We start from the raw sequence: 134,776 nt of genomic DNA on the forward strand, positions 1-134,776 counted from the left end.
ATGTTGGTCAGACTCGTGTTGAGCTCCTGTCCTCAAGTGATCTGCCAACGTTGGCTTTCCAAAGTGCTGGTATTACAGGTATGAGCCATCCCAGCTGGCTGAAAACCTTTACCTTGAGAGAGCCTCTTTTCTTTTTAAAATATTTAAATAGAGACAGGGTCTCACTATGTTGTCCAGGCTGGTCTTGACCTTGGGGGCTCAGGTGGGCCTCCCCACTCAGCCTCCCACAGTGCAGGGAGCGTGGGCCACCATACCTGGCCACGGTGAGCCTCTCTTCTGTGACCTGCTGCTTCTACTCCTGCAGAAAAGGCAGCCCATGAATGCCAGCAACAACCAGGTGCTTTTACTGCCTCGAGCGGCACTAACTTTCTGATTTTATATGCGGAGGTTCTAGCTTTACATTTCCAAATTAAATCATCCATTAGAGAAGTCTGAGTAGAGACAATTCTATAAAGAAATGTGAAGCGAGTAGTCATGAGAATTTACTGGAGAAGCAGCCCAGCCGTTCTCACAGCAAGTGGAGTTCACCACGTGCATTCTTCACCAGGTGCTGGGAACACTTACACAGTGACGGGGAACACCCCAGGGCTGGCCGTGAGGGTCATGCAGGTTGTGAACACCACCTGCTCACAGTGACCGTGGAGGGCGCAGTCATCAGAGCTCCACGCTGTAGGAAGGGTGAAAGTGATGTTTATCTCCTCGTGGGCTTCCCGGCCTATGAAAGAGAAATCAGTTTTTTGGTACTTAAAGGCAAAAATGACATATTTGTTATTCTCTGGGATTTGAATAAATCTTGAAATCAAACCCACACAGGCACCATCTAGCAGCCCAGGCATCCGCCTTTGTGGGATCTGAGGAGTAAGAGCAGTCCTGAACCTAACCGTGAAGACTGCTCAAGTAGCAGAGCCACAAAACAGCAAAGGAGGTGGCTGCTTTCCAGTCACAGCCTGGAGACGCCAAGTCAGACCTTAGGCAGATCCAAGGTGAAAAACTCAGGCTGGATGAATTATCCCCACCGTTTCTGCACAGCCATCTACCCATTTTCAAACATCTTTTTTTTTTTTTTTTTGAGACGGAGTTTCTCTCTTGTTTCCCAGGCTGGAGTGCAATGGCGCGATCTCGGCTCACCGCAACCTCCGCCTCCTGGGTTCAGGCAACTCTCCTCCCTCAGCCTCCTGAGTAGCTGGGATTACAGGCACACGCCACCATGCCCAGCTAATTTTTTGTATTTTTAGTAGAGACGGGGTTTCACCATGTTGACCAGGATGGTCTCAATCTCTCGACCTCGTGATCCACCTGCCTCGGCCTCCCGAAATGCTGGGATTACAGGCTTGAGCCACCACGCCTGGCCTCAAACACCTCTTATATATAGTATTTCTTTCCGTTTTTTTTGAGATGGAGTTTTGTTCTTGTTGCCCAGGCTGGAGCGCAATGGAACCATCTCAGCTCACCTCAACCTTCGCCTCCCATGTTCAAGTGATTCTCTTGCCTCAGCCTCCCAAGTAGCTTGGATTACAGGCATGTGCCAACACACCTAGCTAATTTTGTATTTTTAGTAGGGACGGGGTTTAACCATGTTGGCCAGGCTAGTTTTGAACTCCCAACCTCAGGTAATCCAGCAGCCCTGGCCTCCCAAAGTGCTGAGATTACAGGCATGGAGCACCCGGCCTCCTGTATGTGCTATTTCACCTAAAATTTATACTACTCTCCCATGAACATGACCAAAGAAGTACAGCTCTTGTCCTTTCACACATGGTCAAACAGAGGTCAGAGAGTTTCAGCGTTAAGATAGGCAAGTGATGGGCCGGGCACCGTGGCTCAGGCCTGTAATCCCAGCACTTTGGGAGGCCGAGGCGGGTGGATCACGAGGTCAAGAGATCGAGACCATCCTGGTCAACATTGTGAAACCCCGTCTCTACTAGAGGTGCAAAAAATTAGCTGGGCATGGTGGTGCGTGCCTGTAATCCCAGCTACTCAGGAGGCTGAGGCAGGAGAATTGCCTGAACCCAGGAGGCGGAGGTTGCGGTGAGCCGAGATCGCACCATTGCACTCCAGCCTGGGTAACAAGAGCGAAACTCCGTCTCAAAAAAAAAAAAAAAAAGAAAGAAAGGCAAGTGATGAAGCTTAAACTAAAACCAACGTATTGCCAGGCAGTGGTTCACATCTGCAGTCCCAGTACTTTGACTTTAGAAGGCCGAGGCAGGAGGATTACTTGAGGCCGGGAATTCACAACCCGCCTGAACGCCACCGCAAGACCCTGCCTCTATAAAAAAATTTTTGAAAATCAGCCAGGTGTGCTAGTGCACACCTGTGGTTCCAGCTACTAAGACGGTTGAGGCAGGAGGATCACTTGAGCCCAGGAGTTTGAGGCTGCAGTGAGCTATGATCACACCACTGCACTCTAGCCTGGGGACAGATCAAGACCCTGTCTCAAAAAATAAATTTTACAAATTAAAATTTTAAAACCCAGCTGGGTGTAGTGGCTCATGCCTGAAATCTCAGCATTTTGGGAGGCCAAGGCAGGCAGATCATTTGAAGTCAGGAGTTCAAGACCAGTCTGGCCAACACGGTAAAATCCTGTCTCCATTAAAAACACAAAATTAGCTGGGTGTGGTACCGCAAGCATGTAATCCCAGCTACTCAGGAGGCTGAGGCAGAAGAGTCATTTGAACCTGGGAGACGGAGGTTGCAGTGAGCTGAGATTGTGCCACTGCATTCCAGCCTGGGCAAGAGTGAGGCTCAGTCTCTGAATAACAATAATAATAAAAATTTTTTTTAAAACCCAAAGGTGTCCTAATGACCTGCCATAAGAAATAGGTCCACTTGCTATATGGAAAACCCAGAAGTTATCCATACCTTGATTATCATGGTAATATTCTCACCTCTAACAGCCAATAGGAGGCTGGTGGGCACTTAAATTCCTTCAAGAACTTATTTGTTTCTTGCTTTTTTTCTGAGACAGGGTCTCACTCTATCGCCCAGGCTGGAATGCAATGGTACAATCTTAGCTCACTGTAGCCTCGACCTGCCAGGTTCAAGCAATCCTCTCACCTAAGCCTTGCAAGTATCTGGAACTACAGGTGCATGCCACAATGCCTGGCTAATTTTCCTAATTTTTCATAAAGATAGGTGTTTGTTAATAGTCCCAGGCTAGTTTTCAATTTGTGAGCTCATGCGATTCTCCTGCCTCAGCCTGATGTGCTGAGATTATAGGTATGAGCCACTGCACCCAACCAAAGAATTTTTTGAAAAGCCTTCTGGTAACCAAAGAACCAAAGGTTATTCTTTCAAGGCCCAGGCCTCCTGTATGAAGCCTTTCCTGATTATTACAGCTTCCACTGCCTTCTAGCCCTTCTCCTGAGTCACTCATAGTCTATCATGGGTTTAGCACTGGTCAAAGGGCAGTGCTCCATGTTTTATAACTATATTTTTCACATCCTTTATCAAGCACTTATATAGCATCTCCTTTGTGGCAGGAACCATTATAAGTGCTTGATAAACATTAACTCTTTTATCGTTGTCTCTTCCATAAGTCCAAATTTCCAAAGGGAAGAGACCAAATCTTAGGCTTTTTTTTTTTTTTTTAAGCAAAGTCTCACTTTGTTGTCGAGACTGGAGTACGGTGGCGTAATCTTGGCTCACTGCAGGCTCTACCTCCAGGATTCAAGTGATTCTCCTGCCTCAGCCTCTCGAGTAGCTGGGATCACAGGTGCCCGCCACCATGTTCAGCTAATGTTTTTGTATTTGTAGTAGAGACGGAGTTTCACCACGTGGGCCAGACTGGTCTCAAACTCCTGACCTCAAGTGATCCACCAGCCTTGGCCTCCCAAAGTGCTGGGATTACAGGCGTGAGCCACCACACTGGGCCCATCTTAGGCATTCTTTTCTTTTTTCTTGAGACGGAGTCTCACTCTGTTGCCAAGGCTGGAGTGCAGTGGCACAATCTCAGCTCACTGCAACCTCCACCTCTGGGATTCAAGCAATTCTCACTCCTCGGCCTCCTGAGCAGCTGGGACTACAACGACGCACCACTATGCCTGCATGCCGGCTAATTTTTTGTATTTTTGTAGCAATGCAGTTTCACCATGTTGCCCAGGCTAGTCTTGAACTCCTGAGCTCAGGCAAGCCACCCACCTGGGCCTCCCAAAGTGCTGGTATTACATGCACGAACCACTGCACCCAGCCATCTTAGTCATTTTCTAATTCTTCCCAGCAGTTTAGCACAATGCTGGACTAACAATGGCCACTGAAAACATCTGTAAACTAACAGCAATAGAAGACGTGAAGTAAGCAATGAAAACTCCAACAGGATAAGCCTGACTAAAAAGTAATTACAAGTTTGCAAATATTAGGTCTTACAATGTTTTCACGGATTCTCGTTCTTACAGGCTTTGGAGACAGTACTTCAAGTCTAGCGCTTCACCATGTAAAGATATAGTAGAAATGGTTCACACAGTCCAAACCCAGCAAAAAAAGACACATGTGCAAGACTAGAATACAGTACAACACAGTAAAAGCATACACAGTGCATCCCCTTTCGGTCACAGTGGTTGCCTGAGGAGTCTGAATGGAGAGGGGCTACCGCATACCTGAAAGTCCAATCTGATGCCCTAAGATCGTTGAGTACAGATGGGTGACGTTCCGGGAATACCCTCCGAATGGTTTCAGCGGGTCCAAGGTGAGGGTGATTGCGACTGAGATGTTCACCGGGCCTGAGTCCTCCAGGGCCTGGGGGGACTGCGTGGAAGCTCGGGCCTGCCCGCTGGTCATGGTGCTTTCCGGAGTTGTGGTGTCATTTGTGAGATGCTTCAGCGTTTCGTTCTCTGATACACACAAGTCCAAATCATTGAACCGTAGCAGAAAAGTATTCCAGTCCTTCGGGAAAGTGAAATAAAGAGAAACGAGCATGAGCAGTGCCTGTGTCCCACTGCACAGGTGAGAACCGGTGAGGCAGCACAACACATCAGCAAACTGCAATTCACAGCCGGTCATTTCAGATCATGACATCACCCCCTTCACAGGCTGTGGCTTTCCTAACCACTTTTATATTCATAACCTAAAATGTGAACTCTGCATTGGCACAAGATACTCAATAAACTGTGAAATCAAATCAATTTATTCAAGAAAATGTTTTTTAAAAATTCAGCATATTACACTTAGAGAAAATGATCTAGCCTCAGAACAAAACTTGAAAAGAAAGCTTGAACAGATTAATTCATTTTGCAATTACAATTCTTTTTTTTTTAATAAGGTCACCTTAAAGAATTTCCCAAAAGTTCAATTTCATATACCTTGCTCTCCTTCTCTAGAACACAAAATAGCAGTGAATACCAATACTCATTTGGGACACTTCCCTTCTTCTTATGGACTTTTGATGACAGCTTAGAGCAACAACAATTTCAAAAAGGAAGGGGACAGGTGTGGTGCCTATAATCCCAGCACTTTGGGAGGCTGAGGCAGGCAGATCACTTGAAATAAAGAATTTGAGACCAGCCTGAGCAACATGGTGAAAACCCCTCTCTACTAAAAATACAAATATTAGGCCAGGCTCAATGGCTCACACTTGTAATCCCAGCACTTTGGGAGGCCAAGGTGGGTGGATCATGAGGTCAGGAGTTCAAGAACAGCCTGGCCAAGATGTTGAAACCCCCATCTCTATTAAAAATAGAAAAAGTAGCCGGGCATGGTGGCACATGCCTGTAATCCCAGCTACTCAAAGAGGCTGAGGAAGAAGAATTGCTTGAATCTAGGAGGCAGAGGTTGCAGTGAGCCAAGATCATGCCATTGTACTCCAGCCTGGGTGACAGAGACTCTGCCTCAAAAAAAAAAAAAAAAAAAAAAAAAAAAATTAGCCAGGTGTGGTGGCGCATGCCTGTAATCCCAGCTGCTTTGGAGGCTGAGCATGAGAATCATTGGAAGGGAGGTGGAGGCTGCAGTAAGCCGAGATCGCACTATTGTGCTCCAGCCTCAGCCTGGGTGTCAGAATGACACTCTATCTCAAAAAAAAAAAAAAAAAAAGGTCATTTGAGCAACCCCTAACCAGCCCAGTAAGTCCACCCTTACACCTTCAGTTTAACTGTATGTGACATTTAGTAAGACAGCAACTGAATCTATCAAATTACATTTAGCTGACCATTCTAGCACATTAGGGTTGAAAATGAACATTCTAGTCTCAGTCCTTCATAGTCCAAGACATGAAGAAACTGAGACCCAGGGCAAATTAGGGACTCTCCAATTCTAGTTCAAGGCAGAATCAGCATTAAGTTCTGCTTCACAGCCCCAAATGTTTCCCATACACCTCTGGCTTTCCTACAACCTAGGATCTTCATATGAAAATAAAAATCACAAAATTAATCATAACCAAAGCTCTGCAGCATCTCAGCAATAAGCTCCTACAGAGCTGGAGTCCATGTTGAATAGCCAGCTAAAGCCAATGCCAGGCCTAATTTGGATTATTAAGGGCTAATTATCCAGGCTGCATAGTAACCATCGGCCTTGGCCAAGCACTGAACATGGACTCAACCTCTGTGGGAAAGAAACGGCAGAGCTTTGGTTCTGAATAGAATATTCCATTTTCAAAAATAAATAAATAAATAAATAAATAAATAAAAATGATAGAATATTCATTTTCAGCCCTAATGTGGGGGCAATTTAAAGATTCAGGTAGGATCAGAAAAGAGGGAGAATTAGGCCAACCAATATCTCTTAGCAAGAAACTCTGGTAGAAACAGTTAAAACTTGTTACATGAACTGTGCTAGAAAGAGCTCACATGCACAGGCCGTCTCCTGCCGAGATCCGAGATCCCGTAAGATCCAGAATGCCCTAGGGCGCAAGAGAAAGCTACAATTTCAGTTACACAAAACAGCCCTCTCCTCTCCTTGCAAGGCAAACTCAATGCAGCAACCACGCACTACCAGTCCCACCCCACCTCCAACACCAACAAACGATGCAAGAAAAAAGAGCAAGAGAAGGCCCTGGAAGAATCTATTAAAAGACAGGAATTAGGCCGGGCGCGGTGGCTCACGCCTGTAATCCCAGCACTTTGGGAGGCCGAGGCGGGTGGATCACAAGGTCAAGAGATCGAGACCATCCTGGTCAACATGGTGAAACCCCGTCTCTACTAAAAATTAATCCCAGCTACTCAGGAGGCTGAGGCAGGAGAATTGCCTGAACCCAGGAGGTGGAGGTTGCAGTGAGCCGAGTTGGCGCCATTGCACTCCAGCCTGGGTAACAAGAGCAAAACTCCGTCTCAAAAAAAAAAAAAAAGACAGGAATTAGGCCAGGCTCGGTGGCTCACACCTGTAATCCCCGTACTTTGGGAGGCCAAGGCAGGCAGATCACCTGAGGTCAGGCGTTTGAGACCAGCTTGGCCAACACAGCAAAACCCTGCCTCTACTAAAAAGACAAGTATTAGCCGGGTATGGTGGCAAGTGCCTATAATCCCGCTACTTTGGAGGCTGAAGCAGGACAATCGCTTGAACCCAGGAGGTAGAGGTTACAGTGAGCTGAGATTGCACCACTGCACTCCAGACTGGGTGACAGAGCAAGACTCTGTCTCGAAAAAAACACACACAAATATATCTGGAAATTGGATCTTGTTTTTGAATTTCTTTAGGATTCCTTCTTATCTCTTGAAAAATACCATCAGTACTGCTGATAAAACTCCATGATGATATGTGGCTTCAAAACACCAAATGCTCAGTTTGCTAAAACAGCAATGAACCCATTTGAGATGGAATATCAAAGAGGTGAGTTCTCTAGCTTTTTGACACAGATCATTTTACAAATGTACCCTCCAAAATCCATCTGTTTCACTGCTGAAATAGTCTACATGAAACCAATAGCATTATTTAAATCGAACAATACTTATCTAGGTATTTCCTAACAAAGTGAGTCCTGGGGAGACGGAAAACAGAAAATTCTGAATAAATACTGACCTTTCTCACAAGGAGAGAAAGGCCCAAACCCAAGAAAGTTATATGGCAAGCCACAGGGTGTTGCCCTACTCCACAAGGAGCAGCCAGCCCAGGAAAAGTCAGAACATACTGTACCTCCGTCATTTCCGGTGATTTAATCTCCTTGATTTTGAAGAAATAGCCCAGAGTCAGGAAAGCTATGGCCATGGCGCTCACGCTGATCATGAAGACCACCAGAGGCGGCCGACTGCTGATGTAAACCTTCAGGTTCTCCAGGGGGTTGATGCTAAACATTATTCTGATCAGCTCCACCTGAAAGAAATTCATCAGAAACCTCACCGACTGACTTGCCAAAAGGAAAGCTATGATTCCTCTTTTTCTTTTCATGGCGTTAAGGGGTGAGCTGGGTGGGGCACTCATCACTGAATTTTAGAAATGTCTGATAACTTCATTGAAAAGACCAGAAGGAAAAAAACACTAAACGTGAACTGCCATTACCTCAAAGTGGTAGGATCCGTAAAGATATTCTCTTTCAGTTTGTATCTTCTAAATATTGTTTGTGGATATTTTTGTTTGTTTGTTTTAAAAACAGGGTCTCTGGGGAGGGTATGGTGGCTCACGCCTGTAATCCCGGCACTTTGAGAGGCTGAGGTGGGCGGATCACAAGGTCAGGAATTCAAGACCAGCCTGACCAACATGGTGAAACCACATCTCTACTAAAAATACAAGTGTTAGCCAGGTGTGGTGGTGCAGACCTGCAGTCCTAGCTACTGGGGAGGCTGAGGCAGAAGAATCGCTCGAACCTGGGAGGCGGAGGTTGCAGTGAGCTGAGATCATGCCACTGCACTCCAGCCTGGGCGACAGAGCAAGACTCCATCTCAAAAATAAACAAACAAGCAAAAAAAAAAAAAAAACCCAGGATTTCTCACTCTGTCACCCAGGCTGGAGTACAGTGGTACGATCATAGCTCACTGCAGCTCTGAACCCCTGAGCTAAAGTGATTCTCCCACTTCAACCTCCCGAGTAGCTAGGATTAAAGGTGCATACCACTACGCCCCACTAATTTATTAAGAGATGAGGGGTCTTGCTATGTTGCCCAGGCTGGTCTTGAACTCCTGGCCTTAAGCAATCCTCCTGCCTCAGCCTCCCTAAAAGTTTTGGGATTACAGGTATAAGTCACCATACCCAGCCTCAATCTTCCAAATATTCTATGATAAATTGTGCTACTTCCATATCACTTAAGAAAAGGTTTAGGTGGCTCAGTAATATGACACAAATACAACACATACAGAAAGAAACTGAGGATGCTCTCATTTCCTGCCACTGAAAAGCTGAATTCGATTCAACGTTCTGTCCTGTTCACTGCCACTGGGCTAATGGCCATCTCAGCCCTACTTACAAGCCTCCTAAGTCTAGACCTAGAGGAGGTGGACGATAGTCCCCCCGTCATGGCCCACAGCGTTTCAGGACTCAGAAACCCTGCCAGTCTCCCTGACTGTATTGCCATTTACCCCTCCTCCCCCGTCCTGGGCTCTGGCCACACTGGCCTCGGTATTCTTCAGGATGGTCTGGTCAATCTCTTCGAGGAAACCAGCTGGGGTGACAGGAACTGCACCCAATGTGCGGATGGGTCTGGGAGTACTGCTCTCTCAACAACGTTCTTTGCTAGTCCGACAGCCTACGATCCCTTTCCATTTATTTAGGTTCTTTAACAATGTTTTCTGTTTTCACAATGTTAAGACTGCACTTCTTTTATTAAGATTATTCCTAAGTATTTAATGCTTGTGGCCATTTTTTTTTTTTTTTTGAGACGGAGTTTGGCTCGTTACCCAGGCTGGGGTGCAATGGCGCGATCTCGGCTCACCGCAACCTCCGCCTCCTGGGTTCAGGCAATTCTCCTACCTCAGCCTCCTGAGTAGCTGGGATTACAGGAACGAGCCACCATGCCCAGCTGATTTTTTGTATTTTTAATAGAGACAGGGTTTCACCATGTTGACCAGGATGGTCTCGATCTCTCGACCTCGTAATCCACCCGCCTCAGCCTCCCAAAGTGCTGGGATTACAGGCTTGAGCCACCGCACCCGGCTGCTTGTGGCCATTTTTTACCACAATCTAACTGAAGACTTTTTCACTTGCCTGGATGCTTTTCTCAAACATTGCTGCATGCTTTCTCTTCTTAAAATGCAAGTCTATGTTTGGGCATGGTGGCTTACACTTGTAATCCCAGCATTTTGGGAGGTTAAGGTGGGTGGCTCACTTGAGGTCATGAGTTCGAGACCAGCCTGGCCAACATGGCAAAACCCCATCTCTACTAAAAATACAAAAATTAGCCGGGTGTCATGGTGCACACCTGTAATCCCAGCTATTTGAGAGGCTGAGGCAGGAGAATCGCTTGAAACCGGGAGGAGGTGGTTGTAGTGACCCAAGATCATACCACTGCACTCCAGCCTGAGTGACAGAGTAAGACTATGTCTCAATCAAAAAAAAAAAAAAAGCTAGTCTCTGTTGAATAGCCTCCTCAGAGCACGCTCCCCGATCACTTCCAGCCCGCTTCCTTTCCTTCATACTGTTTAATGTCAATCAAGAGCACAGTTATTTTTCTACTTGTTTATTGTCTGTTACCCCGAATTTGTGAGCCCCATGAGAGCGGAGATTTTGCTCGTTTTGTTCACAGCTGCAGCCGTGGCCCCTGGCCCCTAGAATGGCAGCTGGCACACATGAGCACTTAAAACTATAAGAAGACTGCAACAACATTAGCAAAAAGCAACTTTCAAAAAACATTTGTGCCGGGCGCGGTGGCTCAAGCCTGTAATCCCAGCACTTTGGGAGGCCGAGGCTGGTGGGTCACGAGGTCAAGAGATCGAGACCGTCCTGGTCAACATGGTGAAACCCCGTCTCTACTAAAAATACAAAAAATTAGCTGGGCATGGTGGCGCGTGCCTGTAATCCCAGCTACTCAGGAGGCTGAGGCAGGAGAATTGCCTGAACCCAGGAGGCGGAGGTTGCGGTGAGCCGAGATCGCGCCATTGCACTCCAGCCTGGGTAACAAGAGCGAAACTCCGTCTCAAAAAAAGAAAAAAAAAAAAAATTTGTAACAGCGTTTAAATTTTAGAGACATAAAGATGCATCAACAGTCCAAAAAACCAACAGCAACAGCCAGGTGTGGTGGCTCATGCCTATAATCCCAGCACTTAGGGAGGCCCAGCAAGCTGGGAGGATTGCTGGAGCCCAGGAGTTCAAGACCAGCCTGGGCAATAGTGACAGCCTTTCTATGAAAAATTTAAAAATCAGACGGGCATAGGGTGCATGCCTGTCGTCCCAGCTACTCAGGAGGCTGAGGCAGGAGGATCACTTGACCCCCACCAGGAGGTCAAAGCTGCAGTGAGTCATGATCATCCCACTGCACTTCAGCCTGGGTGACAGAATGAGACCTAGTTGAAAGAAAGGGAGGGAAAGAAGGAAGGAAGGAAGGAAGAAGGAAAGGAAGGAAGGAGGGAAGGAAGGAAGGAGGGAAGGAAGGAAGGAGGGAAGGAAGGAAGGAGGGAAGGAAGGAAGGAAGGAAGGAGGGAGGGAGGGAAGGAAGGAGAAAAAAAAAAAGGGTAGAACTAGTATCAACCACCTGCAATAAGCCAGGCTGTGTATGTATCATTTTCCATAGCATTTTCACTCAACGTTCTGTTTTTCTGACATCTGTGTTGATCTCTGCTGATCTAGTTTGCTGACTCTCACTGCTGTATATACGCAGTTCTGTGGTTAAGTTATCCCAGTCTGAGGGACCCAGCTAGATTCCTGTTACTGTTTCACCCACAAAGGGCACTGCAATGGGCACAAGAGTGGCTCTAGTACAAGGTCACAGAGTAGGGCCTGCTGTCAACACGATACTGTCAGACTGCTCTCCGAGGAGACCAACCAGTTTATACTTCCCCAGCAATGAAGGCGCCTGCTCCATTTCATGAGCTTTGTGCCAACACTTGATCTCCTAAGGTGTATTAATTTGATCCAAAAAGACAGATGTAGCATTATATCTCTACTGCTTTAAATTTTATCTCCCTGAAACAACACCTGTTCACTTTTTTAATCAGCCATTTAGGCCCATTCTTAAGCGAACTGCCTGAATCCTCTAGTAATTTACTAATACAGTGTTAGTCTGTTTCTTACTGATATTTAGAAATTCCTTTTGTGTTTCGGGTACTAAGCCTTTAACACTTTTATTTTATTATTTTTATTTTATTTATTTATTTTTCTGGGAACATCCTGACGAAGCCTTTAATAGTTTTATATGTTACACATAATTAATCCAAGTCTGGATTTTCTCTAATACGGTTTATGGTATCTTTTGCCATATGAAAGGTTTTGGTATTTTTAATGGTATTATGAAGAAACAATTCACATATCATACAATTCACCCACTGAAAGTACACAATTCAATGATTTTTGGTATATTCACCAAACTGAACGACAATCTCCAGTCAATTTTCGAATGTTTTCATTGCCCCATAAAGCAGGCCCAACATATAACAGATAAATAAAAAACAAAAAGAAATTAAAATGTACCACCAGAGAAAAATCACCTTCACTAAAAGATGGATGGATGGACAGATGGAAGGAAAGAAGGAGGGAAAGAGGGAGGGAGGCACGGAGGGAAGAAAAGACCACAAAACCACCAAAAAACAAGCAACAAAATGGCAGGAGCAAATCCTTACTTATCAGTAACACCACTTAATGTAAACGGACTGAACTCTCCAATCAAAAGACAGAGTGGCTGAATGAATTAAAAAACCAGACCAAACGATCTACAAGAAACGCACCTCACCTATGAAGATACACATCAAATGAAAATAAAAAAATGGAAAAAGATATTCCATGCAAATGGAAACAAAAAAGGAGCAGAGCGGAAGTAGCTATAATTAATCAGACTAAATAGATTTCAAGACAATAACTACAAAAAGAGACAAAGAAGATCAAAAGTCAATTCAACAAGATGATGTAACAATTATAAATACATACGTATCCAACACTTGAGCACCCAGATATATAAAGCAAATATCAGAACTAAAGGGAAAGACAGACCCCAGTACAATCATAACTGGAGACTTCAACACTCTACTTTCAGTATCGGACAGATCATCCAGACCAGGAGCCCAAACTACGGCCCGTGGGCTGCATGAGGCCCCCTGAGGCCATTTATCCGGCCCCCCCGCCGCACTTCAGGAAGGGGCATCTCTTTCACTGGTGGTCAGTGAGAGGAGCACAGTATGTGGCGGCCCTCCAACGGTCTGAGGGACAGTGAACTGGCCCCCTGTGTAAAAAGTTTGGGGACACATGCTCCGGACAGAAAACCAACAAAGAAATGACATAATCTGCACTACAGACCAAATGGACCTAATTAGATCACAGGGATCATTCCCCAATATAGACTGTATATCAGGCCACAAAATAAGTCTTAAAACATTCAAAAAATATGAAATTGTATCTCTCCTCTCCCAAAAAAAAAAAAAAAAAAAAAGAAATTGTATCAAGTATCTTATTTGACCACAATGGAATAAAACCAGAAATCAATTACAAGAGGAATCCTGGAAACTACACAAATACATGGAAATTAAACAATATGCTCCTGGATGGTCAGTGTGGGTCAATGAAGAAACTAAGAAGGAAATTAAAAAGTGTCTTGATCAAAATACACATTGTGAATAGCAGAAAACCTAAAGTGTCTTGAAAACAAATGAAAATGAAAACATACCAAAACCCATGGGATCCAGTGAAAGCAGTAGTAAGAGGAAACTTTATAGCTATAAGCACCCACATTAAAAAAAAAAAGTAGAAAAACATCAAATAAGCAACCTAACAATGCATCTTAAAGAATTACAAAAACAAGAGCAAACGAAACACAAAATTAGCAGAAGAAATAATAAAGATTAGAGCAGAAATAAATTGGAAACCAAAAAAAAAAAAAAAATACAGAAGATCAATGAAACAAAGAGTTGCTGTTGCCGGGCGCGGTGGCTAAAGCCTGTAATCCCAGCACTTTGGGAGGCCGAGGCGGGTGGATCACAAGGTCAAGAGATCGAGACCATCCTGGTCAACATAGTGAAACCCCGTCTCTACTAAAAATACAAAAAATTAGCTGGGCATGGTTGTGTGTGCCTGTAATCCCAGCTACTCAGGAGGCTGAGACAGGAGAATTGCCTGAACCCAGGAGGCAGAGGTTGCGGTGAGCCGAGATCACGCCATTGCACTCCAGCCTGGGTAACAAGAGCAAAACTCCGGCTCAAAAAAAAAAAAACAAAGAGTTGCTGTTCTGAACCAGACTAACTCAGAAAAACGAGACATAAGATCCAAATAAATAGTATCAAACCTGAAAAAGGAGACATTAAACCAACATCATAGGAATTCAAAGGATCATTCAGGCTACTATGAGCAACTGCATACCAAGTGGAAAGCCTAGAAGAAATGGATGAATTCCTACACACACATCACCTACCAAGATCTGATGGTTTCACTGCTGAATTCTATCAAACACTAAAAGTAGTAGTAATACCAATCCTACTAAAACTATCTCAAAAAACAGAGAAAGAGGGAGTACTTCCAAACTCATTCTAGGAGGCCAATATTACCCTGATACCAAAACCAAATATACATCAAAAAAGAGAAAATGACAGAGCAATATCCCTGATGAAGATTGTTGCAAATCTCCTCAACAAAATATTGGCAAACCAAATTCAACAAAACAGTAAAAAGATCATTCATCAAGACCAAGTGGATTTATCCCTGGGAAGCAAGGATGGTTCAACATACGCAAACAAATCAAAGTGATCCAGCATTATCAGCAGAATAAAGGACAAAAACCATATGCCAAAAAAGCATTTGATAAAATTAAACTTATCTTCATGATACAAACTCTCAAAAAACTGGGCTTAGAACGAACATATCTCACACAATAAAAGCTATATGCAAACAGGCCCACAACTAGTCTCATACTGAATGGGGAAAAACTGAAAGCCTTTCCTCCAAGATCTGGAACACAACAAGGATGCTCACTGTCCTCACTGTTATTCGACATAGTACTGGAAATCCTAGCTACAGCAATCAGACAAGAAATACACGGAATCCAAACTGGAAAGGAAGAAGATAAATTATCCTTGTTTGCAGATGGTATGATCTGATATTTGGAAAAACCTAAATACCCCGTCAAAAAACTAGTAGAACCGATAGGCAAATTCAGTACAGCAATCTAAAAAAGAAATCCAGAAGCCAGACACGACTGCTCACGCCTATAAACCCAGCACTTTGGGAGGCCGAGGCAGGTGGATCGCTTGAGGCCAGGAGTTCAAGACCAGCCTGGTAAACATGGTGAAACCCCATCTCTACTAAAAAAACACAGAAATTAGCCAGGCATAATGGTGTACGTCTGTAATCCCAGTTACTGGGGAGGATGAGGCACGAGAATCCCTTGAAACTGGGAAGCGGAGGTTGCAGTGGGCCAAGATCATGCCACTGCATTCCGGCCCGGTGACAGAGTGAGACTGTCTCAAAAAAAAAAAAAAAAAAAAAGGCAGCAGCACACTTCTTTTTTTTTTTTTTTTTTTTGAGACGGAGTTTCGCTCTTGTTACCCAGGCTGGAGTGCAATGGCGCGATCTTGGCTCACCGCAACCTCCGCCTCCTGGGTTCAGGCAATTCTCCTGCCTCAGCCTCCTGAGTAGCTGGGATTACAGGCACGCGCCACCATGCCCAGCTAATTTTTTGTATTTTTAGTAGAGACGGGGTTTCACCACGTTGACCAGGATGGTCTCGATCTCTCGACCTCGTGATCCACCCGCCTCCGCCTCCCAAAGTGCTGGGATTACAGGCTTGAGCCACCGCGCCCGGCCAGCACACTTCTATTTCAAGTCTGCAAAAGAGATTTTCATTTTAAGTGTTACAGTTTAATGAATGCTTCATCTGCAACCTCTAACCAGTTTTTCTCCTTTAATCAACTATGTTGATTTTTTTAATGTTAACTCATATTTGCACTCCTTGGAAAAGTTTAATCACAATTTTTTTCTTTTTTTTTTTTTTTGAGACAGAGTTTTCGCTCATGTTTACCCAGGCTGGAGTGCAATGGCGCGATCTTGGCTCACTGCAACCTCCACCTCCTGGGCTCAGGCAATTCTCCTGCCTCAGCCTCCTAAGTAGCTGGGATTACAGGCACGCGCCACCACGCCCAGCTAGTTTTTTGTATTTTTAGTAGAGACGGGGTTTCACCATTTTGACCAGGATGGTCTCGATCTCTCGACCTCGTGATCCACCCGCCTCGGCCTCCCAAAGTGCTGGGATTACAGGCTTGAGCCACCGCGCCCGGCTTAATCACAATTTTTAAAAGACTACGCTGCTCATACATGTATGCTAAACTGTATTATAAATTTTTACATCTATTCATAAGTGAGATAAGTAAAGTATAAACCACTATCAAACTCTCTCTCCATGACTGTATGTCATCCCTCCCCATCTATGCGGGATCCACATCCACAGATTCAACCAACTGCAGACTAAAACTATTCAAAAAATAAAGTAAGGCTGAGCACAGTCGCTCATTCTGTAATCCCAGCACTTTGGGAGGCCCAGGCGGAAGGATCACTGGAGGTCTGGAATTTGATACCAGCCTGATCAACATGATGAAACCCCAAACCCCATCTCTACTCAAAACACAAAACTTAGCTGGGCGTGGTGGCACGTGGGTGACAATAGCAAAACACTGTCTGAAATAACAAACAAGCAAAAAACATTTAAATTACATTTAAAAACAATAAAACAATAAAAAATACACATTAAAAAATAATACAATACACTGGGCACAGTGGCTCACACCTGTAATTCTAGCACTTTGGGAGGCCAAAGCGGGTAGATCACAAGGTCAGGAGTTCAAGACCAGCCTGGCCAACACAGTGAAACCCCATCTCTACTAAAAATACAAAAATTAGCCAGGTGTGATGCCACGCACCTGTAGTCCCAGCTACTCGGGAGGCTGAGGCAGGAGAATCGCTTCAACCCAGGAGGTCAAAGTTGCAGTGACCTGAGACTGCACCACTGCATTCCCACCCCAGCCTGGATGACATAGCAAGACTCTGTCTCAAAAAAAAAAAAAACAAAAAAAAAAGTATAAAAAACTATTCACATAATACTTGCATTGTATTAGGTACTGTAAGTAATCTAGTGATGTTTTAAAGAAAATGAAGCCAGGCAGGTAGGTGGCTCACATCTGTAATCCCAGCACTTTGGGAGGCCGAGGTAGGTGGATCGCCTGCGATCAGTAGTTCAAGGCCAGCATGGCCAACATGGTGAAACCCTATTTCTACTAAAAATATAAAAGTCAGTCAGATATGGTAGCATGCACCTGTAATCCCAGCTACTTTGGAGGTTGAGCCAAGTGAACGTCTGGTACCAGGAAGCAGAGGATGCAGAGATTGGAGATAGCACCACTGCACTCCAGCCTGGGTGACAGAGCAACACTCCATCTCAAAAATAATAACAACAATAATAATCTAGAAACAACACTAGTTAGGTTAAGATTAATAGGATTTGGCCGGGCACGGTGGCTCACACCTGTAATCCCAGCACTCTGGGAGGCCAAGGCAGGTGGATCACCAGGTTGGGAAACCAAGACCATCCCATCTAATACTCTGAAACATTGTCTCTACTAAAATTACAAAAAATTAGCTGGGCGTGGTAGCATGTGTAGTCCCAGCTGCTCTGGAGGCTGAGGCAAGAGAATCACGTGAACCTGGGAAGCAAAGGTTGCAGTGAGCCGAGATTATACCACTGTATTCCAGCCTGGACAATACAGTAAGACTACGTCTCAAACAAAAAACAAATTTATAGAATTCATAAATAAAAACATCAACAGTAAATTAGAGTTCTATTTATTAAGCAAGAAAAAAACCTTAATCTTTTCTTTGGACACAGAGTCTTACTCTGTTGCCTGTGCTGGAGTATAGCGGCACGATCTCTGCTCACTGCAACCTCCGCCTCCTGGGTTAAGTGATTGCCGTGCCTCAGCCTCCTGAGTAGCTGGAATTACAAGCACATGCTACCACGCCTGGCTAATTTTTGTTGTTGTTGTTGTTGTTGTTGTTGTTGTTTTTTAGTACAGACAGGGTTTAACCATATTGGCTAGGTTGGTCTCAAACTCCTGTCCTCAAGTGATCCACCCGCCTTGGCCTCCCAAAGTGTTGGAATTAGAGGTGTGAACCACTGCACCAGCCCAAAACTTTAATCTGATATAAAAATGAATGAGGGGCCGGGCGCGGTGGCTCAAGCCTGTAATCCCAGCACTTTGGGAGGCCGAGGCGGGTGGATCACGAGGCCGAGAGATCAAGACCATCCTGGTCAACATGGTAAAACCCCGTCTCTACTAAAAAAAAATACAAAAAAAAAAAAACTAGCTGGGCATGGTGGCGCGTGCCTGTAATCCCAGCTACTCAGGAGGCTGAGGCAGGAGAATTGCTTGAACCCAGGAGGCGGAGGTTGCAGCGAGCCGAGATCGCGCCATTGCACTCCAGCCTGTGTAACAAGAGCGAAACTCCGTCTCAAAAAAAAAAAAAAAAAATCAGCTGGGCATGGTGGCATGTGCCTGTAATCCCAGCTACTCAGGAGGCTGAGGCAGGAGAATTGCCTGAACCCAGGGGGCGGAGGTTGCAGGGAGCTGAGATCGCGCCATTGCACTCCAACCTGGGTAACAAGAGTGAAACTCTGCCTCAAAAAAAAAAAAAAAAAGGGCCGGGCGCGGTGGCTCAAGCCTGTAATCCCAGCACTTTGGGAGGCCGAGGCGGGTGGATCACAAGGTCAAGAGATCGAGACCATCCTGGTGAACATGGTGAAACCCTGTCTCTACTAAAAATACAAAAAAATTAGCTGGGCATGGTGGCGCGTGCCTGTAATCCCAGCTACCCAGGAGGCTGAGGCAGGAGAATTGCCTGAACCCAGGAGGCGGAGGTTGCGGTGAGCCGAGATCACGCCATTGCACTCCAGCCTGGGTAACAAGAGCGAAACTCCGTCTCAAAAAAAAAAAAAAAAAAAAAAAAAAAGAATAAAGTTGATTGGGCACAATGGCTCATGCCTGTAATCCTAACACTTTGGGAGGCCAAGGCAGGTGGACTGCCTGAGCTCAAGAGTTCGACACCAGCCTGGGCAACACAGTGAAGCCCTGTCTCTACTAAAAATACAAAAAATTAGCCAGGCTTGGTGGTGTGCACTTGTAAATCCAGCTCCTCGGGAGGCTGAGACAGAAGAATCGCTTGAACCCGGGAAGCGGAGGTTGCACTGAGCCAAAATTTCGCCACTGCACTCCAGCCTGGGTGACAGAGACTCCATCTCAAAAAAAATAAAAAATTAAAATATAAAGTCATGTTGCCTGCAGCAACATGGATACAGCTAGAGACCATTATTCTCAGTGAGAAACAGAAACTCTAATACCACATGTTCTTACTTATAAGTGAGAGCTAAATAACGGGTATACACAGGTTCGATGGAAATGGTAAACACCAGTGACTCCAAGACGGGGGTGAAGGCTGAAATATCACTCATCAGGTACAATGTTCACTATCTGAGTAATGGGTACACTAGAAGTCCAACCCAACCAATACTCAGTATGTACATGTAACAAACACACATGTGTAACTCCTGAATCGAAAATAGAGTAAAATTTAAAAACAAACCGGGCACAGTAGCTCACGAATGTGGATCACTTGTCAGGAGTTCAAGACCAGCCTGGCCAATATGGTAAAACCCCATCTCTACTAAAAATACAAAAATTAGCCAGGCATGGTGGTGCATGCCTGTAATCCCAGCTACTCGGGAGGCTGAGGCAGTAGAATCAATTGAAGCCAGGAGGCAGAGGTTGCAGTGGGCTGAGACAGCGCCATTGCACTCCGGCCTGGACGACGGTGAGAATCCAATTAAAAAACAAACAAACAAAACCACACACACATACAGAATCAGACAACTTCAGGTTAAGTGCTTGTGTGTGCACACACAGGCACCCACATGGGAAAAATAGCACGCCCTCAAATGTGCACAGTGATGATCTCTAGATCTCTAGCTGGTCGGACTACCAATTTCTGGGTCTTTTTTTTCCGATCATGAATATGTATTTCCGTTCAATTAATTATTATTTTGAGACAGGGTCTTGCTCTGTTGCCCAGGCTGGAGTGCAGTGACGTGACCATAGCTCACTGCAGCCTTGACCTCCCAGGATCAAGTGATCCTCCCACTTCAGCCCACCAAGTAGCTGGGACCACAGGCATAAGTCACCAAACTTGGCTAATTTTTATTTTTTTTAGTAGGGTTGAGGTCTCACTATGCCGCACAGGCTGGGCTCAAACTCCTGGGCTCAAGCAATTCTCCAGCTTCAGCCTCCTAAGGTGCTGGGATTACAGGATCACTGTGCCTAGCACTAATAATTTTCTTTTTTTTTTTTTTGAGATGCAGTTTCACTCTTGTTACCCAGGCTGGAGTGCAATGGCACGATCTCGGCTCACTGCAACCTTCACCGCCTGGGTTCAAGCAATTCTCCTGCCTCAGCCTCCCGAGTAGCTGGGATTACAGGCGCACACCACCATGCCCAGCTAATTTTTGTATTTTTAGTAGAGACGGGGTTTCACTTTGTTGACCAGGATGGTCTCGATCTCTTGACCTCGTGATCCACCTGCCTCGGCTTCCCAAAGTGCTAGGATTACAGGCTTGAGCCACTGCGCCCAGCCAATAATTTTCTTTTTTAAGATAGGGTCTCACTCTGTTGCCCAGGCTGGAGTTCAGTGGCACAATCTCAGCTTACTGCAACCTACACATCCCAGGTTCAAGTGATTCTGCTGCCTAAGTGTTCCGATTAGCTGGGATTACATGTGCACGCCACCACACCTGGCTAATTTTTTGTAATTTTTAGTTGAGGTTGGTTTTGCCATACCAGGCTGGTCTTTAACTCCTGACCTCAAGTCATCCACTCACCTCAGCCTCCCAAAGTGCTGGGATTATGGGCGTGAGGCACCATGCATAGCTCTAGTAATTTTTAACAATAAAACTTACAAACACAAATAATCCTCAATGGATCCTGATGGTCTAGTGGTTAGAATAAAACTTCATGAAATCTTAATTCCATTCATTTTCTTCATTAATCAAGGCAATGAGCAGAAAAAAACAGGAACTTAGGCCAGGCGCGGTGGCTCAAGCCTGTAATCCCAGCACTTTGGGAAGCCGAGGCGGGTGGATCACGAGGTCAAGAGATCGAGACCATCCTGGTCAACATGGTGAAGCCCCGTCTCTAATAAAAATACAAAACATTACCTGGGCATGGTGGCACGTGCCTGTAATCCCAGCTACTCAGGAGGATGAGGCAGGAGAATTGCCTGAACCCAGGAGGCGGAGGTTGCGGTGAGCCGAGATCGTGCCACTGCACTCCAGCCTGGGTAACAAGAGCAAAACTCCGTCTCAAAAAAAAAAAAAAAAAAAAAAAAAACAGGAACTTAAGAGTAACTTCTTAACCTAGAGAAAAAAAAATAGAAAACAGGACTGTCCTCTGATCTATTCTAGAGCTAAGAAAGGTAATCCTTAATTTGCAGGGATCTGTATTAGAGGGCTCTGTGAGAAACCAAAGAGCATAATGAGAAAGAACATTTAGAGGTGGCTTCTCCAGGTAACTGGGCACTGTGTGGTCCTGGGGCAGGCGCTGTTCTCCAGAGAAGCAGGGGCTCCTCCTTTAAGGTAGAGGATGACAGGCCAGTGGATAACACGGGGCGGGGAGTTAGGGGTGGCCATCAGGCAAAAGCGTGCCCAGGATGGGGAGGTATCTGGCAAGGCAGGAAAGAAGAAATTCAAGAAGGAAGAAGTTATCAGCCAGCTTTGCTGAGAGCTGAACAAGTCTTAAGAACAGAGAAGGACAGATCTCTGTTTCCGTCTGTTCTTTAAAAAGTTCTCGGCTGTGCACAGTGGCTCATGACTGTAATCCCAGCACTTTGAAAAGCTGAGGCGGACAGATCACCTCAGGTCAGGAGTTCAAGAGCAGCCTGGCACACGGCGAAACACCATCTCTACTAAAAACAGAAAAATTAGCAAGGTGTGCTGGTACATTCCTGTAATCCCAGCTACTCGGGAGGCTGAGGCAGGAGAATCACTTGAACCTAAGAGGCGGAGGTTGCAGTGAGCCAAGATTTCGCCACTGCACTCCAGCCTGGGCAACAGAGTGAGGCTCTGTCTCAAAAAAAAAAAAAAAAAAAGTTCTGAGGTGTAAGAACAGGGATGGGGAAACTGAGGCAACAAGTAAACATCAGATGGCTCTTTAGGTAAGCAAAAGGCAACACCAAGTTTACCCTAATGATATCTCAAGCAACCCACAGGTTGCAAGAACACAAGTTCCTTAAAGGTAGGTAGGAGAAGGCCGGGCGCGGTGGCTCAAGCCTGTAATCCCAGCACTCTGGGAGGCTGAGGCGGGTCGATCACGAGGTCAAGAGATCGAGACCATCCTTGGTCAACATGGTGAAACCCCGTCTCTACTAAAAATACAAAACATTAGCTGGGCATGGTGGCGTGTGCCTGTAATCCCAGCTACTCAGGAGGCTGAGGGAGGAGAGTTGCCTGAACCCAGGAGGCAGAGGTTGCGGTGAGCCGAGATCGCGCCATTGCACTCCAGCCTGGGTAACAAGAGTGAAACTCCGTCTCAAAAAAAAAAAAAAAAAAAAAAAAGGTAGGTAGGAGAAGGCCGTGTTAGAAACTTTCAAAATACTACTGGTTCAGGTCAAAGGGACAGGGAGGAGGAGAAGATGCTGACTTTTTATTAAATGAGTTAACAAAAACACAGTTAACTGGGTTAGTGCAAAAAGAATCACAGTTTTCGAGCCGGGCGCGGTGGCTCACGCCTGTAATTCCAGCGCTTTGGGAGGCCGAGGCGGGTGGATCACGAGGTCCAGAGATCGAGACCATCCTGGTCAACATGGTGAAACCCCGTCTCTACTAAAAATACAAAAAATTAGCTGGGCATGGTGGTGTGTGCCTGTAATCCCAGCTAGTCAGGAGGCTGAGGCAGGAGAATTGCTTGAACCCAGGAGGCGGAGGTTGCGGTGAGCCGAGATCGCGCCATTGCACTCCAGCCTGGGTAACAAGAGTGAAACTCCGTCTCAAAAAAAAAAAAAGAATCACAGTTTTCACCAATACATAATGGCCACAATTACTTTTGTACCAACCTAATATAAGGGGAGGAAAGGAGACAGTAATGGAGGAAGGCCTTCTGGCCGCACACAGTAAGTCACACCTGTAATCCCAGCACTTTGGGAAGCTGAGGTGGAAGGACTGCCTAAAGCCAGGAGTTCATGACCAGCCTGGCCAACACAACCAGCCCTTGTCTCTACAAAAAATAATTTTTTAATAAATTAGCTAGGCATGGTGGTGCACACCAATGGCCCAGCTACTTGGGAGTCTGAGGTGGGAGGACTGCCTCAGCCCAAGAAGTCAAAGCTACAGAAACTATGATCATGCCACTGCGATCGAGCCTGGCAAGCAACATGGTGAAAGAAAAAACAAGAGTAATTTTGCAACTTGATAATAACATTTCATCAGAAAGGAAGTAAATTACATTCATCATGCCAGACACAGGAAGCCTTTCACAGTTTCTTCCTGTCTCCAAAGTCCACACATGTATGCCACATGGCTACCTGCCTAAGTTTTAAACTAGCTTTATTATAGTTTTAAACTAGATTTACTGTAGTCTTACCTAGAATCTCTGATTTAGAGAGGGATTCTACATTATCAGATAATATTTACTAAATAGTTTCATTATTTTACCTATATTTAAGTGCACAGGTGCACTAAACTACCTGTGAACTCAGATGGTAGTTTAGTAATCACAAAGTTCACTTTGCGTGAAGAACAAAACCATGATTCATCTTTTTTTTTTTTTTTTTAATGAGATGTCTCACACCATCATCCAGGCTGGTATGCAGTGGCTCAATCTCAGCTCACTGCAACCTCTACCTCCTGGATTCAAGTAATTCTTATGCCTCAGCCTCCTGAATACCTGAGACTACAAGTGTCTGCCACCACACCCGGCTAATTTTGGTATTTTTAGTAGAGACAGGGTTTCACCATGTTGGCCAGGCTGGTTTCAAACTCCTGACTTCAAGTGATCTACCTGCCTCGGCCTCCCAAAGTGCTGAGATCCCAGGCATGAGCCACCACACCAGACCCACCACTCATCTTAAATGAGATTTTCTACCTTAGGTTAAATGGGAAGTTTCTGAAAGATGAGGAAGGGAGGATGGGAGAGGCAACCCTTCTCTCTATGCCGACCAAGGGAAATACATCAGACTCGTGCAAAAAAAAAAGACAGAAACTCACCTTCACAAAGCAGAAAGTAGCATTTCTCAAATATCCTGTGATGTCTGAGACCCACAAAGAGCTTTAAGGTTGGGGGTTACAGACCCTTAGCCTAATAAACAAGTCATCAACTCAATCCAGATTATCCGACACATAGAGCTAAAGACACTTGCTGGTATCAAAATAGCCCTGTGCAAGCTCCACCACCCAGCTGCCCCAAGCACTGCACAGAAACCACCTTCCTGCTTCACTGCAAAGGACTGTAGGCAAAATGAACCTGCAGAGAGACAAGTGAGAAGCGAAGACACAGGAGAACTTAAAGGTCTCCAGTAATCTCTGGGATGCTAAATCCAAAGTCTGAACTCCAGTCCTAACTCATGTTGCTGCAGCATCTGACATAGGGAGGGTGGATTCTCTCCCAGCTTCCACTCCTGGTTTTCTTCACATTCATCTGGCCACCTCTTCCCTCTAAGGCTCCTTCAAAAGCTGGTGTTCCCAAGTTGCAGCTAGGGCGTCTGCTCAAGGGGAACACACTCACTCATGCCCATTTTATGTATCTACTCACTTCCAGATCCAAATGTCCATCTACTGGAGCTCTCTCTGTGGATGACCCAAAGACCAACCAGTCCAAAATTTACCCAAGGAATCAAACTGGCTCCTCCCCATAAGGAAACACACAGTCATTACCTACCAATCCCTGCCAGTCATTCTTTTTTTGAGACGGGGTCTGGCTCTGGAGCCCAGGCTGGAATGCAGTGGTATGAACCTGGCAGCCTTCACTTCCCAGGCACAACTGGTTCTCCCACTTCAGCCTTCCAAGTAGGTAGGGCTACAAGCGCATGCCACCATTCCCAGCTAATTTTTGTATTTTTTTGTAGAGATGAGATTTTGCCACATTGCCCAGGCTGGTCTCCAACTCCTGGGCTCAAGCAATTCTCCCACATCAGCCTCCCAAATGCTGGGATTACAGATGGGAGCCACGGCGCCCAGCTCCTGCCAGCCATCCTTGACACCCTCACTCTCCTACAACCAGTTACCAAGTCCTATCGTTACCACATTTTAAGGATCTCTCAAAAGCAGCTCTCACTCCATCCCCACTGACACTACCTTCCTCAGCCAAACTGAATTGTTGTCTGGGCCGGTGCTCACACCTGTAATCCCCGTACTTTTGGAGGCCGAGGCAGGCGGATGACCTGAGGCTAGGAGTTTGAGAGCAGTCTGGATAAAGAAGTAAAACCCCGTCTCTACTAAAAATACAAAAGTTACCTGGGCATGGTGGTGCACGCCTATGATCCCAGCTACTCCGGAGTCTGAGGCAGGAGAACTGTTCGAACCCCGGAGGCAGAGGTGGCAATGAGCAAGACTGCACCACTGCACTCCAGCCTGGGCGAGAGAGCAAGACTCCATCTTAAAAAAAAAAAAAAAAAAAAAAAAAAAAAAAAAGGCTGACGTGTAATCCCAGCACTTTGGGAGGCCAAGGCGGGTGGATCACAAGGTCAAGAGATTGAGACCATCCTGGCCAACATGGTAAAACCCCGTCTCTACTAAAAAATACAAAAATTAGGCCGGGCGCGGTGGCTCAAGCCTGTAATCCCAGCACTTTGGGAGGCCGAGGCGGGTGGATCACGAGGTCGAGAGATCGAGACCATCCTGGTCAACATGGTGAAACCCCGTCTCTACTAAAAGTACAAAAAATTAGCTGGGCATGGTGGCACGTGCCTGTAATCCCAGCTACTCAGGAGGCTGAGGCAGGAGAATTGCCTGAGCCCAGGAGGCGGAGGTTGCGGTGAGCCGAGATCGCGCCATTGCACTCCAGCCTGGGTAACAAGAGTGAAACTCTGTCTCAAAAAAAAAAAAAAAAAAAAAAAATTAGCTGGGCTTGTTGGCACGCACCTGTAGTCCCAGCTACTCAGGAGGCTGAGGCAGGAGACTTGCTTGAACCAGGGGAGGTGGAGATTGCGGTGAGCTGAGATCACGCCACTGCACTCCTGCCTACCCCTGGCGACAGAACAAGCCTCTGCCTCAAAAACAAAAACAAAAAAAAAACAATTGTCTCTTACTTCCTTGATGCTGCTTCTGCACTCCTCCTACCTTGGACGGTGCCTGACACCAGCAAGGTGCTTAACAATAATAATGTCTACCATCACTGCCTATTTTTTGAGAAAGGCACAGATTTAAGAGTCTTGCACCTATTATGTATGATCCTTACAATATCTCTATTTTATAGATGCGGAAATTAAGGCATATAGAAGTCAGCTACCATGCCCATGATCCCAAGGGAAGTGAACCTGGATTCAAATCCAGTTGGCCTCCAGAGCTCATGCATTAACCATTAAGTTCTACTGCAGTCCAACAAAGGGTATAGTTCTGGATAATTGAGTCAATCTGGCAGGGCACAGTGACTTATGCCTGAAATCCCAGCACTTTTAGTAGGAGGCCAAGGCAGGCAAAACACCTGAGGTCGGGAGTTCAAAACCAGCCTGACCAACATGGAGAAACCGCATCTCTACTAAAAATACAAAATTAGCTGGGCATGGTGGCACATGCCCATAATTCCAGCTACTCTAGAGGCTGAGGCAGGAGAATCACTTGAACCTGGGAGGTGGACATTGCGGTGAGCTGAGATCACACCATTGCACTCCAGCCTAGGCAACAAGAGCAGAACTCCATCTCAAAAAATAGTAATAATAAAAATAAAAAGGAAAGAAAACAAGTAAATCCCATCAAATGGGATAAAGGCAGAAAAGCATCCATTTAATTTTGCAATCAAGACATCAATAGTGATGTAAGCAAAACCCCTTTCGCTACGTAAGAGGCAAAAATCAAATGAGAAGGACAAAGGAGAGAGAAGAGAGCATTCTTAAGAGCTACCACTTAGAACATGCCACTCCCAGGCACCGTGCCACGTGCCTCACATAACATCATAGTTTTTAATCCCTGCAATACTGCCAGGTAGATACTACTATTCCCATTTCACAGATGAGAAAATGGAATCGAATGAGGTAAACTAATTTGTACTAGGTCACACTGCAAATTAATGTCAGGAATGGATTCTGACTTAATTCATCTAACCCCAAAAACCATGTCATCAATCACAATGGCAAGGCGGATAAGACGGTTTCAAGTCAAATATCAAACTGGAGGGGAAAAAACCAATCTCACATGCCACAGATATAGAAAACGTAGTCACTGACTTTAACAAAGGCACACTTGGCTGGGCGCGGTGGCTCAAGCCTGTAATCCCAGCACTTTGGGAGGCCGAGGCGGGTGGATCACAAGGTCAAGAGATCGAGACCATCCTGGTCAACATGGTGAAACCCTGTCTCTACTAAAAATACTAAAAATTAGCTGGGCATGGTGGCACGTGCCTGTAATCCCAGCTACTCAGGAGGCTGAGGCAGGAGAATTGCCTGAACCCAGGAGACGGAGGTTGCGGTGAGCCGAGATTGCGCCATTGCACTCCAGCATGGGCAACAAGAGCAAAACTCTGTCTCAAAAAAAAAAAAAAAAAAACAAAGGCACACTTAAGAGACCAACTTTTTTGAAGCTTAAAATCTTTAACTTACTGTCCTTTTTTTTTTTCTTTTGAGATCTAGTTTTAGTTTTTGGAAACTAGAATTACTTTATGATCCAGCAATCCCACTGCTGAATATTTACCCCCAAAAACTGAAATCAGATTGTCAAAGAGAGATCTGTAGTTCACTGCAGCACTATTCACAATACCCAAGTTATGGAATCAAGCTAAGTGTCCATTAACACATGAAGAGATCAACAGAATATGGTAAATATACACAACAGAATACTATTCAGCCCTAAACAAGAAAAATTCTGTCATTGGCAACAACATGGACAGAAGCGATGAATGTTATACTAGAGAAATAAGCCAGGCACAGAAGCACAATGTAGGATTCCACTTACATGTGGAATCCAAAAAACAATGGAACTCTCTGCAGCAGACAGCAGAACCGTGGTTACAGAAGCGGGGAGCAGGGCACAGGGAGACGATGGTCAAAGGGTACAAAGTCTGTTAGACAAAAGGAAAGTATTTTTTCTTTTTTGCATTTTATTGCACAGTGTGGTGAATATAGTTAATACAGTTATTTTTTGGTGGCTCACATCTTTAATCACAGCACTCTGAGAGTTCCGAGACCTGAGGATCACTTGAGCCCAGGAGTTCGAGAGAAGCCTGAGCAACAAAAAAATCAAAATGCCAGGTGTGGTGGTACACACCTGTGGTCCCAGCTACTCAGGAGACTGAGGCAGGAGTTTAACTTGAGCCCAGGAGGTAGAAAGTGTAGTAAGCTGTAATCGCCACTGCACTCCGGCCAGGACAACAGAGCAGGACTCTGCCTTGTAATAATAAATTTTTTTTAATTAAAAAATAAGGCCTGAGGCCGGGCGCGGTGGCTCAAGCCTGTAATCCCAGCACTTTAGGAGGCCGAGGCAGGTGGATCACGAGGTCAAGAGATTGAGACCATCTGGGTCAACATGGTGAAACCCCGTCTCTACTAAAAATACAAAAAATTAGCTGGGCGTGGTGGCACATGCCTGTAATCCCAGCTACTCAGGAGGCTGAGGCAGGAGAATTGCCTGAACCCAGGAGGCGGAGGTTGCGGTGAGCCGAGATCACGCCACTGCACTCCAGCCTGGGTAACTAGAGTGAAACTCCGTCTCAAAAAAAAAAAGAAAAAAAATTAATAATAAGGCCTGGTATGGTGACTCATGCCTATAATCCCAGCACTTTGGGAGGTCAAGGTGGGTGGATCACCTGAGGTCAGGAGTTCAAAACCAGCCTGGCCAAAATGGTGAAACCCCCGTCTCTACTAAAACTTCACATATTAGCTGGGCGTGGTGGTGGGTGCTTGTTATCCCAGCTACTCAAGAGGTTGAGGCAGGAGAAACACTTGAACCTGAGAGGGGAGGCTGCAGTGAATTGAGATTGTGCCACTGTACTACAGCCCAGGTGACAGAGAGGACTCCCATCTCCAAAAAACAATAAATAAAATAAAATAAAGGCTAAAGCTGAGGCCAGTGAGGTCCTCAGATTAGTCATAAAATCTAGAGCAATTACATGCAATCCTTTTTTAATAGCTTCAAAGGTTCTTCAGTACTGGGCAAGGGAAACACACCAGCTCTGTAACATGGACCAGAAGTCATTAAAAGGCCTCTGGAGGGCACTGAAGGGCTTGCCATTTATCCTTTGGCTATAGCCAGAGTTGCAGAGACCAGACTGGAGCTGTGCTCCTGCAAACTAAATACAGGCACTGAAACAACTCGCAGACATCAAATTTAATTTCCTGATTGTCAATACCAGACAGGAATGACAATCAGCATCTTTTTCACGGTCCTTAATAAAGTAAGTTAGGCACTGCTTTTTTTGTTTTGTTTTGTTTTGTTTTGTTTTTTCAAAGATGGGGTTTCACCATGTTAGCCAGGCTGGTCTTGAACTCCCGACCTCAGGTGATCCACCCACCTCGGCCTCGCAAAGTGCTAGGATTACAGGCATGAGCCACCACGAGTTAGGCACTGTTTTATGTCACCAGCTTTCTACAGAACAAGACAAACCCATTAAATGAAAACAATTCTTTAGAAACCAGGCCGGGCGCGGTGGCTCAAGCCCGTAATCCCAGCACTTTGGGAGGCCGAGGCGGGTGGATCACAAGGTCGAGAGATCGAGACCATCCTGGTCAACATGGTGAAACCCCGTCTCTACTAAAAATACAAAAAATCAGCTGGGCATGGTGGCGTGTGCCTGTAATCCCAGCTACTCAGGAGGCTGAGGCAGGAGAATTGCCTGAACCCAGGAGGCAGAGGTTGCGGTGAGCCGAGATCGCGCCATTGCACTCCAGCCTGGGTAACGAGCGAAACTCCGTCTCAAAAAAAAAAAAAAAAAAAAGAAACCAAAGGCTGGGCCTAGTGGCTCACGCCCGTAGTCCCAGCACTGTGGGAAGCAAAGTTGGGTGGATCACTTGATGCCAAGAGTTTGAGACCAGCCTGGCCAACATGGTGAAGCCCTGTCTTCAATAAAAATACAAAAACTACCCAGGCATAATGACCCAGGCACGCACCTTTGTCCCAGCTATTCAGAAGGCTGAGGAATTGCTTGAACCCAGAATGCGGAGGTTGCTGATCGAGCCATTGTACTCGAGCCTGAGCAACAGAGGAAGACTCCATCTCAAAACAAAAACAAAACAAAAATCTACCAGAAGGCAGACTAGATAGCTTATGCTTTTCTTTCAAAGAAAAGCGTTTAACCCTCCCCAGCTGCCTCTGCCGCTATTTCCAGGCACCGATGTGCAGCTACCTCGCCTCGGTGTTTGTCCACCAACTGGCCCTAGTTTTTTCATTTTCCAGCTAATTCTAAGTAGCCCAAATCCTCCCAATCTTTCTAGATCCACCTCAAACGTCATTTCCTTTATGAGTTTCAGGCCGAGTGAAGTGGCTCACACACAAAAAAACCAGCACTTTGGGAGGCCAAGGCGGACTGATCACCTGAATTTGAGACCAGCCTGGCCAACACAGTGAAACCCCACCTCTACCAAAAATAGAAAAAATTAGCCGGGTGTGATGGCGGGTGCCTGTAATCCCGGCTATTGGGGAGGCTGAGGCAGGGTAATTACTTAAACCCGAGATGCAGAGGTTGCAGTGAGCCAAGACTGCGCCACTGCGCTCCGGCTTGGGGGACAGAGCAAGACTCCTCCTTCAAAAAAAAAAAAAAAAGAAAAAAAGAAAAAAATTTTAATAGTAACCATAACAAAATTCCTAACAGCTGGTATACCACTATGGCAATTCCGTCCTGCCACATCTTCCAGCCTATTGCTTCCTCTAAGTATGTTCCTTGCAGGCAGAAACACTATATTTGAACTTGGGCCGGGCACAGTGGTTCATGCCTGTAATCCCAGCACTCTGGGAGGCCAAGATGGATGGATCACCTGAGGTCAGAAGTTTGAGACCTGCCTGGCCAACATGGTGAAACCCCATTTCTACTGAAAACATAAAAATGGGCTGGCCATGGTGGCTCAAGCCTGTAATCCCAGCCACTAGGGGAGCGCTGAGGCAGGAGAATCACTTGAACCCGGGAGGTGGAGGTTGCAGTGAGCAGAGATCCCGCCACTGCATTCCAGCCTGGGAGACAAGAGTGAGGCTCTGCCTCCAAAAAAAAAAAAAAAAAAAAAAAATATATTTGCAATTAGCTCTACAGCTGCAGCTAGAGCCTAAATGGAGTCGGTGGCAGTCAACCAGTGTTGGGTGATTCCAGTCCCCCTTAATGAGGCCACAGGAATCCCCCCAGCATCTTCACCCTTACCCCTAGAGAGTAAACGCACTTGGGGGTCAGCGCAGCCTAAGTGCGCCCTGGGTGCGCAACAGGTCTATTTCCCGTCGGAATTCCGAGATGCAAAGAGGAAGCGGGTGGACACCACGACCGGCCGGGCGCCGACGGAACATCCTTCTACAAATGAGAGACACCTGCTCGCACCCCGAGCCGACGGTGCGAGGGAGACAGACCCGTGACCGCGCCCTGGGCGGCAGCCTCGGAGTCCGTCCTCCCACGGCCTCCCGAGCGGCTCACCTTCCAGGCCGGACACGAGCCGTTCGGGGGAAGCCGCGATCCTCACCAAGCAGCTCGCCGCTCCCCAGCCAGCGGCAGCCGTCGCCTGCCGGCCGGGAACGACGCTCGGACCCCGGACTCCTCCACAAAGGCCCGCTCCCCAGCTGGGCGGCGGGTGTCACTCCCGACGGCGCCCGGCCGGGGGCCCGACACCTCCTCGCGCGCACCCCGCATGTCACCGACAGCGCGCGCACGGCCGCCTCGCGCCGGGTGTGCACCGAGCTCCGCGCGGGGAGCGCCCCGCGCCGTCCCACGCCGCGCAGACGCACGCCGCCCTCCCACCCTCCCGGGACGGGTCCCACCGGCGAACGGAGGACAAACGCGAACGCGCCCCAGAGTCGGAGATGGCAAACCACCAAAACGTTCCGGTGCCAAATCCGACTTATCCGGCCTCGGCTCCGCACGCGGTGAGACCCGCCGTCTCCACGGCCGGCGGCGAGCCCGGGCTCGGGGAACGCGGGCGGGCACGCGCCGGTGTAGACGGACCAGGCCCAGGCCGGCCGATGCTGGGCGACCCCCGCCTGCCGCTGCGGGGGGGGAACTGCACCCCGGAAACGCGGAAAGAAGCCGGCGGAGGGGCCGCTCCCGGCCAGCACGCCCCCCGCTCCCGGCCCCGCGAGCCTCCCGGACCGGCCCGACCCCAGCCCGCCCGCCAGACCCGGCTCACCCCGCCTCGGCGGGCAGCGGCGCGCCCCGGGCCCGGCGGGGCCAGCTGCTCGGCGGACGCCCGCGGACGCGCTGGGCTCACTCCTGGCAGCGCGCAGCGGGCCCGGGGCCGCTCGGCACCATCCTCCCCGCCGCGCCGGGGGCAGCGTCCGGCTCCGCGGGGCCGAAGCAGGCACCAGACGCCGACTGGGCTCCCGCCGCCGCCTCAGCTCTGGCTCCGGCCGCCGCGGTTTCCGGGTGAAAAAAAACACACACACACGCCACCGCCAACGCCGCCGTGACCTCCGACCCCGGGCGTCCGACGGCGGCGCGGCCGGGACAAGCTTCGTCAGGAGCGGGCGGTGGAAACGCGCTTCCGGGCCGGGTGGCGTGCGTGGCGGACGTACGTGGAGTGCGTGTGCGCGTGGCGCGTCCGTGTGGCTCGCAGGCGGTGAGTGTGTGTGCAGCGTGCATGTGCACGGAGCGTGCCCACGTTAGTGCACACTGTGCTGCTGTGTGCGCCGCGCGTGTGTCTGTTGATGTGCTGGAATAGTAATCACGGCTGATAAACGTATCATTTGGGGCCGGGCGCGGCGGCTCACGCCTGTCATCTCTTTGGGACGCCGAGGCAGGAGGATCGCTTCAGTCCAGGAGTTCGAGACCAGCCTTGGCAACATAGGGAGACTGTCTCTATTTATAAATAAAAACAAAATGAAGGCCGGGCGCGGTGGCTCACGACTGTAATCCCAGCACTTTGGGAGGCAGAGATGGGCGGATCACGAGGTCGAGAGATCAAGACCATGCTGGTCAACATGGTGAAACCCCGTCTCTACTAAAAATACAAAAAATTAGCTGGGCATGGTGGCACGTGCCTGTAATCCCAGCTACTCGGGAGGCTGAGGCAGGAGAATTGCCTGAACCCAGGAGGCGGAGGTTGCGGTGAGCCGAGATCGCGCCATTGCACTCCAGCCTGGGTAACAAGAGCGAAACTCCATCTCAAAAAAAAAAAAAAAAAAAATTGAGAAAAAGCAGATGTCCATAAAGTCAAATGTAAAAATCAACTTTGATATATTTATGGTTTAGTTTTTTTTTTTCTACAGACAGCGTCTCCGCATGTTACCCAAGCTGGTCTTGAACTATTGGGCCCAAGTGATCCTCCCGCCTCAGCCTCCCAAAGTTCTGGGATTACAGGTGTGAGCCGCCACGCCTGGCCCATCTTGATGTTTAATCAGATACAAAAGACCAGTGAAAATTATTTAATACAGCTCACACAATTATGGTAGTCAATTTCAGAATATAATTTTGGTAGGGAGCAAATCACAAAACGGTACACTGCTATATATTCCCATTATATAAAATTCAAAACAGGCAAGTTAATCAACATACTGTTTAGAGATGCATAGGTAATTGGTTGAACTGACGTAAAGCAGGGGTAAAAGCTACATAAACTTCATGTTCAGTGTGAGGGGAATGTGATGGGCAGGAGCACATGGTGCTTTACAGGTAATGAAAGTTTTGTTGTTACTTTTGAGACAAGGTCTTGCTCTGTCACCCAGGCTGGAGTGCAGTCTCGAAATTGTGGCTCACGGCAGCCTCAACCTCTCAGACTAAATTGATCCTCCTGTCTCAGCCTCCCGAGTAACTGGGACCACAGGTGTGTACCACAATACCCAGCTAATTTTCGTATTTTTTGTAGAAATGGGGAAAGCCGCATTTGCCCAGGCTGGTCTCAAACTCCTGGGATCAAGTGAACTGCTCACTTCCACCTTCCAACGTGTTGGGATTATAGGTGTAAACCACTGCACCCGGCCGTCGGGACCCATTTTAACGAAGGTGTATCAGATGACGCCTGCAATGATCAACACAATGGCTCAGTTCCTTCACTGAATACCCTCTTATTTCCAGGGCTCTTGCCCTCTTTTCTCATCTTGCACCATTTGAATTACCTTCCTTGTTGTGATGGGTGTCACATAATCTTCGAGTGCAGGCAGTATTGAATTGTGTATATAACGATGGAACCAAACTCCCTAGTGAGATGTCCCTTACTCAGGCTATGACTGATAATTTAATAAAAGGAGCCCCACCACCAATGGCACCATATATCACCTAGTGATTGAGACCATAGGAGAATGTAAAAAAGGCAACCTCAAATCTTTTATCCTAGCTACCTTGTATGGGATTTCAATAAAATTTTTGTTTTTGTTTTGAGATGGAGTCTTGCTCTGTTGCCCAGGCTGGAGTGCAGTGACACGATCTCAGCTCACTGCAACCTCCACCTCCCTGGTTCAAGCAATTCTTCTGCCTAAGCCTCCCAAGTAGCTGGGATTACAGGCACATGCCACCACGCCCCACTAATTTTTGTAATTTTAGTAGAGACAATGTTTTCCCATGTTGGTCAGGCTGCCCATGAACGCCTCGCCTCAAGTGATCCACCCACCTTGGCCTCCCAAAGTTTTGGGATTACAGGTGTGAGCTACTGAGTCTAGCCAATATTTTTAAAAACCCTTTTTTAATACGGACAAGGTCTCACTGTGTTGCCCAGGCTGGTTTTGAGCTTCTGGCCTCAAGCAGTCCTCCTGACTCAGCTTCCCAAAGTGCTGGGATTACAGGTGTGAGCTACAACATCCAGCTGGATTGTAAAAAAAAAAAAAAAAAAAAAGACCAGCCTGGAAAACAGTGAGACCCCATCTCAAATAAACAAATAAACAAGTTCTAAGACATATGGCTTTATTTAAAAAACAAAACAAAGTTACTGGCCGAGTGGGGTGGCTCACGCCTGTAATCCCAGCACTTTGGGAAGCTGAGGCAGGCAGATCACTTGAGGTCAGGAGTTTGAGACCAGCCTTCGCAACATGGCGAAACCCTATTTCTGCTAAAAATATGAAAAATGAGCCGGATGTGGTGGCAGATGCCTGTAATGCTAGCTACTTGGGGGTGCTGAGATGGGAGAATGGCTTGAGCCCAGAAAGCAGAGGTTGCAGTGAGCTGAGATCACACCACTTCACTTCAGCCTGGTCGACAGAGCCAGACCTTGTCGCCAGAACAACAACAAAAAAAAAACAGTTAACCATTTGACCTCACAATTCAACTTCTGGAGACCCAAGAGAATTGCAAACAAAAATTCCAAATAAAAGGTTGTACAGGAGTGTTCGTAGCAGCATCATAATAGCCAAAAAGTGGAAGCAACTCAATATGTTCATCAGCTGATGAATGGATAAACAAAATGTGGCAAATTCACACAGCAGAATGGTAGTCAGCCATGAAAAGGAGTGAAGAACCGGAGCAAACTACAGCATACATGAATCTTGAACATATTATGTCAGGCGAAAGAAGCCAGTCACGGCTAATATGGTGAAACCCCATCTCCAGTAAAACTGCAAAAGGTAGCCAGGTGTGGCGGTCTATACCTGTAGTCCCAGCTACTCGGGAGGCTGAGGCAGCAGAATCACTTGAACCCAGGAGGCAGAGGTTGCAGTGAGCCGAGATCGCACCATTGTACTCTAGCCTGGGTGACAGAGTGAGACTCCATCTCAAAAAAAAACACTTTTTTTTTTTTTTAAAGAAGCCAGTCACAAAAGACCATGTAGTGGATGACACATTTCTATGAAATGTCCAGGACAGACAAATCTATGGAACGGAAAGCACATTAGTGGTTGGGTTGCCTAGGGTGGGCAGGAGGCAAATTGGGAGGTGGTAATAGCCAGGGGGTTTCTTTTGGGAGTGAAGAAAATGTTAAACTATAGGCCAGGAGTGGTGGCTCCGCGTGTAATCCCACCACTTTGGGAGGCTGAGGCCAGTGGATCACTTGAGGTCAGGAGTTTGACACCAGCCTGGCTAACATGGTGAAACTCCATCTGTACTAAAAATACAAAAATTAGCTGGGCATGGTGGCGTGTACCTGTAATCCCAGTTATTTGAGAGACTGAGACACAAGAATCTCTTGAACCTGGGAAGTGGAGGTTGCAGTGAGCCAAGATCAGGCCATTGCACTCCAGCCTGGGAGACAGAGCAAGACTCCGTCTCAAGAAAAAGTAAATATGACGATGGTTGCGCAATTCTGTGGTTAAACTAAAAACCACTGAAGTGTGCACTTTTAATTGAGTTAATGGTATAGTATGTTAATTATATCTAAACAAAACTTTTTTTTTTTTTTTAAAGATTAGGGCTTTACAAAAGAAAGAAAACCAAAACAAAAAAAGGGATAAAAATATGGGCTCTAAACATGTGGAAATCTTTAGACAGTTAACTTTTAAATGGCATGAAAAAGAAAGAAATTGACGAAGAGCCAGCAAAACCTTGAGATAAGTTTCTAGAAATCTGGGTTTCCCACTGTGAATTCTTCTCAAACTCCTTAGCATATACGATTCCGAGGCTTAGAGAAATTTCAGAAAGAAAATGCTTCCAATGAACCTACAGGATTGAATGCCAAAATACCCATGTTTGTTTGCTTATTTATTTATTTATTCATTTTGAGACAGGGTCTTGTACTGGGTCTTGTTCTGTTGCCCAGGCTGGAGTGCAGTGGCACAATCATAGCTCACTGTAGCCTCAACCTCTCAGGCTCAAGCAATCCTCCTGTCTCGGCCTCCCAAGTAGCTGGGACTACAGGTGCGTGCCACCACTCCCAGCTAATGCTTTTATTTTATGCTTTGTAGAAACAGAGTGTCCGTTGCCCAGGCTGGTCTCAAACTCCCAGGCTCAAGCAATCCTCCCACCTCAGCCTCCCAAAGTGCTGGGATTACAGGTATGAGTCATTGTACCCAGCCTCTCCTTGTAAAATTAAGGCAGTAGTTCCTTGTTCTATACTTGCAAATTTTTCTTTAACATTGAGATGGCTTTGAAATTAAAAAATAAGGTTCACATCTATAATCCCAGCACTTTGGGAGGCTAAGGCCAGAAGATCACTTGAGGTCAGGAGTTCGGGACCAGCCTGGCCAACATCGTGAAACCCTGTCTCTACTACAAATATAAAATATAGCTAGGCATGGTGGGGGGCACCTATAACCCCAGCTATTCAGGAGGCTGAGACAGGAGAATCTCGAACCCCGGAGGTGGAGGTTGCAGTGAGCTGAGATCACGGCACTTCACTCCAGCTATGGTGATAGCATGAAACTCTGTCTCAAAAATAACTAATAAACAATAAAAAATAAAGTGACATCCCTTATCAAAAAAAGAATCAAAGCAGTAATAGAGAAAGAAGATCCACAAGAGGGACAGTACCTCTTGATCCAGTTCCCAGCGGGGTTTGAAAGGCCTTTCACAAAAGTGTATGGGAAATGGTCGGGATTGAGAAGACCATGACAGGAACCCAGTGAAGAGTGTTGCCGAGGCCTGCTAATGAGCTCCTCAGGGGCAGCAGAATTGATACAGGGCCGAATGGAGATACCACTGTGAAAGGCATCACAGGGAAAGTCTGCTTCAAAGTTGGAATGTGTGTGTGTGTTTTTTTTTTTTTTTTTTTTTTTTTGAGACGGAGTTTTTGCTCTTGTTACCCAGGCTGGAGTGCAATGGCGCGATCTCGGCTCACCGCAACCTCCGCCTCCTGGGCTCAGGCAATTCTCCTGCCTCAGCCTCCTGGGTAGCTGGGATTACAGGCACACGCCACCATGCCCAGCTAGCTTTTTGTATTTTTAGTAGAGACGGGGTTTCACCATGTTGACCAGGATGGTCTCGATCTATTGACCTCGTGATCCACCCGCCTCGGCCTCCCAAAGTGCTGGGATTACAGGCTTGAGCCACCGCGCCCGGCAGAATGTGTGATTTTTAAACATGTATAATGTATATTGTGACAGTGTCTTCCTGACCTGAATGCCAATAAGGAAATGGATAATAACGTCTGAATGGAAATTTCTTTCCCTACTGAGTAAAATGAAATGAGGAATGACAAGTACATCTTTCTCCAAATAGACATGCAAAAACGAGAGCCTTTACCATTACCCAAACCGATTCACATAGTTCATCTGAAACCACATCAGAGACCTGTGTCAGGCACAGCAGTTCACGCCTGTAATCCCAATGCTTTGGGAGGCTGAGGCAGGAGGGTCTCTTGAGGCCAGGAGTTCAAGACCAGCCTGGGCAACATGGCGAAAACCCATCTCTATAAAAAATACAAAAATTAGGCCGGGCGCGGTGTCTCAAACCTGTAATCCCAGCACTTTGGGAGGCCAAGGCGGGTGGATCACGAGGTCGAGAGATCAAGACCATCCTGGTCAACATGGTGAAACCCCGTTTCTACTAAAAATACTGAAAATTAGCTGGGCATGGGGGCGCGTGCCTGTAATCCCAGCTACTCAGGAGGCTGAGACAGGAGAATTGCCTGAACCCAGGAGGCGGAGGTTGCGGTGAGCCGAGATGGCGCCATTGCACTCCAGCCTGGGTAACAAGAGCGAAACTCTGTCTCAAAAAAAAAAAAAAAAAAAAAAGAAAAAATACAAAAATTAGCCAGGTGTGGTGGCAGGCTGCCTGTAATCCCAGCTACTTGAAGAACTAAAGTGGGAGGACTGGCTGAGCCCAGGGAGGTTAAGGATGCAGCGAGCCATGATGGTACCAGTGCACTCCAGCCTGAGTGACAGAGTGGGGCCCTGTCTAAAAAAAAAGAAAAAGAAAAAAAAGACATGGCCAGGCGCAGCGGCTCACGCCTGTAATCCCAGCACTTTGAGAGGCTGAGGCAGGTGAATCGCCTGAGGCTGGGAGTTCAAGACCAGCCTGACCAACATGGTGAAACCCCATCCATCTCTACTAAACATATAAAGAATTATCTGGGCGTGGTAGCATGTACCTGTAATCCCAGTTACTTGGGAGGCTGAGATGGGACAATTACTTGAACCAGGGAGGTAGAGGTTGCAGTGAGGCAAGATCCCACCATTGCACTCCAGCCTGGGTGACAAGAGTGAAACTCCATCTCAAAAAAAAAAAAAACAAAGTTAAATGTCCATCAATATTTAAAAGGGAAACTTGTTCAAGTACTATATACAACTTCATATTCATTTGTATAATGTATAAATTACTACCTAAGGTTATTTACAATAACAATATGATCACTGAAGATATTATGTCATTTATTTATGCCATCGATTTTTTCTTTAGAGTACAATATAAAATTCACAATTTTTTTGGTCCTATTTTCAAGCTAATTGGCTCCTTAAAAAAATAAAGCTCTGGCCGGGTGCAGTGGCTCACGCCTGTAATCCCAGCACTTTGGGAGGCCGAGGGGGGTGGATCACGAGGTCAAGAGATCGAGACCATCCTGGTCAACATGGTGAAACCCCGTCTCTACTAAAAATACAAAAAATTAGCTGGGCATGGTGGCACGTGCCTGTAATCCCAACTACTCGGGAGGCTGAGGCAGAACTGCCTGAACCCAGGAGGCGGAGGTTGCGGTGAGCCGAGATCGCGCCATTGCACTCCAGCCTGGGTAACAAGAGCGAAACTCCGTCTCTAAATAAATAAATAAATAAATAAAAATAAAGCTCTGGCCGGGTGCAGTGGCTAACACCTGTAATCCTAGCACTTTGGGAGGCCAAGGTGGGTGGATCAGCTGAGGTCAGGAGTTCAAGACCAGCCGGGCCATCATGGTGAAACCCCATCTTATAAAAAAAAAAAAAAAAAGAACCGGGCGCAGTGGCTCACGCCTGTAAACCCAGCACTTTCGGAGGCTGAGGCGGGTGGATGATGAGGTCGAGAGATCGACACCATCCTGCTCAACAAGGTAAAACCCCGTCTCTACTAAAAATACAAAAAATTAGCTGGGCATGGTGGCGCGTGCCTGTAATCCCAGCTACTCAGGAGGCTGAGGCAGGAGAATTGCCTGAACCCAGGAGGCGGAGGTTGCGGTGAGCCGAGATCGCGCCATTGCACTCCAGCCTGGGTAACAAGAGCGAAACTCCGTCTCAAAAAAAAAAAAAAGAAAAAAGAAAAATTAAGTAAATAAATAAATAAAGTTCTAAAGTTGTCAGTTTAAGTCTCAGTAAACTGTTACCAAGCAAACACTTTGTAACATGATTTTTTTTCTCATTAAGAGAATATGGGCCGGGCGCGGTGGCTCAAGCTTGTAATCCCAGCACTTTGGGAGGCCGAGGCGGGTGGATCACGAGGTTGAGAGATCGAGACCATCCTGGTCAACATGGTGAAACCCCGTCTCTACTAAAAATACAAAAAATTAGCTGGACATGGTGGGGCGTGCCTGTAATCCCAGCTACTCAGGAGGCTGAGGCAGGAGAATTGCCTGAACCCAGGAGGCAGAGGCTGTGGTGAGCTGAGTTCGCGCCATTGCACTCCAGCCTGGGTAACAAGAGCGAAACTCCGTCTCAATTAAAAAAAAAAAAAAATACAGAAAATATTAGCCAGGGATGGTGGTTCATGCCCGTAGTCCCAGGCTGAAGTGGGAGGATCACCTGAGTCTGGAAGCTGAGGCTGCCTTGAGCCATGATTGTTCCCTTGCATGCCAGCCTGGGCAACAGAGAAGCCTTGTTTCAAAAACTCTATCCACCAATCAATCGATTGTTTCACTATAGGTAATCTGTCATTTGCTATTTAACTACTTTCAAGGTTTTTTTGTCTTTAATTCTGAGAGGTTTGTGACATGTCTTTGCATAATTTATTTATCCTGTTTATGGTTTACTCAGCTTCTTAAATCTGTAGCTTTCTGCCTTTGAAATTTTGGGGGAGATTTTCAGCTGTTAATTTTTTTTTTTTTTTTTTTTTTTTTAGCCATATGCATTTTTCTCCTCTCCTTCTAGGACTCTACTGACAAGAATAATATATATATATATATATATATTTTTTTTTTAACTATCCCACAGGTCCCTGACCCTCCATTTTAAAATTTCAGTTTTCTCTCTGTTGCTCATACTGGAAATTTCTATTGATCTGCGTCCCAGTTAACAGATCCATTCTTCGGTCTCTGCTGTTGGAAATAGAAATTGGAAATACATGCTCGGTGCTGCAAAGAAAAATTAGTACTGGGACTAAGGCTCTCTCAGCAAAGCAATTCTTTTTCTTCCTGCAGAAAGGGTCCCATCGCAATCTTGCCATGAGAGTACAATGAACAAAGGAAAGCAGACATATTTATTTCTTACGCATTTGCGGGGTGGGGGGGGTCGACTTTACTGCTGTGTCTAATCTGTGTTGGCAGGAGCCAGACCTCGCAATCTAAACTAAAACCTGATTGGCTAACAACTTGAAACTTTTCTAAACAGGAAAAAGCCATGGAGAGCAAAAAGGGGAAGTTCAAATAAGGAAGGGGCGTAGGCTGCGAGCTGGGACATGCTTGTGAGCACGTTCAGCACAGATGTCTTGGTTAAAGTACAAGGACATAGAATGTTAGTACTACCCGCCTGTAAGCATGTCCAACAGCTACATTGTGTGGGGCTTCTAGCAAAAAGACTTCTAAAGAAAGTGTTTAAAACAAACTATTATTTCTAACACTTAATGAATTTTTTAACAAGAAAGGAAACTTTGAAGAGGATATTTTTACTTCCCACACTGCAATTCTACTATTATTATTTTTTTTTTTTGAGATGGAGTCTTGCTTTGTTGCCTAGGCTGGAGTGCAGTGGCACGATCTCAGCTCACTGCAACCTCCGCTTCCCTGTTCAAGTAGCGATTCCTGTGCCTCAGCCTCCTGAGAAGCTGAAATTACAGGCATACACCACCACACCCGACTAATTTTTGTATTTTTAGTAGAGACGGGGTTTTACCACGTTGGCCAGGCGGGCCTCAAACTCCTGACCTGGCGGCTTATGCCTGTAATCCCAGCACATTAGGAAGCCAAGGTGGGAGGACTGCTTGAGCCCAAGAGTTTATGACCAGCCTGGACAACATAGTGAGATGCTGTGTCTATAAAAAACTTAAAAATTGGGCCGGGTGCGGTGGCTCAAGCCTGTAATCCCAGCACTTTGGGAGGCCGAGGCGGGTGAATCACAAGGTCGAGAGATCGAGACCATCCTGGTCAACATGGTGAAACCCTGTCTCTACTAAAAATACAAAAAATTAGCTGGGCATGGTGGCACGTGCCTGTAATCCCAGCTACTCAGGAGGCTGAGGCAGGAGAATTGCCTGAACCCAGGAGGCGGAGGTTGCGGTGAGCCGAGATCGCGCCATTGCACTCCAGCCTGGGTAACAAGAGCGAAACTCCGTCTCAAAAAAAAAAAACTTAAAAATTAGGTGGGTGCAGTGGAGCACAGGTGTGGTCCCAGCTACTGAGGTGGTTGAGACAGGACAGCTTAAGCCCAGGTGGTTCAAGCTGCAGTAAGTAATGCTAGCACCACTGCACTCCAACCTGGGTGATAGAGCAAGACCTTATCTCAAAAAAAAAAAAAAAAAAAAAATTCCAAGACGGCAGCAACAGTGCCCTAAAGTCCAAGCATAGGGGCCTCTGCAGCCACACCTTTGTGTTTCTCACGCAGTCTTCTTTTTCTCATATAGATCCTGAAAGCTGTGTTCTCTAAAGGTGACTTATGTTTCCAATTGTAAATTAACTTTTTCCCCATAATATTTGCTAAGTGGTTAGCAATGGTATATAGGAAAGTCATTTTGTACAGTTAGTTGTTTGTTTGTTTTTTTTTGAGATGGAGTTTCGCTCTTGTTACCCAGGCTGGAGTGCAATGGCGCGATCTCGGCTCACCGCAACCTCCGCCTCCTGGGTTCAGGCAATTCTCCTGCCTCAGCCTCCTGAGTAGCTGGGATTACAGGCACGCGCCACCATGCCCAGCTATTGTTTTTTTTTTTTTTTTTTTTGAGACAGTTTTTGCTCTTCTCGCCCAGGCTGGAGTGCAATAGGAATCTCGGCTCACTGCAACCTCCACCTCCGGGTTCAAGCTTCCCAGGTAGCTGGGATTACAGGCATGTGCCACCACACCCAGCTAATTTTTAGTAGAGATGGGGGTTTCTCCATGTTGGTCAGGCTGGTCTCAAACTCCCGACCTCAAATGATCCACCCGCCTCTGCCTGCCAAAGTGCTGGGATTACAGGTATGAGCCACTGCACCCAGCTAGTTTTTATTGCTCTTTTAGAATTCCGTCTCTAACATAGAGATGAAATTCTATAGCTAATATAAATTTCTTAGGTTTTCCTTTTATTTTTTTTTGAGACAGAGTTTCGCTCTTGTTACCCAGGCTGGAGTGCAATGGCGCGATTTCGGCTCACCGCAACCTCTGCCTCCTGGGTTCAGGCAATTCTCCTGCCTCAGCCTCCTGAGTAGCTGGGATTACAGGCACGTGCCACCATGCCCAGCTAATTTTTTGTATTTTTAGTAGAGATGGGATTTCACTATGTTGACTGGGATGGTCTCGATCTCTTGACCTCTCGGCCTCCCAAAGTGCTGGGATTACAGGCTTGAGCCACCGCGCCCAGCCTTTTTTTCTTTTTTTTTTAAAGACGGTCTCACTCAGGCTGCCATGCAGTAGTGAGATCACAGCTCACTACAACCTCAATTCCTGGGCTTAGGTGATCTTCTCACCTTAGCCTTCCCAGTAGCTGGGACTACAGGTACATACCACCATGTCCAGCTAGTGTTTTATTTTTTATTATTTTTCTTTTATTTTTAAAGACGGGGTTTCACCATGTTGGTCAGGCTGATCTTGAACTCCCGACCTCAGGTGATCCACCCGCCTTGGCCTCCAAAGTGCTTGCATTACAGGCGTGAGCCACCACGCCCAGCTAGTGCTTTATTTTTTGTAGAGATCGGGTTCTATGTTGCTGAGGTTGCTCTCGAACTCCTGGCCTCAAGCAATCCTCCTGCCTTGCCTTCCAAAGTGATTACAGGTGTTAGCCACCACACCCAGCCTTCTCTTGGGTTTTCTAGGTAAAATAACGATCTACAAATAATAGCTGTCATTTGTTCTAAATTCAGACAAAAATTCCATGGTTCAGTAATATTATTATCCCCATTTCACAGCTGCGGGATCTGAAACATGAGATTTGTTAAGGGCCAATGAGCTAAATAAGTAGCAGAATCAAGGCCAGGTGCAGTGGCTCACACCTGTAATCCCAGTACTGTGGGAGGCCGAGGTGGGTGGATCACCCAAGGTTGGGAGTTCAAGACCAGCCTGACCAACATGGAGAAACCCCATCTCTACTAAAAGTACAAAAAAGTAGCCAAGGCATGGTGGTGCATGTCTGTAATCCCAGCTACTTGGGAGGCTAAGGCAGGAGAATCAATTGAACCTGGGACACGGAGGTTGCGGTGAGCCAAGATTAAACCATTGCACTCCAGCCTGGGCAGCAAGAGTGAAACTCTGTCTCAAAAAAAAGTAGCAGGCCAGGTGTGGTGGCTCATGCCTGTAATCCAAGCACTTTGGAGGCCGAGGCAGGCGGATCACCTGGGGTTGGGAATTTAAGACCAGCCTGACCAACATGGTGAATCCCTGTCTTTAAAAAAAAAAAAAAAAAAAAAATTGCAGAATCAAAATTCAAAACCAAATCCAAGCCTTCCAGCTCCAGAGTTCATACCCCTACCACCAGACAATAATAGCTCTATATTGATTACGTTAACTCACTTTTTCTCTATTTTTACTTATTTTTGAAGACTGAGTACGTTGGTAGAACTACCAGAACAATGTTAATTGTGGTGACAGCAAATATTCCTGTCTTCTAAAACTGGCAAATGTCTCTAATGTTTCATTTTTTAGGTATGATGATGGCTGTGGCTTAAGCAGAAAACCTTTGTAGCATAGAATATTAATAATAATGTATATTTTCCTAAGAAAGAACCAAATCAATTTTTGGAAGAGGGATGGATTGTGAAACTTTATTAATAAAGACTTCTGACCAAAGGTTTATTCCAGTCACGTTTACCGTACATAAAATACCAACACCTTCTTGTTGCAAAAACAGAAACTCTGGCCATTGTATTGATGCTGACTTAACAGAAACAGAAGCCTATAAGGCGAGAGTCCATACCTGAAGAATATGACCAATATGAGATACCTCCAAAAAATTAATTCAATGATCTACTTTAAAGATATGTTAAGAGACCCAAAGAAGTCAGCTTTTGTGGGAAGTTGATTTGCAGTTTAACAAACAGAATGTACAATAACTAAAAGAACTGTGTATTTTCCAGGGGAATTAACACTACATATTTGGATTCGCACCTAAAAAGCACATAGAAAACTAAAACAAAGACAGGGAACTTTTCTACTAACATCACTTGGACCCAGGTTATTCTATTGAAGATTCTCACTGGCTTTTGGTAGTAACTCATCACCTTCTACGCAAGCCTGGGAACCAGCTGACTCCGTGAACTGCTTCCCGTCTTCAGTGCGTGATGACACAGATGTCAAGCTTCACAGGTACATGTCAATTTAAGAGTAAGAAGTTTTATATCCATCTTGATTTTATTCCAAAATTACTGGGCTCCATTCTTAGGAAGATAATGGAAAAGCAAGAAAATCCTTCCCAGCTGCTCGTGTGAAGTGATGCTGTTCCAGAAAACAGTGTCCTGGGGCCTCATGCACCATTTCACAAGTACAGTTGCACAATCTGTGGAAGTCACTGAGTGGAAGAATCATCAGTGGTATATGTAGGTTATGGAAGGTTCCACTGCCATGAGAAAAGATTCTACAATGCAAGAAGTAGCTGTCCAGCCTCCTATTTTACTCATTTAGTTAACATCACACTGTGCACTGAGTGCAAGGTTCTTTGGTTACACCGTATTAACCACCAGGAGGGTAACTCCTGGTTTGTAAAACACATCAGTGGTTCTTAACGGAGCGGGGGTGGGGGGAGATATGGCCCCAGGAGACATCTGACTGTCTGGAGAGAATTTTTCACAGCTCTGTGGGGTGCTACTGTCATCTAGTAGGTATGGTGAGCAGGAATGCTGCTGAACATTCTACCATGCACAGGGTGGTCCCTCACAACAAACACCTCTCAGGCCACTAATGTTAACAGTCCTGAGGTTGAAATGTCCTGAAAGAGGATCAGAAAACGTGTCTGGCCTGCCCATAAAGTCGAAAGTACATTGTGGAGGCTGCAAGACGCCCCCTGCATCTTACAGCTAAGGGACCCATCACCTACCACCATCAGAGGCCTGTTCATTCCTGCCTTCCATTCCAGACCCAGGGCCTGCTCCTTCTCACCAAACAACCCAATACAGATTTGCTGAATGACTAAGGGGAAAATAAGCTAAAAGCATGGTTTAAAGTCTTCTATCGACTACATGAAACAACTATTTTTTGTGGCCTAAAATTTATTCTGAAACAGTGGTGTCATAGTCTCTGACTATATAGAACCTCAAAGTTAGGGCTAACATGTTGTTAAAGATGGAGTGCACATCTTCAGAAAGTTTGTTTAAACACTTCTCGAGTCATTTTAGTGGGACAAACCAAATAAAATGGTGCTAAAGGCAAACATTCAATATACTTCATTTTAAACTAAAAAATTAACATATAAAATGCCATGCACAGCAGACACCATTCCTTTTTTTATTAAATATTTACAATTTTACATATTTACTTATCAATATAATTTCTGTCTTTACAATTATAAAATTATTTCATACTGTGAAGAGTGGTACCATTTAATTTCCTTAAACATACACTTTGTAGCATTCATTTGTTTTATCCTTTAAAAGGCAATTATTTACCAAAACCAAACCACAGAGGAAGCATATAGGAAAATCATGGAGGGGGAAAAAAAAGATTGAGACAAAATTTGCACACAAGTCTTATGTGAATCTGTATCGGTAACTCAAATAAATAGTAATTTTATTATTAACTAAGCTTCCCCTGCTAGGAAAAACAATAAAAGCAATCCCCATCCACTGTGCCTTTAAAAATGCTCTGATATTTATAGGCAATTTAGTTATATTCTGGATCCCAATCAGCTGAAAGTAGTAGGGCTACCTACAGTTTAGGCTCAAATAAATACTCTCCATGTAAATTGTGATCATCCTGCATAAACTTGAGGTTGCAGTGGTGGAGGAAGTTTATCATTTTCAACGTTTTCAGAGTCAATAGCTGCTAATGGTTGATTTGGAGGCTTAATTTCCAGCGGGTATTTCTCAACAATGTCTTGAACTTCCCTTGCAATTCCATCTGTCCAATCTATTAGGTCTTTTTCCAGTTTCTTGGCTTCATTCATGATCCTTTCTTGTCGTTCATTCAACTGAGACAGGAGATCCAAGTTCTTGTACATTTGCTTGACACCTAAGCAAGCATCAGGAGACCAACTCTCAGCTTCTTGCTTCCTCGGAGAGGTCTGGCCAGACATATAGCGGTCAAAATCCTCCTGACTTAAATTCAAAGACTGGGCGTCTAACTTCTCAATAAAAGCCACGGCACAGCACTATAAGAAGAGGACGTTGATACAGTCGTATTAGGAAAGCTGTGCATACTCCAATCGATTCGCAAAGATCTTTTTATCACAGAGAATTTAAAATAGAAGCAAAAGTAAACAAAACAAACTAATGAACTTCCAGGTACTTCAGTGTCAAAAATTACCTACTCCTGCCGGGCGCGGTGGCTCAGGCCTGTAATCCCAGCACTTTGGGAGGCCGAGGCGGGTGGATCACGAGGTCAAGAGATCGAGACCATCCTGGCCAACATGGTGAAACCCCGTCTCTACTAAAAAAATACAAAAAATTAGCTGGGCATGGTGGCATGTGCCTGTAATCCCAGCTACTCAGGAGGCTGAGGCGGGAGAATTGCCTGAACCCAGGAGGCGGAGGTTGCGGTGAGCCGAGATCGCGCCATTGCACTCCAGCCTGGGTCACAAGAGCGAAACTCCGTCTCAAAAAAACAAAAAAACAGAAAACAACAGCTCTGAAATGACAGAACCTGAGTTAACTGTCACCTCTTTGACTTAACAGCAACAGTGAGTGACCCTGGGTAAGTCACTTCAGCTCTCTGAGGTTTCTGCACCTGTAAATGGGGGGAAATACCACCCAGATTTATTGTGAGAATTAAACAACACAGCACATGCTACGTGCTTCCAAGAGCCCTGCAGTGAGCAATGAATACATGGTAGCAATTATTAGCACAGAAATGCCACTGCAAATGCCCAATTCAAGAGACATCTGAGCCAGGTGAGTTGGCTCATGCTTGTAAATCCCAGCGCTTTGGGAGGCCGAGATGGGAGGACTGCTTGAGGCCAGGAGTTCGAGACCAGCCTGGGCAACAGTTGAGGTAGAAACCCCATCTCTAGAAAAAAAAGAAAAAGGAAAAACGGATTCATCTGAGGAGAACGGAAGCACATGCCCATCTGGCTCAGGGTGTGTGTGGAGCTGCTGTGGCCCCTCTGTGACCTGGAAAAAGGAGGTGATTCTAACTCCTCGCTTAGGTGAATGGAGACACGGCATTGCCACTATCAGGAACAGGGAATACTGGAAAAGAAACAAACACTGGAAGGGGAAGTAGCTCTGAACAAATTATATCTGAGGTGCAATACAAGTGTGAGGTCAAGACAGGTGATACAGAGCTGTGAGTCATCACTGCACAGGTGAGTGACAGCTCTGTGACAAGAGTAGATGGTGCAGGAAGAGATGCAGGTCGTATGGGGTCCAAAATCATGACACGATTCAAGGTGGAAGTAGAAGACACAGACTTTACAAAGAGATAAGAAGTAGTGGAATTGTGGAAGCCAAGGAACAAGAGAAGTTGCAGAACAAAGAACAGCTGACAGTGCTGTGAGAAGGAAGATGAAGACTCCGAGTGCCCGTGGGGTCTGGCAGCTGGCAGACTGTACTTTTGCCAGAGCAGTTTCAATGGAGCAGTGGGTGTGGGAGACAGACTCTGAGTCAGGCAGGAAGAGGATACAGAGGGAAGGCACAAACATACTTAAGGCTGCAGGCCAAGGGCACTAGGAGCTGCTGAGTATGCCAGCCAGCCGCCTCTACTGTTGGCGACAGTGGCTATGCTCACACACATCCTGGTCCTCCTTCACTTCTCCCAGGACCTACCACATCTCCACCTTCACACTTCTCAGACTTCCAGACTGTCTGACCCGTTCTGGATAAAGAGCTGAATTCAAAAGGCTCTTCCCTCACAGGCAAGTGTATGTTTCATTTATATTAATAAACCTGAGGCCAGATGCAGTGGCTCATGTCTATAATCCCAGCACTGAAAGTGGGAAACTGAAGTGGGTGTATTGCTTGAGCACCTTGGAAGTGTGGTTTGAGAGGAGTTCAAGACCAGTGTGGCCAACAAGGTGAAACCCTGTCTCTACTAAAAATATAAACATTACCTGGGCGTGGTAGCACATGCCTGTAATCTCAGCTATTTGAGAGGCTGAGGCACGAGAATTGCTTGAACCCAGGAAGTGGAGGTTGCAGTGGGCTGAGATCATGCCACTGCATTCCAGCCTGGGTCACAGAGTGAGAGAGACCCCATCTAAAAAAAAAAAGATGCAGGAGTACTTCTAATCTCATTCTATTTGGGCTACTGAAACTTTTTTTCAGTACTACAGTTTAAATCTCCATGTGCCTGCGAGGACAGAAAACCCTGTGAGTAAGGGGGCAGGCATCATTTTGATGAAGAACATTCCCAAGTTCTTCCACCTGCAAACCACACTCTCAAGATGCTGGTGACAACAGCAACACGCAGCTGAACACACTTGTGGAGGTGACGAGTGGCGGGGCCGGTCCAGGTTTGGAGGAAACCTGAGGCTGCTTATACAACTTTGGGAACCTACTTACAAGAAAAGGAAAAAAAGTGGCAAATACATACCTAGAATATAGAAATAAATCACAACATATTTCTAGAGTCGTGGAGAGTCAAGTACCTTTTTTGAGATCTTTTTAGGTAATTTATCAGAAATGCTCCCTATGCATCCTGGCTCCCCCTCCCCACTTCTTAGTTACCAGGCTCTCAGCACAGAAAACCAAGTCCGTAAGCTGCCCCAAGGCTCCAAATTCATTAGCTTCACAGCATATTCAGTTGAAAGCAAACAAGCAGAGTTTAGCAGGAAGAAAAAGGAAGTATTCAGGTCAGAAGCGGTGGTTCATGCCTGCAATTCTAGCTCTCAGGGAGGTCAAGGTAGCAGGACTGCTTGAGCCCAGGAGAATGAGACCAGCCTGGGCAACATAGCAAGACCCCATCTCTCTCTCAAAAAAAAAAAAAAAAAAAAGGTTAGCCTGTGTGGCGGTACATGCCTGTGGTACCAGCTACACAGCAGGCTGAGGTGGCAGGATTGCTTGAGCCTGGGAGGTTGAGGCTGCAGTGAGCTATGACTGTACCACTATACTCCAGCCTGGTTGGCAGAGTGAGATCCTGCAGCCAAAAAAAAAAAGGGGTGGGGTGGGGTGGGGAAGTACTCAGCCTTATTAACTTTTATATATATAATTAAATACTATCTTGCCTAGTATCAATAACCACTGCAACAAAACCACACTTGAAAATCATTTCATATCCTCTGAAATCACCTTTAAAAAAAAAAAAATCTCAGTATTCAATTCTTAGAAGTAACTTGGGGAATAAAACAAAAAAAAAAAATCTTAAATCCTCTCAAAATGACTTAATGTCCAAGATTTGCCTTATTTATGGTTGAAAAAGCCCAGGCAAGTAAAGGACTCTTCCCAGGACCCTGGGGAGTGATACCCAACACATGTCATCTGTTTCCTGCAGGACGAACACAATCTCTGATCAAGTGCTGGGAGGTGGAGTGTCTGTATGGCATGGTCCTTGTGCTCTGTGACAGAAAGTGAGCTTCCTCAGCCACGCTGCCTTCTCACACAGGAGGATTCACTTGTCATAGGCCTCAGAGGCCTGTGACCTCCCTAAAACCACCACCTCTCCTAGTTTTCCTCCATCACACAAGAACTCACTCACCAGATTGGTGAAATAGTAGCCATCCTCTCCAGTCATCAGCCGGCTCGGATTGCAGAAGCGTGTGATATACTGGATATTGGACTGAAGGCGTGGGGGGTTGCCCTTCAGAACGATGTAGATGAGGGTGGGGAGGAAGTCATCCGCCGATGCTGGCTCGTTCTTGGTGATCTTAATGGCATTGAAGATGTGCTTGCTGCACTTGGTGATACAGGCCAACTTATCTCGAGGCACACGCTTGGAATCCATTTCGATGATATCTACAAGGCAGAAAAGACACTGTTTCCCGTGAGAAAAGAATCACATTTAAAAAAAAAAAGAATCACATAAAAGTAGCAATAGGCAAATCATTTTTTATCTCTAAAGTTACGAAGAAACCCTAACCCCTTCTCCAGAAGTTAACTTAGCGTATAAATGACTTAGACCCTCCCAAAACAGTAAATATGAGCTCATACCCACAGAAAACAGAACCACGAGCCAGGGACTACACACTATGCCTTACAAGCACATTTCTCTGATCCTCAGATTATGTGATGGACACTATTAATAGTATCCATTTTATTGATGAGGAGGCTGAGGTACAGAGAGGTTAAATGATTTTCCCAAGATCATACAGACAGCAGGTAGCAGTGTGGGAATCTGAAATCATGTCTATCCGACTGTAAAGCCCACATTTCTTTTTTTTTTCTGGATACAGAGTTTCTCTTTGTTGCCCAGGCTGGAGTGCAGTGGTGCGATCTCTGCTCACTGCAACCTCTGCCTCCCAGGTTCAAGCAATTCTCCTGCCTCAGCCTTCGAAGTAGCTGGGATTATAGGCGCCTGCCACCATGCCTAGCTAAATTTTTCTATTTTTAGTAAAGATGGGGTTTCGCCATGTTGGCCAGGCAGATCTCAAGGATAAGTTTAATCTCAAAATTAACTTTTTTTTTGTTTTGTTTTGTTTTTTTTTTTTTTTTGAGATGGAGTTTCACTCTTGTTACCCAGGCTGGAGTGCAATGGCGCGATCTCGGCTCACCGCAACCTCCGCCTCCTGGGTTCAGGCAATTCTCCTGCCTCAGCCTCCTGAGTAGCTGGGATTACAGGCACGCACCACCATGCCCAGCTGCTTTTTTGTATTTTTAGTAGAGACGGGGTTTCACCATGTTGACCAGGATGGTCTCGATCTCTTGACCTCGTGATCCACCCACCTCAGCCTCCTCAAGTGCTGGGATTACAGGCGTGAGCCACCGCGCCCGGCCTCTGGGTAAAATTTTTTTAAGCTATTTTTACTACCTTCATTTATCTTTAGCCTTCTATCTTTTATTGGTGATTTCTATTCTCTCTTTTAAACTTTAAACCACTTTCTTGTTAATCTTTATTTTTCAGTGTTCTTTCATCTTGCATCCTGTTCACCTTCACTGTTGACATTTTGAAAGCAAGTAAAAGTAAATTTTGTTTTATCTGGATGTGTGTGTGGCTGCTATTGCCATGACGCTGGGCTGGGGTGGAAAAAGGGGAAAAAGGGAAGGAAAAGGAGTGTCAGGGAAGACAAACACCCCCAGGGATCTCTTCCACATGCTTTATCCTGTGCAGACCCCTTCCTAGCATCCTCTGGCCTGAAAGTTTTCATGGAACTCTTTGGACTCCTCGTGTGTGATTTCATCATTTGCACTGCTTTAAAATCTCAACTAGGAGATACAGGAGGAGAAAGAAACACACGGGAAACTCACTGCTCTCTAAGAATTTCCCTCCCCAGCCTGCCTGCTAGGGTTTACCCTTCAGAGCCCTGGAGAACTGCTCTATGTCTTCTCCCAGGGCTCTGCCTTGTTATGAGCAGGAAGCACAGGGCTGAGTGTGTGTGTGTGTGTGTACCATCCCCAGTGGGTCCAGGTGTCCAAGCTGATCTTTAATGGAGTTGTGAAAACAAAGGCTATACCTCCAGGTCATGGCTTCTCAACATGGACACTCATGACATTTGGGGCTGGATAATTCTTTGCTGTAGGGAACCATCCTGTGCCCTGTAGAATGTTGAGTAGCACCCTTGGCCTCTACCCACTAGATGTTAGCAGCATCCCCACAGCTGTGACATTTTAAATTGTCTCCAGACCCAGCTCGGTGGGCTCACACTTGTAATCCCAGTACTTTGGGAGGTATAGGTGGGAGGATCACTTGAGTCTAGGACTACAAGAACAGCTTAGGCAACATGGTGAAAGTGTCTCTACAGAATGTAAACAAAAATTAGCTGGGCGTGGTGACACGTGCCTGTGGTCCCAGCTGCTAGGTAGGCTGAAGTGAGAGGATTGCTTGAGCTGTGAGGTCAAGGCTGCAGTGAGCCATGATCATGCCACTGCACTCCAGCCTGGATGACAGAGAGCTCCTGTCTCAAACATAAATAAATAAATAAAAATAAACATCTTCAGATGTTGTCAAATGTCCCTGGGGACCATTAGTGCCTGGCTGAGAACCACTGCCCCCATAGCCACGCAGAAGTCATGCAGGTGGAGTCAAATGGGAAAGGGTGTCTGTCAACATGAATGGATAAAGAAAACGTGGTAGGGGCCGGGCACGGTGGCTCAAGCCTGTAATCCCAGCACTTTGGGAGGCCGAGGCGGGTGGATCACGAGGTCGAGAGTTCGAGACCATCCTGGTCGACATGGTGAAACCCCATCTCTACTAAAAATACAAAAAATCAGCTGGGCATGGTGGCGTGTGCCTGTAATCCCAGCTGCTCAGGAGGCTGAGGCAGGAGAATTGCCTGAACCCAGGAGGCGGAGGTTGCGGTGAGCCGAGATGGTGCCATTGCACTCCAGCCTGGGTAACAAGAGCGAAACTCCGTCTCAAAAAAAAAAAAGAAAACATGGCACACAGACACAATGGAACTATCCAGCCGCGTAAAAGCATGGGATACGGTCATTTGCAACAACATGGATGAAAGAGGATATTATGGTAAGTGAAATAAGCCAGGCACAGAAAGACAATCATCGCATGTTCTTACTCATTGGTAGGAGCTAAAAAATTAAAGTAACCGAAGGATGTTTTACCAGAAGGATGGTTACCGGGGCTGGGAAGGGCAGTGAGGGGCACAAGGGATAGTGGGGATGGCTAAGGGGTACCAAAACAGTTAGAAAGAATGAGTAAGACCTAGTATTTGCTAGCACAACAAGGGAACTACAGGCAAAAGTGATTTAACTGTACACTTAAAAGTAATTAAGATAATATAAGTGGATTGTCTGTAACTCAAAGGCTAAATGCGTCACAGGATAGACCCTATTCCCCCTAATGCAATTATGACTCATTACCTGCCTGGATCAAAATAGCTCATGGAACTCATAAATATATACATCTATTAATGTAAACACAAAAATTAAACAACAACAACAACAACAAAAAAAAAAAACAGAGAGAAAGGGAAACTTCCACCATCAGCCACAGGCCCTGACACTCTCCTTGTCCTAAACTCTTGGAGCCAAGAGGAATAGATGATGGACTCTCTGATCCCCTTCCTGGGGTGACACACTCTTCCTTTCAGAAGTCCTGAAGAGTGTACTTGTTTGACCTCAGGGCAGAGGCCTTGATAACTCTCTAACTTTTATGCAGTTCTCTTGAACAGGCCTCCTATTTGTCACTTGTCAGCTTGGAACATGAGTGCCCTGCCCTAGAAGAATGCCTCTCCTATCAAGTCCCACTATTTGTGGAACACAGCTACACTTCCGTGATCCCTCGAGCCACCCACCTCTACTTTCACCACTGGTAGGTCACACAAACACTCGCCAGCAGGTGATGCCCCAGTGAACCATCCTACCTGGGTGAAAGAGGCCAGGAAGCCCAGGGACTTCCCTATTACCAAAAGGCCGTAAAGGCTACATGGCATTGGCTGGGACAAAACTCCCATGGAACACTCTAACCATAAACCAGATGATCTTGAACTTTCTAATAAGAGTGAGGAAAAACACAAGTCCCAGGTCCATATTCAGGCTTTCAGAAGGCCTCCACCTTCAACCTCTTATGAGGTTCTCTGAGCTAAAGGTGCAGGGTTGGAGTAGTCATGACCAGTCATGAATTGACCCAAAGGAGTCAAAATTCGTGATACCTATGCCACAGCCTAGCAGAGAAGCCTGGAAGAAAGAAACACAATAGTGTTTATCTGGGCCACTTGGATTCTACCTCCAGAACTTGCACAGGAAATTACAGAAAACAGTAATTTACTTAATAACAGGAGTTGACACGTGAAGATACACAACGAGAAGCAGAACCTGAGAAAGGCGAAGAATCACATCAGTAGAGAATGCCTGGAGCAGACCCTCTTGCAACTGCAGAGGCAGTGAGATAACCCACTCCTCAGAGGACCCTTGGGGCTAGGGTCCTGAAAGACTCCACCTCCTTTTAACCCTGATAACAGCTTAAGCAAACTTCCATTTCTTTCTGTAGCTTGAGTGAGTCTCTGGTTCCTATAACCAAAAAAGCCTACTCGATGACCAGCCTCTAACACTGCTAATTATCAGTTGACCCACTTCTTTTCCAGCAGAATTTCATTAGCAATGTCTATATAAACAAGTCTTTCCAAGTCCTCTTTCTAATAAAGGAGACAGTGGCCAAAGTTGAACATCCCTCCATTAAGATATATTTATTTATTTAAAAGACGGGGTTTCACCATGTTGGTCAGGCTGGTCTCGAACTCCCAACCTCAGGAGATCCGTCTGCCTTGGCCTCTAAAGTGGTTGGATTACAGGCGTTAGCCCAGCCAAGAATTTTTTTTTTTAATTTAAACTTTTGTGTTGCATACTCTTGCTGGGTCATTCCCATGAATGAGAAACAAACCTTATGAGGAGGCTGGACCTGTCTAGAACAGCAGCACCACTCAATTTGGGGCACTGTATTTACTTCCTGATCAAACCAGAAATACTTCACAGTGCATCGCCAATTAACAACCAATCAGAGGCATCATTTTCATGTTACTCCAGCATGAGGACTACCTTGCCTTACCAGTTCCCATCCTCTATCCAGAATTACTTTAAATGTGTAAATGCAACTGAATCTTAAGAAACTTATTCTATCATGGGAGCAATCAGCTGAACAAAAACTATATTAAAAAAGCAGTACAGGCCGGGCGCGGTGGCTCAAACTTGTAATCCCAGCACTTTGGGAGGCCGAGGCGGGTGGATCACGAGGTCGAGAGATCGAGACCATCCTGGTCAACATGGTGAAACCCCATCTCTACTAAAAATACAAAAAAAAAAAACTAGCTGGGCATGGTGGCGCGTGCCTGTAATCCCAGCTACTCAGGAGGCTGAGGCAGGAGAATTGCCTGAACCCAGGAGGCGGAGGTTGCGGTGAGCCGAGATTGCGCCATTGCACTCCAGCCTGGGTAACAAGAGCGAAACTCTGTCTCAAAAAAAACAAAACAAAACAAACAAACAAACAAAAAATAGTACAAAAAAAGAGAAAAAAAATTATTCTATAATCCCTGAAAATAAAGAAGAGTTAACCTGCTATTCTGAATGCCATCAAATTCATAAAACTAACAATCTTACAAATCACTTTTACCAATTTCAATGTACCTTCGACACTCTGCATTTTAGAAATGTATAGACTAATATTATAGCAAAATGTTAGCCTTAAGGGGAAAACATCCCAATGAAAAGGCTCTTGGTTTCACTGACCTGTGATTGCCTTCACCACCATATCAGATACTTCTGGAATGTCTTCATTCACAGGGACACACAGCATCTGAGGTGTAACCCAGCGCAGGGCTCTAAAGAGAAAGGCAGTGAACAAGAGTTCTGAGGACAGACCGTGTCACGTGTCTTACCTCCTTCAGTTCAGGGAAAGCTGGAGGTGTCGCTGACCACTCAATCGCAGACCCACACACATCACCCTTGCAAGTACCGGGAGCTCAAATGACATGACAAAGCAGCTAGGATGCTAAAATGAGACTTCTCTTGTTCACTTATCACAAGAATGGAAGACCGTCTTATTGACTGAAATTACATTATGCAGTTCTACCAAGACTGAAGCGCACTACGTACTGGAAAGGGACCATTTGAGGACTGGCTGCTGCCTGTTCTCACTGCCCACTGTTTTAATGTCCTTTTACACTCAGCTCTCAACTTCTTTTTCTTTCTTTTTTTTTTTTTTTTTTTGAGACGGAGTTTCGCTCTTTTTTTTTTTTTTTAAACCCAGGCTGGAGTGCAATGGCGCGATCTCGGCTCACCGCAATCTCCACCTCCTGGGTTCAGGCAATTCTCCTGCCTCAGCCTCCTGAGTAGCTGGGATTACAGGCACGCACCACCATGCCCAGCTAATTTTTTGTATTTTTAGTAGAGATGGGGTTTCACCATGTTTTTTTTTTTGTTTTTTTTGTTTTTTTTGTTTTTTTGAGACGGAGTTTCGCTCTTGTTACCCAGGCTGGAGTGCAATGGCGCGATCTCGGCTCACCGCAACCTCCGCCTCCTGGGCTCAGGCAATTCTCCTGCCTCAGCCTCCTGAGTAGCTGGGATTACAGGCACGCGCCACCATGCCCAGCTAATTTTTTGTATTTTTAGTAGAGACGGGGTTTCACCATGTTGACCAGGATGGTCTCGATCTCTTGACCTCGTGATCCACCCGCCTCGGCCTCCCAAAGTGCTGGGATTACAGGCTTGAGCCACCGCGCCCGGCCTCTTTTTCTTTTTTTTGAGATGAAGTCTCACTCTGTTGCCCAGGCTGGAGTCCAGTGGCATGATCTCAACTCACTGCGGCCTCTGCCTCCTGGCTGCATTGAACTGTTACTGCTCCCCTGCACACCAGGCTTGGTAACAGAGCAAGACCTTTTATCAAAGAGAAAAATATTAAATATTTATTCTAAGATATATAACTGCTAAAAAAGCCTTATTTTTTCTTTTTTTTGGGCGGGGGGGGGGGGGGACAGGTGACAGCCTGTCACCCAGGCTGAAGTACAGTGGCGTAATCTCTGCTCACTGCAACCCCTGGCTCTCTGGTTCAAGCAATTCTTCTGCCTCAGCCTCCTGAATAGCTGAGACTACAGGTGTGCACCACCATGCCCAGCTAATTTTTGTATTTTTTTAGTTGAGACAGGGTTTCACCATGTTGGCCAGGATGGTCTCGATCTCTTGACCTTGTGATTCACCCAACTCGGCCTCCCAAAGTGCTGGGATTATATAGGTGTGAGGCACCACGCCCGGCCTACTTTTAATTTTTATTTTTTTTTTTGATTTTTCAGATGGAGTCTCGCTCTGTAGCCCAGGCTGTAGTGTAGTGGTGCGATCTCAGCTCGCTGCAACCTCTGCCTCCTGGGTCCTGGTTCAAGCAATTCTCCTACCTCAGCCTCCCCAGTAGCTGCGATTATAGGCACGAGCCACCATGCCCAGCTAATTTTTGTATTTTTCAGTAGAGACAGGGTTTCACCATGTTGGCCAATCTGGTCTTGAACTCCTGACCTCATGATCTGCCCATCTCGGCATCCCAATGTGCTGGGATTGCAGGCGTGACCCACCGCGCCTGGCCCTGATTTTTTATTTTTTTGAGATGGAGTCTCGCTCTGTTGCCCAGGCTGGAGTGCGGTAGCACAATCTTGGCTCACTGCCACCTCCAACTCCTGGATTCAGGCTATTCTCGTGCCTTAGCCTCCCAAGTAGCTGGGATCACAGGCGTGTGCTACCATGCCTGGCTAATTTTTGTATTTTTAGTAGAGACGGGGTTTTATCATGTTCCGGTCTTGAACTCCTGGCCTCAAGTGATCCACCCACCTCAGTCTCCCAAAGTGCTGGGATTACAGGTGTGAGCCACCATGCCCAGCCAACATCCACTGCTTTGATATGGATATTCACAGCTTCCTGCCTGAGGAGATCATAATGGACCAAGAAAACAAGTCCTTCTCTTCCTTGAAGATTTCAGAGATTTAAAACAATCTCCAACACCAAATACAACTCTTACCAAGAGCTGCCTTGAAGCAGATGGGTAAGAGAGGTCACCACATTCCTCGTCTTTCTGACACCACAGAGCAGCTTCCACTCTAAGGAGGCAGGAACATGAGCTGTTGCCTTCTCTTTTTGAAATTCAGGTGTCTTATTTTCCCCCAATGAGTTATTCCACTAGTAGGTAGTAAGTATAAAGCAAAACAAAATAAGCAACTACCTGATCCTCTTTTGAATGGCAAGATCTTTCTTCTCATCATCAGTAGTTTCTGGACAGAACACGTATTTATAGAGACGAGTCATGATGTACTTTTCAATCTGATCCATTATCTTCTCAACCCTTTCTGGAGGCACTGAAATAATCAAAAAGACAGAAAAGCTCAAGAGAGTATATGTATGTTATTTTTTTGAGACAGGGCCTAGCTCTGTCACCCAGGTTGGAGTGCAGTGGCACGATCTTGGCTCACTGCAACTTCTACTTCCTGGGCTTGAGCTATCCTCCTACCTCAGCCTCCCAAGTAGCTGGGACCACAGGCACATGCCACCATGCCTAATTTTTGTACGTTTTTGTAGGGGTTTCACCATGTTGCCTAGGATGGTCTCAAGCTCCTGGGCTCAAGCAACCTACCTGCCTTAGCCTCCCAAAGTACTGAGACTACAGGCGTAAGCCACCTTGCCCAGCCAAGAGTATATTTTCATAGTACTTTCTACACAGCAAAAAACTAATTTACTAGAAATACATTAAACACACTCAGAACTTAAGTATAAGAATGTTATATTTTAAAATATGCTTTAAAAAAAACTGGCAGGGCATGGTGGCTCACACCTGTAATCCCAGCACTCTGGGAGGCCAAGGTGGGTGGATCACCTGAGATCAGAAGTTCAAGACCAGTCTCACTAACAAGGTGAAACCCTGTGTCTATTAAAAATACAAAAAATTAGCTGGGTGCACCTGTAGTCCCAGCTACTTAGTGGCTGAGATGGGAGAATCATTTGAACCCAGAAGGCAGAGGGTGCAGTGAGCCGAGATCGTACCACTGTACTCCAGCTTGGGTGACATAGAGTGAGATTCCGTTTCAACAACAACAACAACAACAACAACAACAACAACCACCACCACCACCAAATAATAAAAAAAAAAACCTTACTTCAACTGTTTGGCTGCCTTCCACAGCAACCTCAGTTCTAACTGAAGTCATCTGGCAGGACCTAAAAGTGTGCACTCTGCCAAATGGGGAGACCTCAGCAAGGTCACTCCCCATACTACATTACAAAGGTATTTGCAACTCCCAAGACTGCCGAATGCTGATGAAACGTATCCTTTCATTTCTCTGAGGTTTACCATACACCTTAGAGCTCTCTGAGGTATACATACGGGGCAGACTTCTCAGATGCACACATGTGCTAAGGACATCCTAAAGTCTAATATCAGTGGAGGGTGAATTCACAAAGAATCCATAAAAACCTGAAGCCCTCCTTCCCCCTGACTTTTTTTTTTAACTATTAATACAATGACTCACCAAAATGGTGATTCCAAGATGGGAAATTCATTTAGAAAAGGCTTCCAAGAAGTTTTTTTTCTCTCTTTCTTTTTTTGTGAGACAGAGTCTCACTCTGTTGCCCTGGCTGTAGTGCCGTGGTGCAATCTCAGCTCACTGCAACCTCTGCCTTCCTGGTTCAAGTGAATTCTTGTGCCTCAGCCTCCCAAGTAGCTGGGGTGCATCCCAACACCCAGCTACTTTTTGTATTTTTAGTAGAGATGGTGTTTCACCATGTTGACCAGGCTGGTCTCCAGTTCCTGGCCTAAACTGATTGCCCACTTTAGTCTTCCGAAGTGCTGGGATTACAGGCGTGAGCCACCGCGCCCGGTCCCGAGAGGCTTTTGTGTCCCCCACTCCTGCTGCAGTGGAGTTACTGAACACTACTCAATAAATTATGCAATTGCTCCTGATACACACTGTACAGTTCAAAGGCGCTGCCAAGTGTAAGATCAGTTCCCGGCACGTCAGTGAGGTTATAGGTTGAAGTCTACAAACCAGCCAGACCATCAGAGAAAGAAATTCTTTCTTTCCTGTGCAATACCCGCAATCTCTCAATGGCTAAAAGTGTCACCTTTTCCTCGAGTCTGCATCCTTTCAGCCACATTGTGGTAGAAATCCTGAGCACACTCTGACTGTTCTTCAATGCTTAGGTCCTGAAACAGAGAAAGAAAGAGGCCGCTTGTAGTTGAAGGAAGTGCAGAAGCACAGCTCTACATTCTAAGAAGTTTCCAAAAGCCGCTCCTTGTACCGGTAGTAAGCCCAAAAGTACTCACAGATTATATTAATCCTGCAGGGGAGTAAATATCCATTGTTATTATTTACAATATCCACTGTTGCAGGGCGTTTCCTTAGTTCAGCTAAAGATGGGGTCCTGCTGGGCGCGGTGGATCATGACAGTAATCCCAGCACTTTGGGAGGCTTAGGAGGGTGGATCACAAGATCAGGAGTTCCAGACCAGCCTGGCCAAGATGGTGAAATCCTGTCTTTACTAAATCTACAAAAATTAGCCAGAAGTGGTAGTGGGTACCTGTAATCCCAGCTACTTGGGAGGCTGAAGCAGGAGAATTGCTTGAACCTCGGCAGCAGGGGTTGCAGTGAGCCAAGATCATGCCACTGCAGTACAACCTGGGCCACAGAACGAGACTCTGTTTCCAAAAAAAAAAAAAAAAGCAAACAAATAGATGGGGCCCTTGTCCATCTCATGGCCACAAAAATTTAGGCTCGCAGACAGTTTGATTGGTAAGACAGGGCTTTACTGGGTAAAAAGAAAAAGCGGGGAACGGAAACACAAGTCCAGAGTCCCTGCTAGAGTGCTTCCGGCCAGCAGCTAGAATCTCTGGTTCCACACAGAAAGAAGAGGGGCCACACTCCTCCTCCCTAAAATGAGTGAACTTCCTGAAGTTCTACCCCAGGGGGCAGGCTGGTTGTAGTCTTCCTGGGGACCACTTTCCATCTGGCTGTCTCACCATAAGCATCTCATTCTTTTTGCTATATCCACATATTCTTACATAGATTTAATGCCTATTTTGATAATTTACGCATTTTATGGACATTTCTCTTTATCTAATCTACTGAATCATTTTTGGTACATTCTAAATATTAACTGACATTTCATTATATTAACCGACGTATTCAACTACCCTCTACCACGGTGTATTTGGGTTGCTTCCCCTCTTTCGCTATTGTGCACTGTAGCTATAAATAATTTTGTAAGGACTGTATCCTTTTGGGTTACTTTTCTGTGCTACATTTCCAAAAGTGGCATTAACCGCTTAATAAGAATAAACAACTTTATAGCTATAGGTATCTATTGCTAGCCACACTCCTCAGAAGCTCAGAGTACAGTGCCACTAACCACACGTATGTGCTTATTTCCCTATGGCCCTGACAACATTGGGCCTGATAATTTTTATTTGGTTTTACTGACTCTATAGGTTTAATATATGTATTTATTCCTCACTTTCTGCCAAAGAATATTTAAAGTCTATGTAAAAGATAAATGCAGTTCAGCACAACAGACTAGAAAAGAAAAAGAATAACAAATGACTGTAATCCCAGTGCTCTGGGAGACAGAGGCGAGAGGATCGATTGAGCCTAGGAATTCAAGACTAGCCTGGGCAACATAGTGAGACCTCATTTCTAGTAAATATATATAGCTATATATTAGAAAAATTTTTTAAAAATGTTAAACAATAATAAGTAAAACAAAAAAATTAAACATGGAGAGAGACCAAAAGTAGAGCCACAGATGACAAGACAGAAATGTTTTCCTGGGAGATGTCTAAATTAGTCAAGAGTCAGCCTATACATCTATCTCTAAACAGTTTAGCAATCATCACTAAGATGAAAACAGTTATATAATTCAGGGTTCAAAAGATGAAAGCACACTAATTCTTTAGGTGAAATTCTGACACTAAAATCAGAAATTTCTCCCAAGGGTTCTCATAAGGATGTCACAGTAGAAGTCCATGAATAAGGCTGAGAACAAACCCCCAGGACTGGCTGCCACAGACCTCATCTACACAGGCCAATGACATCGCACGCCAAGGGTGTGTGATAGATCCTGTGGAAGCATGCAGCCGTCTAACAGACTGGCTGAACTCTAAAAGGATGGCAGGAAACTCGGGGTCGGGGGCAATCACCTTGTTCCCCTCAGTGAAAATGGTCAAGTACTCACGGCACTTGGTGATCACCTTGACTGAGGCCCTTGCTTCTCGTCAACTAGTTACCCATATATGTGCTATTTGGATGAATTAAAACTACTCCCTCATCTATAAAAGCCTTTACTATCTTTCATAAAGTTTATATATTTCACTATATTAAACTCTTATTCATATTCAGGACTTCTCACTTTTGCCTTCATTTTGCCTGAGTTTTATTGTTTATTGCACAGATTTTTAAAAAGTTAATACTATTAATCCTTTTACCTGGTCATTAAAAACAAGTCTTTTGGCAAAGCGCAGTGGCTCACGCCTGTAATCCCAGCACTTTGGGAGGCCAAGGCGGGTGCATCACCTGAGGTCAGGAGTTCGAGACCAGCCTGGCCAACATGGTGAAACTCTGTCTCTACTAATAACACAAAAATTAGCCGGGCATGGTAGTGCACACCTGTAGTCCCAGCTACTCAGGAGGCTAAGGCGGAAGAATCACTCGAACCCGGGAGGAGGAGGCTGCAGTGAGTCGAGATCACACCATTGCATTCCAGCCCGGGCAACAAGAGACAGACAGACTCCGCCTTAAAATAAAAAAACATTTTTTTGTTGTTGTTTTTTAGTTTTTTTTTTCTCTTTTTATTTTTTTCAAAAATATATAAAGACAACATCTCACTGTGTTGTCCAGGCTAGTTTTAGACTCCTGGGCTCAAGTGATCCTCCTGCCTTGACCTCTCAAAGTGCTAAGATTAAACTGCCCAGGCAAAACAGTTTAATGGTTCAATTTTAGCTCCTCTCCACACCTGAAATAGTATCCTAATCTACTTTCTTCCCCTCACCCAACCCCCAAAATAGACTCTCTCTCTCTCACCCAGGCTGGAGTGCAGTGGTGTGATCTCACTGCAACCTCTGCCACCTGGGTTGAAGCGATCCTCCAGCCTCAGCCTCCCAAGTAGCTGGGATTACAGGCATGCACTACCACGCCCAGCTAATTTTTTTTTTTTTTTTTTTTTTTTTTTTTTGAGACAGTCTTGCTCTGTTCCCCAGGCTGGAGAACAATGGCGGGATTTTGGCTCACTCCAACCTCTGCCTCCTGGTTTAAGCGATACTCCTGCCTCAACCTCCCAAGTAGCTAGGATTACAGGCAACTACCACTACGTCTGGCTAATTTTTGTATTTTTAGTGGAGATGGAGTTTCACCATGTTGGCGAGGCTGGTCTTGAACTCCTGGCCTCAAGTGATCCAGCTGCCTTGGGCTCCCAAAGTGCTGGGATTATAGGCATGAACCACCATACCCAGCCCATATCCTAATCTACTTTCTTTCCAGTATTTTCATGTTTAGTTCTTTGATTCGGCTGGAATGTAAGGTGCATGGTATGAAACAGAATTAAAATTAACTCTGTACATTTGTCATCATCATTAAAAGTAAACCACAACCTCGTTCCCTCTCATCTTCCCAGTTGTCATATAACTTGCTTCTGAGAAACTATATCTATTTCTGAAATCTGTGGTTTATTTCACTGTTCAATATTTTCATTTTTTACCCAAATCTCATCTAAGTGTTATGACTTTCATTTCAGGATATATTTAAAAGTCTGCTGGATTTAGAAGCCTCCCCGCTTCACAAATTCCTGTTTTTTACCCCCTCACAAAAAAATTATATGGTATATTTGTTTCCTTGTTTTTCTAGAATAAATAACACTGTAATTTAAATGATATTTTAAGTGTTTATACTGACTTGTAAAGTTTTTTTTTTTTTTTTTTTTTTTTTTTTTTTTGAGACAGCCTTGTGATGTTGCCCAGGCTGCAGTGCAGTGGCACAGTACAGTCTTGACTCACTGAAACCTCTACCTCCCAGGTTCAAGTGATTCTCTGGCTTCAGCCTCCTGAGTAGCTGGGACTACAGGAGTGCACCACCATGCCTGGCAAATTTTTGTATTTTTAGTAGACATGGGGTTTCACCATGTTGGCCAGGCTGGTCTCAAATGCCTGACCTCAAGTGATCCGCCCACCTCCCAAAGTGCTGAATCACAGGTGTGACACACCATGACCGGTCACCATCAAACTGTCTTTTAATTATTTGAATGAACTTCTAATTCGCTACATTAAATTATCAATCTTTAACATTCTTTATTGCTGTCATCTTTAAAAACTACTATTTAAAAAAAAATGCTAGCCTGTTTAATTTTTTTTATCACTAGTATGTACACTGTAAATAAATTTTGTGGACTTATCTTGCCATGTTGCTATATTTGTATTTCTATTACTGTTCTGTTTTCCCTTGGATTTTCTTGAAAAGATTACTTTTTTCCTGGATTTCCCAAAAATTACATTTGTATTCATTCTAAAAGCAATGATTACATGATTAGTAGAACCCAAGCCACTGTACTAATTACATAAAAAGGTCAAGAAAATGCTCAGATGGCTTTCAATTTTAATGGGAAGACTGAATGCAATCATTATAATATTCTATAACTAGAAAAAAGGACAAAGTACCATGAAACATACTGTAAGTCTCCCTTTTTTTTTTGAGGCAAAGTCTCGCTCTGTTGCCCAGGCTGGAGTGCAGTGGCACAATCTCGGCTCACTGCAACCGCTGCCTCCGGGTTCAAATGATTTTCCTGACTCAGCCTCCTGAGTAGCTGGGATTATAGGTGCGTGCCACTACGTCCAGCTGATATTTGTATTTTTAGCAGAGATGGGAGTTTTGCCACGTTGGTCAGGCTGGTGTCGAACTCCTGACCTCGTGATCCACCTACGTTGGCCTCTCAAAGTGCTGGGATTACAGGCATGAGCCACCATGCCTGGCCAAGTCTCACTTTTTCTACCGGAGCTGTCCCCTTCACTAGATAGGTACGGTGGTAGCAGTAATTGTGCTTATTCCATACTAAAGCCTGCTGCGAAATGGTGGTGACCAGATCTTTCTAGTGATGCTCATGAGAAAAGCTGTCACCTTCCTGCTCTGTGGTGTGAACCCCAGTAGATCCAGAACTACTCTATGAGAAAAGTCCTGATGCTACCCACCCTAACCCCACTGTTGACTGTGAAAAAGCAGGCAGGATGGGCCTCAATCTGAGCATGCTCCATAGGTGAAATGCATGACTTCATTACCACCATCTAACACCTCTATTTCCAGTTCTCCAAGGAGACTTCCATCTAACCCTCATCTATAAATTGATGAAATACATCTACATTATAAATTCTCTAAGTTTTATCTCTGTACTAAATTAGATCACCAGACAAATACATCCATGGACTACACTTTAGGTCTGCAGGAGATAATTTTTCAGAGAACTAGTTTTAGTTTTAAGCCTGGACTTTTTACCTTTTTAGACAAGGGTCTTGCTGTGTTGCCCAGGCTGGAGTGCAGTGGTGCCATCTCGGCTCACTGCAATCTCTGCTTCCCAGGTTCAAGTGCCTCAGCCTCCCTTGCAGCTGGGATCCCAGGCACCTGCCACCACACGCAGCTAATATTTGTATTTTTAGTAGAGACAAGGCTTCACCATGTTGGTAAGGCTGCTCTCAAACTCCTGGCCTCAAGTGATCCACCCGCCTTGGCCTCCCAAAGTGCTGGGATTACAGGTGTGAGCCACCATACCCAGCCAAGAGGAGGATTTTTTTTTTTTTTTTCACTATTAAACCCTTAAGTCTAACTTTAATATGGGGGACAACATTTTAACTGATATTTGACTTTTTCTTTATAGTGCTATAATTTAACTTGTTTTATTTTTTTTTTTTGGAAATGGCGTTTCACTCCATTGCCCAGGATAGAGTGTAGTAGCTATTCACAGATGTAACTGTAGCTCACTGCAGCCTCACATTCCTAGGCTCAAGTAATCTTCCTGCCTCAGCCTCCTCCTGGGCAGCTGGGACTACAGGTTCACACTGTGGTACCCAAATCTATGCTTTTAGTTCATGTATCTTCTGCAAACCTTACCCATTTAAACTTCTTAGGTAGTTTACACACAGCTTTACACCTTTCATTTGCACCAAATTTTAGCACTTAACTTAGAACAAATTATATTCAGTCTTGTGATTAATACTAAAGGTTTGAGCTTTCCTAACCCAAAATCCAAAATCTGAAATGCTTAAAAATCCCAAATCCTTGAGTGTCAACATGACACCGCCAAGTGGAAAATTCCACACCTGGTTTCATGTTGAGGGGCTGTAGTCAAAAAGCAGCCACAACTGTTTCATGTACAGAACTGCTTAAAATGTGGTTTAACATTACCTTCAGGCTATGTATGTAAAGTATATAAAAAAACAAATGAATTCTGTATTTAGACGTGGGCCTGGTCCCAAATTATCTAATATATGTGTAAATATTCTAACACCTGAGAAAACCTAAAATCTGAAACACTTGTGGTCCCAAGGCTTTCGGATAAGGGATACTCAGTCTGCAGTGCTTGCTTCCAACTAGAAACCCTCTGAGCTCCGTTCAGAGACCCGAGGGGGCGTCCTGCCGGTGTCAGGGGACCATGTTCTCCCCCCCCTAGGTCCGCACAATCCCTGTAACTTCACGTTACAATTCAGAAAACTCCTGTTCTATTTCTACTGCAGTTTACACTCTAGTACAGTATGTAAAGAAACTCCCTTGCCACTCTGTCTCTCATCCTGCTTTTCATTCTTGCAGGACTTACCACTATGTTACAGATCTGTTTATTGTGCATTTCCCCAATAAAACGTTAGCTCCACAATATCCCCATGTCTAGAACAGAGCCAGGCATATGGTTAGTGCTCAGTATGGGTTGAATGAATAAATGTGGCCTTTTATTAGCATTCCTCCCTTTATTATATGCTGAAGACAATCCTCCATAGATCTCTTTCTACCTATCTGTGAGCGGAGGCAATGACTGCCTTGTTTTGCAAGGGTATCTGCATAGCAAATAGCTTTGGGAGACAGAGAGAGCACCTCCTTCAAGGAAAAAGGGGAGACTGCTTACTGTCTAGCATAATACGGATCCCTAAGTCCAAACTTCCTCTCTTCTAACGCAACTCACTGCATGCACAGGCTTTCCCTGGTCTTTTCTGCATCATCCCACAGGAACAGACACTCAGAGGATAAGCACAAATGCAAATGCTCTGGCTACTGCTACTGCTGTAAGGAACTGGTCTTTGTCTCTGACCCAGGAGACTTGTGTCTTTTGCTGGTATACCGTGGCAGGTGGATTTGTTAGCCTGCAAATAAGACACCTCTCAGACCCCTCACAATATATGCCACAGGAGCAGAGAGACAGCAGGTCTGTGTTGGTAAGTTCTTTTAAGTTCTACAAAACTCTGAAAAGTTTGTCATAGTTTTCCAAGAAAAAAAGACAGTTAGTGAAAGTAAACCCTATCCTCAAGTATTCTCTAATCATTGTATGGGATCATCTTTTCTATACCATCTGAGTAAAACTGGCATTTTGCTTTTCTTTTTTTTTTGAGACGGAGTTTCGCTCTTGTTACCCAGGCTGGAGTGCAATGGCACGATCTCGGCTCACCGCAACCTCCGCCTCCTGGGTTCAAGCAATTCTCCTGCCTCAGCCTCCTGAGTAGCTGGGATTACAGGCATGTGCCACCATGCCCAGCTAATTTTTTTTGTGTCTTTAGTAGAGACGGGGTTTCATCATGTTGACCAGGATGGTCTCGATCTCTTGACCTCGTGATCCACCCGCCTCAGCCTCCCAAAGTGCTGGGATTACAGGCTTGAGCCACCGCGCCCAGCCGACATTTTGCTTTTCTAAAATAAATTTTTTTCTTTGTGATGAAAACACTGACAAGTGGATATCTTTCTTTGAATATTATGTTGAGAGGCACTCTGTATACTTTCTTAACAGTCTGGCTGACATCTTTGTTTCCATCTCCAGTTTTGAAAATCTTTGACTATTTTCCTTAACTATGTTTTCTGTGTATTTCATCCAGAACTCCTAGCATTAGAATTTGAATAGCTATGATCTACTTTCTGGGTTCATTAACTTTTGTCTGTACTGCTGTTAACTGTTTAATCTACAGGTTTTAGCTTTGATGTCCATATTTTTTTGTATTACCAAACTGTGCTGTGTTCAGTAATTTTTTAAAGGAAAAGAAACATATTAGGGTTTTAATCCTCTTTAAAAATGAAACATTAACATTTAAAGTGTGCCAAGCATGCAGTCTTCATATTCTGAGAAAGTCCACCTCACCAGGGAATGTATCTTGAGGTCACTAGTAACTAGTAGAACACAGATTTCAACATTTCCACATTTAGATGAAGAAAGCAGGGCAAAAGTAACTGATTCTGTCAAATTCAATTACTGGCAAAATGAAGGTGGTGGGAACTGTTATGGTACGTATGCTCATTTCGCAACTCAAAAAAGAAAAAGCCAGAAATCCATCATTTTTAGCAGCTAGACAGTGTCTAAGGAACTCACATGTTCTTTAAAAAGGTCATCATAAAATTATTTTTAGCGTAAGAAATGTTTCAACCATTGCCTTTTCTTTATTGAATAAAATGTGTAGTGGGCTAAGTAACCCAGTTACTTCCATGCTACAAGTTGCACAAGAGACACAAAGGGCAGACAGCAGTGTCAAGACTGCCAAAAAGCAGAATTCCCAAAGACATTTTTGTTCATTTAAAATACTCTGATGTCACTAGAGTGAGCAGATACAGTGATATTCATGAAACTCTAAAGGACCTGCAGTGTCCTATTGGCCTACTTTACTAAGTATGTGGAATTATTAAATATGTGGCACTAAAAATCAGAGGACACATTCCTGAACAGTTCATTAATGTAACTGTGAGATAAGCTTACTTTTCTGTTTACCTAGTGGTTACTCTGGCTTTCTAACAGGCTTGGGGAAGGTCAAAGTATTCATAGATGAGAAAAGATGAACTAGCCTGTCATGAATTATGACAACTTAAAGAAAAAAAAATCTTGTAAGAGGCAGCTAAGCCTCCTTCACCACCACAACATGGGCAGATCTCAGGGGCTGCCCATGCAGCTTGAACCTCACTTTAGTAACTCGAACCACTGTGCTCAGCTCTTTCCCCTAAACGAGCATGTGGAACATGACCTCACACTCGGTGTTTCTGTGGTTCATACGTGTGACTGATGGGTTTTCACGTGTGAGGTATGCCTCCCTCAAGCCTTGTTACGACACTGGCATATTGCCTGCCGGATGTGAAGAAAGAGGAAAAAAGACCTCATTCTCGTAAGGGTGGAACGTGGCTCTGACAAGGTTCAGCTTGGCAGTGCTTCCTGAAAACTTCCTGAATCTGGACTTCACTTATGGTGAGAGTCTCACAGAGTTTCTTCAGGTGAGGGTTACTGTCTTTAATTTCTTCTTTTGGAACACACTGTGTTGCCTTCTTCAAAACCTCAGCAACGTCTAAGTCCTTGTAGAAGCCCTGAGTGCTATACATTTTTACCTCCTCCACCAATTTTTGGCTGCTGTGCTGCGAGTTCTCAGTTTCTTCCAGTGCTTGTTTATCTTCTTCCACAGCCTCCTTCAGCTGCTTTTCTAACTTGACTTCTTCTATGAATATCTTGCCTGTAGAGGGAGTATCTGTCCTCCATTCGCTTTGGATCCACATCCTCTTCCAAGTGCTGGCAACTGTTCTTTTGTTTTGCAGCTGTGTGCAGAACTGAGGAGAAGGCCTGAAGACAAGGCCAACACCGGGAGACTGTGTGGCACCAGCGTCACGCACAGAGCTACCATGGCTGCACCGAGATGATGTTTTAAGCTTCCCCTCGCCTATCACTATCTGCTTCTGTGACACGTTTTAAATTATTTTTATTCATTCATGTCCTTCGACATAATTATCAAATACATCTTTTATCTACTTTTGTTCCTTATGACCTACAGATTCTGACAGCTCGGAACTCTTCCCACCGCCTCACTTCTCATCCACAGTGCTTCTAATTTTAAAACTGGGCTCTGGGTACCCCTGTTGAAATTCTCACAATAATTGAAGCCTAATTGCTGGTTAAAGTTTCTTTGTTTTGGATACATACTTCTTTTCTTTTATAGCAGGGCAAACTACTCCCTGCAAAAATAAACAGTTTAGAACAGTGGAGTCATTTTAAGGTAGAGGAGGGCACTTATCTTTCTACTTATTCTGGGAAAGATCATGGGAATGAAGTTATAGCCATGTCTTAAAAACTATATATTTTTTCTCCTCATTTAGGTACAAAGTTTTAAATCCATATAATATAATCAGTGTAAGAATTTTACAGGACTGGCTAGAAAAAGAACAATGAAAGAAGCAAAAGGGCCGGGCGCGGTGGCTCACGCCTGTAATCCCAGCACTTTGGGAGGCCGAGGCGGGTGGATCACAAGGTCGAGAGATCGAGACCATACTGGTCAACATGGTGAAACCCCGTCTCTACTAAAAATACAGAAACACTAGCTGGGCATGGTGGCGCGTGCCTGTAATCCCAGCTACTCAGGAGGCTGAGGCAGGAGAATTGCCTGAACCCAGGAGGCGGAGGTTGCGGTGAGCCGAGATCGCGCCATTGCACTCCAGCCTGGGTAACAAGAGCGAAAATCCGTCTAAAAAAAAAAGCAAGCGCCGGGCGCGGTGGCTCAAGCCTGTAATCCCAGCACACCGAGGCGGGTGGATCACGAGGTCGAGAGATCCAGACCATCCTGGTCAACATGGTACCCCGTCTCTACTAAAAGTGCAAAAAATTAGCTGGGCATGGTGGCGCGTGCCTGTAATCCCAGCTACTCAGGAGGCTGAGGCAGGAGAATTGCCTGAACCCAGGAGGCGGAGGTTGCGGTGAGCCGAGATCGCGCCATTGCACTCCAGGCTGGGTAACAAGAGCGAAACTCCGTCTCAAAAAAAAAAAAAAAAAAAAAAGCGAAAGGTATTATGTTGTATTTAACTGCTTCCTTAGAAAAAAAGAGCTTGTCAGAATGACTATTAAGAAATCTTGTAGAAACTGAATTGATTGCCAGGAATGGAGTATTAAGGGATTAACAAAAATAAAAATAAAAATAACTAAATTAAGAAACCAAAAAAAAAGAGTTTATCAAAAAGCATTAATGCAGCTGGACATTGTGGTTCATTCCTGTAATCCCAGCACTTTGGGAGGCTGAGGTGGGCGGATCATGAGGTCAGGGGTTCAAGACCAGCCTGACTAACATGGTCAAATCCCATCTCTAGTAAAAATGTGAAAAAATTAGCCAGGCATGGTGGCATGTGCCTGTAATCCCAGCTACTTGGGAGGCTGAGGCAAGGGAATTGCTTGAACCAGGGAGGTAGAGGTTGCAGTGAGCAGATATCATGTCACTGCACTCCAGCCTGGGTGACAGAATGAGACTGTATCGAAAAAAAAAAAAAAAAGCATTAATGCAATATCCAACAAAATAAAGGGTCAGTATTTTGAGAAAGTAGAGCCTGCCCCCTTTAAAAATACAACAGGCTATGCTTTCATAATAGGAAAAAATGTATCTGAGGGACTTACTAACACTTTGCAAGGGCAGGATTTAAATAGTCTGAGCAGCAAAAGAGTTTTCCCATAAGTTTTATTTACTTTTACTTAATTATAGTCCAAAGATGTGCTGTGAAAATGTTTTCATATAAATAATTCACTGTAAAAAGTTATTTACAAAGCCACAGTCCTCATTCAGTTAGGTAATACGGTTTTCTAGTCATGATGGAAAAGGTTAACATTTAATTGGGTCTACATGTTTTAAAATTGTCCTCATCACATAAAGCTCTGTCTAGAAGACAAAGAGTTGTATGTTCTTCATTTCATGAGTGACCATATATATCCCTGAATTATAAATTATAATCACTCTCAGACCTGAGAGACACTTGGTTCTTTTTTTTTTTTTGAGATGGAGTTTTGCTCTTGTTACCCAGGCTGGAGTGCAATGGCGCGATCTCGGCTCACCACAACCTCCGCCTCCTGGGTTCAGGCAATTCTCCTGCCTCAGCCTCCTGAGTAGCTGGGATTATAGGCACGCGCCGCCATGCCCAGTTAGATTTTTGTATTTTTAGTAGAGACGGGGTTTCACCATGTTGACCAGGATGGTCTCGATCTCTCGACCTCGTGATCCACCCGCCTCGGCCTCCCAAAGTGCTGGGATTACAGGCTTGAGCCACCGCGCCCGGCTGACACTTGGTTCTTAAAATGAGGTTCTGAAATTCAAGTTAGGCCAGGCCTGGTGGCTCAATCCTGTAATCCCAGCACTTTGGGACGCCGATGGGCAGATCACGTGAGGCTAGGAGTTCATGACCAGCCTGACCAACACAGCGAAACCCCATCTCTACTAAACATACAACAAATTAGCTGGGCATGGTGGTACACACCTGTAATCCCAGCTATTTGGGAGGCTGAGGCATAAGAACTGTTTGAACCCAGGAGGCAGAGGTTGCAGTGAGCCAAGACTGTGCCACTGCACTACAGCCTGGACAACAGAGCAAGACTCTATCTCAAAAAAAAAGAAAAAGAGGGCCGGGTGCGGTGGCTCAAGCCTTTGCACTTTGTAATCCCAGCACTTTGAGAGGCCGAGGTGGGTGGATCACAAGGTCAAAAGATCGAGACCATCCTGGTCAACTTGGTGACACCCCGTCTCTACTAAAAATACAAAAAATTAGCTGGGCATGGTGGTGTGTGCCTGTAATCCCAGCTACTCAGGAGGCTGAGGCAGGAGAACTGCTTGAACCCAGGAGGCGGAGGTTGCGGTGAGCCGAGATGGCACCATTGCACTCCAGCCTGGGTAACAAGAGCGAAACTCCACCTCAAAAAAAAAAAGAAAAAAAAGAAAAAGAAAAAGAAAGAAAATCAGGTCGGGCATGCTAGCTCACTCCTGTAATCCCAGGACTTTGGGAGGCTTAGGCGGGCAGATCATTTGAGGTCAGGAGTTCAAGACCAGCCTGACCAACATGGTGAAATCCCGTTTCCACCAAAAAAAAAAAAAAAAAAAAAAAAAAAACCAAAATGCAAAAATTGGCTGGGCATGTGGGCACGTGCATGTAATCCCAGCTACTTGGGAGGCAGAGGCAGAAATATCACATGACCCTAGAAGGTAGAGGTTGCAGTGAGCTGAGATCATGCCACTGCACTCCAGCCGGGACAACAAAGCAAGACTCTAATCTTAAAAAAAAAAAAAAAAAAAAAAAATTCAAGTTATGTTGTACAGATTAAGATTTTAAAATTAAGCTTTATTAATTCGGCTCAACAATTTAAATTCTTGCTATGATGATTGGTAAGAACAGAAAATAGCTGATGACAATTGTACGCTCAACATAAAACGATTTTGTGTTAATGACATAGCTACCTGTCTTATTTGCAATAGAAATATCTTGTTTTAAACAATGCATAGAGGTACTATAAGAGTATACATGCTTTAATATTAAGTAGCTAGTAAGAATAGTAAAAAAGAGCCGGGCGCGGTGGCTCAAGCCTGTAATCCCAGCACTTTGGGAGGCCGAGGCGGGTGGATCACGAGGTCAAGAGATCGAGACCAGCCTGGTCAACATGGTGAAACCCCGTCTCTACTAAAAATACAAAAAATTAGCTGGGCATGGTGGCGCGTGCCTGTAATCCCAGCTACTCAGGAGGCTGAGGCAGGAGAATTGCCTGAACCCAGGAGGCGGAGGTTGCGGTGAGCCGAGATCGTGCCATTGCACTCCAGCCTGGGTTAACAAGAGCGAAACTCCGTCTTAAAAAAAAAAAAAAAAAAAAAAAAAAAGAATAGTAAAAAAGAAAAAAGAGCAAAATAAACAAGCTTCAGAAAAACATTAGCAAACAATAGTATTTGCTGAACAGCACTGGGTGCAGTGGCTCACACCTATAATCCTAGCTCTTTGGGAGGCCAAGTTCGGAGGATCACTTGAATTCAGGAGTTCAAGTCCAGCCTGGGCAACACAGGGAAACCCCATTGCTACAAAAAATAAAAAACTCAGCCAGACATGGTGGTATGCACCTACAGTCCCAGCTACCCAGGAAACTAAGGCAGGAGGATCACTTGACTCTGGGAGTTCAAGGCTGCAGTGAGCAGTGACTGTGCCATTGTGCTCCAGTCTAGGAGACATAGCAACATCCAGCTTCAAAAAAACAAATGAAGGAAAGGAAAGAAAGAAAGAAATGGATTATATAGCAAAGTATCACCCTGCAGTACTACAGTGGGTATGAAAATTAAGTAGGTCTTGAAATTTAAATTCTAAAAACAAAAAACATCTAAGTGTAGATAAAGTGTTTCTTGATAAAGATAAAATGGCTTAAAAATTTTATTTGTTTTGTTTTTTTTTTTTTTTTTTCTGAGACGGAGTTTCGCTCTTGTTACCCAGGCTGGAGTGCAATGGTGCGATCTCGGCTCACCGCAACCTCCGCCTCCTGGGTTCAGGCAATTCTCCTGCCTCAGCCTCCTGAGTAGCTGGGATTATAGGCACGCGCCACCATGCCCAGCTAATTTTTTGTATGTTTAGTAGAGACGGGGTTTCACCATGTTGACCAGGTTGGTCTCGATCTCTCGACCTTGTGATCCACCCGCCTTGGCCTCCCAAAGTGCTGGGATTACAGGCTTGAGCCACCGCGCCCGGCCGGCTTAAAAATTTTAATGCAGTTTGGAAAAGATTTAATTTTCTAGACTTGACACTACGCTGAAAAGGCTGCTTGCTCACCACAGGCATACACTAGAAATGGAGAAAATAGAAATGATGTGGTAAAAATGTGGGCAAGAGTGGATTACTCTTCTGGATCTCAGAAATTTTAGAAAGAAGAATACTGGTGGGATGCAGTAGGAACAATTCTCTGCTTATGGCAATGCCGACTAGACCATTTTTAAACACGTAAGAATGAATTTTCATATTGCATAGGCTCTTAGGATACAATCTAGAAAGTTTAGTTGGTGGGAATAACAGTAATTTAAAGTTTTTGAGCAGTTTTGATTAACTGAGTACAAAGGCTATTTTATACTAATCTATTCTTCACAACTTCAGAGGAACTTCCCCAAGACATTTATATGATTAGTGATGTGAAGCTAGTAAGGTTAGTTCAGGCGTAAAGACTGTTTATTTATTTATCTGAAAGGACAATAAGTTGCAACCAAAGGCCAAAAGGGCTTCTCTAAGGACATTCAGTTTAGAAAACATCTCTTTCATATCAGATATGTGCAGACTTCATGTAGACACTAAGACACATGCACAGGATTTGGCCACCTAGCCATGAAACGCATAGTGTAGAAATGGAAAATAGGTGACTTAGTGGCTCTTTTTTTTTTTGAGACGGAGTTTCACTCTTGTTACCCAGGCTGGAGTGCAATGGCATGATCTCGGCTCACCGCAACCTCTGCCTCCTGGGTTCAGGCAATTCTCCTGCCTCAGCCTCCTGAGTAGCTGGGATCACAGGCACGTGCCACCATGCCCAGCTAGTGTTTCTGTATTTTTAGTAGAGACGGGGTTTCACCATGTTGACCAGGATGGTCTCGATCTCTTGACCTCGTGATCCACCCACCTCGGCCTCCCAAAGTGCTGGGATTACAGGCGTGAGCCACCGTGCCCGGCCCTTAGTGGCTCTTAACACAGGAGGAATCTGAGGCCATATCCAGGTCTTTGATATAAACTAGTGATGCCTTATGCATGGTGATATTTGTACCAGTTATTACCTCTTTACTTTAGTATGATGATTTGGAAGTCTACTAAATTATTACAGAGCAAGAACACATCACACTTCTGAGCAAAAGAAAACATCAAATCTGAGTTGAACAATTTTCTAAAACACATTATTGTACAGCATATATACTATATATACTAGAGTATACATACGCTAACTTAGTTTCCATAATAAGGATATCATGGATCCTAATTAAAAAAAAAAAAAAAATCAATGACAGCCCACTTGTTTTAACTCTAAACATTTTACTCTAGAGAGAAAAAAATACCTAAAGAAAGAGAACTACTTATTTACACAGTCTAATCATACTTCTAAAGGTGAGAAAGCAACTTTTCTCCTTTACAAACTGAATTCAGTGTTTAAAAATTATTTCAACACAAGTCCACTGCTTAATATTATATAATTCAGTGTTTAAAAATTATTTCAACACAGTCCACTGTGATTTCTGACCACAGCTAGAATATAACTAAAGTTAAACACTCTGCTGCTTTTCTAATTTCCCTTTTCTTTTTAATACTTCCTTACTTCACAGAAGGAACTTTTAGAGCTAATTCTGAGCTTAATGGTTACAGAATGTTACAACAGAATTAATCCCTATTTACAAAATGAATTCCTTTACAGGCAGTCTTACGAATTATTGCCACTGAAATTATGGGAGAGAAATTAAGGGTAAAAGAAACAGGTGTGGAAGTCACAAGTTCTACCTGACATTGGCAAAATCTAGCTGTGTAACCTTGGACAGGTCACTTATCCTCTTTGGCTCTCAACTTCCTCATGTACAAAATAAAGGGACTGAAACTTGATAGTTAATAAAGTTCCTTTCAATGTCTAAATTCTAACTTTCCTTTCTCTAACTGAATGAGAAAAATTCAAATTTAAAATACAAAAAACAAAACAGAATACAAAAACAACAACCGTTAAAATTATTGCCAACAGCTAATAATTGCTGCACAGGGTTAAAGGTCTACTATGGCAGTTTACACTATTTACAAGGTCACAAGTTAAGAAGGCCTGTTACTGAAGCACATAATTCAAGTGGCTTCAAGGTCAGAATTTCCACACAAAGCTGATTCAAATGCCACTGAGTTGCAGTGGAAAAGTACTAGCCTGAGAGCTGGGTTTTAGTTTGGTTCAAAGGCTTTTCTTAGTTAAGTAATTTAACATCTCTCCGTCTTGATTTTCTCAGGTGTAAAATGAAAAGGTTGCACTATGTTATCTCTAAGACCTTTCCTACAACCAAAACTTTATGTTTCTGAGTGGTTATTCTCAACCTACCCTTTTGTAATGCATTCCTTCCAAAAACAGCTTGGTCTGTTTATAGATTTCTTGGCCTGTCTTGTGGAAGGTCTTGAGAAATTCTATGAACTCCTTAGACACTCTATCCGTTTCAATGCTGGTTTGCCGGTTTATGGAAGGACTGGGAGCTTTTGCTTCCTGAATTTCTGCTGGGAAAATTAAACATAGTAAGTTTCATTACATAAAAGATCCATGCATGGAATTACTTTAAGTACGTAACTTAATTTAAATTATGTTTAATCAAAGTTAAACTTGAATTTAAATCATTTTATGTTTGAATGGTTGGACAACTTTCCTTCAAGTAAACTAAATCTGTTTTAAAAGTAGAATCTAGTATGAGTACACAAAACTACATAACCTAAACGATACTCCTACTGAAATGAATGTTGTTCTGTTAGTATTTCTTTGCCAAAATACATCATGCTTTGATCTATATATTCAATCATGAACACTGAAATGGCACCACTATTTTGAGCAACCTTCACAAAGACTGCTTGAGTTTATAAAACTAGTCAACAAATAGAATAAAAATCAACAGAAGCACTGAAATGTTAGATGACTTATGTTAGACAACCTTTCCAAATCCCATTTTACTTGACAAAAAGGCAAAGGTTAATGTGCTTTTTGTGGAGACTCACAATTATTTACCCACCATTTAGTTAGTGAGTCATACAGATCAAAGCGAAAGAACGCACCCATGGTACTAACAGCATGATGAACACAACAAAGCATACAATGAAGATAAAAGAGAAACATGCAGTACACCATCTGATCAGCTGGGCACACAATTCTTTCCCCTCTTCAAATAAATGTACTGAAAGGAAAATTGGACATTTACAGAAGAGAGATAAGAATGTTGTAATAGGCAGTTAAGTGCTTTCAAAGTATGAACTACCACTTGGTCTCTGATTACATTCTAAGCCTTCTGATTTTGAACTATACTCTTTAATGTTTATAAGGAATTTAAGTTCCCCATATCCCAATAATTTACTAAAAAGAAAAATACTTTTTTAAAAAGTATGTTTTATTTTATTTTATTTTTGAGACAGAGTCTTGCTCTTTCGCCCAGGCTGGAGCGGCATGATCTCAGCTCACTGAAACCTCCACCTTCCAGGTTTAAGTGATTCTCCTGCCTCAGTCTCCAGGTAGCTGCGATTACAGGCAAGTGCCACCACAACCAGCAAATTTTTGTATTTTTAGTAGAGACGGGGTTTCACCATATTGGTCAGACTGGTCTTGAACTCCTGACCTCAGGTGATCCGCCCACCTCGGCCTCTTAAAGTGCTGGGATTACAGGCATGAGCCACTGGACCTGTCCCAACATTTGTATTTCCCCAAATTTTTATACTGATGAAATTTTACATGTACAAAATGAAATATGTATATTTTAGCATTACTTGTAATAGCAAAAGACTGGAAATAAGTGGCCACCACTGAGGAACCAATTAAATTATCCTTTAATCCATAAAATAAAATACCATAGAGTTTTAAAATTAAAAAGTATCCCTCTTATGTACTAATATGGAAAGCGCTCATAAATGTACTGGAAGAAAAAAAGTAAATTAGCAACATAGTGACATGCTGTCTCTACAAAAAGTAAAAACATTAGCCAAGCATGGTGGTGTGTGCCCACAGTGCCGGCTATTTTCACGGGGTCTGAGGCAGGAGGATCACTTGAGCCCAGGAGTTTGACACTGCAGTGAGCTATGATCGTCCCACTGCACTCCAGCCTAGGTGACAGAGTGAGAACTTGTCTCTTAAAATAAATAAATAAATAAATAAATAAATAAATAAATAAATAAGGTATGTACACTGTGCTATGTATTATGTTAAGCAGGGGGTAGTGATATAAGGATAGGTGTTTTTAATAAATAAATATAAAAGCATAGAAGAGGCCGGGTGCAGTGGCTCAAGCCTGTAATCCCAGCACTTTGGGAGGCCAAGGCGAGTGGATCACAAGGTCAAGAGATCGAGACCATCCTGGTCAACATGGTGAAACCAGCCGGGCGCGGTGGCTCACGCCTGAAATCCCAGCACTTTGGGAGGCCGAGGCAGGTGGATCACGAGGTCAAGAGATCGAGACCATCCTGGTCAACATGGTGAAACCCCGTCTCTACTAAAAATACAAAAAATCAGCTGGGCATGGTGGCACGTGCCTGTAATCCCAGCTACTCAGGAGGCTGAGGCAGGAGAATTGCCTGAACCCAGGAGGCGGAGGTTGCGGTGAGCCGAGATCGCGCCATTGCACTCCAGCCTGGGTAACAAGAGCGAAACTCCGTCTCATAAAAAAAAAAAACAAAAAAAAAAAAACATGGTGAAACCCCATCTCTACTAAAACTACAAAACATTAGCTGGGCATGGTGGCGCGTCCCTGTAATCCCAGCTACTCAGGAGGCTGAGGCAGGAGAATTGCCTGAACCCAGGAGGTGGAGGTTGCGGTGAGCGGAGATCGTGCCATTGCACTCCAGCCTGGGTAACAAGAGTGAAACTCCGCTTCAAAAAAAAAAAAAGCATAGAAGAATACACAAGAAACTAATAGAAAAAAGTTGTCTGAAAACGGGGGGAAGGATAGCAGTGGTGCTTAGGAACTAGATGGGTGAGAGACAAAATAGAAAAGAGACTTCTGACCGTATCTTTTATGTTTTAGCCATTTGGATATACTACCCTTTTTTTTTTTTTTTTACATAAATAAATCAGGTACAATCTAATTCAAAACAAAAAAGTCAACATCTTTTCTAAAATATTTTTTTATCTAAATTTAAAACCAAAGATTGTTCTGACATCTGTATAATTAGGAAAAATTTCTTTATTATTTGGAATTGAATCCTTCTCCGTCTGGTAATTCCACTTCTAGTAATGATGGAATACTCTGATGGGATCAGGTTTACCCCACTATCTTTAACAATTGAAAGGTCAGACAAATATATACACTAAAGGTTTTCAGACACTGGACAACAGGCAAACAGTAGACTAACTCTTGAAAGAAGGGAATGAAATCAAGTCTGTCCCAGAGTCCCAGCTCACTGCTGGGAGAGGTAACTCAAAACAGAGCCTAGCTAACTTGCTGAATTGAGGAAACAGCATTTGGAGTTCAGGGAGGCCAATATGACCAGAATTTGCATGGCAAAGTATCATGCAAAAGCTGCAGAGGGGAGAGGGCTACACAGACGCTCCAGGTATCTGCAGAGGGTTCCCTTGAGTGTGGCTGAGTACGGCACATGCACATGAGGAAATTACCCAAGATGAGAGAAAGAATCACCAAGTAACATGCAGAACAATGACACAAAGGGTGAGAGGAAGAAATATAAGAATTCTGTTTAAGATTCTTATATGTAAAGTGGTATAACACTATTAATTTACATTTTTTTTTTCTTTAAAGTGGTATAATACTATTTGAAGATAGGTAAGTTAAAGATGTATTCTGTATCCCCAGAGGGAAAGCATAAAAAAAGAAGAAAAAAAAAGTTGTATTCTAGCCGGGCGCGGTGGCTCAAGCCTGTAATCCCAGCACTTTGGGAGGCCGAGGCGGGTGGATCACAAGGTCGAGAGATCGAGACCATCCTGGTCAACATGGTGAAACCCCGTCTCTACTAAAAATACAAAAATTAGCTGGGCATGGTGGCGCGTGCCTGTAATCCCAGCTACTCAGGAGGCTGAGGCAGGAGAATTGCCTGAACCCAGGAGGCGGAGGTTGCGGTGAGCCGAGATCGCGCCATTGCACTCCAGCCTGGGTAACAAGAGCAAAACTCCGCCTCAAAAAAAAAAAAAAGAAAAAGAAAAAAGAACCATGGACCATATTAGCAAGAACAAAGAGGTGCATCTCATAATTAAAAAGGGGTTAGTTCTTCAAGAAGATACAGCAATCCTAAATATGTTTATAGTAATCATGTAGCTTCAAAACACATAAAACAAAATCTGATAGAACTTAAAGGAGAAATAAATTCACAATATTTGGAGATTATAATGTTGCTCACTTAGCAATTGACGGAGAGGTGATTTTTACAGTCAGAAAAGACAGAATGCTTGAACAATGCTATCAACCAACTTGACCTACCTGACACTGATAAAACACTCAACCCAAGAAAAACATAATACATATTCCATCTGACAAAATAATATGTTAGTAACTTACATATAGATAATGTCTATTCAGCACTAAGTACTTTTACAATGCTACTTTGTATAATCCTCAAGTCTATCAGGTAGTACACATGATATTTACAACTGAGGAAGCTCAGGCTTGAATATGTTAAATAACTTGAATAATGTTGCAGTCATTTATATAGCAAAGACTGGAATTTGTATCCAGGTCTGTGCATTTAAATCCAAAGCCTGAGCTGTTGACTATGCTACAACTACCTCAGTAAGTCAAAGAGGACTGAAGACTCTTCAGAAGAACACCAATTCCTCTGACTTTGGAGGTCTGTAGGCCAGTCAAGGACAGGAAAAACCTACTCATTTCCTTTATTGCTTTGCTTACGACATGATTCCCTCCCACACATACTTTACCAAAGAGACATTTCTGCTTTAAAAGAAAAAAAAAAATCCCCTTTAAAAATGTAAATGAGGATGAATTCAATTAACTAGTTATGAACATACAAGTTACTAAATCAACACTTGGTTGTTTTTCTCTTACGATTCCTAAAAATCAACCCCTACTAAGGAGGGTACAAGTTGGATTAGAGAGTGTAAAGTGAGACACAATTCAGGAGTTTGGTATGCAGGGAGGAGGTGAGTTATGTTTCATCAGTCAAAAGGGATTCAGTGTGTAAGATCAAAGTGAAGAAGAAGGAAATACGGAAAAGAACAACTTGACCCACATCACAGTTTATAGTTCTGGCTAGGGCTCAAATGGCAAGTGCTTGCTCTTCAACTTAAAGTCACCTTGCAGGTTTTTTTTTTTTTTTTTTGAATCAGAGTCTCACTCTGTCACTCAGACTGCAGTATGGTGACATGATCACAGCTCACTGCAGCCTCAACTTCCCAGGCTCAAATGATCCTTGACCTCAGCCTCCAGAGTAGCTGGCCCTACAGGCACTAGACTGGTTAATTTTTTCGTTTTTGTTTTTTAAGAGACAGGGAGTCTCACTATATTGCCCAGGCTGGTCTTCAACTCCTGAGATCAAAAAACCTTCCGGCCCTGGCCTCCAAAGTGCTGGAATTACAAGCATGCGCCACGGCACCTGGATGTACCTTATGTTTTTAATACAGAAAAACGCTAATATTTCACTTATAGCAAGTAGACCATGATTAGCAAGCCTTCCATTCCCCAACCTCTCTCCCTCATTTTGTTTGTTTGTTTGTTTTTTGTTTTTTTTTTTTTGAGATGGAGTTTCACTCTTGTTGCCCAGGCCAGAGTGCAGTGGCACGATCTCAACTCACTGCAACCTCCGTCTCCCAGGGTCAAGCGCTTCTTCTGACACAGCGTCGGAGTAGCTGGGATTACAGGTGTATACCTCCATACCAGACTAATTTTGCATTTTTAGTGGAGACAGAGTTTAGCCATGTTGGCCAGGCTAGTCTCCAACTCCCAACCTCAGGTGATAACACATGCCTCATCCTCCCAAAATCCTGGGATTACAAGAGTCAGCCACTGCACCCAGCCTTATTGTCCTTATTTATTTTGACACTCAAATTATCCCAGACTTGGCCAGTGGAAATCCCTCCAAGCTGGCTTCTGGATTCTCTGATATGTCCTCAAAATATTAAAGGGGACCATTTTTTCCCTGCTCCAGTCCCAGAATTAGTCATTTCTCCAAGAAATCCTGGTTCACTTTAATGAACACTATTTAGAATCTAAGGTATGGGTGGCATTGGTATTTAACGCTAAAAAAGAAAAAAGCTTCTTTGTAGGATCGCTGCCTTCAGATCTGTTTGTGAAAGAGGTACACAAGATTCTACCTGGGATGACAAGATTAGAGGAGTTCTAAAAGAAAAGGGCATTTTGGAATGTATAATCAAGTATTTCAGCTTGGCCAGCCACTATACCTCTATGTAGCTCAGTCACCCTTACTGTGGAGACTAAAACACTTTAACTGAGTCTTTACTGCCAAGATATTCCAATACTTTCTCTGAAGGGGTATCCAACTCTAAAAGAATGTGAACATATTCTTCAAATTCCTTAGAAAGTTATTTGTATTTTGTCTGCTACCAAGCTGCTACGTTTGGCGTAAAAGCTTTCCTTTACGCTACTAATAGAAACAAGTAAAATACCAAGAACATCATGTACTAAAGAAGATAAAGAATACAGAATAGAAAAGTCTGTTTCTAGTCTAGACCCAATACATTAAAACTGCACTTAGGGTAACCTTATCCACACACAGTGGCCAAAAAAATGATCAGTGTGAAATGGGAAATTTACCTGGCTAACTTACATCAAGTGATATGTGAAACAAGATAGAATGGAATATTCTTTTCTAACATCCTTTTATGAAATACTTTAAGGTGTTTATCCCCAAAAGCTTTCTACAGACAAAAAACAACTAAAGAACAAAAAAACCCTAAAGTACAAAGCTATCATTCAAAAAGACAAGGGGGTGAGGGGAAAAGAACAGAGGTAAAAACCATTTTGCATACATATCTTTAAAATAAAAGTCACTTGGATTGTTTCTTTTTTTAATCAATACATTATTTCAGAGATGGTATCTCACTCTGCTCTGCTGTCCAGGCTGGAGTGCAGTGGCACAACCACAGCTCACCACAGTCACTAACTCCCGGGATTACGTAATCCTCCTACCTTAGTCTTCCAAGTAGCTGGGATGATATGTAGATACAAGCCACTGCACCTGGCTCCAGAATTGTTTCTTTTTAAAGTGTAGACTCTGCACTAAATTGTAAATCTTCTTTCCATAGTATAATGTACACTGTACAAAGGCTTTTAGGACACAGGTTTTTAAAATCACCAAGGCGAGTCAGAGAATATAAATGACAATTATGTACTTAGTCAGAGAATATAAATGACAATTATGTAACAGAAACTTAATTTCATATATATATTGAATATTATATATATTAATAACCTGGGTTCCTTAAGTATACACATTTGATAAAGAGATATAATAGAAAAATACTGAACCAGGAGTTAGGTGACCTGAGTTATCATACACAAACTCATTGTACGACCTTGGGTAAATTAGTTAACCTTTATAGACTTCCATGTTGTCATCTGGAAACCCGGCTATTAGAGCTGATAATTTTGTAATTTTTTTTGCTATTTCATCTGTTATCATAAATACTTGTAATTCCACTACATATCATCATAAATTCATATGGGTAATGAAACTTTCCCAAAGCAGGAAACAGACGTTAAGCTAAATAGGAATGAATGATCATAATAAACGTCTTTGAGCTCCTGCAAGATTATTCTATCCGAAGAAGAACTTGCATTTTAAAAGCGCTAACACTTACTGGAAATGTACCGTGTACGTCTGGCATTGTGCTAAGCTCTTTACATACGTCAACTCGTTGAATCCTCATCACATGTCTCTGATAGGTATTACTGTCCCTCGGTGTGGACAGGACTCAGAGAGGTTAGTCTGCCCAGGGTCACATAGCTGGTAAATGACAAAGCTAGGACTCAAACCAGGAGTGACTCTAAAGTCACCTTGCTAATCACCCAGCTATTCTACCTCCTAATAAATAAATCATGAGCCCAATACATTCTTACTTAATCTCTGGCAAGTACTAATTTTTTTCTGCTTTTTAGTAGAGACAAATTGCTACAACTGGCAGCCAACCAAGAAACAACTTCAAATTTGTCATACGAAAGATAATCAATTGATTACCTTTAAGTAATCTTTTTTTTTTTTTTTTTTTTTTTTGAGACGGAGTTTCACTGTCGTTACCCAGGCTGAAGTGCAATGGCGCGATCTCGGCTCACCGCAACCTCCGCCTCCTGGGTTCAGGCAATTCTCCTGCCTCAGCCTCCTGAGTAGCTGGGATTACAGGCACACGCCACCATGCCCAGCTAATATTTTTTGTATTTTTAGTAGAGACGGGGTTCCACCATGTTGACCAGGATGGTCTCGATCTCTTGACCTCGTGATCCACCCGCCTCGGCCTCCCAAAGTGCTGGGATTACAGGCTTGAGCCACCACGCCCGGCCTACTTTTCTTCTTTTAAATAAAGACGGGGTTTCACCATGTTGGTCAGGCTGGTCTTTATCTCCCGACCTCAGGTGATCCGCCCACGTTGGCCTCCAAAGTGCTTGGATTACAGGTGTGAGCCACCATGCCCAGCCGGAGTTAATTAGTTTTTTTTCTTTTCTTTTTTTTTTTTGAGACAGGGTCTTACTGTCACCAGGCTGGAGTGCAATGGCATGATTTTGGCTCATGCAACCTCCGCCTCCTGGGTTTAAGTCATTCTCCTGCCTCAGCCTCCTGAGTAGCTGAAACTACAGGCACATACCACTGTGCCCAAGTAATTTTTGTATTTTTTGTAGAGACGAGGTTTCACCATGTTGCCCAGGCTGGTCTCAAACTTCTGAGCTCAGGTGATCCATCTGTCTTGGCCTCTAAGATTATAGGTGTGAGCCACCACATCAGGCCTGCTATCCATTTCTTAAAGAGAAGTGTGTTTTTGGTTATAAGCAGTATCTCCTTTTAATAAAACAAAAGAAACAGCAAAAGTCACAAAACCTAGAAGGCCGGCAAGGATCTTAAGGAGTAATACTGTCTTATGATTCATTCCCCTGCCTTCAGGGGAGAAGACCTCATCACAATTACCCCAGGGTAGGAACTGGGAAGCAAGAGAGAGGCTCAGAGAACGGGTCTTCTGACAGCATCAGGACTGGTTCCCAGTCTCCCTGACAAGTTCACATTGACTACGTAACTCTGACTACCAACATAAATTTTCAGAGACTTAGGCCTTACAACAGAGACTCTTTTGCTTCATGCTGGGCCACTTCAACTGGCTTCTCTGCTCACACTGGTAGAAAAACTGTAACTTAAGTGACAATCCTCTTGCTGCTTATATGGCATTTTAAGAAGCAAGGTGAATATGATCATCTACGTACAACTCCATGCACCAGAAAATAGCTACTATGGGTTACTTTTGTTCCCCCAAGAGCTCAACGTGGGCCTTTTCTTGTATGTTCTCAATACACTTCCTCAAGATACAAGTTGTCTTTCAAATAAGCTCTCAGACAAAAAAAATCTCTCTCTCAGATGGCCTTCAAGCCTAGAAATCACCATTTCTGACAAGCTATGTACAGTGAGGATATTATACAACAGAACAAACCAGGATCCAAAAAAAAGGGCACACAAAAACAAAACAGCCAAACGGACAGTCATTTGGATGGGGATGAATTTCATCAACAAATCTACCTATTTCAATTCTCTTTATTCTTCCTATGGAGTAAACAAATTCTTCTAAAACACAATGTCTTTCAATCAAAGAGATAATTGGTTTCATATACTGTCTGACCCTCAAACCCAATTTCAGTCTCAAATCTGAGCAAATGCTCTCAGAAAACTGACAGAAATTACAAAGCTGAGACTATGAGCATAGTGGATCTACTCTGTGTCTAACTCAGGAAAACAAGAAAAAAACGAGTATCACAACATTACCCTTCTTTGATCCAGCCCTGGAAGACGCACTGAAGAATTTCTTCACTGTGGTAACCTTGCGGGTCTTCTCGTTGGTTTTCTTTTCTTCAAACTTGGAGAACGTGAGGGATTGGGCTCCTTGGCTGCTCTGACTGCTGGCAAAGGCCTCTTCCTCCTCCCGTTGGAGTCTGCAATTCAAGAGAGGATTCGAATGATCTAGATATTCTCCAAGGTTTCTCTGTATCTGAAGGTTATTACTCCATTAATTCAGGAGGATCTAAAGATTTCAAAACTGGAGACCAAATATACCAAATCAGTCTGAATTCTCAGATAGCTTCTGGATGGGATGGACTGCCTTTGACACACTGCAGATTTCAAACCAGACCTTCTCATGGTCATTCAACAACTGCTATAGGGTTACATGGAAGAAATCAGGTCTAGTCCTTTTCCCTAACAAGCTCAAGGTTTGAACAGAGGAAAAGGTAAGTAAACAACTGCTACATAATAGGACAGCTGCTACAGCAGAGAGTAAAAACTCAGTGCTATGAGAACACAGGGAAGAACTCAATCTGCTGGAAGACTCTGAAAAGGCTTTACAACAGTGATGTTTAGGCAGGGTCTTAAAGGATGAATAGGATCCTTTTTTTTTTTTCTGGAGACGGAGTGTCACTCCATCACTCAGGCTATAGTGCAATGGCACAATCTCAGCTCACTGCAACTTCTGCCTCCCAAGTTCAAGCAATTCTCATGCTTCAGCATCCCAAGTCATTGGGACTGTAGGTGCAACTAACAAGGATAAATAGGATTCTAAATGAAAGGACATTCCAGGAAGAAGGAAATACAAATGTGCAAGCCCTGTGGTTTGCTTCACAACAAGCTGAATGTAGCCATAGCACTGGGGGTGTAATGAATATGTGATGCTGGATATACAGGAAGCCACCAGAGGGTAAGGAATCTTGGTGATTGCTAAGCCCACTCTTCTGGATTTCATCATGTGGTGGGGAAGCAATAAAGACTGTAAATCCATATCCAAGAAGTTCTCATTGTCAGATCTATGCTTTAGAAAGATAATATGGATAGCTGTGTGAGCAACTTGAAAGGTAGAGAAATTAGAGGCAGGGACAAGAAGCAAGAGTATATTATAAAGGTTTAAGTAAAAGAAAATAAGTACCTGGAAAATAGGAGTAGAAAAGGTAAAATGCAAAAGCCTTTTCTGAGTTGTAACAAATTGCACTTGGTCAAGTTGTAGGTAGCAAGGGAGGTGAAAGAGAAATCAAGAATGAAACCAAGTTTTTGTTAGCTAACTTGGTAAATAGCAATGTCATTAATTGACTCAGGAGAAGGGTTAAGAGAAAATGTTCAGAATGGGGAGAATAATAAATAAAAGCAATAAAGTTAGCTTTGGATTAGCTGTATATGAACCATCTGTAATAATTCCCAAACACAGACCAGGTGTGGTGGCTCATACCTGTAATCCCAGCACTTTGGGAGGCCAAGGTGTCCAGATCAATTGAGCTCAGGAGTTTGAGACCGGCCTGGGCAATATGGTGAAACCCTGTCTCTATGTAAAATACAAAAATTAGCCAGAAGTAGTGACATGCTCCTGTAGTCCTAGCTACTTGGGAGGCTGAAGCAGGAGGATCACTTGAGCCCAGGAAGCAGAGGTTGCAGTGAGTCTATACTGCATCACTGCACTCCAGCCTGGGTGACAGAGCAAGACCCTGTCTCAAAAACAAACAAAACTTGGCTGGGCACGGTGGCTCACACCTGTAATCCCAGCACTTTGCAAGGCTGAGGTGGGCGAATCATGAGGTCAGGAGATCTAGACTATCCTGGCCATGGTCAAACCCCGTCTCTACTAAAATACAAAAAATTAGCCGAGTGTGGTGGTGCGCACCCGTAGTGCCAGCTACTCAGGAGGCTGAGGCAGGGGAATCGCTTGAACCCAGGAGACAGAGGTTGCAGTGAGCCGAGATCGTGCCACTGCACTCCGCCTGGCAACAGAGCAAGACTCCATCTCAAAAAAATAAAAAAATAAAAAAAAAACCTCAAGCACTATCTGTAAGACAGTGGTTCTCCAAGTGTGATTCCCTAGACAGCAGCAGCAGCATCACCAGCCAACTTATTAAAAATGCAGATTCTCTAGTCTTACTCCGAAGTGACTAAAATCAGAGACTCTGAGGTTGAGGTACAGCAATCACTGCTTTTACAAGTTTTCCATGTGATTTAGCAGGGTCACAATTAAAAGCAATAAGAAATAGAAACAAAAATCACAGGTGGAGGTGCTAAGTCTGAGGGTGGAAGAGAGACACATCTTTCTCTGGGACAGATGAGAAGTTACTATAAAAACATTAGTACATTTTTATACAGTGAGGGGAGGAAGCTGAGGGAGTTCATGCCTAGTGGCCCCTACTCTGTTTCTCAAACAGAATCTGCTACTGACAGTATGAGGTATGCAGTGGAAAACCTGAGGAGATCATTAATGTTCTGGGCTAAAATTTTCTCTTTTTGACCACAGTCACTGAAAGCAATGTGTGATTTCTAATTCTCTGAGTTCACCACAGATGCCAACAAAGTAGTCACTCAATAAATACTGGCTGACTGGATGGGGGAAAAAAAGGAAACACTAGCAAGAAGAGTTGGCAGAGTTCCATTTGACTTTCTTCTGTTGACGCAAGAAGAGTTGGCAGAGTTCCATTTGACTTTCTTCTGTTGACGCAGTTTTAGAATTTCTAGAATGCTCTGGCAAAGAATTAACATTATTCATGGCATTTTATTAGTTTCTATGCTAACTAGCCATCTCATCATTTATTTATTTATTTATTTTTGAGACAAGACCCTCACTCTGTCACCCAGGCTGAGTGCAGTGGCACGATCTCGGCTCACTGCAACCTCCGATTCTTGGGTTCAAGCAATTCTCCTGCCTCAGCCTCACAAGTAGTTGGGATTATGAGCACGCACCACCATACCTGGCTGATTTTTTAAATACTTTTAGTAGAGATGGGATTTCACCATGTTGGTCAGGCTGGTCTCGAACTCCTGACCTCAGGTGATCCTCCCACCTCAGCCTCCCAAAATGCTAGGATTACAGGCGTGAGCCACTGCACCTGGCCCATTGTTTAATTTTTAACATCACTGCATTTCCAGATAATACAAACTGCCTTTGACTAACCTCATTTTAAAGGAAAAGTTAAATTTCTATAATGGGAGGACTATGTGATGTGTACCAGTCAACAGATTTCTACTACTGTATTTTATCACTGACCTAGATGCCATGCTGCATATATTTTATTAAAAGAATAAGGGAAATAATGCTTGATGAGTGTCATTTGCAAGCCCTGGCTGGGTATATCACATTTATTAGCTCATTTAATCTTCACCATGAAATATGCCTATTCCCATTCTTCCACTCCAAGGAGCTTACTGTCTAAATTTGAGAACTAAGACTAATACAACCCAAAGAAAATAATCGGAAGTTAAGACAAACACAAAATGAAGAAACTACTGAAAGCTGTTCATTAAATGTTGACTGAGAAGAAGAGGGGAAAAAAATCCTATTCTTTAATATTAAACTGATTTGCTAATAGCTCAAAGCAGAAGAGAAAAAGTGTATTTAGATGGTGACAGGACTATGCCTCCAGTCATGTCCCTGTTCAAACTCCTCTAGTTAAGTTCTTTTACCGCTCCGCCAGCTCCCAGTCCTCCTGAATCTGCTTCTGCCTGGCTTTGTGGTACTCTTCCCTCCAGCACTTGGAGCAGAAACCCTGCCAGGCAGGGTTGCCGTAGTAACCACATCCTTTCTTGCACAGGAGCTCTGATTGATCCACGTGAATTCCTCGGCGTTCAGACTTAAGGCTCATCTTCTTCCTGCTAACCAACAAACAAACAAGAAAGTGATGTTGAAAATGAATTATCATTCAACTAACTAAAATCTTAGCAATTATGAACAAAAAGTGAGTGATTCCATTATTTTCAAGCTGTAAGAGAGGGAAGGAGGAAATGAAGGAGGGATGGAGGGAAAGGGGGGAGAAAAAAAGAAAGAAAAAGAAAAGTTAAATACAGTAAATTCCTGACACAGACATATTAAAGAAACACTTACTCTCTGCCCAAAATACAAAGAAACCATTAAAAAAAGGGCTAACAGCTGTGCGCACTTTGAGAGGCCGAGGCGGGTGGATCACGAGGTCAAGAGATCGAGACCACCCTGGTCAACATGGTGAAACCCCGTCTCTACCAAAAATACAAAACATTAGCTGGGCATGGTGGCGCGTGCCTGTAATCCCAGCCACTCAGGAGGCTGAGGCAGGAGAATTGCCTGAACCCAGGAGGCGGAGGTTGCGGTGAGCCGAGATCGCGCCATTGCACTCCAGCCTGGGTAACAAGAGCGAAACTCCGTCTCAAAAAAAAAAAAAAAGGGGGGCTAACATTGAATTAAAGACCTAAATGTAAAGGCTGGAAACTAGAAAACTCCTAGAAGAAAACTTAGGGGAAAAGCTTCCTGACACTTGATGTTGCAGTGACATCTTGGATATGATACCAAAAGCATAGGCAAAAAAAGCAAAATCAAACAAATACATTACATCAAACTTTAAAATGTCTGCACAACACAATAGCCAACTGAAAGAGTAAAAAGGAACAACACAGAATGGGAGAACACATCTGCAAACGACTTATCCAACAAGGGGTTAATATCCAGAATACGAAGGAACTCCTACAACTCAGTAACAACAACAACAACAACAAACAATCTGACTAACTAATGGGAAAACGACATCAATCATCAATTTTCCAAAGAAAATATGAACAGTCAACAAATGTGAAAAAATGCTCAACATCACCAATCATCAGGGAAATGCAAATAAAATCCACAATGAGATATCACTTCACACCTGTTAGGATGGCTACTATAAAAAAAAACCTGGCTGGGGATATCGGCTCATGCCTCTAATCCCAGTACTTTGGGAGGCCAACGTAGGAGGATCACTTGAGCCTAGGAGTTCGGGACCAGCCTGGGCAACACAGCAAGACCCCATCTGTACAAAAGTTACAAAAACTAGCTGGGTGTGACTGGACACGGTGGCTCACTCCTGTAATCCCAGCACCTTGGAAGACCAAGGTGGGTGAATCACAAGGTCAGGAGATCAAGACCATCCTTGCCAAAATGAAGAAACCCCCATCTCTACTAAAACACAAAAAATTACCCAGTCATAGTGGTACATGCCTGTAGTCTCAGCTACTCGGGAGGCTTAGGCAGGGGAATCAACCTGAACCCGGGAGGCGGAGGTTGCAGTGAGCTGAGATTACGCCCCTGCATTCCAGCCTGGCAGCAGAGCAAGACTCTGTCTCAAAAAAAAAACCCCAAAACTCAAAACTAAATTAGTGGGGTGTGATGGTATATGCCTGTAGTCCCAGCTACTCGGGGGGCTGAGATAAGAGGACTGCTTGAGCCCAGGAGTTGGAGGCTGCAGCGAGCTATGATCACACCACTGCACACCAGCCTGGGTGACAGAGTGAGGCCTTGTCTAGAAAGAAAAGAAGAGAAAAAGAGAATAGAGAAGAGAAAAAATTGAAATAGTATCTTTTTTTTTTTTTTTTTTTTTTTTTTGAGACGGAGTTTCGCTCTTGTTACCCAGGCTGGAGTGCAATGGCGCGATCTCGGCTCACCGCAACCTCCGCCTCCTGGGTTCAGGCAATTCTCCTGCCTCAGCCTCCCGAGTAGCTGGGATTACAGGCACGCGCCACCATGCCCAGCTAACTTTTTGCATTTTTAGTAGAGACGGGGTTTCACCATGTTGACCAGGATGGTCTCGATCTCTTGACCTTGTGATCCGCCTGCCTCGGCCTCCCAAAGTGCTGGGATTACAGGCGTGAGCCACCGCGCCCGGCCGATCTCTGTCTTAAGACATACAACTTGAGATGTAGAGTTCTGTCTTCTAGCATGACCAAGTGAGGAGGAAAATAAATCCTATTCTGCAAAAGCAACTGTAAAGATGGAGAAAACTTCCACTTTCTGTGATGCATCTATGTCTGGGCCAAGGAATGCACTCAAATCTCAAGCCCTCCCCTCTAACCCTGCTCTTACTTTTGCAGGGTTCTCCCGTGTCTCCTCTGTGTAGGCACGGGATCTGTTGATCAGAGTGGAAGCTTAACTAAAGACTGAGATGTTTAGCCCAATCTGAATCTTTGTCTGAACAAACAATCTCTGGCTGAACATTAACGCATGCAGACACAGGGGTAACCCTTAGAAGGAAGTCAGGCATAAATGAAAACAAAGAAAAACTGAGCACAGTGACTGCAGTTGCTGGGGAGAGAGACCTCACAGATCCTGGACAGAATGCACTGTGAACTACTTTTGAGGATTTTGAAAAGCAAAACGGAGAAGTGGGGAAGACCAGAATTCAAAGTATCACCCAGCTGTCTAAGAGATTACCACTTTCTCCCATCTAGTACCACCGGGCCAACCTGGAAGTGGACCCCACAGCACAGAGAAAGCTCCTCCAGTTTGGGCTCCAGGCATGAGAAAGGGAACTCCTAACAGTCAGAGAGAATATGCGGATCCCCCCATTTACCATCTCCCCCTTCTCTTGAGCCACAGTGCCCTGTAATCATGTGCTTTGTCTGCAGCTATGCCTGAAATGAGAGACTACAGGAGCCAAACTCTGAGGCAGGAAGTGTTCATTTTCCCCACTCTCTATCTTTGGCCTCTAATGTGCATGCAGTGGTGGAAGGACATGGCAGAGTGGGGTAACTAAATCCAGTTTTCTGGACAAAAGAAAGAAAGTATGAACTCCTAGGGAACAAAAAGTATGGGAAAAATTGCTGAGGAGAACTCAACAAAGCATTATCTACACTTGCCCCTAGCCTGCATATGTATAGATTTGATGCTATTCAGTACCAAAGGTTTTTAAATTGGAACTAAGGGAGAGACCACTCTGCAGGTCTCAGATCAGCACATGCATGTAACAGCACTCCAAAAGCTCTGAACAATGAACTGACATTAAAGTCACAGCCCACAGAACCTGTATGTATCCCAAACTTGGCAACTAAACAAAAAATTTTTGCTCTGGGAATAACTTCATAAAATGAAGACAAGCTATAGAACGGGAGAAAATATTGCAAATCACATATTTGGCAAAGAATTCACATGTCCAGAATGTATAAAGCACTCTCAAAATTCAGTTGTAAGAAAACAAACCACCCAATTTAAAAATGGGCAAAAAACCTGAACAGGTACTTTACTAAAGAAGACATAGACACTGGTGTCCCACATTTCCATAAGAGGCCTTTGCTACATATCGCCCAGTCAAGGATGTTTGTATACTGGACATCCTTACAAGAGAAAGATGATAGCTCCTTCCATACCAGAAGACAAGTTTGTTAACTGTCCAGTAGAGTAAACATAATGTCTCCCTTTACATCAAAGGTTTGAAATGTTTGTTTGCCACCCCTCATGAGATCTGAGTTCCCTGAGCTTGGATTTCCTACTTGTGACATTGCCCACAGGGAACTGACAGCAAAGGTAGTCCATGTGGACATGAAGCTGCTTCTGCTGATGTCCTGTGACCTGTGTCCTCCACTTTTGCCTCCAACCCAGGAATTTCATGTCTTGGGCCAATATCCATGAAACTATGGTGACTAATTTGGTACCTTTAAATAGGGAAGACTTATAACTTGGGTCCCTTGCAGTTACTGACATGGTGGCAAATAAGCACATGAATAGTTGGTTGAACGCTGTTCAGTCATTAGAGAAATGCAAATTAAAACAACCATGAGATACCACTCAAACCTATTAGAATTACTAAAATAAAAAACAGTGACACAGCCTGGGCTACTCAGTAGGCTGGGGTGGGAGGATCATTTGATACTGGGAGGCGGAAGCTACAGCATGCCAAGAGCTCACCACTGCACTCCAGCCTGGGTGACAAGATTGAGACTCCACCTCAGAAAAAAAATAAATACTGACAATACCAAGGGGTAGCAGGGATGCAGAGCAACTACAAACCTCATACATTCCTAGTGGAATGCAAAATAGTACAGACACTACAGAAAAGAGTTTTATAGTTTCTTAAAAATATATACATATAATGACCATCCAACCATGCAATCCCTCTCCTGGGTATTTCCTCTAGTGAAATAAAAACTGCTATTTACTCAAAATTCTGTACATAAACAGTTATAGTAGCATTATTTGTGATGACAAAAAATGACAACTAAAATATCCTTCAATGGGTGAACAAATAAACTATGGTACATCCATACAACAGAATGCCACCCGGGAAAACAATGACAACAACGGGTATTAGTACACTCAACAATGTTGATGAATCTCAAAAGCTTGATGCTGAAAGAAGTCACCATCTTAGTTCCTTCTGGCTGCAGTAACAAAATACCATAAACTGGGTAGGTTATAAAAAACAGAAATTTATTTCTCACAGTTCAGGAGGCTGGCAAGTTAAAGATCAAAAAGTCAACAGATGTTAGTGTCTAGTGGTTCACTGAAGGTACCTTCTCCCTGTGTCCTCATGTGGTGGGAGGGGGAGACTGACTAGCTCTCTGCAGTCTATTATAAGGGCTCTGATGTCAATTATGAGGGCTCCACTTTCATGAACTAATCACCTCCCAAAGGCTCCACCTCCTACTAGCATCACCTTGCAGTTTAGAATTTCAACATATGAATTTGGGGGAGACACAAAGATTCAGACCATAGCAGCCAATCTTAAAAGTTTACATACTGTATGGTTCCATTTAGAAACTAGGGGTAGGGAATGATATGACTATAAGGAATTAGTACAAGAAAGTTTTTTGTGGTGATGAAACTGTTCCGTATTCTGATTGTGGAGGTGTTTACATAAATCTATTAAAAATTTAAAATTCACAGAACATTATAATCCTCCCAAATCAATTTTACTCTATTAAAAAACAAACAAACAAACAAACAAACAAAAAACAAAACACCTCAGCCAGGAGTGGTGGCTCACACCTGTAATCCCAGCACTTTGGGAGGCCAAGGTGAGTGGATCACCTGAGGTCAGGAATTCGAGATCAGCCTGGCCAACATAGCAAAACCCTGTCTCTACCGAAAATACAAAAATTAGCTGGGCGTGGTGGCAGACACCAGTAATCTCAGCTACTCGGGAAGCTGAGATACAAGAATTGCTTGGACCTGGGAGATGGAGGTTGCAGTAAGCCAGGATCACACCACTGGATTCCAGCCTGGGCAACAGAGAGACACCATCTTCAAAACAAAAACAAAACAACTTGAGAGGCAATTTCTAGGTTGGATCAGAGAGAAGTACAGGACAGAATACACGGATACTAACGAAGAGCTACAACCAGAGGACTAGAGGTAACACAGTGGGTAGCAAGGCATAGTTGTGCTTGCCCATCATCCCAGCTACTCAGGAGGCTGAGGCATGAGAATTACTTGGAACCAGGAGGCAGAGGCGCAGTGAGCTGAGATCGCACCCCTGCACGCCAGCCTGAGCAACAGAGTGAAATCCTGTCTCAAAAATAAATAAATAAATAAGAGGTAACACAGTGGGAATGGAAAGAAGACAGATGGTAATCCACCTCAGAGCTATAAGAGTTATTTAATGAGACTTGGCAGGGCGAGGGAAATCTAATTAGAAAGAACTCTCAAGTTTACTGTTTACCTCCTCTACAAGGTTAAAGCCCTCCAAAGTCAGGATTTAGATCTAAGACACCAGCCATTTATAAATAGCATATGAGGCTGAGGTAGAAAGGAAGAAAATAAGAAGTAGAAAAAAAGAAGAATAGAGTCTAGAATGTTAAGCTGCAGAAACTTTAAAGACCATCTACTATGTCCTATTGTAACAGATGAAGATACTAATATTAAGAAATCATGACTTATTCCATTAAAAAAAAAAAATAGTAAGTGGCAAAGACATCACTAAGCACTTTTTTTTTTTTTTTTTTGGAGACAGGGTCTGTCATCCAGGCTGAAGTGCAGTGGTGTGATCATGGCTCACTGTAGACCTGACTTCCTGAGCTCAAGCAACACTCCCACCACTCAGCCACCATGCCTGATTAATTTTTCCATTATTATTATTTTTTTTGTAGAAGCAGTGCTTTGCCCGCTGGTCCCTTAACTGTTTTTTTCTTTTTTTCTTAAGCTGGTTCCAGTAGAGCCTATTATCTATGCCAAAAGTCTTGCACAGGTGCTCTTTAAGAGCTAGAAAAACATAAAGGAGTGCTTTGTGAATTACTTGTCATACATCAAAAGCTCTGTATGTACTAGACAGAAATAATAACAATAGCAGTAAGTCTAAGAAGACTGCTTTGGTATGGACCATGAAATCACAGAGATCAGTCAAATCTGTACTTAAACCCCAGCTCTGCCATGTACTAAAGTGTGACTTTAGGCAAACTATGTATTATTTCTGCAACTCCCTTTCCTATTTCCCTCTCCAACTTCTCTGCTCATATATTCCTCCACCTTTTCACCAAATGAAGCATCACAGGACCTGTGCCCCCACGACCTTCACACTCCAGTGCTACACCTGTTATTAGGCTACCTTACACTGCAAAAAAAGACTTTGCAGATATAAAGTTTACTAATCGTGAAAATAAAGAGATTATCTAGATAGACCCAATAAAAGCACATGAACCCTAAAATGCAGAAGAGAATAAGGACCCAGAATAACCAAAACAATCTTGAAAAAGAATGTAAGAAAACTTAATTTCCTGATTTCAAAACTTAGTACAAAGCCATGGTAATTACTACAGTGTCGTACTGGCACAAAGACAGTCACATAAATCAACGGAATAGAATTCAGAGTCCAGAAATAAACCCACATGTCTATGGTCAACTGATTTTCCACAGAAGTACCAAGACCATTCAATTGAGAAAAAAGAGCTTTTCAACAAGTAGTCCTGGGAAAACTGGATAGCCAAATGCAAAAGAATGATGTTAGATGCTTATCTCATACCATATATAAAAATTAACTTAGAATGAATCAAAGACCTACATATAAAAGCTAAAGCTAAAGCTCTGAGAAGAAAACACAGAGGTAAAATTTTCATGATACTGGATCTGACAAAGGATTTTTAGATATGGCACCAAAAGCAACAAAAGACAGAGGAATTGTACTCCACCAACATTTTAATGTTTGCGCTTCAGAGGACCTTATCAAGTGAAAATAGAACCCACAGAATGAGAGAAAATATTTACAAGTCATTTATGTAATAAGGAACTTGTATCCAGAATATAAGAAGAATTCTTTTAACTCAATAATAAAAATAACAACTTTTTAAATGGGTAAAAGATCTGGAAATTTCTCCAGAAAGATATGCAAACAGTCGTGAGTATGTGAAAAGATTTTCCACATCATCAGTCATCAAGGAAATGCAAAACAAAACCACAAAGAGATGCCACTTCACATCCAGTAGGAAGACGTGAACCGAACAGTCAGAAATAGTAAGTGTTGGGAAGGATGTGGGGAAACTGGAACCCTCATACACGGCTTGTAGGAATGTAAAATGGTACAGCCATTGTGGAGAAGTCTGGTAGTTTCTCAAATGATTAAACAGTATTACCATAGAACCCAGCAATTTCACTCCTAGACTAAAAGAAATAAAAACATATGTCCACAGAGAAACTTGTACATGAATGTTTATATCAGCATCATCCACAACAATCCAAGAGTAGAAACAACCCAAATGTCTATCAACTGATGAATTAATGAACAAAATGTGGCATATCCATAAAATGGAATATTTGGTAATAAAAAGGAATGAAGTACTGATATATGCTACAACATGGTGAACCTTGAAAACATGCTAAGTGAGAGAAGCCAGTTACAGAAGACTACACACTATATGATTCCATTCATCTGAACATCCATGCCAGGGAAATCTAGAGAGACAGACAATAGACTGGTGGTCACTTAGCAGTGAGAGAGGAGAGAATGGGAATAAAGGGGATAGAGAACGCACATGGGTTTCTTTATGAGATGATGGAAATACTCTAAAGTTGGCTGTGGTAATGGCTGTCACTTAATTGTGTGCTCTAAAAGGAAGAACTGTATGGTATGTGAATTATAGTTCAATAAAGCTGTCTTTTTAAAAAACAAGAGTCAGAATGTGAAGTTAAGAGAGAGTCAAAGCCCTATTGTTGGTTTTGAAGCTGGAGAAGACTAAAAGCCAAGAAATTTGAGTGGCTTCTAGAAGCTGAGAATGACTTCTGGCTGACACCCAGCAAAGAAATTAGGATCTTGGACCTTCACCACATGAAAATGAATTCTGCCAACATGAGGGTGTCTGGGAGGAGACTCTCCCTATTACTGCCAAATAAAAACCCAGGCTGGCCGACACTTTAATTGTGACCTCCTGAGATCCTCAGAATACCCAGCAGAGCTTGCTTGGACTTCTAATCTACAAAACTTTGAGCTAATAAATGAGGGCTGTGAACCAGCGGCAACGGCTCAAGTCTGTAATCCCAGCACTTTGGAAGGCTGAAAGTAGGATGACTTAAGAGAGGCTGGAATTTGAGGCTGCAGCGAGCTATGACTGCACCACTGCACTCCAGCATAGGCAACAGAGACCGTGTCTCTTAAAAAAACAAAAATAGCGCCGGGCGCGGTGGCTCAAGCCTGTAATCCCAGCACTTTGGGAGGCCGAGGCGGGTGGATCACGAGGTCGAGAGATCGAGACCATCCTGGTCAACATGGTGAAACCCCGTCTCTACTAAAAATACAAAAAATTAGCTGGGCATGGTAGCATGTGCCTGTAATCCCAGCTACTCAGGAGGCTGAGGCAGGAGAATTGCCTGAACCCAGGAGGCGGAGGTTGCGGTGAGCCGAGATCGCGCCATTGCACTCCAGCCTGGGTAACAAGAGCGAAACTCCGTCTCAAATAAATAAATAAATAAATAAGTGAGTGTTGTTTTACACTGCTAAATTTGTAGCGCTTTACGGCAGGCAAAAGAAAACAAATACAGGTCTCCTTTCCACGTCCCCCTCTGCGGGCAGCGCCTCTGCAGGTGCTATTCCAGTGTGAGGAATACTGGGCTTCTTGCTGTCCAGGTGGTGGTTTCCTTCTCATCACTTAGGTCTCAGCTTTCAAGTCAGACTCAGAGGCATTCCCTAGCCCAGGCATCCCCAAACTACGGTCGGTCCGCGGGCCGCATGCGGCCCCCTGAGGCCATTTCTCCAGCCCCCCCGCCGCACTTCAGGAAGGGGCACCTCTTTCACTGGTGGTCAGTGAGAGGAGCGCAGCATGTGGCGGCCCTCCAACGGTCTGAGGGACAGTGAACTGGCCCCATGTAAAAAGTTCGGGGAGCCTGCCCTAGCCTACCTGAAACACTACCCCAACCTAACTAACTCTCAGCTTTATCCGGGGCCCAATGTCATTTCTGCATGTCCTACTTCTTATTTTTCTTCGACGATGAGAGGGTAGAGGCGGGGTCTTGCCACGTGGCTCAGGCTGGTCTTGAACTTCTTACAGGTATGAGCCACCATGCCTGGCCTTCATGTCCTATTTCTTTTTCTTTCTTTCTTTTTTTTTCCCCCCCAGACAGAGTCTAGCTCTGTCGTCCATGCTGGAGTGCAGGGGTGCAATCTTGGCTCATTGCACTCAACCTCCACAGGCTCAAGGGATCCTCTCACCTCAGCCTCTTGAGTAGCTGGGACTATAGGCAGCTTAAAAAAAAAAAAAAAAGGCCTGGGACAACGGCTATGGTCGTTACCAGCCAGGAACTGTGGACGAAAACCAATATATAACACCACACTGGTACTATTTTGAGTCACTAGAAATTTAACAATGGAGAAGGAAAATAAGGTCTCTGTCCTTATTAGCACCACGCCTGGCTAATTTTTATATATTTTGTAGAGATGGGGTTTTACCGTATTGACCAGGCTGACCTCAAATTCCTGGCCTCAAGTGATCCACTCACCTTGGCCTCCCAAAGTGCTGAGATTACAGGTGTGAGCCACTGTACCCAGCTGTCGTCTTCCTCACTGCTAGAATGCAATTTGCTGAGGACAGAGACCTTATTTTCCTTCTCCACTGTTATGTTTCTAGTGACTCAAATAGTACCAGTGTGGTGTTATAATATATGTTAGTTTTCATCCACGGTTCCTGGCTGGTAACTATCATAACCCTTGTCCCAGGCTTTTTCTTTTTTTGAGACAGGGTCTTGCTCTGTTGCCCAAGCTGGAGTGCAGTGGTGAGATCTTGGCTTACTGCAACCTCTGCCTCCTGGAATCAAGCGATTCTCCTGCCTCAGCCTCCTAAATAGCTGGTACTGGCCGGGCGCGGTGGCTCAAGCCTGTAATCCCAGCACTTTGGGAGGCCGAGGCGGGTGGATCACAAGGTCAAGAGATCGAGACCATCCTGGTCAACATGGTGAAACCCCGTCTCTACTAAAAATACAAAAAAAATAGCTGGGCATGGTGGTGCGTGCCTGTAATCCCAGCTACTCAGGAGGCTGAGGCAGGAGAATTGCCTGAACCCAGGAGGCGGAGGTTGCGGTGAGCCGAGATCGCGCCATTGCACTCCAGCCCGGGTAACAAGAGCGAAACTCCGTCTCAAAAAAAAAAAAAAAAAAAAAAAAATAGCTGGTACTACAGAGGCCTGCCACCATGCCTGGCTAATTTTTGTATTTTTTGTAGAGACAGGGTTTCACCATGTTGGCCAGGCTGGTCTCCAACTTCTGACCACCAGTGATCCACCACTCCCAGCCCCAGGCTTTTGTTATAAGATTGGGTATGTTAGGCCTCATGGGCAGCCTCTCTTTCTCCTGCCCTCCTTTCACCTGCCCCAAGACAGGATTCAACTCCTCATCATCCCCCACCATACCTTTCTGATGATGGGTCTTAAACACCCCCAAGAGAGGGTCCTCACTCTGAGGGAGGAATGCTGCTGTCTCCATAAAAACCCAAGAGAACTGGGCCCTGGAAGCTTTCAGATAACTGAACACAGTGGAGGCTCCTGCAGGGCGTGCGCCCAGGAAGGGATGGCTGCTCTGCACCTTCCCCCATTCCTCGCTCCCAGCATCTCCTTCATCTGGATCCTTTGCAATATTCATTGCAATAAATTGGTGTCTCCCTGAGTTCTGTAAACCACCTCAGCAAACTAATCAAACCAAAAAGGGAGCCATGGGAACCCCAACTTGAAGTTGGTCGGTCAGAAGTTCTGAAGGTCCAGAGTTGTACCTGGTGGGGGTTGGGAGGGGCAGTCATGGGGACTGAGTCCTCACCCTGTGGGATCTGACACTATCTCCAGGTAGATAATATTGGAAGTGAACTAGAAGACACCCAGCTGGTGTAGTGTCTGGAAGAAGAATCCCCACACATATGGTCACAGAAGTCTTCTGTGTTGATGATTGCTGTGGCATGAGTAGAAGAAAAGCACAGTTTGAGGAATTTTTTCCCTATGCCATCAGGCATATCATAGGTTCTTAAATCTCTGTTGAAAGAACAGTAACTGAATGAATAGGTTATTGTAGAGACCACAGAATAACATGGCTATAAAGCAATGATACATACTTAATGTTTAATAAATACAAAAACCCTTCCCCTGGGCCAGACACAACGGTTCACACCTATAATCCCAGCACTTTGGGAGGCAAAGATGGGAGGATGGCTTGAAGCCAAGTGTTCAAGACCATCCGGGCAATAACAAGAGACAGGGTCTCTATTAATTTAAAAATGTTTAAAATATCTTCCCCTCATGAGTGTTTAGCCATTATGTTAAAATTATACATACTAACCAACTTTATGAGGAAAATAAACATCTATGGGATGGTTAAACAAACTGGGGCATAACCACACAAGAGAATACCTAACACTACAAAGAACTATTAACACACACAAAAAGCTGGAAGCTCAAAAGCAACATGCTGAGGTTTTTAAAAAGTCCATCTTGGCTGGGCACAGTGGCTCACACCTTGTAATCCAAGCACTTTGGGAGGCTGAGGCAGGTGGATCAACTGAGGTCAAGAGGTCAAGACCAGCCCAACCAACATGGAGAAACCCCATCTCCACTAAAAATACAAAATTAGCCGGGAATGGTGGCACATGCCTGTAATCCCAGCTATTCAGGAGGCTGACAGGAGAATCACTTGAACCCGGGAGGCAGAGGTTGGATCACGCCACTGCACTCCAGCCTGGGCAACAAGAGTAAAACTCCATCTGAAAAAAAAAAAAAAAAAAAAAAGTCCGTCCTAGGTTACATACGCTAGGATTTATGCAAACTTTCCAAATGACAAAACTATAGATATGGAGGACAAATCAGTGCTTTTTCCAGGTTATGAGTGGTAAAGGCAAGGGAGAGGAGGGGAAGGAAAATGGTATAAGCAGAGTTAATCCAGCAGGCCTGAGTTGCTCAAATGATGCATATTCTCAGAGGAACCTGCTTCTGCAACTAGTCCTTGGTCAGCTCCTAGAAACTGACATCTTGTACTACTGGCCGTATGCCCTAAATGATAAAGGGTGTTTTATATGGTTACAGTACTGAACCACACTGTATCAGCTTATCTAGATATTTTGTGCAAACTGTATGATTTACGGTAAACACCTGCTTTCCTTCTGGTTGCTGTAACAGTGGGCAGTCGCAAAGGGACTATATATGCCTATGTGATATGGTTTGGATCTGTGTCCCCACCCAAATCTCATGTTGAACTGCAATCCCCAATGTTGGAAGTAGGGCCTGTGAAAGGTGGGGCAGTTACCCATAAAGGGTTTCGCACCATCACCTGTGGTTCTGCTGTTTAAAAGTTTGTAGAACCTTCCTTCTTGCTCCTGCTCCCACCATGGGAGACACTTTGCTCCACCGCTTTGCTTTCCATTATGACTGGAAGCTTCCTGAGGCCTCCCCGGAAGTAGAAGCTACAATCCTTCCTGCACAGCCTACAGAACTCTGAGCCAATTAAATCTCCTTTCTTTATAAATTACTCAGTCTCAGGTATTTCTTTGTAGCAATGTAAGAATGAACAAACTAATATAATATGTGACCAGCCTTCAAAAAAAACCCTGGATTCTGAGGCTTACATGAGCTTTCACAATAGAAAATGCTTCACAAGTGTTGCTATCGTTTACTGCTGGGGAATTAAGCACATCCCGAGCAACTCCACACAGCTCCTGTTTGAGCACTGCACTCCAATAAACAGGAGCTTAATTGAGCAACCTGGGCATAAAGAATGCACAATTCAGTTGGTCCCACTTACACCAGGGGACAGTAAAAATTATCTCTGCCGCTGGGACAGTTAGTATTCTGTAAATTATGCCCCAGGGCTAGGATTCACTCCAGTTCCAGGTAACCTAAAAAGGCCAGAGAGGTACAAAGCGTATTTATAAAGCTCACAGAACTACTGGTGTTCTTTCTTAAGGCTCTGGATGCAAACCAGTTTCATCTCAGAAAAGCAAAACCGAAACACTCTGCAGAGGTGAGCAGTTTCCCGCTATCCTTCTTAAAAGGGTCTTGCTTCCTATTCCTGGGTTCAGTGTCATGCCATCACAGGTCATTACTCTCTCCAGACAACTTATCTGGGACTTACAGGAAACATCCAATCAGTTCTAGCAAAACGGTAAGCTATCCTTTGACTTCACTTAAGAAATAAAACTTGAGGCCAGGCGCGGTGGCTCAAGCCTGTAATCCCAGCACTTTGGGAGACTGAGGCGGGTGGATCACGAGGTCAAGAGATCGAGACCATCCTGGTCAACATGGTGAAACCCTATCTCTACTAAAAATACAAAAAAATTAGCTGGGCATGGTGGCGCGTGCCTGTAATCCCAGCTACTCAAGAGGCTGAGGCAGGAGAATTGCCTGAACCCAGGAGGTGGAGGTTGCGGTGAGCCGAGATCGCGCCATTTCACTCCAGCCTGGGTAACAAGAACGAAACTCCGTCTCAAAAAAAAAAAAAGAGAAAGAAATAAAACTTACGGTGTTTTTTTTTCCCCCTTAAATTTTTTTTTTAGAGAAGGATACTCATTATTTACAAAACCTGATATAGCTAGACAAGTAGAAAAAAACATTTTAAGTCGTCATCCAGAGACAGTCACTGTATATAGTACATATTCTTACAGTGTTCCCTCTAAACTCATTCAACAAATATTTATATACTGATTGATACTGTATGACAGGCACTTGGGATACAAATGAAAGTAAAAATAAATCATTTCAGTCATTGTGAAGCTTACTGGGTAATATTAGAAATATGACTATACATCTGGAAGGCCTAAAGCAAGACACTAAAACACTACTAATGCTAAGAAACTAACTTTAAAATGGCTGTCACAAAAAAATTCACCTTTTGAAATAAGCTAAACATGTACATGGAATCTGTGGAACTCTTATAACAGCCAAACAATAACAAGTTAGAAAGTATAAAAAGAGATATCAGTCACAATAGCATCAATATGTAAAGACTTAAAGGAAATAATTTAATGAGAAAATTATAATCTACATAAAAATGCTAAGATAGACAAGCCGGCACAGTGGCTCATGCCTATAATCCCAGCACTTTGGGAGGCCAAGGTGGGCAGATCATGAGGTCAGGAGATTTGAGACCATCTTGGCTAAAATGGTGAAACCCCATCTCTATTAAAAATACAAAAAAAAAAAAAAAAGCCAGCTGTGGTGGCATGTGCTTGTAGTCCCAGCTACTTGGGAGGCTGAGGCATGAGGATCACTTGAACCCAGGAGGCGGAGGTTGCAGTGAGCCAAGATCACCACACCTCACTCCAGCAAAAATAAAATGTTAGGCCGGGCGCGGTGGCTCAAGCCTGTAATCCCAGCACTTTGGGACGCCGAGGCGGGCGGATCACGAAGTCAGGAAACCGAGACTATCCTAGCTAACATGGTGAAACCCTGTCTCTACTAAAAATACAAAAAATCAGCCGGGCATGGTGGCACACACCTGTAGTCCCAGCTACTTGGGAGGCTGAGGCAGGAGAACCACTTGAACCCGGGAGGCGGAGGTTACAGTGAGCTGAGATTGTGCCACTGCACTCCAGCCTGGGTAACAAAACGAGACTCTGTATCAAAAAAAAAAAGATGGCAAAATACACATTTTCAAATGAGAAAAAAAAAAACTGTTATGGGAAGACATGCACTGGAAGAAATAGCAGAGGGAGCTCTTCAAAGTAAAAGGAAGATTACCCGACCCCAACTGAAACACAGATGCAGAGGGAGCCTGGCCCAAAATACAACTTTTATATGTACTGGGTAACCCAAAAATGTGTATGACTCACTTTACTGCAGTGGTGTAGAACCAAACTCGCAATATCTCCAAAGTATGCCTGTAATATTTTACAGCAGCCCTAGGAAAAAACATATACCATCCAATAAGAATTGCTGTAAACTCTACAAATAATTAGAAGAAATGAGTTTTCCACAAACTGACATCAAACTGTGGGTTCACAGTATTACTTGTTCTTTACAAATAGGGCAATCATACACCCCAGTTAACAAGTAACAGTCCTGGCCTAAAAGCACCCCCTTTGATTCTCAAAAGTGACCTCCTTTGGTTAATAAATTGCATGGTCATCCTATTTATGAACCCACTTAGAATACCCTTCTGTCTGTTCACCTTCAAATCCTACCCTGTTAAAAAATGAAGTGACACCTGACCCGTCTTCCCCACTGACAGGGTAATTCTCTCTCCAGTTCCTGTAGCTTTTTATAAATACAGCCATTATAATACTCACATCCTATTACAATGACTTGCTTACATGTCCACCCCATGCTCTTAGCCACAGCGCCAGGAACTGAGCAGGTACTCAACAGATAAGTTTCTCAAATGATTCATCAGAAAACTGACAAAGTACCTGCAGAGACAGCGTTCTTTCACTTGTGTCCCTTACAGAATCTCCTGGGCCCAGTAAAGGTGGGAGTAAAAAATTAAATAGCAAACAACTAACTTGACAAGCAGTGATTCTCAGCTTTTAGTGCACATCAGTATCACTTGGAAGACTCGTTAAAACACAGAGTTTTTTAACTAGTCCCACCCCAGAGTTTCTGATTCCACTGGGATAGGGCCTGAGAATTCGAATTTAACAAGTTTCCAGGTAATACTTCTAGGAACTACCTCTGAGAACCACAACTATAAAGAAAACACAATTGTGAAAAGGTCCATTTCTTTTCACAGCTTCGTTCCTAATGGGAGACTCCCTTTTCTGAATATGACAGAGTAGCTTGTGGCTGACCAACACTTCTGCAGAGAACAAGATACACTATACTAGAAGCATCTAGATTCTAGAAAAAGAGAAACTTCAGAGATGAGATGACATTCTACAAACAATTTTTTCCCTAGTGCATTTGCTGATTCTCAGATAAAAGGCCAAGAAACCAGATTCTGCTGAGGCAGAGGAACCATGAGAGAGTTTCTGGAAGAGATAAAAATCAAGACTTTTTTTTTTTTTTTTTAATTGAGACAGAGTCTCACTATCACCCAGGCTGGAGTGCAGTGGCACAGTCATGGCTCACCGCACTCATTGAACACCTGGGCTCAAGTAATCTTGAGCCTCAGCCTTCTGAGTAGTTGGTACCATTAGTTCATGCCACCACACTTGGCTGATTTTTTAGTTTAGTTTTTTTTTTTTTTAAGATAGATGGCCGGGCGCGGTGGCTCAAGCCTGTAATCCCAGCACTTTGAGAGGCCGAGGAGGGTGGATCATGAGGTCAAGAGATCAAGACCATCCTGGTCAACATGGTGAAACCCCGTCTCTACTAAAAATACAAAAAATTAGCTGGGCATGGTGGCGCGTGCCTATAATCCCAGCTACTCAGGAGGCTGAGGCAGGAGAATTGCCTGAACCCAGGAGGCGGAGGTTGCGGTGAGCCGAGATCGTGCCATTGCACTCCAGCCTGGGTAACAAGAGCAAAAACTCCATCTACAAAAAAAAAAAAAAAAAAAAAAAAGATAGATGGGGTCTTTGTTGCCCAGGCTGGTCTTGAACTCCTGGGCTCAAGTGATCCTCCCACCTTGGCCTCCCAAAATGCTGGGATTACAGGTGTGAGTCAATGTGCCCAGCCTAAGATTATGACTTTTGTGGCTCAAGGGCCCAGTGAAATACGAGTCAAAATGTGGGCTTAACACAAGGCTGGCTGGGCTTAACACAAGGCTGGTTTTCCCCTGAAGACACAGCCCAAATTCTACACCCACGTAGAGAAGGCTTCAAAACAAAACTGAAGGCCTCTGAAAAAGAATATCATCATCCAGACCGTTACTGTATTCACAGTGCCTCACATTCAGATAACTAAAAACCAACAGGAAAAGCAGGTAACAGAAACAGAGGCTCAGATGATTTATACTTGATTTTACCAGGAAGACTTATTTAATGGTAAGTATGTTTTTAAAAACAGAAAAAAAGAGGAAAGGCCAGGCACGGTGGCTCACACCTGTAATCCCAACACTTTGGGAGGCTAGGGTGGGTGCATCACTTGTGGTCAGAGTTTGAGACCAGCTTGCCCAACATGGTGAAACCCTGTCTTTACTAAAAATAAAAAAAATTAGCCAGGTGTAGTGGCGTATGTCCGTAGTCCCAGCTACTCATGAAGCTGAGGCAGGAGAACTGCTTGAACCTGGGAGGTGGAGGCTGCAGTGAGCCAAGTTCACACCATTGCATTGCACTCCCGCCTTGGCAACAAAGTGAGACTCTTTCTCAAAAAAGAAAAAAGAAAGAAAGAGACAAAACACATAAAAAGATTAAGAATTTTAGCCAGGTGCAGTGGCTCATGCCTGTAATCCCAGCACTCTGGGTGGCCGAGGTAGGTGGATCACGAGGTCAGGAGTTCAAGAATAGCCTGGCCAGGATGGTGAAACCCTGTCTTGACTAAAAATACTAAATTAACTAGGCATGGTGGCAGGCACCTGTAATCCCAGTTACTTGGGAGGCTAAGGCAGAGAACTGCTTGAACCTGGGAGGCAGAGGTTACAATGAGCTGAGATGGCTCCACTGCACTCCAGCCTGGGAGACAGAGAGTCTGTCTCAAAATAAATAAATAAATAAATAAATAAGAATTTCAACTGCAAATTGGAATATTTAAGTGTCAAACTGAAATTCTAGATCTGAAAAGTATTACTAAAAGAATTCAAAGGCTGTATTTAACAGCAGAACAAACACAGAAGAGTCTTTTTAGGTCAGATTCTTCTCCAAATACACGTAAAGCATTCGCTGAAGAATGAAACTGAAATCTTGGCGTTTCACTGATCTAAATGGCAGAATCACTATCATAATCACTATTGCCTATGTTTGGGGCTGGATCTGGCTGGGGCTGGCACTGGTTGCACCTGCAGTCCAACTGGATACCCAGTTTTTCTGTCAGAATCTAAAAAACCTCAAAACAATTTCAACTTATTTCTCAAGCACCATTTTACGTGTATAGGATATTTAAATGTACCAATATATTTATAGCACTAGAACAATGTATATCTTTTTATTTATTTATTTATTTTGAGATGGAGTTTCACTCTTGTTGCCCAGGCTGGAGTGCAATGGGTGATCTTGGCTCCCTGCAACCTTCACTTCCCAGGTTTAAGTGATTCTCCTGCCTCAGCCTCCCGAGTAGCTGGGATGACAAGCATGTGCCACCACGCCCGGCTAATTTTATGTTCTTAGTAGAGACAAGGTTTCTCCATGTTGGCCAGGCTAGTCTCAAACTCCCGACCTCAGCTGATCCATCCACCCTGGCCTCCCAAAGTACTGGGATTACAGGCGTGAGCCACCACACCCAGCAAAAAATGTGTATCTTGCAATGCATTGAGTTACTAGACAGAAGTATTGAAAAGACAAAAATCCCTCTTTAAGGAAACAGCTTACTTCCTTTAAGTGCTCTTACAGGTAATGAAAAAACTGTGTCTGCAATTTGTTCCCTAATATGTCAAAAACCGAAAGTAGGCTCTTGAGAGAAAGTCGTGTCTACTCAATATAGCTGATATTTAAAGAACTTAAATACTGAATTTCAGTACTGTTTCTGTCATGAGACATTGTATTTCCTGGGGCCACTGTATTTCCAGACAACATCATAACAACGTTTTAAAGAAGCATGAGCAGTTGGCATATGGATATGAAAGCACTTTGCTACTGCAGTTCTCATAAATGGTATTAAAAAGTGTCCATTCGCCGGGCGCGGTGGCTCAAGCCTGTAATCCCAGCACTTTGGGAGGCCGAGGCGGGTGGATCACGAGGTCGAGAGATCGAGACCATCCTGGTCAACATGGTGAAACCCCGTCTCTACTAAAAATACAAAAAAAAAATTAGCTGGGCGTGGTGGTGCGTGCCTGTAATCCCAGCTACTCAGGAGGCTGAGGCGGGAGAATTGCCTGAACCCAGGAGGCGGAGGTTGCGGTGAGCCGAGATCGCGCCATTGCACTCCAGCCTGGGTAACAAGAGCGAAACTCCGTCTCAAAAAAAAAAAAAAAAAAAAAAGTGTCCATTCATGATTATACAACATTTTAAATCCTAGACAAATAAAATCTACACGCTTATCTCACTGCAACCTCAACCGCAATGGCCAATTTACACAAATAAAAATATAATCCAACTTGCTAAATAGGTGCCAAGCATATTATCTTGTGAGGCATCAGTTAGAAATTTTAGACATTCTATTTTATTAGCTTATTGTTTTGTTTTGCTTTTTTTTTTTAATTTTTTTTTTAAGAGACAGAGTCTTGCTTTGTTGCCCAGGCTAGAGTATAGTGGTTATTTACAGACACAATCATAGCACACTACAGCCTCTAACACCTGATCTCCAGCAATCCTCCTGCCTCAGCCTCCCAAGTAGCTGGTATTACAAGTGCTCAACTCCTCGCCTGGTTCTGTTTTTTTTTTTTCACACTTCATATTTGCTTTCTAATATTCTATTCAAAACTTTCGTCACCGGCACAACTCCTTTTTTAGAAACACATTTAGGTAACAATGTCAAAAGCTTTATGGGCCGGGCGTGGTGGCTCAAGCCTGTAATCCCAGCACTTTGGGAGGCCGAGGCGGGTGGATCATGAGGTCAAGAGATCGAGACCATCCTGGTCAACATGGTGAAACCCCGTCTCTATTAAAAATACAAAAAATTAGCTGGGCATGGTGGCGCAAGCCTGTAATCCCAGCTACTCAGGAGGCTGAGGCAGGAGAATTGCCTGAACCCAGGAGGCGGAGGTTGCGGTGAGCCGAGATCGCGCCATTGCACTCCAGCCTGGGTAACAAGAGTGAAACTCCGTCTCAAAAAAAAAAAAAAAAAAAGCTTTATGGATATACAATTAAGGAAAGACAGCATTACAATAACTACATATAGGCAAGGACAGTTTCACCCACTGTTTACTGAGTAGGGGTGAATAGGGATGGTCTCTCTCCATTAGCACGATGCCTGGCTCCTGCTAGCATTTGATAAATTTGAACCATTATTACTTGTTGAAAGTGCAACTCTTCAGCTGGAGCAAAATACAGATAAAACAACTTACTGGACATTTCATCTAAGATGAGTGGATCTGTTCCCACATTAAAAATAAATCATAGGCCTGGGCTTTCTAAGCCAATGCTCTCTGTGCTAGCACTTAGATCCCACAACCTACTTCCAGAAATGAATCTTCAATCTGGTATTCCCTCAGCCCATCTCTGTATAGAGGTGAGATAGATTTCATTCAAATATGTTCCCCTGTCAGATACACACTGGGTCATGCCACCAGCGGGGCTTCAGTGGAGGAAATCATGCTGAGCCTCAAGGCCTGATATCAATGACCAGGAGTCTCAAGGAACCCAGCCGGCACGACGATAGCAGCCTTGCTCGTATGATATAAAACATTTTGGAGTGTGCCCAGAAGCAGGGTGACAGAAAGCTCTGTGAGGGTTTCAATGAGGTGCTGTAACAGTGCAGACTTGCGAACAGATTGTTCTAATCAGGAAGTTCAAATTAGAGAACTGGAAAATCAGCTCTCTTAACCAAGTTATTTAGCATAAAATTAAATTGATAGTGAAGATATAAAGTGTAATCACCAAGTAAACCTCTATTCTGTCATAGCTTTCTTGCTTCAGAACTGCAACTGAAAAGATTATTTCAGCTGCAGTTTCATTAAGATGGTACCAGATTTCGAGCTGGGTAGATGTTTGCATGGCATCCTTAAACTAGCTGTTATGATTTTTTTCTTTGAGTTAATTAGAATAAAGTGATTTTCTTTCAAAAAACAAACAAATATGTGCCCTTGTCAGATTCTTCCATAGTGATACCCCTATGATAAAGCACACCTGTGTAAACATATGGCTCCATGATTCACTAACAACAGAAAACAGATGTACTCAAGGAACTTGTCAGGAAGCACAAACTCAAACCCGACCGCTGATAAATTCATTACAAAAGATCCATGGAGAAAATTTGGAAGGTAGCTGAGGAATGTGCAACTCACCCACTTCTCTAGATACTCTAAAACAGATCCTTTAATCAGTCTAGAGATCTAAGTTCTCGGATCACGTTATTTTGGAGGCAAGAGAAATGCTTTTACAGAATGTTTTGACGTTATGTCACCGTCTTACACAATAAGGCAATGAGGAGTTTTACTAAAACAAAAAGTAAAACTCAACACACAGCCCTTTGAAAGGCATGTTGTAAAGTGTCTCTGGGAATTCAAAGGAGAAACTGATCTCTTTTATAGTCACTGAAACATGTAACTGACTGTATTTCTCTCTGAATTGGCTACTGACAAGCAAAGCCAAATTTGTGGCCCTCTAACACGTAAGACTTCAGTCCAAGTGCTCTGTGAACACAGCTCATTCCTGTTTCCATTTTAATTTCCCCTCAGTCCTGAATTCCTCATCACAGACTTATCTCTGTATGTTACCAACAGTATGTCGTATGTATCTTTGTAAGTCATTACAAATCCTTTCTGGAACAAGATGTGTAAAAAGTAAATGATACGTTACACTTAAAAAAATATAGCACAGGCCGGGCGCGGTGGCTCAAGCCTGTAATCCCAGCACTTTGGGAGGCCAAGGCGGGTGGATCACGAGGTCAAGAGATAGAGACCGTCCTGGTCAATATGGTGAAACCCCGTCTCTACTAAAAATACAAAAAATTAGCTGGGCGTGGTGGCACATGCCGGTAATCCGAGCTACTCAGGAGGCTGAGGCAGGAGAATTGCCTGAACCCAGGAGGCGGAGATTGTGGTGAGCCGAGATCGCGCCATTGCACTCCAGCCTGGGTAACAAGAGCGAAACTCAGTCTCAAAAAAAAATATATATATATATAGGCCGGGCGCGGTGGCTCAAGCCTGTAATCCCAGCACTTTGGGAGGCTGAGGCGGGTGGATCACAAGGTCAAGAGATCGAGACCATCTTGGTCAACATGGTGAAACCCCGTCTCTACTAAAAATACAAAAAAAATAGCTGGGCATGGTGGTGCGTGCCTGTAATCCCAGCTACTCAGGAGGCTGAGGCAGGAGAATTGCCTGAACCCAGGAGGCGGAGGTTGCGGTGAGCCGAGATCGCGCCATTGCACTCCAGCCTGGGTAACAAGAGCAAAACTCCGTCTCAAAAAAAAATATATATATATATATATTTTTTTTCTTATTATGCTATATATATATAGCACTATATATATATATAGCACAATAAGAAAATATTTTCTATGTTCTATTTCTAATTGCATTTTCTTTTATGTGCTCCAAAGTGCCTTCTTTAGGAAAAATCAAGGGCTTAAAATTAGAAAATTCTAACAGAGGAACTACAAAAATAAAACATTTTCATTATGTATTTTTAACTGCAAGCACGAAGAAAATTATAAATATACCCCTATGTGAAAATCCCCCAGAAGCCATTTTTAATTTTAGAATACAGACCAAATCACCATAAATTCAATTATGGTTGCATATTTATTTTGAATGGGAACTGAATAGACTAGCTTTGAATGTGGTTCGTAAGATCTTTTTACAATTCCTCCTAAGTTGTTCTGTGCCTAGCATAGAGATGCTGCCAACCATTCCTTAGGGTGAGACAGCAGAGAATTTAGAGCTCTCAGAACTCTTGTTGCATTCCTGCTTCAGAGATTTTCAGCAATCTCCTCACTGCTACAGGGAGAAAATAAAAAGCTTGACACTCCCTCAGTTTATAACATTTTACTCGCTCATGAACACATACTTATTCTGATTGTAACTCTGACTTTTAACCTGATTAATTGATTATAATCATGGTTCTTGGCCCTCCTAGTAACCATTACCAAGAGAACTATGCTACCAGAAACAAATTTAAATATTCCATTAGGGCCAGGTGCGTTGGCTCACACTTGTAATCCCAGCACACTGAGAAGCCAAGGTGGACGCATAAACTGAGGTCAGGAGTTTGAGACCAGCCTGGCCAAGGTGGTGAAACCCTGTCTCTACTAAAAATACAAAAATTGCCGGGCGCAGTGGCTCAAGCCTGTAATCCCAGCACTTTGGGAGACTGAGGCGGGTGGATCACCAGGTCAAGAGATCGAGACCGTCCTGGTCAACATCATGAAACCCCGTCTCTAGTAAAAATACAAAAAATTAGCTGGGCATGGTGGCGTGTGCCTGTAATCCCAGCTACTCAGGAGGTTGAGGCACGAGAATTGCCTGAACCCAGGAGGCGGAGGTTGGGGTGAGCCGAGATCGCGCCATTGCACTCCAGCCTCGGTAACAAGAGTGAAACTCCATCTCAAAAAAAAAAATCAGCTGGGTGAGGTGACAAATGCCTGTAATCCCAGCTACTCAGGAGGCTGAGAAAGGAGAATCACCTGAACCCAGGAGGCGGAGGTTGCAGTAAACTGAGATAGAGCCATTGCACTCCAGCCTGGGTGACAAGAGTGAAACTCCATCTAAAAAGAAAAAAAAAATTAGCTGGGTTGCAGGTAAGCTGAGATCACATCATTGCACTCCAGCCTGTGAGCAATGACAAGAGTGAAACTCCGTTCCCCCCGCCAAGCTATTCAGGTGGCTAAGGCAGAAGAATTGCTACAACCAGGGAGGAGGAAGTTGCAGTGAGCTGAGATCGCGCCACTGCATTCCAGCCTGGGTGACAGAGTGACACTTGTCTCGAAAAACAGAAAAAAACAAGTTCTACTATAAATAAATATTATACTTCCTATCCTCTGACAGCAACTTCATAGAAAACAGAAATTTCACAGGGAACTTGAAAACAGCACCTTAAAAGTATAATCTGTTCCTAAAGCATTTTAGGAGCTTTATCCAAACATCAAACAAATAAACATAAGTTAAACAGTACTAAGTGGGACAAAAAGAAGTTACCTGGTTTTCACGTTTATATATTGTAACAATAGTCCACATTATTTAAACTCACTTCAGCCATGTGAAATAACACATATAATGTTTCTACAGTGCTTTATGATAGATGTATGCATTTAATAAGACTTTCAAAATGTTTGGCCTCTACTATGAAACTTTTTATGGAGACAGGGTATCACTCTGCCACCCAGGCTGGAGTGCAGTGGCTTGATAACAGCTCACTGCAGCCTGGAACTCCTGGACTCAAGTGATCCTCCCACTTCGGACTCACAAAAGTATTGGGACTAGCCGGGCGCGGTGGCTCAAGCCTGTAATCCCAGCACTTTGGGAGGCCGAGGCGGGTGGATCACAAGGTCGAGAGATCGAGACCAACCTGGTCAACATGGTGAAACCCCGTCTCTACTAAAAATACAAAAAATTAGCTGGGCATGGTGGCGCGTGCCTATAATCCCAGCTACTCAGGAGGCTGAGGCAGGAGAATTGCCTGAACCCAGGAGGCGGAGGTTGCGGTGAGCCGAGATCGCACCATTGCACTCCAGCCTGGGTAACAAGAGTGAAACTCCGTCTCAAAAAAAAAAAAAAAAGTATTGGGATTACAGGAATGAGCCAACGTGCCCAGTCTATAATGTGATAACTGTGTTGATGAGCTAAGAAGCCACTTGGTACCATTTCTATTCTGAATCACAGGTATTAGGGTAAACAGGTATTTCCTACATTTTAGGGATAGGTCATCTCTGCTGGAGATGTTTGCTCTGCAACCAATAAAACCAGAAATTAAATTCACACAGTCAAGATTGAAATTCTATGCCTCTAGCCAAACACCGATTAAGTAATCAGGATCTTAGTTATTTTTTGGGTTTTTTTTTTTGAGACCAAGTCTTGCTCTGTCACCCAGGCTGGAGTGCAATGGCACCAATCTCAGCTCACTGCAACCTCTGCCTTCCGAGTTCAAGCAATTCTCCGGCCGCAACCTCTCCAGTAGCTGGGATTACAGGTGCCTGCCACCACGCCCGGCTAATTTTTGTATTTTTAGTAGAGATGAGGTTTCACCACATTGGCCAGGCTGGTATCAAACTCCTGACCTTAGGTGATCTGCCTGCCTCAGCCTCCCAAAGTGCTGGAATTACAGGCATGAGCCACCATACCTGGCCAGGATCTTAGTTCTACATGTAGGCATCACTGTAGGAATTCACTCAGGATGGTAGCAAAAATATTAAGGGAAAAATAGTAGAGAGAGTTATAGTATATAGTCTCAAACTCTTCTGGAAGGCCTAAGGGCTTTTTCATAGTTTCAGTAGAAGTTTCAACTTAAAGCAGCCTAAATCCCCTTTACATTTAGTTAATAAGCAAATCAAATAGCTAGGGTACGTGGAGGAGTTTATCTAACTAACTTGTTTACTCAAATGGTCTTAAGACTAACCTTTGAGCTGATGACCCTCTCAGTGGGAGGTGAACCAGGGAGATGACCCTCTAATGGTGTCTGTTTTGGGTACTGGAACCGATACTTTAATCTTCACGTGAATGGCGTTGACTCAAGCCTTTGTCAATTAAACTTTACTAAATAAATGCAAGTCTTTGGCTGGTGGGGGACAGCAGTTGCAACTGTTTACAGCGGTCTCCAGGGAGTCTCTAAGAAGCTGCAGGGACCCTCAGCCAAACTGGCAAAGCAAACTATCTGTGTATCAGTGTACCTTATTCACCTGTTGCTGAGTCAAGGTCTGCAGAACAGATCCCCACAGGTAGTGACCCTGATACAATGAGTAAGTACTGGTAACATTTTTTTTCATTGAAAACCAGCCAAAAAAAAAAAAAAATCAAAGAATTAATGAATTATTCTTATCAAATCAAATAAATGCAAAGATAGAAATGCAGAATTCCTGTTTACAAATTAGCTGGGTTAGACAGCCTTACAGAAAGAAACAACTAGTAAATGAGCATATATTCAATTCAAGAACCTTTTTTTCTTTTGTAGAGATAAAGTCTTGCTTTGTTGCCCAGGCTGGTCTCCAACTCCTGGCCTCAAGCAATCCTCCCATCTTGGCCTCCTAAAGTTCTGGGATTACAGGCCTGAGCCACCATGCCTGGCCTCACTTCAAACATGTAATGAGCAGGGGAGATAAAAATACAATACAGCAATAAGTAGCCAGGCTTGGTGGCACACACCTGTAGTCTCAGCCACTTGGGAGGCTGAGATAGAACTGCTTGAACCCAGGAGGCAGAGGTTGCAGTGAGCAGAGATCACAACACCGTGCTCCAGCCTGGTGACAGAGAGAGACTTTGTCTCCAAAAAAAAAAAAAGAAAAAAAAAGAAAGGTAAATAAGGCCAGGCGCAGTGGCTCACGCCTGTAATCCCAGCACTTTGGGAGGCTGAGGCGGGTGGATCATGAGGTCAAGAGCTCAAGACCATCCTGGTGGCGCATGCCTGTAATCCCAGCTACTCAGGAGGCTGAGGCAGGAGAATTGCTTGAACCCAGGAGGCGGAGGTTGCGGTGAGCCGAGATCGCGCCATTGCACTCCAGCCTGGGTAACAAGAGTGAAACTCTGTCTCAAAAAAAAAAAAAAAAAAAAAAGAAAGGTAAATAATCAAGCACTATACTGAAAACAATCCTTATCAGCCACACAGCAGCCTGTGTGTAAGAGCTACATAAAATTCCATTTTAGGGCTGGGTGCAGCAGCTCATGTTTGTAATCCCAACACTTTGGGAGGCTGAGGCTAGAGAATCACTTGAGGCCAGGAGTTCCAGGCCACCCTGGCAACATATAGAGATTCCATCTCTCCAAAAAAATTTAGCCAGGCAGGCTAAATTAGTAGGTGGCAGGCCTGTGGTCCCAGCTATTTGGGAGGTTCAGACAGGAGAATCGCTTATGCCTGGGTGGTGGAGGCTACACTGAGCTACAGTGAGCTGTGTTCACACCACTGCATTCCAGCCTGGGCAACAGAAAGAGAGACTCATTTTAACCACACAACGACCCAGCTAAAGTCCCTTCCCTGGTTCTGTCACCATCAGATAAAGCCTAAGCTCCTGTATCTGTCTTGCACTTTTTCACTTTAACAGTAACCACCCTCCAGGCTCAGTGGCCCATGCCTGTAATTTCAGCACGTTGGAAGACTGAGGTGAGAGGACTGCTTGAGTCCAGGAGTTCAAGACCAGCCTGGACAACACAGCAAGACTCCATCTTCATAAAATATTTAAAAATCAGCTGGGCGTGGCAACACACATTTGCAGTCCCAATTACTCTGGAGGCTGTGGTGGGAGGATCACTTGAGCGCAGGCAGTTGAGACTTCAGAGACTCACGATCGTGTCACTGTACTCCAGTGACAAAGTGAGACTCTGTCTCTAAATTAATAAATAAATAAGCAAGCAAGCAAGCAAGCACCTCCTTGCAGTTACTGGCCTTCTCCCCTAAGGTTCCCCCCTCTCCCTCGATGAACCTTGTAGTGTGAATGTTACTCATTCCTCAAGGCACCTGCAGAAAGTATTCCCTGACCCCTTCCAGGCTCTATGCCCAGCAGCCTGGTCTAAATGCCCAGCTCCTTCCTTGTTGCTCCATCTTAGCTCACACTCCTTACCACAATGTTTTAAAAGTATCTTGACTGTCCCTTCTCCTCAGCTGGCTAACATCTAGAGAGCAGAGACATGACTGCTTGGAAAGACATTAAAAATTCAAATCCTGAACATTTTTTAATCCTGCGGCTATGAATCACTAACTCTTAAGAGCAAAATGTTATTTATCATTAAATATTAACAACATAATCAAATTTTCTTGCATCTCTGGCAAGTTTCTTGGTACAACAACTTTAAGGAACAGACTTTAACAGCAGTTAAAGCCGCACAGTGGCTCACGCCTGTAATCCCAGCACTCTGAGAGGCGGAGAAGGGAGGATGACTCAAGGCCAGGAGTTTGAGACCAGCCTCGGCAACAGGGCGAGATCTCATCTCTAAAAAATACATACATACTACGTACATACATACAAAGCAGTTTTACGTTTAGAGAAAGAAAAGTATCTCTCCAAGCCAAAAACCAACTCCCAAAGTGCTGCCGCCGTAAACCCGTCCTGGGAAAATTTCCCACCTAATCGCAAAGGCAAAACGAGCCTACCGGCGCCCGTGGCACACTTCCCAACCGCGAGGACTGGCCACCCGCGCCGAGACACCGCCAGCCGCCTGTGACCTCGTCTCCAAAGCGGCTGCGTGCCTCCCTCTCCTCTCCCTGAACTTCCGTGATGGGCACCGCTCGGCTCTCCTCCCCGACGGTTCGGAAACGGGGCCTTCGGCTCCGAACCCCAGCGCTCGGCCACGGGGTGGAAGTCAGGACCACAGGCTCCAAACCCCCTGCCAACTCCGGGACGCTGCCTTCCCCCAGGGCGACGCCGGATCGAGTCCTGGCGCCCCCGTCGCGATCGGGGTAGCTGCAGCCCGGGTGCGAGCGTCGCAGCCCGGCGCGTTCCGGGGAGGTCCCGGGAGCGGCCCCGCGCGAACCCAGGTCCGGGCCGAGGGGAGCCGCCGGGGAGGGAGGCCGTCGGGGATCGGCCGGGCGCTGCGGGTCCCGGCACCCGGCGCCTGGGACGGGGAGGCCGCGCGCCGTGAGGACGGAGGAGCCGAGGGCGGCCCGGAACCGGGAGGGCGGCGCTGACGGGCTCGGAACGGGCGACGAAGGGCGGCGGGAGGCCCCGACGCGCACCTGCCCCGGCCGCGCGGACGGCACGGACCCACCGACCCGCCGCCCCCGGCCCGACGCGCCCCGCCGCCCGGCCCCCAGCGCCGACAGCCGCGCCGCCCTCGGCCCCCGCCCGTCCGCTCCGTACCTCGCCCGCGGCTCCGCCGGCGTCCACACCACCGCGCGCCCGGCGTCTCTCGGGCAGGTCTGGGCTCCCGGGCCCGCTCCCGCCTCACACCCACCCTCCCGCTCGCCCCGCCCCCGGCACCGCCACCGCACGCACGTTACGCACGGCGCGCAGACGTCACTTCCGGGGCCGAGGGCGCCTTACGGGCGGAAGTGCGGCGCGGGGCGCGACGCCGTCCTGACGCCCGCGAACGAGGAGAAGGGGGCCGCGTCCTCGCTGAAGTTGCGGCGTTGGGGAGCCCCGGGGAAGCCGGCGTTTCCCAGTCTGTGGGTCAGTCCCGCGCTTCCGGCTTCCGACGCGCAGCAGCCCGAGGGCGACGCTGGGAGCGCGGCGGTAACCGGAATGGGAGGTGACGCGGGGCCGCCACGCCGAGGGACGCTTCGGACTCGGACCTCTCAGCCCTCCCGGACCCTGGGACGTGACAGGTGTTCCAGCTGGAGGATCTTCAGGGGTCGGTCGATCCAAAAGCAGCTGAGTCTTTGGGAGGCTCAGGCGGGAGAATCGCTTGATGCCGGGAGTTCGAGACCAGCCTGGGCGACAGACCGAGAGCTCGTCTCGACAAAAGGAATTTTAAAAATGAGCCGAGCATGATGGCTCGCACCTGTAGTCCCAGCTACCTGGGAGGCCGAGGTGGGAGGATCGCTCGAGCGCCCAGGAAGCTGAGGCAGCGGACATCCCTCCGCGGACCTGCAGCCCGGTGACAGCAGAGCAAGACCCTGCCTCAAAAAAAAAAAAAAAAAAAAACCAGCATAACCGAGACCTAGAAGTTAAGTAAATTAGCCATTATCACAAAGTAGTCATGGTTGAGGCACAAACAAAATCCTGTTTGCGTGATTTTTTTTTCTTTGTTTTTTTGAGACGGAGTCTCGCCCTGTCTCCCAGGCTGGAGTACAATGTCGCCATCTCTGCTCACTGCAACCTTCGCCTCCCGGGTTCAAACGATTCTCCTGCCTCAGCCTCCTGAATAGCAGGGATTACAGGTACACGCCACCACACCTGGCTAATTTTTTTGTATTTTTCGTAGAGAGAGGGTTTCACCATGTTGACCAGGCCGGTTTCAAAATCCTGACCTCAAGTGATCCCCTGACCTTGGCCTCCCAAAATGCCAGGATTACAGGCTTGAGCCACCGTGCCTGGCTACATTTTTGTATTTTTAGTAGAGAGAGTTTCACCATATTGGCCAGGCTAGTCTCGAATTCCTGACCTCAAGTGATCCACCCTCCTTCATCTCCCAAAGTGCTGGGATTACAGACATGAGCTACTGCGACCAGCCCTAATTTCTCAGTCTTTGTTCATTATTGGTAAAGTGAGGATTAAATTATTTGTTTCTCAAATTCTTCCTGAGTGCCTGTGTGTGCTAGGCTGAGGGTACAACACAGTATTAAAAAAAAGTATGACCGGGCACAGTGGCTCACGCCTGTATTCCCAGCAGAGAGGCTGAGGCAGTGGATCACCTGAGGTCGGAAGTTTGAGACCAGCCTAACCAACACGGAGAAACCCCATCTCTACTAAAAATACAAAATTAGCTGGGCATAGTGGCACATGCCTATCACCCCAGCTACTCTGGAGGCTGAGGCAGGAGAATTGCATGAACCCGGGAGGCGGAGATTGCAGTGAGCAGAGCCATTACACTCCAGCTTGGGCAACAAGAGCGAAACTTCATCTCAAAAAACAACTCCATCTCAAAACACACACACCCTGTGCTGAAGAGGTTACTGTCTAGTGCCCATGCTTAGGAGGTGGAGGAGCCAATAAACAATAAATTACAGTAGTACATTAGATGGTGATAATCACTATTAACCAAAAGACAGAGTAACATTTACTTTAAAGATCTTAACTGACTCTTGTGATTACAGAATCCAGCAGGCAACACACCATATGGTAAACTATCTTTGCATTCCAGGAATATATCCCACTTGATCACAGTCTATAAACTTTTTCTTTTTTGAAACAGAGTCTTGATCTGTTGCCCAGGCTGGAGTGCAGTGGCATGATTTTGGCTCACTGAAACCTCTGCCTCCCAGGTTCAAGCAATTCTCGTGCCTCAGACTCCCAAGTAGCTGGGATTACAAGTGCCCACCACCACACCCGCTAATTTCTTTTTTTTTTTTTTTTTTTTGTATTTTTAGGAGAGAGAGTGTTTCACCATTTTGGCCAGGTTGGTCTGGAACTCCTGACCTCAAGTGATCCACCTGCTTCAGCCTCCCAAAGTGCTGGGGTTTCAGGCATCAGCCTCCACACCTGGTCTTGTATAATCCTTTTAATAACATTCTGTTAACTTCAATTTGGCAGTGTTTTCCCTTTTTTTAATTTAATTTTTTAAAATATTTATTTTCTAGAACGGCTCTTACTCTGTCACCCAGGCTGGAGTGCAGTGGTGCAATTAATTGTGGCTCACTGCAGCCTCCACTTTCTGGTTGCAGTGATCCTTCCACCTCAGCCTGCCAAGTAGCTGGGACCACAGGTGTGTAAGAACACACCCAGCTAATTTTTCTATTTTAGCTAGAGATGGGTTTTTGCTATGTTGCCCAGGCTGGTCTCAAACTCCTGAGCCCAAGTGATCCACCTGCCTTGGCCTCCCTAAGTGCTGGGATTACAGGCATGAGCCACTGTGCCCCGGCCAGTTTGGCAGTGTTTTGTTATTGTTGTTGTTGGAGTTTCACTCTTGTTGCCCAGGCTGGAGTGCAATGGTGCGATCTTGGCTTACTGCAATCTCTGCCTCCCAGGTTGAAGCGATTCTCCTACCTCAGCCTCCAGAGTAGTTGCGATTACAGGTATGTACCACCACACCCAGCTAATTTTGTATTTTTAATACAGATAGAGTTTCTCCATGTTGATCAGGCTGGTCTCCGACTCCTGACCTCAGGTGATCCACCCACCTCGGCCTCCCAAAACGCTGAGATTACAGGCGAGGCATGAGCCACCATGCCTGGCCTTGGCAGTGTTTTCTTGATAATTTTTTTTATCAGTATTCATAAGCAACATTGGTTGGCTGTTTTCTTCTAGTGCCTTTGTCTGGCTCTAGTTTGAAGGCAATGCTGGCCTCGTAGAATGAATTAGAAAATATTTCCTGCCAGGCACGGTGGCTCAAGCCTGTAATCCCAGCACTTTGGGAGGCCGAGGCGGGTGGATCACAAGGTCGAGAGATCGAGACCATCCTGGTCAACATGGTGAAACCCCGTCTCTACTAAAAATACAAAAAATTAGCTGGGCATGGTGGCACGTGCCTGTAATCCCAGCTACTCAGGAGACTGAGGCAGGAGAATTGCTTGAACCCAGGAGGCAGAGGTTGCGGTGAGCCGAGATAGCGCCATTGCAGTCCAGCCTGGGTAACAAGAGCGAAACTCCATCTCAAAAACAAAAAAAAAAAGAAAATATTTCCTTCTCTTCAAGTTTTAGAGTTTGCAAAGGCCTGGCATGAATTTTCTTTTTCTTTTTTTTTTTTTTTTTGAGACGGAGTTTCACTCGTTACCCAGGCTATAGTGCAATGGTGCGATCTCGGCTCACTGCAACCTCCGCCTCCTGGGTTCAGGCAATTCTCCTGCCTCAGCCTCCTGAGTAGCTGGGATTACAGGCTCGTGCCACCATGCCCAGCTAATTTTTTGTATTTTTAGTAGAGACGGGGTTTCACCATGTTGACCAGGATGGTCTCAATCTGTTGACCTCGTGATCCACCTGCCTCGGCCTCCCAAAGTGCTGGGATTACAGGCTTGAGCCACTGCGCCTGGCCATGAATTTTCCTTTAAATATCTGGTAGAATTCACTGGGAAAGCCATCCAGTCAAGGGAATTTCTTTGTTGAGAGGATTTTAATTAATACTTTAATTTTCTTACTAGTTATAGGTTTACCCATATTTTCAGTTTCTTTGTGATTCAGTCTTGATAGGTTTTGTCTTTCTAAAGATTTGTCATTTCATTTGATTATTCAGTTTGCTGGCGTACATATATTTATTGTATTCTCTTATAATTAATTGCTATGAAGTCACAGTAATGGCCTCATTTTCATTTCTGATTTTGGCTATTTGAGTCTTGTTTTTTTCTTAGTCAATCTAGCTAAAAATATGTCAATTTTGCTGACCTGTAATAAAACTTTTTTTTTTTGAGACGGAGTCTTGCTGTGTCGTCAGGCTGGAGTGCAGTGGTGTGATCTCAGCTCACTGTAACCTCTAACTCCTGGGGTCAGACAATTCTCCTGCCTCGGCCTCAGGAGTCTGGGACCACAGTCTCGTGCCACCACACTGGAATGCAGTGGTGCAATGCACTGCAAACTCCCTCTCCCAGGTTCAAGCAATTCTACCTCACCCTCCCAAGTAGCTGGGATTACAGGCCTGCACCACCACGCTTGGCTAATATTTGTATTTTTAGTGGTGATGGGCTTTTGCTGTGTTAGGCTGGTCTTGAACTCCTGACCTCAGGTGATCCCCTTGCCTCAGCCTCCCAAAATGCTTCTGGGATTATAGGTGTGAGCCACTGCCCCTGGCTTTATTTTTAAATATAGATGCTTACAGCCATACATTTCCCTCTGAGCACTGCTTTAACTGCATCCTGTAAGTTTTGGTATGTTGTGTTTTCATTTTTATTCATCTCAAAGTGTTTTCTAATTTCCTGTATAATTTCATTTTCAATCACTGATTGTTTAAGAGTGTGTTTACTTTTGGGCCAGGTGCGGTGGCTCAAGCCTGTAATCCCAGCACTTTGGGAGGCCAAGGCGGGTGGATCACGAGGTCAAGAGATCGAGACCATCCTGGTCAACATGGTGAAACCCCGTCTCTACTAAAAATACAAAAAATTAGCTGGGCACGGTGGCTCGTGCCTGTAATTCCAGCCACTCAGGAGGCTGAGGCAGGAGAATTGCCTGAACCCAGGAGGCGGAGGTTGCGGTGAGTCGAGATCATGCCATTGCACTCCAGCCTGGGTAACAAGGTCGAAACTCCGTCTCCAAAAAAAAAAAAAAAAAAAGAGTGTGTTTACTTTCCACATATTTGTGAGTTTTTGAGTTTCCCTTGTTACTGATTTCTAGTTTAATTCCATTGTGATTATAAAATACTTAGCACTTTGCATACTTTCAGTCTTTTAAAACATTAATACTGGCCGGGCGCGGTGGCTCAAGCCTGTAATCCCAGCACTTTGGGAGGCTGAGGCGGGTGGATCACGAGGTCAAAAGATCGAGACCATCCTGGTCAACATGGTGAAACCCCGTCTCTACTAAAAATACAAAAAAAAATTAGCTGGGCATGGTGGCGCGTGCCTGTAATCCCAGCTACTCAGGAGGCTGAGGCAGGAGAATTGCCTGAACCCAGGAGGCGGAGGTTGCGGTGAGCCAAGATCGCGCCATTGCACTCCAGCCTGGGTACCAAGAGCGAAACTCTGTCTAAAAGAAAAAACAAACAAACGAAAAAACCAAACAAACATTAATACTTGTTTTACAGCCTAATACACTGTATACTCTGGACAATGTCCGAAGTGATCTTGAAAAGAATGTGCATTTTGCTGTTGTTGGGTGTCTATATGTCTGTTAGATCTAATTGAACTCTCATGTTGTTCAAGTGCTCTCTTTCCCATTGATCTGGTCTCTGGTGGTTGCATTATTAAAAATGAGTTAATCAGGTCTCCAGTGATCACTGTGAAACTATTTCTCCCTTCAGTTCTATCCTTTTTTGCTTCATGTTTTGGAGCTCTTCATGTTTTGGAGTTGTAAGGTACATGTATGTTTTAAATTATGGTATCTTCCTGTTGGATTAAACTTTTTATCAGTATAGAATTCCCTGGTTTCTCCTAACCATTTTTGGCTTAAAACCTATTTTGCCTAACATATGGCCACTCCTGGTCTCATTTGGTTACTTTTTGCATGGAATTTATTTTTCCATTCTTTTGTTTTCAATCACTTTGTGTCTTTGTATCTAAAGTGAGTCTCTTATAGGCAGTATATAGATGGATCATGTTTTATTATTATTATTTTTACATCTCCCAAGGCTCTGTCATCTACCTTTTTATTTAATACATTCCAGCAATCTCTGCTGGGCTCAGGTGATCCTCCCACCTCAGCTGCCTGAGTAGCTTGGACTACAGGCACATGCCGCCACGCACAGCCTATGTTCTTCTTATTCTTTTTTTTTTTGGCTTAAATAACAGCAGTTTATTTCTGTTGGTTATGGGGTCTAGAAATACAAGGTAAGATCACAGTACTGGCAGGTTTTGTTTCTGCTGAGGCCTTTCTCCTTGGCTTATAGATGGTCACCTTTTCACTGTGTCCTCACATGCTCTGTGAGCATGCATCCTTGCTGTCTCTGTGTGTGTCCAAAGTTCCTCTTATTATAAAGTCACCAGTCAAATTGGATTAGGACCCATCCTAATGGCATCATTAAATTCACCTCTTTAGAGACCCTATTTCTAAATACAGTCACATTCTGAGGTACTGGGGTTAGGACTTCAACATATGAATTTGGTGGGGATCCCAATTAAGCCTATAACATAATCATAAATTACTTAAAAACTAAATAGCATAGTGATATAGAATAAGCAGGCAGAAGTGAGAGTTTGGAAGCCTAGGGAGACCTTGATAAGATGATGACATTAAGTTGAGACCATAAGGGACTCAGGGTGAAGCCATGCAGGAAGGGAGAGAAGAAAGATGACGAACAGTTCTGGAGGTTGGGCAGGACTTAAGTGACTCTCAGACTAGCAACTCATCCAAATGTGAAAGCTCTCGGGACTCAGAAAACAGTAGGACTAAGCAAAAATGCAGCACCAGTGCAGAAGTTTTGGCTTCTCATGTAGCTCATATCGTATCTCCCAGTTAGAAGGTTTTATTTGTATTTAATGTAGAATCCCCCTTGCTGTGATACAAACCTGTATCCTCCTGTTCTGTCCCAAGGAACAAGTCTGTTTATTTATTGGAATGCTCTTATTTATCTTTTCTGCAAGTTGTTTTGGCTTTTCTCTGCGACTGGATCTGGGTAACCTGGCAGTACAGAGCCAGGCCCTGGGCTTCAAGACGGACAAACCAAGGCTCAAGATACAGACATGCCCCCACTCTGCTCCCCGCCAGCCTAGGGACTCAGCTGGGCTAGGTAGTCGGCTTTGTCAGACTCTTCATCTGGGAAACAGTGACAGATTCTGGTTAAATTTAGCGCTGAGTATGGTATCTATTTAATAATTGTTAAGGTTTTCTAAAAATTAAATCCTCTGTACTTCTCTCAAGCTTTGGAGCCTAAACTAGAAATCGTACTGAAATCAAAGTCCAATTTCTGCCTCTTATGTTTCTTTACATTGTATTTCAGTTCATGATGTTTGTTCATTTTCTGGACAGTTAAATAGCAGCTTGGACTCAAGTTCACTATGAAGTTCACAATTACTCCTTGGCCATGTGCAGCCAACATAGTGGCATGCTCCAGCCATTCCTTTCCTCATTTTGGTCACCTACTAACCTCCGGGTTGCTCCCTAAATCCAACAGTGTGTGGGCACTTGGCACACAGTGGGTCTTCATGCTGGACATCCATGACAACGGCCCATTTGATTTGTTTTGTTTTGTTTTTTGAGATAAAGTCTCACTCTGTTGTCCAGGCTAGAGTGCAGTGGCATGATCTCGGCTCACTGCAACCTCTGGCGACTGGTTCAAGAGATTCTGCTGGCCGGGCGCGGTGGCTCAAGCCTGTCATCCCAGCACTTTGGGAGGCCGAGGCGGGTGGATCACGAGGTCGAGAGATCGAGACCAACCAGGTCAACATGGTGAAACCCCGTCTCTACTAAAAATACAAAAAATTAGCTGGGCATGGTGGCGTGTGCCTGTAATCCCAGCTACTCAGGAGGCTGAGGCAGGAGAATTGCCTGAACCCAGGAGGCGGAGGTTGCAGTGAGCCGAGATCGCGCCATTGCACTCCAGCCTGGGTAACAAGAGCGAAACTCCGTCTCAAAAAAAAAAAAAAAAAAAAAAAGAGATTCTGCTGCCTCAGCCTCCCAAGTAGCTGGGATTACAGACATGGACCACCACACCCAGCTAACTGTCCATTTGATATTCTCACCTTCTGGCTTCTAACTGCCACCTCCCATCATAGAGTTAGGTAGAGTTGATCCTGTCCAAAATCTAGTCTTAAGGAATCCCCATCTGATGACCATCATCTCACTGCCTTAATACCCTGTGTCCTACGCTTGCTTTCAGACCCTGTCAGGCTTTGGACCTGTAGACCTTTCCCAGTTGCAGAGTCCAGAAACTGGCTCCTGTCTTCCTGCTTCTTTACTTCATCCAGGTCCCACTACTCCAGCCACACTCCCGCAGGTTAGCCCCATCCTTTGATGCTCACTGCTCAAGCGCTGCCGCTCCCTGTCATCCTGCCGGGACCCCCCAGCTATCTGGCTTCCTCTCTCTGCCATGATGATCGTTGGGCCTTGTGAGACAAATGAAAAGAGTTACTACAACTCACCAGAGCTGGTTTTCTCACTGCAACCAGGTCCTCGGTGCTGCCTGGGAATTCTGCTTGTCCTCATGCCGTTTCCCCTCCCCCACAATGGCTAGCCCAAAATGCCACAACTTTGCTCCTGCCCCCTCCCCCCCGGCTTTTTTTTTTTTGAGACAGTCTCACTCTGTCACCAGGCTGGAGTGTAGTGGCGCGATCTCAGCTCACTGCAACCTCCGCCTCCTGGGTTCAGGCAATTCTCCTGCCTCAGCCTCCCAAGTAGCTGGGATTACAGGCGCACGCCACCACGCCCAGCTAATTTTTGTATTTTTAGTAGAGATGGGGTTTCACCATGTTGGCCTGGATGGTCCTGATCTCCCGACCTCATGATCCGCCCGCCTCGGCCTCCCAAAGTGCTGGGATTACAGGCATGAATCACCGCCCCTGGCCTGATCCAGCCCCTTTCTTGACCTGCCTATTTCTTTATAGTTAACCTTTATTTGCTGGAGAACTCCCAACAGAAGAGGACAGAGATTTACCTAGGCTGACGTGGGCTCATGCCCACCTGAAACATAGACGAAGCTAGAGTAACTCCGGAAGGGTCCTCAAGAGGCCCACCTCCCTTTCAGGGCAGGAGTTCAGCTGCTTGTCTCAGAGAAGAGGCTGTCGTGTTGTGTGGGGAATCCCCAAATATACTACATTTTAAGCAGAAATAAAAAATACTTGCTGGCAAAGTAGGGGTCAGAGAAGAGATGAGTGCTCATCTCTAAAAAAGAAAGGCACAGCACCCAGGTTCAGGTTCTTGACTTTAATGCCCGTGGAGAGTACTGAGGCTCCATACACCAAAGCACTCAGACAGGTGTATGAACTCACACAGGAAGTGTTGTACTGCGTACATAAACCCAACACCGTACAGAAGGAAGACAGCAGACCCAGGTGACCTCCCACACTCCAGGTGACTGCCTGTGCCCACACCCAGTGTCTGTTCCCACCTCCCTCAACACTTGCCAACCCCCATCCTCCCCCACTCAATATGTATATACACACATGATGATTCTTTCAGAATTCCACAAGTGCCTTTCCCACCCCAGTTCCCAACACTCCAGCTTCAGATGAAAAGAGCCGCTCTCTTTTAAGGATCATGAGACAGGCACCACCTTCATGCAAGAGCCCCAGCAAAGCAGTACCCAGGAAAGCTTAATAATGCATATTGGAATCAAATATGGATAGAACATATGCAGAAGGACAAAATTTGAAATCTTACTGGGATCAGAATGCTCAGTGTGGATAGTTTTTGTTTTGTTACTGCTGTTTGCTTTAAGCTGTTCAGAATCCGGTTTACACCAAGACCACACATGGATGCTCACTCTGCCCTGTGTCTTATAAATGTCGACTTCCTAGTCCTCCAACAAGCAACCCATAACAGGAAGATTATATCACCTAATAAGCCTGAGGCACAAGGCTCAGACAGCTCCCAGAATATCCTAAGACCCAGCAAGGAAGAACAGAAACTTGCAGAGTACAGCTGACTGCTTTCTGCATAGTAAGCACTGGGCAGCATGGTGAACAAGGCAGAGGTAGAATAAGGAAGGTGATGATCATTCCCTTTCATCTATTTAGAATGTTACACAAAGAGTGCCTCCCCTGGAATGCGATGTGTTTCAGTGTGGTTTGGTTCAGTCTTTTTTGTTGCTGTAACATTAGCTTTTTTACTTTTAAGGACTTTTGTTACGGCGAGCATCGCACCATGTGGCCCCATCTCCTGAAACTTTCACTTTGGTTTGACTCACTGGTAACTACTGGCCTGTCTCAAGGCAAGATGAATCCAGTCCCTTGTCTAGTGAGAGGGGTGTACAGTTCTATAAAGATGCACTTCCTTCTGACTAGGGAGAGGCTTTCATCCTTTGGAGCCTTCACTCCAGACCTGACCCTTCTTCTGTTCTGGGCCTGGCCATTTAGAGTTGAAAAGGGATCAAATAGGGAGAAGTCACTTCCAAGGAGCTAACCCCTTTATTTGGAGGCCGTTACCAGAACCCACCACATCTAATTGTACTTTTCAACCTGGCCTTGGTTTCTCATCAGAATAGCTAAACTAGGCCACTGAATTTTCACTCCATTGAGAATTTGCACTCAGCTTGCTACCCAGTGTTACCTCTCTACCTGCTCTACTGGCCCAGAGCCTTGTCCTATGGTGACACAGAATACACTGCTGTGAAGATCACACAGGGAGTCAGAAACGGGTTCCTCCAGCAAGTGACACAGGACAGGTGTTCTTACCCAGCATCCCTGTAACCCTGAGCAAGCCTTCAGGACCTGTTTTTGAGCAAACTTGCATTTGAGCAAACAGGTTTCTCCCTGGCTTGCATGCATGGACTCTAAATAACCAAGCCCTGCAATGCTCCATGGCAGAGCTGGGAAGGAGAAGGGGTCAAGGCCAGATTGCTGAAAGCACTGGGCTTAATGGACTATTCTGTATTCACACAGACTTTCTCAATAGGCTGCCTCTCTGTCAAAAAAATAATGAGCACATAATAGGCAGTAGGTAACACCAATCAGAAATGAAATGAAAGACTTCTCTTAGAACAAGGCAAGAGGCATGTTTTTCGGCTAAGCAGAGACATCAGCTCCAGAAAGAGAGACATCCCTTTGTGTATGAGAACAATGGAGAGAGCACAGATCTCAGTACATGAATATCCTTTCCTCTTAGAGCTCAGTATCCACCTCTAAAAGAGTACAACAGGGGCTGGAAGCGGTGGCTCATGCCTGTAATCCCAGCACTTTGGGAGACTGAGGTGGGTGGATCACAAGGTCGGGAGTTCAAGACCAGCCTGGCCAACATGGTGAAACCCCATCTCTACTAAAGATACAAAAAATTAGCCAGGTGTGGTGGTGTGCCTCTGTAATCCCAGCTACTCAGGAGGCTGAGGCAGGAGAATTGCTTGAACCTGGGAGGCAGAGGTTGCAGTGAGCCGAGATTGTGCCATCGTACCTCAGCCTAGGCAACAGGGCAAGACTCCACCTTTTTGTTTTGTTTTGTTTTTTTAAAGTACAACAGGAATGTAAAACCATGCCCTGGAATCTTTGTTTCCACATAGGGAACAGGAGTTCACTGCATTCCAGCCCCATAGAGGAATTCAGTCAAAGTCCCAGGGCTTGACTTTGTCTTCCTCATATGGACACAGACTTTGGCTCTCCCTGTGCCCATCTCATATATTCTGCTCCTGTAAGTCTGAGACCAGTGAGGCTGTCCTCCTCAATTTACTTGTGTTTTTTGTTGTTGTTGTTTGGTTGGTTGGTTGGGTTTTTTTCGAGACAGAGTCTTGCTCTGTTGCCAGACTGGAGTGCAGTGGTGCAATCTCAGCTCACTGTAACCTCCACCTCCTGAGTTCAAGTGATTCCCCTGCCTCAGCCTCCTGAGTAGCTGGGACTACAGGCACGCGCCACCATGCCTAGCTAATTTTTTGTGTTTTTAGTAGAGACTGGGTTTCACCATGTTGACCAGGATGGTCTCAACCTCCTGACCTCATTAGCTGCCCACCTTGGCCTCCCAAAGTGCTGAGATTACAGGCGTGAGCCACTACACCTGGTCTTATTTTTTTCTTTTTTAAGATTGGGTCTCACTATGTTGCCCAGGCTGGAGCAAAGTAACTAGGCATAGGCATGATCATAGTGTACTACAGTCTTAATCTCCTGGGCTCAAGTGATCCTCCTGCCTCAGCATCCTGAGTAGCTGGGACTAAAAGCATTTGCCTGGCTCACATCAATTATTTACGTATTTAAAAAAAACAAAAACAAAAACAAAAAAAGCCAGGCACGGTGGCTCAAGCCTGTAATCCCAGCTTTGGGAGGCCGAGGCAGGTGGATCACAAGGTCAAGAGATCGAGACCATCCTGGTCAACATAGTGAAACCCCGCCTCTACTAAAAATACAAAAAAAAATTAGCTGGGCATGGTGGCACGTGCCTGTAATCCCAGCTACTCAGGAGGCTGAGGCAGGAGAATTGCCTGAACCCGGGAGGCAGAGGTTGCAGTGAGTCAAGATCGTGCCATTGCACTCCAGCCTGGGTAACAAGAGCGAAACTCCGTCTCAAAAAAAAAAAAAAAAAAGAAAAGAAAAGAAAAGTCTCCCTTCAAGAATACCCAGGAAGAAGAGACATTACAGAGCGACACCCTTAATGCAGCACGGAAATGTTACATTGTGATCAGTGATGCTACGTTGTGATCAGTGATGCTACACGGCTCTTCCTTTAGGAGATAAATGTCCAGACCCTGACTTGTTGGCCCAGGATGTAGATGGAGCAAGAAGGAAATGCAGTAGTAACAGATCCTTGGGGATCTTTTTCTATTTCTGAAATGTGAGGAGTAAAACAAAAGGGAAGCTTTCTCTGTCTTCCTGTGGCTCCTAGGACAGCTGTGCCTCTCACCTAGCCCTTCCTTTATCTTCTCAGAATAGACACTCTCCTAGGAGAATGTTAGCAGGAAAGCAACAGCATTTAAAGAGGGGATCCCCTTCCAAAGAGGTTCATCACAAATTGGATTCTAACACATGAGATAGCAGCCAAGGTGTTGTTCTGAGCCTCTAAAAAGGATGTTACATGTCCAAGGTAACAGAAGATCTAGGCATCTTGTCTGCTTGACTTAGGGAATCTTCAAAAGAAGCCTTTGAAATTTGCATTCCAGCCCTGTGAGAAGACGGCCCTGCAAGCAAGGAAGGTGGCGGAAGCTAGGAGAAGCCGCGGCCCTAAGACGGGGCTGTAAACACTGTGGTTTTCTAAGGCCAACTGGGTGCATGGCTTTGGCAGCTATGATTAAATCTCCAAAAGGTGGTGAAGACCATGTTCCAGAACAAAAAAAGTCTTTCCACATTTTAAGAATGTGAGGGACTATTGCTGGAGGAGATGGAGTGCATGGAGAGAAGATGCTCTTTCTTCTCCGGCCGGGGGCTATGGGGTGGCTAGTCAGGTAAATCCCCCATCATGTTCCATGTGCACACCAATACACTCAGAACAAAAGAGAGACACTTGGACAGGGTTCAGGAAGTGATTAGGCCTACATCGATTTGGTAACGTGGCTCTAAAATGGGTAGAAACTCTCTTGCAAGGTCACGAAGTTGACAAAACCTCTCGGGACTTCCTGGTCAAGCCGTAGCTGTCAGCCTCAAGGAAAGACTACCAGGCCTTGAGGAAAGGCCAGGTGAGTGCAGGCCCAAGTCCCTGCAGCTGCAAGCCCTGAGCCCAACCCTGAGGTGCAGCCAGGGAGACTGGAGCTGCACCTCTGTCCCCTGGGAGCTGTGCCTCAGGACTCGGTCCCCACCTCGGCAGATTCTGGGGCAGTCAGCAGCCCTTCAGGGATCTTACTCCCAGCGCCACCAAGCAGGGTGGACATCCTCCCTGATGGGACTCCTGCCTACCAGGGCTACTCACCACCATGTGATCTTGAACTCATAGATGGGGCGCTTGCAGTAGTAGTGGTTCACGAGGTGCTTGTCACACACCCCGATGCACTGGTGGTCTACGGTGAGGCCCTGGGCTGAGAGGTCCGTGACCAGGCAGTG

General features: G+C 44.7%; 3 protein-coding genes and 1 pseudogene across 13 annotated transcripts in view; 1 reads left to right on the forward strand and 3 right to left on the reverse strand.

Moving 5' to 3' along the window:
* The window catches only part of TMEM248 (transmembrane protein 248), a 44,332-nt gene extending 11,531 nt beyond the window's left edge, over positions 1-32,801 (reverse strand). Inside the window, exons 1-4 of one of the 3 annotated variants that reach the window (XM_074390731.1) lie at positions 32,530-32,801; positions 8,053-8,229; positions 4,590-4,875; positions 565-715 (exon numbers count right to left, since the gene is read on the reverse strand). In XM_074390731.1, coding sequence (XP_074246832.1) covers positions 565-715; positions 4,590-4,875; positions 8,053-8,211 — 596 coding nt within the window. In that variant the 5' untranslated portion in view covers positions 8,212-8,229; positions 32,530-32,801. Of the gene's footprint in view, positions 1-564; positions 716-4,589; positions 4,876-8,052; positions 8,230-31,823; positions 31,891-32,529 lie in introns of those variants that run through there. The other 2 variants (XM_039460627.2, XM_074390732.1) reach the window with 2 other exon arrangements.
* Positions 32,802-45,226: 12,425 nt separating this feature from the next.
* Positions 45,227-120,902, reverse strand: RABGEF1 (RAB guanine nucleotide exchange factor 1). 9 transcript variants are annotated; one of them, XM_074390727.1, is made up of 10 exons: positions 120,792-120,902; positions 106,991-107,059; positions 91,461-91,646; positions 87,801-87,967; positions 78,214-78,383; positions 61,273-61,354; positions 59,381-59,513; positions 56,908-56,999; positions 51,272-51,528; positions 45,227-47,792 (listed from the first exon to the last, which is right to left on the reverse strand). In XM_074390727.1, exons 3-10 carry the CDS (start codon positions 91,637-91,639, stop codon positions 47,394-47,396), a joined length of 1,479 nt encoding a protein of 492 aa, XP_074246828.1. In that variant the 5' UTR covers positions 91,640-91,646; positions 106,991-107,059; positions 120,792-120,902; the 3' UTR covers positions 45,227-47,393. The 9 variants fall into 9 exon arrangements, with proteins under 9 accessions (XP_074246828.1, XP_039316559.1, XP_039316558.1 ...); XM_039460625.1 differs by having other exon boundaries at positions 91,461-91,649; XM_039460624.2 differs by lacking the exon at positions 106,991-107,059 and having other exon boundaries at positions 78,214-78,380.
* Positions 70,395-70,492, forward strand: LOC120360451 (small nucleolar RNA U13; annotated as a pseudogene).
* A 9,114-nt stretch (positions 120,903-130,016) lies between the features above and the next one.
* Positions 130,017-134,776, reverse strand: part of KCTD7 (potassium channel tetramerization domain containing 7) — a 19,118-nt gene continuing 14,358 nt past the window's right edge. The window contains exon 4 of the mRNA XM_039460628.2: positions 130,017-134,776. This exon is cut by the window's right edge and continues 242 nt beyond it. Coding sequence (XP_039316562.1) covers positions 134,642-134,776 — 135 coding nt within the window. The 3' untranslated portion in view covers positions 130,017-134,641.

Source organism: Saimiri boliviensis, chromosome 20 (assembly GCF_048565385.1).
Source record: "Saimiri boliviensis isolate mSaiBol1 chromosome 20, mSaiBol1.pri, whole genome shotgun sequence".
Lineage (NCBI taxonomy): Eukaryota > Metazoa > Chordata > Mammalia > Primates > Cebidae > Saimiri > Saimiri boliviensis.

What these genes read in the sequence shown, in the direction of transcription:
- RABGEF1 (XM_039460621.2), bottom strand. Translation starts at nt 91,639, where the DNA reads ATGAGCCTTAAGTCTGAACGCCGAGGAATTCACGTGGATCAATCAGAG. An exon ending in CAGGGCTGGATCAAAGAAGG is followed by an intron (nt 78,384 to 87,800) that starts GTAATGTTGTGA and finishes TAATTTTCCCAG; the next exon opens with CAGAAATTCAGGAAGCAAAA. An exon ending in GCCATTCAAAAGAGGATCAG is followed by an intron (nt 57,000 to 59,380) that starts GTAGTTGCTTAT and finishes CTTTCTCTTTAG; the next exon opens with AGCCCTGCGCTGGGTTACAC.